A 142,966-nucleotide genomic window follows, 5' to 3' on the forward strand; every position below is an offset into this window, starting at 1 on the left:
AGACAAAATAATGCCCCCCAGGGCTTCCCTGGTGGTGCAGTGGTTGAGAGTCCTCCTGCCGATGCAGGGGACACGGGTTCGTGCCCCAGTCCGGGAGGATCCCACATGCCGCGGAGCAGCTGGGCCCGTGAGCCATGTCCGCTGAGTCTGGGCGTCCGCAGCCTATGCTCCGCAACGGGAAAGGCTGCGGCAGTGAGAGGCCCGCGAACCGCAAAAAAAAAATAATAATAATAATGCCCCCCGAAGACGTTCACATCCTAATCCTGGAATTTATGATCATTTTACCATACTCAGCAAAACGGACTTTGCAGATGTGATTAAGTTAAGATTTTGAGATGGAAAGATTATCCTGGATTATCTGGATGGGCCCAATATAATCACAAAGGTCCTCATACGGATAAAAGGGAGGCAAGAGAGCCAGAGAAGATGTGATGACACAAGCAGAGGTCAGAGTGGTGTGATTGCTGGCTGGGGACCACAAGTCAAGGAATGATGGCAGCCTCTGAAGCTGGAAAGGCAGGAAACAGTCTCCCCTAGAGCCTCCAGAAGGAGCACAGTTTCCGCCGACACCTTGATTTTAGCCCCATAAGACCCATTTTGGACTTCTGACCTCCATAATTGGAAGATAATACATTTGTGTCGTTCTAAGCCACTAAATTTGTTAACAGCAGCAATAGGAATGAATGCATGTTCTTGGGGTGCAAGCAACAGAAACAGACTCTGGCTACATTAAGCAAGAAAGAAGTTAATTGGGAGGATACAGCTGTACAACTCCCAGCCCCAGGAATGAGAGGAGCCGGAGCTGCTTTGGGTAATCTACAATAGATTTCAGGAACAAGGGCACAATACTGAGGGGAATGTTTATTTCTTCCGCCAGCTTTTTTCCATGTGGAGGGACCCCTTTTAGAGTAATACTCTTGCTTCCTGCTGCACCCCTTCATCCATCTATCCTCCCCAGAGGAGGAGGAGGAAGAGTGACTTACCTGATTGGTAAGTTTAGGGAGAAGGAATGGAGCTCAACTCAGCTCTTCCTCCTTCTTTCTCTTTCAGATCCACCTCCCACAAGAACCATGTTTTTTGCTCTCTTCCTCAATGTTCTAAACTTCCCAGGGTCTGGCCTTCACAGGAAAGACTACAATTTTCCAGCACTGCCTAAGACTAGGTGGAGAAGATTAATTTGGGGGTTCAGTATTAGTAAACCCGCTTGTCAATCGGACTGAAAGGGACATCCCCAACAACTTTGTCAGTAATAAAGCTGCTATTCTGATCTCCCTCTGCCCTACTTCTGTAGCTATCTCTCTTTTGGTTCTAAACTGGGTGAGGCTACCCCCAAACAAACAATTTCTCATGGATGCTATGATTGGAATGACTCAGCTCAACTGTTTTCTGTATCTGTGCCATTCCATTCAATAGTGAAAGTCCTAGCTTGGCTTGGATCTCATGTTCGCCCCTTGGCAAAGGTGGAGAGTACCTTGACTGACAGTCCCCTCAAGACTTCAAGAAGGGAGAAGTAATTCCCCCGAAGCAAATGATGACAGTTTCCAAAATAAAGAAGGAAGAACTGTTGGACATGACAGCTGTCAAGTCACAGGTAGCTACTGCAAAGGTCCAGGAGAGAGGTAATGAGGAACTGGACTATTCTATGGGGGTAGAATTAATGCGACTCGACACCAGACCAGATGGGGATGAGAATGTCCCAGTCTTGGGCCAGGTGAATAGGGGGATGCTGGTGCCATTAATATTCATCTCATTCATTCTTCAGTTGGTTGATTCAATATACACTTAGTGAGCATATATTATGTGCCCAGTATTGTGCTTCGTGCTAGGGATCCAGTGGTGGGCGAGAAGGGTAGGGTATCTACCCTCATAGAACTTGCAGTCAAGTGGGGAAAAAAGACAAGATGGTGAATTTCAGTACAGTGACGGAGGCTATGCTGGGGAAAGAACGGGCTGCAGCAGGAGCACAATGGAGTGGCACCTAGCCCGGATTTGACGGGACGTGACATCTAAGAGAGATGAAATCTCAAGAACGAGGAGGATCTGCCTAGGGAGGAGGGAGGAGACAAAGAGAACAGTGTGTGCAAAAGTCTGGAGGCAAGAGAGACTATGGCAATTTGAGGGAACCGTGGTACTCAGCAGAAGAACGCCTCTCTTACGCCATGGAAATTCTATGCCGCAAAGGGCTTGGGGAGAAAAGAGCCACGGCTCACCTACAGAAACTGAAAGCGTGGAACCTTGCTTGCCTCCCTGGCAACTGGGGAATGAGCACATGACCAGGCCTAAGCAGTGGGATGTTCCTGCCCAGGACTTTGGCCTCTGAGAGAGAGAGGTGAAGTGGCGGAGCCTGTTCTTGGTGGGAGGGGAGAGTCCCACAGCAGCTGGTGGTCAATGGCCAGTAGTGGCCGTCCAACCAGGCTTTTCCTGTGCCATGTCTTTGCCTGTGTTCTTAGCCTAACTGCTTTTGGTTCCTATCCATGTTTAGAATTCATAAACACCCCATGTTATTCAATCAATTCCTTCACTGTTTAGGTTAGGCACCAAAACCCTGATTGGTACAGAGCTGAGAGAGGGTCAGCCTGACTGAAGCTACAGCTTGAGAGGGTAAGAGAAGAAAGAAGAGGATGGGGAGGAAGGGACTCACAGGAATTTTCCTAGGGGCTTCTATGGAAGGCTTTCTTCTCCAGTAAAAAGAGAGATGTCCAGGAGGAACATATCCCTTCCTGCTTGCTTTTGGGTGTGGAGGGAGGATGCCATGCTTAGTTTAACAGCCATCCTGGGACCATGAGGGAGGAACCAAGAGACTCAGAGAAGCTGACCCAGAGTCTGACATTACTAGCTGCTCAATTAAACAATCTAGTAGCACCACCTTCCTCTAAGTTTCTTGTGATGGGAGATAAATCCCTCATGTTCAAACCACACTCATTTGGGTACTCTGGTACCTGCTGCTGAAGGCACCATATGGGACTTGGGCAAGCTACCTAACCTCTCTGGGCCTCAGTTTCTCTTTGCAGAGTGAGGATGATCATACCTGCCGCATAGGATCGTGGTGAGTATTGAATTAGCTGATGGATATAAAGTATTTAGCGCAGTGCCTTAACTATTACTACCTGCATCAAAACCATGGAGCAGATGCATTTGTCTCGGGAGAGGGTAGAGAGAGAACGGGAATGAAGACTAAATCAGGGGACCCAGAACTTAAGGGGAAAGAGGCAGCCAGCAAAAGAATTGGGGAATGATTAGAGAGTTAAGAGGAAAACTTGAAATTTCATTCTACCCACCGTAAGTTTTTTCACCTGGAAAACTCCTACTTTTCCTTTAAAGCCCAGTTTACTTATCCCCTTCTCTGTGAAGTCTTCCTGGGCACCTGACCCACAGCCTCACACTCTGAGTTAGTTGTCCTGATGCTCTGGCTCCCAGAGCACACCCTCCTTTTATTGCACTTGTCATGATTTATTGTAATTTTCTGCTTTTATTGTGATTCCTGCCTCAGACTGCAAATAAACTCCCTGAGAGCAGGGGTGCCCTGACTGGAAATTTTGCTCCTAGTGTGGGGCCTCGTGGCCAGGGGTAATAATACAAGCTAACATTTAATGATTGATTACCCTGTGCCCTGCACTGTGCTAAGTGATTTGCACATATTTAATAATTTAATCCTCGTGACAACTTTATAAGGTAGGTGCTAATATTAGTCCCATTCTTCAGATGAAGAAATGGAAGGACTAAGAGGTTAAGTAATTTACCCAAGGTCATGGCTAGTCTATGGCAGAGCTGAGCTGGACGACAAACTCAGGTGGCCTGGCTCCCTAGCCTGTACTGTTAACCGTATGCCACATTGTCTCTCATATGCCATGGGCACTGATAAATGTTTGTTGATTGAAATGATAAGAAGGAGTGTTACCAAAGCCAAAGAGAGAGTTTCAGGGAGTGCATTAGTCAGCTTCAGCTCAGTCATGCTGCAGTGACAAGTAACCCCAAAATAGTAACTTACAGAAAAGGGTACATGTCAGCTGCAGGTCAGCTGTGGTTTTGTTATACATCGGGGATGGTGGCTGAGCAGTCCCTATCGAGAACAATGCTGTTCTCAGGGGAGGGACAAAAGGTACACAGCTGTGTTAGAGATGGCTTGTACTAGTGACAGCTGATAGTGTGAATATCTTCCCAAGTCCATGCTCAGTGATGTCACATCGGTAGCTTGAAATCAGTCATAGTGGGAGTATTTATACTATAGAAATTGGCAAATATTTTTTCCCCTTAGAGAGCCTGTTGTTAAACATTTACCAGCCCAGCACTAAAAAAGGACAACGATGTTGGGTCTTAAAGCTTCTGCCCAGAAATGGCACAGGTCACATGCACTCACATTCTACTTGCCAAAGCAAGTCTCATGGCCATACTGCAGGCAATGAGGACAGGAATATACTTCTCCCACTGGGAGGACCCCAGTAGAAGGAGCAGTGACTATTCATGAACAATAATATAATCTGCCTTCGTGAAGGAGTCAAAATGAGGACTGAGAAAAGCTCCTTGGAACTGGCCTCAGACAGTTTGTCCATGGCCTTTAACAAGGGAGCAGTTTCAGTTAGAGTTTGGGGTGGAGGGTAGATTGAGGTGGGGGAGGTGTGAGTCGAGATTCCACATCCTTGAGGCTGGGCAGGGAAAGGACAGAGGCAGTGGGGAGCTGATAACCTGAGGAGTAGCCAAGTGGAAGGCAAGGTGTCTTCTAGAAAGAGGCAGGCTCTTTATCAGCCTGTCATTTTTAGTATCAACCAATCTCTTTCTGCAACTATGGTTTTTCTACCTTTATGCTTCATGCCGGGGATGACACTACGTAAGGCAAAGAATGAAAGAAAGAGTCTCATTTGAAGATGCTAAAAGTTGAGGTCCTGGCCTAAGGAAAAAGAAAAACAGAAGAAACAGAATCCGTTCCCCACTGCCAGAACCAAGCATTTTCATAAATATGGGGGACCCTGGGGATAGGTGGTGTGGGGAGTGGCAATGATAGGATTCCCAGACAGGTATGGGAAATCCTAGAGCAGATGAGGATCTATCACTTTTCTGGGGGCAGGATTGTGGGGTGAGAGGGGGGCAAAGAAAGCATAGGATCTCAGAGTCCCACCCCCGCCCCCAATTCAGGGCAAGACCAGGGACCTGAGACACCCTCATGGGCTCCCTCCTGACCCAGTGTGCTGCAGGGCATCAGAATGTGTAGTTGCCCATTGTGGGTTGGGGAGTGGTGGGCATGGGTGACCAGTGGACTAGAAGAGGCCTTGAGGGGGTTACAAGTAGCTCGCAGTAGGGACCTCTGTGGACTGATGACTGGAAAGCAAATGGGGACAAGGACAGCCCTGCATGCCCTCTTAGGAGGAGCCTAGTGTGGTGGTGAGCTGCCGCCACTGCTATTTTAACAGGCTCACAGTCCCTTATCTAAAACCAGATGTGATTCAGAACTTGGAGTTCTTTGGGACTTTAGACAAAGGTGACACGGGGCACAGCAGTGCGTGATGTAACACTGTTAGCGTGGTCCGGGGCAGCCCCATGTAATGAAATACATTAATATTTCTTCAGTAAAATGTATGGGATGCCTAAAGCTTACAGAGTCTCATATCCTTCAAACCAGACTGTCTTTCAGGTCAGATTTTGCTGTCAAGTTACTTTTGGTGCCAAATTTTCAAAGTCTTTCCTAGAGCAGTCCTGGAAGTTGGCCTGACTCCTTCCTTTCCCTCCTTCCCCTCCCCCAGATCCAAGTGGTCGGCAAGTTGCATCTGTCCTATCTCCTTAACACCTCTCGTGTCTGTCTCCTTCCTTTCATCTCTCCTTCTACCTCCTGGCTCAGGCCACCTTCCCCTCTCAGCAGGATTATTGCAGCTACCCCCCTGGCTGACCTCCTACAACCTCCAGTTTCTCTCCCATATTGCCCTCAGAGGAGCTGCTCTGGAATGCAAACTTTTGGCCTGGCTGGGGTGTTCCATCAGGAGAGTGAAATGATTAATGAAAAATACCAGCAGAACTAAAGAATGTCAACTTCTCTTTAATGGCCCTGGGAATGGAAACATCTGTTTTTTTTTTAAGTCTTTACTGTATTTGTTACAATATTGCCTCTGTTTTTTGTTTTTGGTTTTTTTGGCGGAGAGGCATGTGGGATTCCAGCTCCCCGACCAGGGATTGAACCCGAACCCCCTGCATTGGAAGGTGAAGTCTTAACCACTGGACTGCCAGGGAAGTCCTTGGAAATATCTGTTTGGAGTCCACTAAGCAGGAGACGACGTGCATGTTCCCAGATAGAGGTACGGGTAGCTCAGGATTCCCAAAGTTCCACATTAAGATGTAAGCTGCTGTTGCTGCACAGAAAGAGGGTTCTTCTAGGTGTGAGAAGCTCCCATCTCCCGTTCTCAGGAGTCTGGTTCCCTCCCGGCTCCTCCTGACTGCCCAGGCAGGAGCTGGTTTTGTGCCTACCTGGTGTAAGCAACCGGTACAAAACACACATCTCCCACCTGCCAGAGTGCACCCCTTCTTCTGTGCCCTTCTGGGGCTCCATAACCTCTCCTGACCTGGCACCACTTCCCAATCTCTGCAGCATGCTTGCTGTCCCTTTGCCACCCAAACCACAATGCTGAGATGTGATTGTCTAAAGAACTGGCTAAGCCCAAGAGACCTAAACAAGCAAACCCTTTCAGCTCACAGTGTTTTGAGGTCACTGTGGCCAAATGCTAATTTCCATAAATGCTGCAAGCCTCCCAAGAAAAGGCTTATGTTGTTAACAGCAACAAATACATGCTTTGAGGGGAACGCTGCACATTGGACACTGCCTGTGAGGAAACCCTTGTGGAATGAGCCAGAAGTTCTATTGGAAAATGATGACACAGAGCAGAGGGCACTGGGTTAGAAGTGCTCCTAGAACAGCAATTATTGAGCACCTATTATTTCTGGCGGTCAGAACTCTGCGGTCCCTGTGTCAGGGACCTCAGGTGATGGTGGGCACAGACAAGAGAGTGAGCACAGGATGGTAGTACAGTGTGATAAATGAGGTGGGTTGGCTAATTTACTCATTCATTCATCTGATGCGTATTTATTGCGCTCTCCTGATATGCTAAGGACTGAGCATTTAGTGTAAACTAGACAGGGATTCTCACTGCCCTGCTGAAGTTTATAGTCTACCAGAGATGAGAGATATACACAATGTACTAAGGAAGCATTTAGTAGAGGTGAATAAACTAATCTGGGATGGGGATGGGGGTTCTGGGATAACTTTACAAAGGACATGACTCCAGAACTGAGTCCTGAAGGATGAGCAGGAAGGAGGCAGCAAAGAAGAAGCAGGAAGGGTGTTCCAGGCAGAGGGAACTGTTTAAGCAAAGGCCTCGAAGCATGAATCAGCTTAGTGCATTTGGTAAGTGCAAGTAGTTTGGTATGACTAAAACACAGAGTTTAAACTAAAGAGAGGCAAGAGATAAGGTGAGAAGCTAGTCTGACAAGCACTATTTAATCTCAAAGCGTCCTGAGTTCTGGGTTCACTTGCTTGGACTTAGCCTGAAGATAGTAGGAGACACTGGAAGAGTTTTGAGTTGGAGTGTTTATTAGTTAGGAAACAGGCTCAGCTACTATAACAAAGACTCCAAAATAACAGTGGCTTAAACAAGATAGAAGTTTGCTTGTCACTTATGTAAAAACCCGGGTAGGTAAGCCAGAGTGGGCATGGTGGCTCCACAATCCTCAGGGACCCTGGCTCCTTCCCACCCATTGCCCGGACATCCTTTAATATACAGCTTGCTTCTAGTGGTCCAAGAGGGCGGCTCCAGCTCCTACCATCACATCTGCATTTCAGCCAGCAGGGAAGAGTAAAGGGGCTGTGGAAGACACACCCCTTCCCTTGAAAGGCATAACCTAGAACTTTCACACATCACTGTCATTCACATTGCTCCATCCAGAATGTAGTCACGTGGCCACCACTGGCAGCCAGGGTGCTGGGAAACATGGTTTTCATTCTAGACAGACATGTGCTTATCTAAAATGTAGAGGCTCTGTTACTAAAGGAAGGATGGATGCTGGGGAACAACTAGCTGTCTTCAACAGGGAGTGTTAATCCTATTTGCCATTTGGAAAGGTGTCTCATGGGTGGAGAATGGACTAGATGGTAAGAGGTCAGAGCCAAGTGTATAATCCAAATGGTAGCTACTGAGGCTTGAACCAAGGCAGACATCTGGGGTGTGGGAGGTGGACAAAAAAGGCCTAGGAGATATTTGGAAGTTGAATGGACAGGATCTGGTGACCAGTTGACTATACTTTTAATTTACTGTACTTAAGATAGTACTGTGCCTGGCACAGTGCCTGGCACACAGTAAGTGCTTATGAGTGAATGAATATATGAGGTGAAAGGGGAGTGAATGAATGAGGTGAAATAGGAGGAGTCAAGAACAACAGTAATAATAATGGCTTCAGGAACTAGTTTGAGGAATATCAATACTTAAAGGTAAATATCAAACAGTTTAAAAAATAACATACCAGTTGGAATCTGTCACTGCCCTTTCCTGATGGGCACTCCGCCCCCCCACCGTGATGTCTCCAGCTGGTTCCAAAACTTTCAGTCATTTTTAGTTTTTAGTGCAGTTTTTCTCTCTCTCTTTTTTTCCCCTCTTTTTTTTGGGATCCTCACGGCATGCGGGATCCCAGTCCTCCAACCTGGGATCGAACCCGCGCCCCCTGCGAGTCCTAACCACTGGAGCGCCAGGGAATTTCCTAGTTTTTAGTGCAGTCTCTTGTTTGGGGGCATTAACTTGGTTTTTCCTTTTTCAAAGGTCAATCTCTGTTGGATTCAAAGTCGCAGCAGGCAGGACTGGTGGCGAGAGAGGAGATGGGCGTGCTGTGTTCTCTTCCTCCCTGCCCTCCGGTGGAGGAACAAGAAGGAAGAAAAGACTTGTTTCCTTTGGTGCCCCCAGCTGGCCCTGGCTGACCCCTCTGTGGCTGCTTAAGGCCAAGCCATGCTGCTAAAGGGCTCTGTGTCAAACAGCTTTCTCTGCCGGCAGCCTCGGGCTCCCGCCTCACGGCTCACCTCGTAGCCCCCGCCGGCCTGCTGCCCGCGGAGCTTCTACCCTCTGCAGCCCCAATCCCGGGGCCCGTGGACATGCGCAGAATCAGTCTTCCTCTTCTTGCCCAGTTGCCACCCGGTCACCTCCTTGGCCTTGTCTCTCCAGTGCCCTTTCCCCTATCTCGGTAGCACCAGGGCGGGTCGGCAGGTGCGGGGCTGAGCTGACAACCACGGGGAATGAGCGGTGAGGCGCCCTCTGGTGGCACTCCGAAACGGATGAATAATTCCCTTGGCTCTGTTCTCATTATCTACCACTGTGTAATAAAGCACCCCAAACTTCACGGCATAAGCAATCAGCACTTGATCATGCTCACGGATACTGTGGGTCAGGAATTTAACAGGGCACCTGGGGTGCGGGGGGAAATGCTTGGGCTCTGCTTGCTATAGGCAGCCTCCAAGATGATTCCCAATGACCCCTGCCTCTGGGTCTGCAAACCGTTGTGCAGTCCCCTCCCACTTTGCATCAGGTTGGTCTGTGTGCCCAATAGCATATGGCAGAAGTGATAGTATGTCACTTTGGAATCTAGGTTATAAAAGATAATGTGGTTTCTGCCTCTCTCTCTCTCTTTTAAATTAATTAATTAAATTTATTTTTTATCTTTAGCCGCGTTGGGTCTTCGTTGCTGTGCGCCGATTTTCTCTAGTTGCGTCGAGCGGGGGCTACTCTTCGTTGCGGTGCGCGGGCTTCTCATTGCGGTGGCTTCTCTTGTTGCGGAGCACAGGCTCCAGGTGCACAGGCTTCAGTAGCTGTGGCTTGCCGGCTCTAGAGCTCAGGCTCAATGGTTGTGCCACATGGGCTTAGTTGCTCCGCGGCATGTGGGATCTTCCCGGACCAGGGCTTGAACCCGTGTCCCCCGCATCTCTCTCTCTCTCTCTCTCTCTCTCTCTCCCTCTCTCCCCCTCTCTCCCTCTCTCTCTCTCCCTCTCTCTCCCTCTCCCTCCCTCTCCCTCCCTCTCCCTCTCTCCCTCTCTCTCCCTCTCTCTCCCTCTCTCTCCCTCTCTGCCCCTCTCTCCCTCTCTCTCCCTCTCTGCCCCTCTCTCCCTCTCTCTCCCTCCCTCCTCCACTCCCTCCCTCCCTCTCTCTCTCTCTCTTTTTAAAAAATTTTGATTGACCTTTTCCCAGATTTAAAAATCTCAAGTAAAAATCATACTATTTCCCCCAATGAATTATAATACAGAGCATTTCCCAGCACATCCCAATAAGGCCAACAGAAATTACTTTGAACTTGGCACACTTTTCTCCCTGGGGAAACCTGGTAATAGTGTTGAAAACACGCTGAGGCTCGGCCTCTCTTTTGGATCACTCACTCTGGGGGAAGCCAGCTGCCACGTTGTGACGACACTCATATATGGAGAGGCCCATCTGGAGAGGAACTGAGGCCTCCGGCTAGCCCCAGAGGAAGACTTAGATGACTGCAGTCCTAGGCAGACCGCTGGACTGCAACTTCATGAGAGACCCTGAGTCAGAGCCGCCCAGAGGGGCTGCTCTCGGATTCCTAACTGTCAGAAACTGTGTGAGATGATAAATGTTTGTTGTTTTAAGCTGTTACACTCTGGGGGTAATTTGTTATACAGTGATAGATAACTAATACATTGCTCCATGATGTCTGGGCCCTTAGCTGGGAAGACTCAAATAGCTGTGGGCTGGAATCACGTGAAGGCTGCTTCATTCACGGGCTGGTGCCTGAGCTGGGATGACTTGAAGGCTCAGCTGGCACTGTCACCTGGAGGGCCGACATGTGGTCTGTCCACATGGCTTGGCTTCTCACAGCAAAGTAGCTGGGCTCCGAGAGGGAATGTCTCAAGAGGCAGAGTCTACAGAGTGAGCTTTCTAAGAGACTATGGAAGAAGTTGCAAGATTCTTTTTGGCCTTGTCTCAGAAGTCACATGGGTCACCTTCTGCTGCATTCTGTTGTTACAAGTGAGTCACCAAGACCAGCCCACATTCAAGGGGAGGCGATGTGACTGGTCCTCCTGATGGAGGAGTGATCAGATTACACTGCAGAAGACCAAGTGGGACAACGGATACTATGGTGGCCATAGCTGGACATAGCAGCCCGAGACGAAACAATCCATCGATCCCTGCTCTGACCCTCAGGGAGAGAGAGACACAGCCTGTGTCCTGTGAGTAGTGCTGGCTCTGCTTAAAAGGCGCTTCCTACCGAGCCCTGAAGGGAGCCAGCAATCCTCTGAGCTTGGAAGGTGGAGTACTTCCAGCCTTTTGTTCTCATCTCTGGATTCTGGTGTTAATTCTATCTTTCTGGATAAACAGAGAAGGTCCCACCTGGCACCTTGTCCCACCAAGTTGCACTACCCTTTCTTTGCCAGCCACTGTAATTAGCATTTTTTTAAAAAAATATTCATTTATTTGTTTATTTGGCTGCACAGGGTCTTAGTTGCGGCATGCAGGATCTTTTTTTTTTTTACTTGAGTCATGTGGGATCTAGTTCCTTGACCGGGGATCGAACCCCGGCACGCTGCATTGGGAGCATGGAGTCTTAGCCACTGGACCACCAGGGAAGTCCCTGCACTTAGCATTTTGCCTCAGTCTACCCCACACTCATCCTACTAGCTATGACCGCATTTTACAGAGGAGGGATTCATCTGGCCAAGGTCATGTAGCCGGAGGGTGGTAGAGCAGGGACTCAGCACCCTGATCCCTAAGTCCCTGCTCTAGGGACCCTGGGATTCCAAAAAGCTTACTGGGTGTTGGGGCCTTAGCCCTGGGCTCCTCAGGGCCCTGCCAAGGATGAGGCAGGTGTGCGCGGTGTGAGACGGAAGGGTTGCCGGGAGGTGTTCAGAGAGACTTGGCTTCAAACCCCTGCCTGAGCGTGGGGGCTAGTTGTCAGGTGCACTGTTTGGATGAAAAGGGAGGAAAAGAGAGAAGGAGAATCGGCTTTTACTTTCTTCTTGGGCCTGTCCTCAGCCAGTGAGCTTTTTAGTGGCCAGAGGTGACAGCCCTGGCCTAAGACCCCTCTGTGTTTGTTGGACAAGAAGCCCCTCTCTGTCCTGGAACCTCTGGGTGGAGATCCTTCTGAGCTCATGGGGCCTGTGGATTCTGGATCTTGGAGTGATTTCTGGCCTCGGTGAACAGGTCTCCCGCCAGTGTCCGACCTGCCCTACCCCGCCACTTTGCTCCCTGCCGACCCCTACTTCCCATTATGCCCCACTTCCAAGTCCCCGGATGTGACAGTTCCCCGCACTTACTGCCTGCCAGGCACTGAGCTCACGTTGGGGACCCAAAGATAAATGAGATACAGCTTCTGTCCTTGGACAGGTCAGAGTCCAGTAGAAGGAGAAACATGCAGAGTTAACTGGCAGATGTCAGGTGTCAGCTGAAAAACAAAGCACAACCTAAAAATTGAGAACTATGTTTTATTCAGTGGACATAATGAGGACTAAAGCCCAGGAGACAGCCTCTCAGACAGCCCTGAGGGACTGTTTTGAAGAAGTAAGGGAGGAGACAAGATATATAGGAGTTTTGAAAAAAAAAAAAAAACCCAGGTAGTCAGAACGTCAAAAGATTACTGTTCTTTTTTTTTTTTTTTTTTTAATATTTATTTATTTATTTGGCTGTGCCGGGTCTTAGTTGCAGCATGTGGGATCTAGTTACCTGACCGGGGATCGAACCCTGGCACGCTGCATTGGGAGCATGGAGTCTTAGCCCCTGGACCACCAGGGAAGTCCCAAGATTACTGTTAATTGAAGAAAAACCAGACATCTCGAGTTAATGAATTTAATACTTTTCTCTGCATGGGAAGAGGCAAGAGTCTGGGCTTATTGGCATCATTCTCTGGATATGTATCTTAGCTATCCAGGGCCAGGATCCTGTTTTTCTCCATCCTGAATCCCCTCAGGGTACGTGGTTGGGGCAGTTGTAGTGGCCGATGGCTTGATGGCCACAACATCCTTTGTTTATTGAAATGGCAGGTGACATTCTTTGTCCACACAGTTTACAGGGCACGCTGAAGAAGGGTAAGACTCATACCGAGGTGAGAGTGCTTCACTCAGCAATAAAAAGGAACGAAATATTGATACACACAACGGGGATGCATCGCACAGTCATCACGTGGAACACAAGAAGCCAGACACAGAGTACAGACTGTCCGATTCCATGTCAGGAAGTTCTAGACCAGACACAACTGTGGGTTATGTGTCGATAGAAATAAGATCAGCAGTTGCTTGCGTGCAGGGGGGATCGACTGGGACGAGGTATGGGGTGATGGCTGTTCTGAGGAATGTTCTGAGGACGAGGAATGAGGATGAGGGGCAATGTGCGGTGATGGAAATGTTTTATACCTTGATAGGAGTGTGAGTTTCATGAGAATATTCGATTATTAAAACGGATCAAACCGAAGGCCTGTGAGTTTCATTATATGGAAATTGTACCTGTGATGAGCAGCCTTCAAAATAGCTCCCAGTGACCCCCACCTTGGGTATGCACACAACCTGCCACATTGTAGCAGGTTGGTCTGTGTGGCGAATAGAATATGGCAGAAATGATGGCGTGCCACTTTTGAGATTACATTACAAAAGATGCTAAGATTCTGTTTGGGGCTCTGTCCCTCAAATCACTTAATCTGCCAAGTGTTGAGCATCCCTGTGGAGAAATGCACAAGGCAAGGAACCAAAGCTTCCTGGCTCTGTGAGTGGATCTTTCAGCCTTGGTTAAAGCCTTCAGATATCTGCAGCCTTGGCTGACCACAAACTCATGAAAGACCCTGAGCCAGGCCACCTAGTTAGTCTGCCTCCTGATTCCTGACCCTCAGAAACTGTGTGAAATAATAAATGCTTATTGTTTGAAACCATTTTGTTTTGGGAGTTTTTTGTTTTGCAGCTGTAAATGACAAATACAATATTTTGATAAACTAAGCGTGGGGAAAACATCTTCTAAGGGCGCCTGACCCAGATTGCTTTCCCAGAGACCTTCAAGTGTTTCTGTGACTCAGACTTCTGGGCTCCATCTCCACGATGGGGAAATGAGAGGGCTGAGCTCTGTCTAGACGTCAGGAACTGGTGTCTCTGAAATAGCCACAGCCTCCACCCTTGCCCACAGCAGGAGCCAGCTGCACACAGCGCCCAGGCCCACACATGCAGAGCAGAGAGGACTCCAGAAATGCTCCCCGCACCGTGCCGATGTGCACCTACCTGCAGGAATCCACTCGGGGCTCAGAAGCTAATAACAGATGCAATTTTTAGAACACTTCCTATGTGTCAGGTGATACGCAAAGCATTTTGTGTGCATCTTTTAACTTACTCTTCCCAACAACCATCTGAAGAAGATATTACTAAACCTATTTTACAGTGGAGAAAACGGAGGTTCAGAACACTCAAGCAAATTACCAGGGTCATAGAGCTACTAGGGTGTGGCAGCTCTAGATTTAAGTCCAGATTTGTCTAGTTCCCAAACTGGGAGGCGGGAAAGCAGCAGCCCCCACCTGAAAATACTTTTCTCATCTATTGCCTGTAAGAACAAGCCACACATTCTTCCATCAGACAAAAGGGCACAATCTCAACCCAGATTCCCCAGGGCAATGATGTCAAGAGACTGCGAGGATATCTGAGTCACCAAGAGTCTCAGAGGTCGTGGGAGTCACAGAGGAGGGAATGGAGACCCAGAGAGGAAAGTGACTTTTCCAAGGGCTCCTGCCCAGTGCTCTTTTTTTTAAAAAAATAAATTTATTTTATTTATTTATTTTGCCTGCGATGGGTCTTTGTTGCTGCCCTCAGGCTTTCTCTAGTTGTGGCGAGCGGGAGCTAGTCTTCGTTGCGGTGCCCGGGCTTCTCACTGAGGAGGCTTCTCTTGTTGTGGAGCACGGGCTCTAGGCGCGTGGGCTTCAGTAGTTGTGGCACGTGGGCTCAGTAGTTGTGGCACACAGGCCCTAGAGCACAGGCTCAGTGGTTGTGGTGCACAGGCTTAGTCACTCTGCGGCATGTGGGATCTTCCCGGACCAGGGCTTGAACCTGTGTCCCCTGCATTGGCAGGCAGATTCTTAACCACTGCACCACCAGGGAAACCCGCTGCCCAGTGCTCTTTGCACCAAACTGCCCTGTCCCTGCCACACAGGAGGGGAATGGTTGCCACATGGGGGAAGCACATTGAGGTAAAGGGTAGCTTTGGGGTGGGGGAAGGAGAGAAAAAGGGAAGCCAAGGTAACAACAACAAAATGGAGATGTCATAATTTTGTCTTGGGTCATCCCCACCGTGGCTAGGGTCTACATTAACCAGTATCACAGATGGACTCATTGAAAGCCTAGGCAGCCCGTGAGGACATCACAGAAAATCTCCAAGAACAGGGCCTGGCCCGTGGCAGCACCTGATGAAAAGCACTGCACCATCATTTGCTGTGACCCTGAGTCGCCTCATTCATCCATTCAATAAATATTTATCGACTATCTGCTTTGGGCTAAGTTCTGTTTTAGGAGCTTGGGATATTTCAGTGAACACAAGATCCTTGCCCTTATGAAGCTTAAAGTACACAGATTTAATATATAAATTCTAAAGTATATTCTAGAAAGTGAAAGGTGTGTAAAAGAAGAAAAAGTAAGGAGGGGTAAGAGGACCAAGAGTGACAACAGTGTGTGTGGAGGGGGTGGGGTGAAATCTTTAAAAGGGTGATCAGGGAGGCCTCCTTGAGAAGGCTTCATCTGAACTTTCAAAAACTTGAAGGGGGTGAGGGTGTGCCATACCCAGAGTGAACCATCTGGATATCGGGAGGAAACACATTCCAGGCGAAATACACCCTGATGTATTTGGGGTGAAGGGGAATCATGTCTGCAACTTAAGACAGTTCCAAGAAAATAAATTATATGGATAGATAGAAATAGATATATAATATGTATGTGTGTATTTACATATGTAAATATAGTTGTATTTAGAGAAAAAGAATGATAAAGCAGTGTTAAAATGTTAACATTTGGGGAATCTGGGTGAAGAGGATATACACTTTTTAGAAATTTTCTGTATGAAATTCCACAATAAAATATTTTTTAAAAAGATTTATATTATTTAAAGAGGGAAAAAAAGCATTCCAGGCAGAGGGAGCAGCTTGTGCAAAGATCCTTAGACGAGGGCTTCCCTGGTGGCGCAGTGGTTGAGAGTCCACCTGCCAATGTAGGGGACACAGGTTCGTGTCCCGGTCTGGGAAGATCCCACATGCCACGGAGCGGCTGGGTCCGTGAGCCATGGCCGCTGAGCCTGTGTGTCCGGAGCCTGTGCTCCGCAACGGGAGAGGCCACAACAGTGAGAGGCCCGCGTACAGCAAAAAAAACACACACAAACAAACAAACAAAAAAGACCCTTAGATGAGAGGGTGCCTGGTTTGTGAAGGAGACACTCAGGGCACTGGCAAAGGAAATACAGATGGAACCCAACTTATGACGGTTCGACTTACAATTTTTCAACTTTATGGTGGTGTGAAAGCAATATGCATTCAGTAGCAACGGTACTTTGAATTTTGATCTTTTCCCAGGCTATCAATATGCGGTACAATACTCTCTTGTGATGCTGGGCAGTGGCAGCTGCAGCTCCAGGTCAGCCACGCGGTCCCAAGGGTAAACCATACATACACTTACAGCCATTCTGTACCCACACAATCATTCTGTTTTTCACTTTCAGTACAGTGTTCAATAAATTACATGAGGTGTTCAACACTTGTGTTAGATGGTTTTGCCCAACTGTAGGCTAATGTCAGTGTTCTGAGCATGTTTAAGGTAGGCTGGGCTAAACTATGATGTTTGGTGGGTTGGGTGTATTAAATGCATTTTCAACTTATGATGGGTTTATTGGAATGTAACCGATCCTAAGTTGAGGAAGAGCTGTAAAGGGAATGCATCGGTGTTTATTACCTGCCTAGAATGCATCCTCGTTCTTCAGGTAACAACACCCACTTTTCCTTTGAGGAACTTCCCCTTCCCCACTCTCCTTCCGTACTCATCCCATCTCCCAGCTTGGCTGGAGGTGCAGGTCTGGCCAATCAGAGATGTGCACATCAAGCAACAGGGCCAAGGAGACAGAGTCCCGGGATCCAGGGCTGGCGGATGTGGTGAGAGCCTGCCTGAGGAGGAAGCCAACTCCATGGAAGGCCCAGCTGAGACTTGAAGCAAAGTCAGTGTCTGAACTTTTATCCTTTGGTGGCTTAGTTACACGAGGCAACAAATTCCCTTTTTGCTTGAGCCAGTTTGAGTTGGATTTTCTCTAGCAACAAAAAACGTGTTGACTGATCCCAAGTGTTAGGGTCAGCCTCTCTGAGGAATGGACATTTAGGCAGAGACCTGAAGGATGAGCAGCAGTTGGTCAGATGAAGAGGCAGGGAAAGCATTCCAGGAAGAGGGACCGGTAAATGCAAAGGCCCCAGGAAAGGAAAGGGCGGTGAAGGTTTGAGGAGCTGCAGAAAGGTCCAGATGGTGGTGGCAGGTAGAGTTAGGAACCTGGAACTTGGTCCCTGATGGAGGGTCTCACAGGTTTTATTAAGGATCTGGGACGTTCTCCCAAGAGCCATGGGAAGCTATTGCAGAGTTTAAAATGGGGATTGACTTAAGTTGCATTTGGCATTGTTTGTATTTTAATAAGAACACTGGTGGCAGTGCGGGACTAGATTGGCAGGAGGTAAAAGTAACGCAGGGGGATCCCTTAGCAAATTACTGCAGACCTCCAGGCTAGAGATGATGACGATTTAGAGTGGGGCTATGGCTATACAGAGATTGGTTGGATTTTGTGGTGCTAGGCCCCAAAGATGCCCCCAATGAACCGTGCCTCCCAATAGTCATGCCTTGTGTAGTCTCATCCCACATTGAATCTGGGACAGCTCTGTGACCCACTTTGACCAGTAGAATGCAGAGGAAGTGACACTGTGCCTTTCAAAGGCAGGAGGTCTGGTGTCCATGCTATAGAGGACTCTGCTATGTGGTCTCTGTGAAGGGGTTTAGCCAAAGGACACAGGGCCTCTCACGGACACCAGGCAGGGCAGGAACCCTCAGAGACAGAGGCAAACACTCTCTGGCTCCCTCTGGAGAAGATTCCACTGACCCTGGCTCTGACCTGTCACCTGACCACAGTCTCTGTGTCTCTGACTGGTCAGTTAACTGGAGGCATATGGATGCTGTGTGGTTCTGTTGGCAGTGGGGCAGGGGAGCAGGATCCCTGAGGTACAGACATGGCTGCCTGTCTCCACTCCACCCTGGGGTGAGTGAGCAGTTTTCAAAGGGAGAACATGACCCTACAGCAGTTTAGAAAGAGGCCCAGCTTGAGGCAGGCTTCCACGACTCAGTACTCAGCACACTGGCTCTGCCCCCGTGACATCCCATGGGGTTGGAATGGAATTCCACCACCCATCCCCTCACACTGCACGGACTCTCTTCCTGAGCCTCTGCCTCCTGCTGGGTGTTCCTCACCTCAGGTCCCAAAACCTCCCTGTGGGGCTGCTTCTCCCATCCTGTCCCAGCAGTATCACTCTGACACATTTCTGAATTTTCTCCTCTGGGCCCCTGCACCCCCAGCTCAGGGTCATAATACTAGCAGCTACTACTTAGAATGCATTTACTAATGTTATGTGCCAGGCACTAGGCAAGAGCTTTTACATGCTCATGAATTCCTTACGCCAATTCTAGAAAGTAGGTACTCTTATTATGTCCATTTTACAGATGAATAAAGTGAGGCTCACACAAGATAAGTAACTTTGCCAAGGTCACACAGCCAGTGAGTGTGGCCCCAGAAGATGGAGTAAAGCTTATATACCCATGAAATTTGTTCTCTTGTTATCTAGAAACTGTACAGCCATTCGGCTAGCCCAGGTTGGTTTTTGCCCCACCCTACTTCCCTGCCAGAGAGGGGATGGGGGTAAGAGCCTGATGCCCTTTTTCAAGGGTACACAGCTTTGACCTCTTTACCTGCTGTGCTTCAAGTTCGTTTAGGGCAAGGGTTCTCAAAGTGGGGTTCCTGGGCCAGAGCATCAGCATCACCTGGGAACTTGTCAGAATGCATATTCTCAGGCCCACCCAGACTTACTGAATCAGAAACTCTAGGGTGGGGTCCAGAAATCTGTCATTTAGCAAGCCTTCCAGGTGCTTCTGATACACACTTATCTGAGAATCATTGGAGAATGCAGAAGATCAACATGCTTTTCCATTCTACTCCCAGGTGGCTCTGGCGACAGCAGCTGGCCAAAGTGAGAATTTTTATTCGAGTATTTTTTATTTTTTTATTCGGTGGTTGTTGTTGTTGTTTTCTCAACACATTTGTCAGAGATGACTCAGGGTTGGCGAGAGATAGTGTGTGAATTCCTTAATTGTCACACCTTATTATTATTTTTTCACACATGTGTTCAGCCTAAAAGAGAGTGAAAATAAACATAAAGACATCCAAAGTACCAAATTCAGTATCTTAGCATCCTGTCTGTCTAGGGTTGCAACTATAATTCCACACTCAGTCGACACACTCAAGCTTTGCCTCCTTGGTGCCCGGTCCCGGGCTGGGCTCTGAGGCACAGACTGGGCCTCTGTCCTGCCTGCTTTTGTGTCAGGGGACACAGACACCTCACTAATAACTAGAATTGGGGGGTTCCAAGGGCTGTGGTTCAGGGTCTGCTCCAACACGACTCTGGACTGCAGCATTTCAAGTTCCTCACCCGCGCACAGCCCTGAGTTTGGGTCTAGGCTCTACCACCTACCAGCTGTGTGACCTTGGGCAAATCACTCAGCCTCCCTGGGCCTCAGGTTCTTCCACTGTGAGACGAGAATAATAATTCCCACCTTGCAGGCTTGCTGTGAGGATGGAGGAAATGTATGTAGCGTAATGGTGCCACTCACTAGCTGTGTAACCTTGAGCAGGTTTGTTAATCTCTCTACCTTGCTTCCTGCTCTGTAACACCAATAGCATGAACCTCATAGGGTTGTTGTGAGGTTAAAGGTTATATAAATCAAGGCTGCAGAATAGTAAATACTCTGGCAATGTTAGCTGCTATTGTTATTATTAAGCACACAATACAGTGCCTGGAGCACAGTAGATGCTCAGTAAATGGTGGCTGCTGTTAGTGCTTAGTTTCCATCTTAATGTGAAGACAGGTCTGACCTAACAGTGCCTAATGCTGCTTTCAGCTTCCTGTTTCTGGTTACTTCAGGGTCTCCATCTCACTGAGGCCTTCAGGGAGTTTGCAGTGCTGACTTGGGGTTGGTGCCTTTTCTGCCAATCCATCTTGTGTCTGACTCTGAATTCCAGCCTCTCTCAGGTCTTCCTGCTGTTTGCACTTGGCTTGATCTTGAGGAAGGAGGTAGATGGGCTCCAGGCTAGATATTTACAACTGGCCTCCTGTTCACACTACCTGGGATGAGAAGAAGATGGGCTCCAGGCTAGACATTCATTACCAGCCCCCTGTTTACGTTTCCTGAAGCAAGAGACAAACGGGCTCCAGGACTACATATTTATGACCGGACTCGTATCTATATTTCAAGATCTGCACCTCGATATAAAAACTAGCCACAGAAATAGGGTAAATAACCAGACGTTGGACATTTTTATGGCAGGGACAGAGTGGGACTAAACCCTGTTAAAAGATCAACAGGTCATACATTTCCCACCCTTGGGCCAAGGGAAACATTGCACATACGCAGAAAGGCTCCTTGGGGGTCAAAAAGGAGGGGGCACCACCTCATAACATGTGACGCTAAGGCCATCCCATAGGCCTCTGGGCTGTAATCCATCTTGGAAAAAAGCTGCGCACACATGTTGGAGAGGGTCCTAAGGCAGGTCAGGTGTGGAAAACGAAACCAGATAATTGGCCAAAGGTAAACAAAGACCCGGAAGATCTGCCCTATATAAAAGACTTCACCGCCTCTTTACCGCACTCCTCCTCATTAGGGAGAACGCCCACACCCTTGCTCTCTGGGTGTGCATCTCTGCCTTGCTTCTGTCCTAACTAAACTGTGCTCTCCCACTTGTTGTTGCGCTATGTGTCTAATGATAAACTTTGTACCTGTTTTTACAGTTTTTGCCTCCGTGAGAATTGCATTTTTCACTGGGTGCAAGAGCCATGAGGTGTGGTGGCTAGGATTCCTGGTTTTCATCCAGGCTACCCAGGTTCCATTCCTGGGCAGGGAATTAAGATCTTACTTCATGCCACCACTCACTGCTGCCTCTCTGAGATCAATCTCAGCATTCTTTGTTCTGGAGTCATGCCCTCTTCCTGGGACCCATCTCACAAGCATAATGTCAGTCAGACGTTAGTTAAGTCCCAGCTCTGTTACTCACCAGACAAAGGATTTAATCACAATTTTCTCATCTGTAGAATGGGACTAATAATGCCTATCTTGCAGGGTTGTCTAAAGATTAATTGCAATCATGCATTCAGCATGATGCCTGTCATACAGTGGGTGGTCAAAAAATGTTTGTTTACTTCTCTGTCACCTCTCCCTATGGAGTAAATCCCATAATCCTTCTGAACTGGTTTCTTTACTTTCTTCTTTACCATTTTGACTTTATTGGGGGTGGGAGGAAGCAACAATGTACCAGACTAAAGACATCTTCCTGTCTCCTTTGCAGCTAGGTGGCGCCATGTATCTATGTTTTGGCCAATGATATGAAAGGAAGTATCGGGTGCTGGTATGGTGTGACTTGTGTCCCCCCAAAATATGAGTTGAAGTTCTAACCCCCAGTATCACAGAATATGACTCTATTTGGAAATAAGGTCTTTATGCAAGTAATCTAGTTAAAATGAGGTCATTCGGGTGGGCCCTAATCCAATACGACTGAAGTCCTTCTTAAAAGGGGTAATTTGGTCACAGAGACCGACATGTATACATAGAAGATGATGTGAAGACACAGGGAGAAGAAGATGGCCACGTGACCGGAATGATACATCTACAAGCCAAGGAATGTCAAGGATTGCCAGTGGACACCAGAAGCTAGAAGGGGCAAGGAAGGATTCTCCCCTAGAATTATCAGAGAGAGCATGGCACTGCCAACACCTTGATTTTGGAATTCTAGCCTCCAGCACTGTGAGACAATATATTATTTTAAGCCACCCAGTGTTTGGTACTTTGTTATGGCAGCCCTGGGAAATTAGCACGTGTGGAATTTGGGGGTGGCTGCTTTCTCTTCCCTGGAATGTGCAGGGTTGGTGTTTAAAATATTTAGCAATCAGTATGAAGATGGGCACTGATCAATCAGAAAGGACACTGGCCGTGAACAATTTTTCTGGTCACACTTGTGTGTACTGGTTAAATATTAGCCCTAGGAATGTGGCTGGAGCTCTTGCAGCCATTTTGGACTATGAGGCTAGAAACCAGTCAGTGAGGATGGCAGAGTTGAAAGAGAGGAGGCACCCTGGTTCCTGATGACCTTGTGGAGCTGCCATACCAGATTTGGAAAGCCTCCCTCCAGTGTTATACTACATACATAGCAGAGTAAACCTGTTTGTTTATGGCTCTATTACTTTTGACTTTTCTGTTTTCCTCAGCCAAACCTAAATTTAACAGATATCCAATCTTACAAAGTACTGTGAAGCCCAAATAAATGATGAACAGGAAAGTATTTTACAAACTCTCCAGTTCTATGCACACGTAAGGCATTTTTGTTATTGCAGTGTTTGTGACTACACTTATGATTAATTTAAGAATAGGTTGGGGCTTCCCTGGTGGCACAGTGGTTGAGAGTCTGCCTGCCCATGCAGGGGACACGGTTTGTGCCCTGGTCCGGGAAGATCCCACATGCCGTGGAGCGGCTGGGCCCATGAGCCATGGCCACTGAGTCTGTGTGTCCGGAGCCTGTGCTCCGCAACGGGAGAGGCCACAACAGTGAGAGGCCCGCATAACGCAAAAAAAAAAAAAAAAAAAAAAAAAGAATAGGTTGAAATTGATGGATATGATCCTGGTCAAAGAACAAAGGCTCTTTGTCCTGCTTCAGCAACATGTTTTTGAGGGCTCTGCATGGCATCCATCGATAACAGTGGCATGAGAGACCAGCAGGAGAGGGGCCACCAGACTTTGGGCTGGATGCCAACAGGATGACTTTTTTTGAGCTGGGGCCTGAATGCTCAGCTACTGGTTGGCAGTTAAGCATGAAGGTTAAGGGTCAGGCCAGATGGGTTTAAATCTGAGCTCCACCCTTACTTGCTGTGTGACCCTGGGTAAGGTACTGAACTTCTCTGAATCTCAGATTCCTTATCTGTAAAATGGGGATAATTATAGCCCTATGACATAGGGTTGTAATGGAGTTTCAGTGACATCACATACCCAGTAGGGAAAAAGATAAATCCACAGCTTATTTGTATCCAGTCCAGGAGACAGGTTTTTCTGCTCTGACTACCAACCCTTGACAATTACAAATGGACAGATTGGATTATGGTTTGTTTCTTTTTACCTTTATCGATTCATTCAGTTAGCATACTGAATGTGCCTATTATGTGCCTACTATGTACCAGGTAATGAAAAGAGCTAGTGAGGCAGACTTAGACCATGGCATCCAAATAAAGGCAGCTCAAAGAATGACTTAAAGAAAAGTATAGCCAGTTTGTTTGGGTGCCTCTCCCATCCTCTTACTGTCATCTTTTCTTGAGGGCTCCCTTTGAGGTTTCTGCCATGGCCATCCTTATCTACCCCCTCCCATTCAGTAGATGCTTATTCTTAGGAGGACTTCAGTCATTAATTCACACTATGGTGCAAATGACTACAGATCTCTCAAAGAATGGATCTCAAATGACCCCTCCTGTGAAGGCGACTGCCTACTGAAAGTCTGTTCCTAGCATAGAAAGCAAGAGTGTTCAAGGCAGAAGAGCCCAGAGAAATCATTCAGTCTGAGCCCTCTCAGTTCACAGGTGGAGATCAGGCCAGGCCGATGTGACCCTGGTCTCAGCAGGAGGATCCAACCAAGGACTTCCAGCAGTTATGTGGCCAGGCTGGGTGGGGAGCAGAAAATGGCTCTTGCAGACTCCATGGTCACTGCTCTATACCATCTGTGTGCCGAAGATGCTTTGATTAGGTTGTGCAGGGTGCCCTAGGGAGATACTGATGCAGAACAAGAAGTGCCTCTGGCTTTCAAGAAGCCTAAAACCTGACAGGGGACATGAGCACATATGTAAGGCCAAAAGCTCTTTGGCCCCACTGATTTGAAATGCTGCCTTCATTGTGACCAAATTCTCCAATATGCACAAGACTGTTCTAAACTCTGTTCTGTCCTAGCACTGTCTTTTCCTGCACCAGCACCATGATGTTTTAAAGACCATAGCTTTATAAAATATCTTGATGAACTGTAGAAGACGCCCTCTTCTTTTTCAAGAATGTCTTGGCTGTCCTTGCACAATTACTGTTTCAGATGAACTTTTGTATTACCTTTTGAGTAGCATAGATATTGAATCTTCCTCAGCACTCTTTTTTAAAAAAAAAAAATATATTTATTTATTTTTGGCTGCGTTGGGTCTTCGTTGCTGCGTGAGGTCTTTCTCTAGTTGTGGCGAGCAGGGGCTACTCTTCGTTGTGGTGCACGGGCTTCTCATTGGGTGGCTTCTCTTGTTGCAGAGCATGGGCTCTAGGCACATGGCCTTCAGTAGTTGTGGCATGCAGACTGAGTAGTTGTGGCATGCGGGCTTAGTTGCTCAGCGGTATGGGATCTTCTGGGACCAGGGCTCAAACCCGTGTCCCCTGCATTCGCAGGCGGATTCTTAACCACTGCGCCACCAGAGAAGTCCCAGCACTCTTGTTTTTGCCAGGCCCTGGGTGTTCTGAGGAGCCAGGCACTCAGTTGCTGCCCTTGGGAGCTCACAGACTAGCTGGGAAGTGTAACCAAACAAGAAGTGTAAAGCAACAACAGGAATCTCACGCTACGGGTAACAAAAGCCAAAAGAGTGAGGAGTCCACACAGATGTAAGTGCTGTGAGTTCCATTGTTCCTCTGGCTAGGGAAGTCATGGGAAGCTCAACAGGGGAGATGACATACTGGACTTTGATGAATGTGCAGGAGCAGGAGTTCAATAGGTATAAAAGAGAAGAAACGCTTTGAGTTGAGGAAGTCAGAGAACGCTTCTTGGAGAGGGAGACATTTTATTTGAGAGGTAAGAGTTTGCCTGATCCAGAAGATGGGATGAAGGGAGGGATTGCCCTGAGCTGGGAAAGTCACAAGAAGGATCTTTGAAGACATTTCATCTGGGTTTTGAGTTGGAGGATGCTGGAAGAGGCAATTAAATAAAAATGATTTTATTAGAAAAGTAAAACAAGGAGATGACATTTGACCTGGGCTTCCCGGGATGAGTGGGCAATTCACCAGATCAGAGAGGAGAGGCACCGTCGAGCTGACGTAGTCACAGAAAAGCCTTCCCAGAGCAAATAAAAAACCTCCTGGCTTCCTGCCCACTCTCCAAGATCTAATAGCCAGGAGCTAAGCGTCCCACCGCGTAGACGCTCGGGGTTCTGAGCTAGCAGGCCTGCAGTTGAGATTTCCCAGCGTAGGGTAGCGGCGGAGGGGTCTCGGTAGGACTGAGGATCACGTTTGCGGAGCCGGCTAGCAGGGTTGAATGCTTTATGTCGGAATCGACCAATGGGATGGTGGCACCCAGTTGCCAGGGCTACGGAGGTGGGGCCGAGCGGAGGAGGGGCCTGAGCGCCAGGGGCGGGGTCTGGACGGGCTTATATAAGTGAGCGCCGGGCAGAAGGCGTGGCGTGGCGTCGGTGGCTGCCGGGCCCTAGGCGGGGGAAGCTAGCGAGCGGAGGCGCGGAGGTGCCGTTTCACTCGCTGGGGGGACCTATGGGTCGAAGCCGTGTAAATGCGTTTTAAGGCGAGTGCGGGGGAGAGGCTTGGGGAGCCTCGGGAGCGGGCGTTCTTGGCTCCAGTGCTGACCTGCTCCCTGGCCCCTCTTGTCTCCTCTCAGCAGGGGCCTCGGCTCCGCACCTGCCACTCCTCCTCGGGGTGCTGCACAAGTTTCGAGGTCACCGGCGACCCCCCCTAGCAGCGTGCCTGACTCTGGCCCCGCGAAGGAGCACGGGGCTTGGTAAGGGGGTTTGGGGGTGGGCGGGACCTCGGCCCTGCACTCAGGAGGGCTCACCGGGACAGAACCTCAGCCTTCAGTTCTTGCCCGGGAGCCCTTGGCCATCACCCACCACGTGGAGCCCCCACGCACGCTTACCGTCCTAGCACGTCAGGACCATCCCGGCCCCTCTTTACAAACGGTTAAACTGAGGCTCCGAGAGGGGACGGGGCCTACCCAGGGTCACGCAGCAGAGAGCGGACTCGAACCTCAGCTCTCAGGCTGAGACTCTTTGGTGGGACCACCTGCAGCCACTTTAGGTGGGCGTGGTCAGGATGGGGGGGTCACCTGGAAACTTCCCCACTCGACTTTCCTGCTCTTTCTCTCTCATTCTTTCTCTTTAAACCCAAACCCTAATTTCAGAACTGGAAAGGATCTCCAAAACAATGCATCCATTTTACAGATGGGGAAACTGAGACTCGGAGAGGCAGTGACATCTAGGCAGATAATGCCTTGTCCCAGTCCAGGATTCCTGATCGTCCTCCTCCTTCACTCCTCCCAGTGAACCTAAGCTCCCCAGGCTTGTGCTGGGGGCAGGGTGTGACAGGAGTGGGTGCCCTGGCTTGGGGAGGTGAGGGGTGCGGCTGACGCCAGCCCCTCAGCGGGCCCCTCACTCTCCTCCAGAAGTGTGTTGCATACTTTCTAAGGCACCGGAGGCAGCGGCAGCTCCATCCAGCCCATCGGCTCCTCCGCGGCATGGCTGGCTGCCTGAGTGAAGCGGACTTCGTGATGGTGGAGGAGGGCTTCAGCACCCGAGACCTGCTGGAGCAGCTCACTCTGGAGGCCTCACAGGCCACCACGGTGAGGGCCTGGGAGTGGGGATGGGTCTTCTGTTCTCCCAGCAGGCTCAGCTGCCTCCTAGGGCCCACATCTGATTCTTTCACTTATTTGGTATTCATTCCTTTCTGTTTGTGAGAGACGTCTCATTTTTTCTCCAAATTCCTGGTCCTTGCCCCCAAACCTGCCCCTCTTGTGTTCCCTGCCTTCATGAACAACACTACCATCATCTACGCAGGCCTCTAGGTCAGAAACTTGGGAGTCCTCACTGCCCCTCCCACACCTGGGCACCCCCAAACTCTGTGAATGCAGCCTCCCGGAATTACCCTTCAGTACGTTCTTCTGGGACCTCACTGTGTAGTTTAGGCCTCATCTCTCTAAAACTCGCCTAACCTTTTCCCTGCCTCATCCCACCCCTTCCAACTCTATCACAGCCCTGCTCAAAATCAGAATTCTTTGGCAGTTTCCCACTCCCTACAGGATCCAGGTCAGATCCCCTCTGCCTTCATAGCCCCATTCCTGGCTTTTCCCACGGTATGTATTATGCTCCATCAGAGCTGAAGTACCCTGCTCATATATCCCGAGGATTCCATGTGCTCCATTATCACTCCTTTGCCCATGCTGTTCCCTCTTCCCTTCTCCCAGCCTCTCTTGCCTCTTACCTATTTCTACTCATTACTTATTACTCATCCGTGTCACCTTTTCCTGATTGCCCCAGGCAGATTTTGTACTTTCCTTCTCCATGGCCCCCTCTGCATTTTGTAGAAACTCCTGCTTAGCATTGATTGAATGGGCTTGTAATTGCTTAAGGGGTTCTTTTGCAGGCCCAAGCATACTTAGCATACTTGCATAGGTATGCTTGGTCAGACACCAGGTGGGCATCAGTAAAAAAGTGTTGCATAAAAGGGAAACTGAGTCCCAGAAAAGGTTTAATTAATGTGGTCTCACCAATGGCCTCATATGTGTTCAACCCTCAGTAAACAGCTGTCCTCAGGCATGGGTTGCAGTAGCAGTGGGACTACTTCAAGTCTTCATTGAACACCTAAATGTGAAAGGCAGTGGCTGTAGGCTGTGGGTCTTCAAGGAATTTATCTTTTTTTCTGGAGAAAACAGTTGTCTATATACACAGAGTTCTGATACTTTGGAAGCATGTGCAAAATGCAGTGGGAGCATTAAAGGCGGAGTTGCCTTATTGGTTTGGGGGAAGGTGGCATTTCAGCTGGAACTTGAAGGTGGATTAGGAACTTGCCAGATACATGTGGGGGAAGGATATTTTGTATGGAGGACATGGTGGGAATAAAGGCTGGGAGGTGGAAAATGATCTAGGATAGAGCTGGAGTTTGAGCTGAAGTGAGGGAAGGGACTGGAGCTGGATCACAGAGCCTCGAATGTCCTGTAGGCTTGGGGATCCCCAGAGAATTTTAGAGCAGGGTACTTGGGAGGACTGTGGATGGCACGCACTAGGAGGAAGCTGGGTGTGATCTCATATTCACCCTTCTTGTTGTGCAGGAAGAGGTCGCTGCCTTCTTTGTGGCCGACCTGGGTGCTGTAGTGCGAAAGCACTTCTGCTTTCTGAAGTGCCTGCCGCGAGTCCGACCCTTTTACGCTGTCAAGTGCAACAACAGCCCGGGTGTGCTGAAGGTCCTGGCTGAGCTAGGACTGGGCTTCAGCTGTGCCAACAAGGTGAGCCCCTGCCCCCCACCTGCACACTGACCCTCACTGCCTACTGAACACCCACATGGCCCAGCTGCAGCTGCTGTGGGTGGACCTGGGGAAGCAGGAGTGACCTGTAATTGGCCCCTGCCCTCTGGGAAGGGCCACCACATGCAAGGGGTGTAAGGGATGAGGGTGGAATTTGCCAGCCTTGAAGTTCCACACTGGAACCACGTGTGACCCTGGGTAGGTGAGTCACCTTTTTAATGGAGATTTTCAAACTTCTTGGCATAGAGCTATATGTGATATTCTTCTAATTAAAACAAAACAAAAACACCGTTTTATCATTGGTTTTATTTTTTTCTTTTATAATTTTAATAACATGTGACTGTACATTTTCTTAACTAATCCTTATAGAATTTTGTTGTTGCCAGTTCTGCTGCCTTTCCGATTTGATTAATGCTGTTGTCTTAATTCCCTCCTGCTCTCTTTAGATTTGTTTATTACTGTCATTCTCTATTCATTGAACTCTTGCAGTGTGCTAGACACTGTTCTAGGTAGGGCTGGCAATACGGTGTTGAGTAAAACAGACTCTGTTGTCCTTGAGTTGAATGCACGGCTTAGGCTTATCTATTTCCATTCTGTTCTTACTTGATAAGTCTTTTTTTTTTTTTTTTTTTTTTTTGCGGTACGTGGGCCTCTCACTGTTGTGGCCTCTCCCGCCGCGGAGCACAGGCTCCGGACGCACAGGCTCAGCGGCCATGGCTCACGGGCCCAGCCGCTCCGCGGCATGTGGGATCCTCCCGGACCAGGGCACGAACCCGTGTCCCCTGCATCGGCAGGCGGACTCTCAACCACTGCGCCACCAGGAAAGCCCACTTGATAAGTCTTTTAGCTATAAAGTTTCCTCAGAGTACAGCTTTGGACATCGTTATTCATTCAGCAACCTTTATTGAGCACCTACTGGGGGGTCAAGTACTTTTCTAGGTGGGGATTTAGCAAGTGAACAAAACAAAAAAAGTCCCTTCGTGGAGCTTGCTTTCTAAAGAACAAACAAGTGAAACAATGAAAGTCTATGGTATTTTAGATGGTAAATGCTGTGGAGAAAATTAAAGAGGGAAAGGGAAGTAGGGAAGAGACATGGATGTCGAGAAAGAGGATTGTACTTTTAGATGGTTTGGCCAGGGAAAGCGTCACTGAAATTTGAACACAGATCTGAAGGAAGCAAAGGATCCAAGCCAGGTGGATAACCAGGGGAAGAGCATTCCAGGCAGAGGGACCAGCAAGTGCAAAGGTCCTGAGGTGGGAGCAAGCCTGTGGGCATTGGTTTGTGATACTGTTATTACAGTTATTTAAAAATGTTTAGTAATGATTGTTTTGAGGGGGAATCCCTTTTAAACCCTGGTCAGCAATATAGCTGGGTGTTGTGCGGAGGATTCTAGAAAGGGATCTGGAGGAGACAGGAGGAGAGCTCATCTGGGTAGGAGGCTGGAGGGATTCCAGGTGGGAGAGAGGTGCACACCATGGTGGATGGTTGGAACGAGCAGGTTCACCTTTATCAGAGATGCATGTTAGTGTCCTTATTGGTAGGTGAGTCTCCCTCATGTCACCCGTGAAGCCCCTTTGCATCAGCTCTTGTTTTGCACGCCTGGTTTCACGCATGCCCCACATAAAGCCCCATGGAGTGCCTAGGAGAAGAGATTGCCATTTTGCAGTTGAGGAACTGGGGGTCAGCTTCACACAGCTTGCTGGTAGCAGAGCCAAGACTTGCCCCCTGCAGCATGCCGGGTCTCTGCTCTGACCGAGGAGGAAGGGGACCCTTTTCCATAACTCTTGGTCTAGGGGTGAAGAATAGGACCCAACCTCACTGACTAGAGTCCTCTGCTTCCGGAAACCCAGAGGTGGGGACCTGTGCTGGCCCTCAAGCCTCAGGACTGGCCTCCAAAGGGCAGAGTTGTGGGGTGTAGGGCTTGAAGTTGGGGGGGGCGGACGTTTGCTGAGGGCTCCTGTTGTGTCATGTGCTTTGCCAAGCGTTTTCTGTACATGAACTCATTTGACTCTTGAAACAACCCTGTGAGGTAATTATTATCACTGTGATTTTGACAACAGCCCCATGAGGAAGCAGTTCGTGTATAAGGAAAGGAGGCACAGAGGTTTGAGGGATGCCCTGGGAAGGGGCCGCTTGAGTATGGCAAGGGGTCTCTGACTTTATCACTTCTGTCTTTGCCAAGATCCCTGGGGAGGGGATGGCAGAGCTGAGACCCGACCCGGTAGGTGGGATCACGTGGCCCTTGGGTGCATTTCCTGAGGGCTGGCACAGCTTTTCTTGCAAGGCCAAGGCTGCCCTCTTCTGGTTGGTTGGAGCTGGTGGCCACGCTGTACAGCACCATGCTTTGGCGGCCACTGACCTAGGGTCAGGCATGAGCTGCGGCTCGGTGTACAGATATGCATCAGACAGGCTCCAGGGTCAAGAGCACCAGCCACGCCTTACACGGGGCTCTGGTCCACCCACCCACCTTCCCAACGACCTTATGTCATCTCTCCTACCCCATCCCTTGCCCTCTCTGTCTCCCTCAGCATCCTCCCATCTTAAAATGCCTTCTCTGGACACCACATCGTCCCCCAGCCCAATCCCTCGCTCCCTCTTCGTGGCCAAACTGAGTTGTTTACACTTGCCTGTCTGCAGTCACTTGTCTCTTTCCCTTAGCACCCAGTCCTTAAGCCACTGCTTCCCGACCTCCACTCATCATTCCGAGGAATCTCCTCTTGCCAATGTCCCCAGCAATCTCCAGGATCCAGTGAGCACTTTATTCTAAACATTCATTTTGAATTATTCAAATAATACGTTGACTCATCTGCAAAAAAAAAGTAGAACGTCAGCTTTATGTCTCCAGAGATAATCAACATTCTGAGTTTGAGTTGGGTGGCTACATGGTATTTGAAAAATACTAACAAATATGATCCATAGGAAACATGCAACATTTCTTGTGATTTTGTAACAAAATATAAGATGTTCATGTGGTAGGTATTGTGCCACATACTTTATTTTTATTTTTTTAAATAAATTTATTTATTTATTTATTGGCTGCGTTTGGTATTCATTGCTGCGCGTGGGCTTTCTCTAGTTGTGGCGAGTGGGGCTACTCTTCGTTGCAGTGCGCAGGCTTCTCCTTGGGGTGGCTTCTCTTGTTGCGGAGCACGAGCTCTAGGAGCACAGGCTTCTGTAGTTGTGGCGCGTGGGCTTTAGAGCGCACGCTCAGTAGTTGTGGTGCACTGCATGGGCTTAGTTGCTCCACGGCCTGTGGGATCTTCCCAGACCAGGGCTCGAACCCGTGTCCCTTGTATTGGCAGGTGGATTCTTAACCACTGCGCCACCAGGGAAGTCCCTTACAGTAGCTTTAAGCTCAGCAGATTTTGGAGATCTGTCCATGTTGATGCTTTTAGACCTTGTAGGGGACACTCCTTGGTCCTCCTAGCTTTTGATCTCACCATGAAAAAGTGTGTGTGTGTGTGTGTGTGTGTGTGTGTGTGTGTGTGTGATGGGAACACTTAAAGTGAGATCTACCCTCACAAATTTTTAAGTGTTTAATAAGGAATTATTAAGTATAGGCAACATGTTGTACAGCAGATCTCTAGAACTGATTCCTCTTGCAGAACTGACACTTTATACCCATTGAGTAGCGACTCCCCATTTGAAACATTCTTTATTTTTTAGTATTTAAAAAATTTTTTTTTTCTTAATTTTTCTTTATTTTATTTTTGGCTGCATTGGATCTTTGTTGCTGTGTACGGGCTTTCTCCAGTTGTGGAGAGCGGGGGCTACTCTTCGTTGCGGTGTGCGGGCTTCTCATTGCGGTGGCTTCCCTTGTTGTGGAGCACGGGCTCTAGGCACTCAGGCTCAGTAGTTGTGGCGCACAGGCTTAGTTGCTCAGCAGCATGTGGGATCTTCCCAGACCAGGGATTGAACCCGTGTCCCCTGCATTGGCAGGCGGATTCTTAACCACTGCGCCACCAGGGAAGCCCTAAATTTATGTTTTATTGAAGTAGAGTTGAATTACAATTTTGTGTTAATTACTGTTGAACAGCAAAGTGGCTCAGTTATACATATATATATTCTTTCTCATAGTCTTTTCCATTATGGTTTATCACAGGATACTGAATAGAGCTCCTGTGCTATACAGCAGGACCTTGTTTATCCATTCTATATATACCAGTTTCCATCTGCTAATCCCAAACTCCCAATCCATCCCTCTCCCACCCCCCTCCCCCTTGGCAACCACCAGTCTATTCTCTATGTCCCTGATTCTATTTCTGTTTCATAGATAGGTTCATTTGTGTCATATTTTAGCTTCCACATGTAAGTGATTATCATATGGCATTTGTCTTTCTCTTTCTGACTTACTTCACTTGGTATGATAATCTCTAGTTGCATCCATTGAAACACATTCTTTTTTTATTTTTTCCGGTACGCGGGCCTCTCACTGTTGTGGCCTCTCCCGTGGTGGAGCACAGGCTCTGGACGTGCAGGCTCAGTGGCCATGGCTCACGGGCCCAGCCGCTCCGTGGCATGTGGGATCTTCCCGGACCGGGGCACGAACCCATGTCCCGTGCATCGGCAGGCGGACTCTCAACCATTGCACCACCAGGAAAGCCCTGAAACACATTCTTTTTAAAAACACAGGCCTAGCCTAGGATATTGTGGGTTGGGTTCCAGACCACTGCAGTAAAGTGAAGATCACAATAAAGTGAGTCACACAATTTTTTTGGTTTCCCGGCGCATATAAAAGTTATGCTTACGCTATACTGTAGTCTATTAAGTGTGCAATCGCATTATGTCTAAAAAAATACTTGAAGTAAAATGTACATACCTTAAGTAAAAACTATTTTCTTGCTAAAAAATGCTGACCATCATCTGAGCCATCAGCGAGTCGTAATCCTTTTGCTGGTGGAGGGTCTTGCCTCCATGTTGATGGCTGCCGACTGCTCAGGGCGGTGGTTGCTGAAGTGTGGGGTGGCAGTTTCTTAGGAGAAGACTCTTCCTTTCACTTGAATACCTAGAGGTCATTGTAGGGTTATTAACTGGCCTAATTTCGATATGGTTGGGTTGTTGTATGTCAGGGAATAGGGAGGCCCAAAGAGCGGGAGGGAGATGGGGAATGGCTGAGGGGTGGAGCAGTCAGAACACACATTTATCCATTAAGTTCACGGTATGGGCATATGGGCGTGGTTCGTGGCACCCCAAAACAATGACAATAGTAACATCAAAGATCACTGACCACAGATCACCAAAACAAATACAGTAACACTGAAAACATCTGAAATATCACGAGAATTACCAAAATGTGACACAGAGACATGAAGTGAGCAAACACTGCTGGAAAAATGGTGCCGATAGACTTGTTTGATGCAGGGTTGCCACAAACCTTCAATTTGTAAACATCGCAATATCTGCAAAGCACGAGAGAGTGAGGCGAAATGAAATGAGCTACGCTTGTACTCAGCAACACGTGCTCTTGGTTTTAAAGACTTTAGAAACATATCCAGTGAAAGTGGACGCTGCTGGGAGCCTGCTCCACCCTCCTGGGGTGCCTCTGACAGTGGAGAGGTCTCCTTCTGCACAGATGTGAATTGCAAGACGGGGTTTGCTTTGACAGGAATGGCATAAGAACCTCTGCGTTGTTCTGCCTCTTCTGGGGATGCTCTCTCCTCCCCTCGGTCCTGTACCGGCTCTTCCTGCTCTCTAGCTGGGAGAGTTCCTCTGGATTCTGGCTCAGGCTCCCTTCTCTTATAAACTCTCTGTCTTCGTAGGGGATTTCATCTCCTCCCATGGCTTCAAATACCCCTGATATGCCACCACCTCCCCTGTTTTGATCTCCAGCCCAGACCCTATGTATCCAGGTGCTGACTTGTTCACAGGATGCCTGGAACCCAGTGTGTTCAAATGCACTCATGATCTTCCCCTCGAGAGGGGCCCCGGGTCTGCTGGGCGAGGAGTCCCCCCCAGACATCTAACCCCACATCCCCACGTGCAGTCCCTCACCAAGCTTGCCAGCCATGCCTACAGATGTCACCACCCCACTTTCTCTGCAGCCTGTCCTGTTTCCCAGGGAGGTTGTGACTGTCTCCCAGAATTCTCCTAGGCCCTTCCTTGGTCCATTTTCACACGGTAGCCAGAGTGACATGCATTTAGACCTTGCGTTCAAAATGCCCATCTAATCATGTCCTTTTCCCTCTTGAGACCCCTCAAACTGTTTCCCACCACTGGCAGGGTCAGATATAAATCACATCGGCCTTCTTGGTCTCCCTGTTGGCTCTGCCTGCATCCCTGCAAGCTCATCGTCCCCCACCGTGGTCACCCTGCCCAGGCCACCCCAGCGTTCTCTGTTCCTCCCTCAGGCTGAGTACATTCCTGCCTCAGAACCTCTGCACAGGCCACTTCTCCTACCAGAAACATTCTTTCCTTCCCTTTCAGCCTGGCCCAGGCCTCCTATGGGGCTCAGCTTAAATTTCTTTTTTTTTTTTAAATTGAAGTATAGTTGATTTACAGTACTGTGTTAGTTTCAGGTGTACAGCAAAGTGGTTCAGTTATACATATATATGTATATATTATATTCTTTTTTCAATTCTTTTCTAGTATAGTTTATTATAAGATACTGAATATAGTTCCCTGTGCTATACAGTAAATCCTTGTTGTTTACCTGTTTTATATGCAGAAGTATGCATCTGTCAATCCCATACTCCCAGTTTATTCCTCCCTCCCTTCCTTCCCCTTTGGAAGCCATAAGTTTGTTTGCTATTTCTGTGAGTCTGTTTCTGTTTTGTAAATAAACTCATTTGTATCATATTTTAGATTCTACATATAAGTGATATCATATGGTATTTGTCTTTCTCTGACTTATTTCACTTAGTATGATAATCTCTAGGTCCATCCATATTGCTGCAAATGAAAGAATTTCATTTTTTATGGCTGAGTAATATTCCATTGTGTGTGTGTATGTGTGTTTGTGTGTGTGTGTATATATATATATATATATATATATATATATATATATATATATACACACCACATCTTTATCCATTCATCTGTTGATAGACACTTAGGTTGCTTCCATGTCTTGGCTATTGTAATGGTGCTGCTATGAACATTGGGGTACATGTATCTTTTCAAATTAGAGCTTTTGTCCTTTCCAGATATATGCCCAGGAGTGAGATTGCTAGATCATATGGTGACTCTATTTCCAGTTTGTTAAGGAACCTCCATACTGTTTTCTGTAGTGGCTGCACCAATTTACATTCCCACCAACAGTGTAGGAGGGTTCCGTTTTCTCCACACCTCCTCCTCAGCTTAAATTTCTGACCTTCAGAAAACTGTCCGTCACCCCCTCACATCCAGGTTTCCCCATCCCACATTCTCTAGTATCCGGTACTTTTTCTCCATGGCTCTTATCCATCTGTAATCCTATTATTATTCAGTGTTCATTCATTCCTCCCCTTCTTTCCCATCTGCCTGAAACCTCCACAGGGTCAGAGACCCTGTCTGCTTTACTCACCACTTGTTTTCATTAGCACCTGTCTCAAAGCCTGGCAACTCAGTAGATGCTCGAGATACACTTGCCAATTCAACATCAAGGTGTCTTCTCCACTGAAGTGCTGTGGTTAAGAGCTGGTGTGCTAAAGTCGGACGGTCCTGGGTTAGAATTATAGCAGTGCCACTTGTAAGCCGTGTGACTTTGGACAAGTCACTTAAGGCCTCTCTGAGCCTCTGTTTCCTGCCTCATAAGATTAATATGGCGATGAAATGAGAATGTCTATAAAATATTTAATGCAATGGCTGGCATACAGTAATCCTTTAATGAATGACAATGGTTATTATTTAAATAATTTTAATCAAAGCTAAACCACAGGTCCCCAAAGTGTTACCATTGCTGCTTCCTCTCACCTCTTGGGTGAAGCAGGGAGCGAAACCACATTTTCATAACTGCTCAGACGTGGGGTCTTTGGAAGCAAGCTGTGATGACAGCAGTTCCAGCTCTGGAGGTGGACCTTTGTGTCTCCCTCTGCTACTCACTGGCTGTGTCACCAAGGCAAGTGGGTTTCTTTGAACTCAATTTGTCCTCTGTAAAATGTGGCCGATAAATATTTCATAGGATAGTTATAGGCATTGCATGAGGTAATGCACATAAATACCTTGTGCTGAAAAGTTGCTACATTAAAATCACAGTCTTATTACAAACTTGGGATGGCTGAAGATGGCCCTGTGTCTCCTACCGTGCTTCCAAACTGCCACCTTCTTAATCATGGAGGGTCAGGCTTGAATTTGAAAGTTGGTTCTGCCTCCTACTTGCTCCATAGCCTCTCTGAGCATGTTTCCTTCTCTATAGAATGGAGCTAATACCATCTGGTGGCATATTATAAGGAGTAAATAAAAGAGTGAGTCTAAAGCAAGGGTTGGAGACTTCCCTGGCGGTCCAGTGGCTAGGACCCTGTGCTTCCACTGCAGGGGGTACAGGTTTGATCCCTGGTCGGGGAGCTAAGATCCCGCAAGGTGCGCGGCGAGGCCAAATAAATAAAAATACATACATACATACATAAATAAGTAAAGCAAGGGTTGGCAAACAATGGATGATGGGACTTGTAGAGTTTTATTGGACCACAGCCATGCTCATTCACTTATGCATTACCTGTGGCTGTTTTGGTGCTACAAAGACATTTGAGTAGTTGTACAGAAACTATACGGCCCACAAAGCCTAAAATATTTACTCTCTGGCCCTTCATGGAAAAAGTTTGCCAACACCTGATGTAAAGCCTCTCGTTCAGTGCCTGCTTGTGGTAGGTGCTCTGTGAGCACGGGTGCTTTCACCATCATCATGATCAGTGTCTGGGTCATTAATGCAGCAATCAGGTGGAGCACTGTTCTGAAAAGGTGAGGAAGAGGAGACCCTGTGGGGAGAGGGCCTTGCCGGAGCCGCCCAGCACCACGCCATGCACAGAGCAGGTGTCTGGATGTTGGGTGTCCTGTGTCAAAAAGATTATTGGTCTAGTGAACTTTCTAATACACCAAGTGATAGTCTCTAAACATTTAAATCTGCCAGGAAAATGTGTCAGAAACCTGTCTTCAGGGCTACCATGAATCTGTAGAGTGCCTTTGTGTGAATTAGAAAATGTATCCCTTCCTTAAGACACTTAATTGTTGTAAATAAATATACTGATTTTGTTAGAGCAAGATGCTTCACTGTTAGGAATTCATAATAAACATACAAATCTACCATGTATTCTCTGAACGGGACCCCTCCCTCCCTAGGATTGTGCAGTAAACCACCCACACACCTGTACACGGCAGCCCTGCCTGTCAGTGGTGAACCAGCGTGCGTACTGATTTTTGTATACCTGTTGTCTAAAAGTGAGGCCCACTTTTTATGGACCTCCCCAGGCACAGCTATGACTTTGCCCCTCATCTGTGCTTCCTTGGCCTCCGTGGGCCCAGCAGGCTCTGGTGCTTCCTCACCACCACCTTTGGGATCCCACAGGCAGAGATGGAGTTGGTCCAGCATATTGGTGTCCCTGCCAGTAAGATCATCTACGGCAACCCCTGTAAGCAAATTGCACACATCAAGTATGCTGCCAAGCATGGGGTCCGGCTGCTGAGCTTTGACAACGAGATGGAGCTGGCAAAGGTGGTAAAAAGCCACCCCAGTGCCAAGTAAGCTGAGAAGCACTCATGCGGGAGGCTGGGCTGCGTGTGAGGGCAGAGGGAGTGGGAGGAATGGGGCCGGGGCTGAGGACCCTGCCTTGGACCTGGCCAGAGTCACAGGAGGTTGGGGCAGGTACTCCTGGACTGGACCCAGGATGCAGAGCCTGAGTAGGACAGAGGTAGAAATGATGGCTTACAGGCCAGGCAGAGCAAAGCCCACGGTACTACGGAGGTCAAAGTCACGGCAGAGGAAGCAAGAGGGGGTGGTGGTTTCACAGAGGAGATGGCATTTAAAGTTTCACAGAGGAGGTGGCATTTAAGGAGGGCCTTGAGGGGTGACCAGCATCTGGGGAGGGCATAAACAGTGTGTCAGAGTGAACTGCGTGAGCAAACGCATGGAGGCCAGAAGCAGCATGGGGCATTTGAGGGATAAGCAGAGATTTGGTGTGGCTGGAACATACCATGTGAAGGGGGGAAGGAGAAGTGAATGATGCTTGTCACAGGGCAGGGACCCCAATGCACGTGGGCTTTGGGAGGGGTCAGGGCTGGACATCTTGCTCAGGCTGTGCCTCTCACCTGGTCACTGGACACCCTGGGGAGCCAGGTGGCGGGCCACTCTAGTTCACCCAAAGCAGCTTCCATTTTGTCTGTTTTACATATTGGGGATATCGGGGTTCTCAATAAGACTGTTTAAAAAATGGTCCCCCCGATACAAGAGAAGTTGGAAAAGCCTGGCTGGTGTTAAGGCTGATTCGGAGAAGTGGGGCTGCCCAGAGGAGAACTGGTGAGGTTGGGACCAGGGCAGGGGCCCCAGGGAAGGGCCCAGGGACATTTAGGGAATGGATTGGACAAGACTCAGAGGCTGACTGGCTGTGCAGGGAGAGGAAGGGGTCCAGGGGCTTGTGGGGTTGGGTAGCTCTGAGCCATGAGGGTTCATGCCTCTTGACTTAGAGAAGGCTTGGTCGGGGGCGGGGTGGGGGGTGAGGCATGGCGCCCCCTGCAGAGGTGCTGCGTGTCTCCTCAGGATGGTTCTGTGCATTGCCACCAATGACTCCCACTCCCGGAGCCGCCTGAGCCTCAAGTTCGGAGTGTCGCTGAAATCCTGCAGACAACTGTTTGAAGATGCCAAGAGGAACCACGTAGAGGTGGTGGGTGTGAGGTGAGTGCCCAGAAGCCCCGCCATCACCACCCACGCCCACTGCCCACTGCCTCTTTTCCCAGGACTTAATCAACTCTGTGTGAGACCTCCCTCAGGGTCTCCAAGGAAGGCCTGTCCCTGGGCCTAGAATTCTGCCATTTGAGAGCTTCCTCCCTTTGGAAAGAAGTTTTGGAGTGTCCCACTGCCCCAACCCCACAGTCTGCAGAAGGTCCTGTCCCAGGAGGTTCCAGGAGGGACCTGGCTTTGCAGGAGTTTTCCCAGCCTGAGGCCAAAGGTCATCCTGGCACACCTTGGCTGTGCCTCTTTTCTGGTAGGGGATATGGAAGAAGCAAGAACTATGACCTAACAATATAGCTTTCCTTTTTTTTGGACTTAGGATGGCCAGGCACTCTGCTAAATGCTTCATGGACACTATCCCATAACTGTGGGATCTTATCCCCTCTTTATAGGTGGGGAAACTGAAGCACGGCATGTCAGACTGCTGAGTGAGATGTACATCAGATCTGGCTGAATCTGGGGCCCTAGCCCTCACCCCAGAAGGCTCAGCCCCAGGGGCAGCATGGAGGGATGGGGGGGGCGCCAAGTGCCAAGGGACCTTGGATCTAGTCTCCTGTCCACTCCTCACTTGCCACCTGGCCCTTGGTAGCCCATTTAACCTTTTATGCCCACAGTCACTACATCTGGAAAATGGGCACAGCATCCAGTGTGCTCGGCCAAGGTTGCTCCTGGCTGGGACTGAGGTGGTGGTACTTGGGCCCCTGTATGTAAGCCGAGGCTCTTCCTCCCTTCCCAGTTTTCACATTGGCAGTGGCTGTCCTGACCCTCAGGCCTACGCTCAGTCCATCGCAGACGCCCGGCTTGTGTTTGAAATGGGTGCTGAGCTGGGCCACAGGATGCACATCCTGGACCTTGGCGGCGGCTTCCCTGGAGTGGAGGGGGCCAAAGTGAGATTCGAAGAGGTAACCCTGGGATTGCAGGTGTCACACTGGGCTTGGTGGGGGTGGGGATGGGGGCAGGGAGGGTTATAATGATCCCAGGAAGCTCACTGTGAGTGGGTCCCATGTGCTACGTGCTGTGCTTAGTGCTTTACCTGGATTATTTTATTATTAACCCTGTGTTACAGCTGAGCAAACTGAGGCTCGCAGACGTTAACTTCACTTCCTGAGTCCATGGAAGAGCTGGCTGTGCACCCAGCTCTTCCTGACTCCGTCCATGCACCTATTTGAGGCTTAACCAGGCCATATTTGCATAAGTCATAAGGCTTTCTGAGGGTCTGGGTGTGCCCTATTCACCTTCCGGCGGACTGATGAGAAGTCAAGTGGGCAGGGGAAGGAAAAGCCAACCTTCTGTCCACTCCTAGTCCCGTCTGTCTCCTTCCCATCTGGAAGGTGAAATCAGGAAAAAGTGTCATTGCAATCCCAACTTGAACCACTAGGGGTCGCTTTTTCTTAGTAAGTGCCTGGTCCTGGAATATTCACATCTTGGAACTGAATTTAAGAAAATAATACGTGATGGACACTAAGAATTAGCTTCAAAGATGAGCATTGCAGCATTCTTCATAACAGAAGTCCAGTGGATTTCCTTGGTGCCTATAGCACTCAGGGATTGGTTAAATTATGGTATATTCTTATGGTGAAAACATTTACACACATGGGGAGGTCATTCAGTTTATTGAGTGAAACAGTTTATAAAAACATATATACTTATAGCCCTATCATGTTTATAATAAAAAAATCGGGTTTTTAGGTTTGTATAAAAAGGAATTAAAGGAGCTACTCCAAAAAGTTAACACTGGTTAGGTTAATCTGGGTAATAGAATTAGGGGTGACTTTGACCTTCTTTTTCCTTCTCTGTAGTTTCTATTAAAAAAATGTGTTATTTAGCATATTGGTTATTTAGGAAAGAAAAATCCACGTCAGGGCTTCTGGAATCTGAGTACCAAGTCTTAGATTAAGAGTGTCTTTTCCCATTGTAGGGTCATTGAAGGGTGATTTACACAAGTGTGAGGGTCTTGGCCCAGCTCTGTCTCTGCCTACCTTCTTGTCCAGCTGTCCGTGGTTACCAGCTGGGGTAACCTGAAATCAAAGAAGCTTTCAAGAAATAGACTTGGAGCTGCAGCAAGTCTTCAGCATAAACCCCACATTTCAAACATGTAATTGTCCTCCATCCTCTCAGATTTCTTCTGTGATCAACTCAGCCTTGGACCTGTACTTCCCGGAGGGCTGTGGTGTGGACATCCTTGCCAAGCTGGGGCGCTACTATGTGACCTCGGCCTTCACCTTGGCAGTCAGCATCATCGCCAAGAAGGAGGTTCTTCTGGAACAGCCTGGCAGGGAGGGTAGGTGCCAGGTGGGCAGCGGAGCCCCATTCTTCCCTAAAGCCAGGGACAGTGGCTGGCTGAGCTGGGTCTGATTTTAAGGGGTGGGGGAATCTGGAAAATGGGTCCTTGCTTTAGGGACGTTTACAATCAAGTATTCTCACCCCAAGACACTCTTTAGCATCTTTTTTTTTCCTATGCATGTTTATATTTTATGAAGATTGAGATCAAAGCAACCTTAGGGAGAATAGATGCTTTATTAACGCTATCGTACAAATGAAGAAATTGAGAGCCAGAGAGAATACAAGTGAATTGCTTAATTGCTACTAAGTGATACAGCCTGCATTTCACCCCTTGTTTGTCTTCCCTCCAAAGTACAGGCTCTTACTCACCCTACTGCTTCTCACAACATATTGAAAGTAATTAATGACAACTTATATTTGTCTAAGCCCACTTTATAGACGACAGAACGTAGGCATGGAGAGGTTGAGTCACTAACCCAAGGTCACACAGCTCATAAGGGGCAGTGCCAGGATTCAAGTCCAGGCTGGGCTGACTCAAGGCTCCTCTGTCCACACTGCCAACATCAGCGCTCTTCCCTGACCTTCCAGATAGATCAGTCGTCCCAGCAGCCTCTTGAGTGAGAGGTCTGACTCTGATCTTGGGGCTTTTTTCTCTGCTCTGGGACCCCCAGGCACGAGAGCCTGAGGTCAGTGTGCTCTTCCTAGGAGAGGGGTGGTGGGCTCCAGGTGGAAGGTCTTCTGTGTGTGTGTGTGTGTGTGTGTAGGGATGGAATTCTGGCCTCCTTTACACATCTGGGGGATTATACTTTCTAGTCCAGCCGGGAGACCTGGCTTCTCATTCCAGCTCATGCGCTGCCCCATCGTGTGCCTCTGAGCAGGTGGCTTAACCTCTTGGGGTCTTGAGTGTGGGTGGGCTGCTCTCCTGCCTTTGCTGGGGCATTGAGGGGCTCAGATGCAGTCAGGGAGTGTGTCCTGGGCAGGGCTGCTCAGCTGCAAGGTGTTTCCAACACAGTAGTGAACCTCCTCTCACAGGAGGAGGCTGGCCACCTCATAGCTGAGGAAGGGGCAGCCCTCTTGCTTCAGTAGCTTGTCCCCTTGCTGAGCCCGCCACAGTTCCAACCCCTCATGTGCTGCTTGTGCTGCCCCGCCCCCTCCCCTCCCTGCAGAGGAAAACGGTTCCGCCCCCAAGACCATCCTGTACCGACTCGGTGAGGGCGAGTATGGAATCTTCAACTCAGTCCTGTTTGACAACACCTGCCCTACCCCCATCCTGCAGAAGGTGAGCCTACCCCACTGGGCCTGTTTTCAATTGGGTGGGTGCATTTAAATAACATTTGTGTGTGTGTATTGTTATCTAATTTAAAAAAACTAAAACATTCATTGTGGAAAACAGACAATAAGAATAAAGAACGTTATCACCCATAATTCCACCACAGAGACTCTCTGAACATTAGATTTCTTTTCAATCTTTTAAAAAATGTATTATACTTTTTTCCCATAACGTTGGGATCATATCAATTTGTAACCTGATTTTTTTCCCACTTAATATGGGGTGTAACTCTTTGCATGCCATTAACCAGTCTTTGACAACACGCCTCTTGACGACTACATAATAGTTTAGCCAATCTAACTCTAGTGATTGTCCATTTGGTTTCCTGATTTTGAGCTTTGTGGGTCTATCTTGACATCCATCTCTGATCACTGCTCTGGGATAAATTCCTAGAAGTAAAAATTCATCTTTAATGAGTTTTCCATGTTAACAAGGGAATAGGAATAGACAGAACATTCCTTCTAGCCTCTGCAGAATCCAGCCCAGGGCTTCTGGCAGCTTTAGCGGGCGTTGTTAAGAGGGGAAAGGAAATCAGACACACTTGTAAGATTTTCATATCTCCAGGCCTTTGTGTGGTCTTGCTTTGGGAAGGAAACTTAAGTGCCTAACTAGTACCTAGACCATCGTGAGCTTTCAATGTGTGTTTTTGTTTTTCTTTCCGTTTCCATGCTGACTAGTTTTTCCAGAGGCAATCAGATGTTAGCTCCTCTTTGTAGCTCTTCCTGCCCCTCCTCTACTGCTGGCAGAGGGAGCCCCTCTCTCCTCCAGGCGCCCCTACCCCACCCGAGACTTGATGGATATTCATTCCATAGCTGCCTTGTCTGAGTAAGCCTTCCCAACGACGTGCTCAGGAATTCAGTTTTCTACGGTGATGCACTAGCATTCCCTGCATTCCTGTGGTCTCCCACATCCTACCACACAGAGGAAGCACCAGGCCTAGGCCAGCCAAGCCCCAGGCTACACAGCAGGCAGCAGCTGCTTCCCAGTTACTCTCCCTTCCAGTCGCCCTCCCAGTCCCGGTTCCGCTCCCTTCTTTCTGTTGCAGGCGGTCCCTGGCCCACTCCCCATTCCCTTCATCAGCTCCTCAGAGGAGCGAGCAGGGCTGTAGTCCCAGCCCAGCCCCATACCTGCTCCAGGAGCTCTGGCTGACCAGTCTCTAGTTGGTGTTCTTGACTTGGGCACCAGGATGGTACTGACCCTCTCGGTGGTCTGTGCTGCTCCTCCTCTGGTGGGTGCTGAGGTTTCTTCTTCAGGCTGTCAACCGCTTAGGAGTCCTGCCACGTGACCATACCCAGGGTGGGGCCCGCGGTGTGGCCGTGGAGACAGACACCGTGTAGGTGACAGCACACACAGTCAGTTAGCTACAGTTGTGCTGGGAGTGTGTCAGAGGGACCCAGCCTGGCCAGGCGTATCTGCACTTCTTCCCCAAGGAAGGTGCCCCTCACTAGCCAGGATGGCAGCTTTGTACCCTGCTCTTCATGCCCAGGCACTTTGTTTTTGGACCTCAGGGAGAAAAACTCATATTAAACATAATCCTTGGTTCAGGGTTTTCTTCTCATCATTGGAATATGCATGGCTCCTTTTTGTTTCTTTTCTTTTCTTTTTTAAAAATTCAACAAATATTTGAGTACCCTCCAAATGCAAGGCATTGTGCCGAGGTCTGCAGAAGACAGTAGGTGAGGAACAATTGCCTGTGTCTTTGAAATACAATCCTGCTGGGTAGAAACATGTGTGTGTGTGTGTGTGTGTGTGTGTGTGAGAGAGAGAGAGAGAGAGAGAGAGAGAGAGAAAGTAGTACGCAAACTACAACAGTGTCATGAGAAAAGTACAAAAACTACAGAACAAATGTTATTGAACTTTTTTCAAAAATATTTTAGTCATTGTCACTAAAAGATAAGGACTTAAAAAAAGAACACAGTAACATCACCAAACTAAAAAATGAGCAGTTCCATAGTGTCCCCTGTCATCTAGTTAGTGTTCAGATCTCCTCTCATAAATGGTTTATATAGTTGATTTTACAGGTGAGAAAACTGAGGCATAGGGTGGTGAAGCAACTGACTCAAAACTCACACAGTTGATAAAGGAATAAACTGTAGACCCTTGGGGGCAGAGTTCATGTCTTATTCATCTTTGATTACCTGTGTGCTGCCAAAGAACAAGCTCTTGACTGTTGATACTTTACTATAAAATGATGGCCTCTCTATAAAATCACCGCCTCCTTGTAAAATCTCGCCATTGTTGGGCATTTGGGCATTGCTAATTTTTGTTTATTCTTATTCATGTTTCTATGAGTACTCCCTCTGCCTAGAATGCTCTTTGTTAGTCTCTTTGTATGCTGGCTCAATGCACATGCTTAAAGTATATTCCCTTTTAAAAACTCTTTTCTTTTCTTTTTTTATACATCTTTATTGGAGTATAATTGCTTCACAATGCTGTGTTAGTTTCTGTTGTACAATAAAGTGAATCAGCCATATGCATACATACATCCCCCATATCCCCTCCCCCTTGAGCTTCCCTCCCACCCTCCCTATCCCACCCCTCTAGATCGTTGCAAAGCACTGAGCTGATCTTCCTGTGCTATGTGGCTGCTTCCCCCTAGCCATCCATTTAACATTTGGTAGTGTATATATGTCCATGCTTCTCTCACTTTGCCCCAGCTTCCCCCTCCCCCACCCCCATCTCTGGAATAGGACTACCGGGTAAAATGATTTGAGCATTTTTATGCCTCTTGATACATATTGTCAGATTGTTTTCCTCAAAGCTTGGACCAATATTTACCATTTGTACCATTTCACAATAAGCTCACCAGCATTATGTGCTGTGACCATTTTCTTTTTTCTATTTTTTCTTTTTATTTAAAAAATTAAAAAATTTTTTGGCTGTGTTGGGTCTTTGTTGCTGTGCGGGCTTTCTCTAGTTGCGGCGAGCGGAGGCTGCTCTTCGTTGCGGTGCCCGGGCTTCTCATTGCAGCGGCTTCGTGCGGAGCACGGGCTCTAGGCGCGCAGGCTTCAGTAGTTGCAGCACTTGGGCTCAGTAGTTGCAGCGCGTGGGCTCTAGGGCACGCGGGCTTCAGTAGTTGTGGCGCGTGGGCTCGGTAGCTGTGGCTTGCGGGCTCTAGAGCGCAGGCTCAGTAGTTGTTGTGCACGGACTTGGTTGCTTCATGGCATGTGAGATCTTCCCGGACCAGGGATTGAACCTGAGTCCCCTGCACTGGCAGGCGGATTCTTAAGCACTGTGCCACCAGGGAAGTCCATGACCTTTTTCTTGTTGGCTAATTTATCTGAACTGGTATACCTCAATACTTCTTTTATTCTTGTTTCTTTGACAAGGATAAAGCTTTTTTTTTTTTTTGGTTTATTTTATTTCCTTTGATGTCAATGTCTTTTTTTTTTTAAGTGATCCTTTTTTTAAAAAATAAATAAGTTTATTTATCTATTTACTTTTGGCCGTGTTGGGTCTTCCTTGCTGCGTGGGCTTTCTCTAGTCGCGGCGAGCGGGGAGTACTCTTGGTTGCAGCGTGTGAGCTTCTCATTGTGTTGGCTTCTCTTGTTGCAGAGCGTGGGCTCTAGGCGCACAGGCTTCAGTAGTTGTGGCACACGGGCTCAGTAGTTGTGGCTTGCAGGCTCTAGAGCGCAGGCTCACTAGTAGTGGCACACGGACTTAGTTGCTCCACGGCATGTGGGAGCTTCCCAGACCAGGGATTGAACCTGTGTCCCCTGCACTGGCAGGCGGATTCTTAGCCACTGCACCACCAGGGAAGTCCTGTCAATATATTTTATATCCTCTGTTCGCCTAATTTGGGAGGTCTTAAAGTTTTTTTTTTCTTGCAAATGAAGATGAGCCTGCATATGCATGTGTGTATGTATTTAATATAATATTTGATACATATATTTTTTCTTAATCTGATGGTTTATTATTTTAGTCTTGTGATTCTTTGTTATTCTTTCATAGAAGTTTCAACACACTATCATATATCTTAACTAAGTGTGCTGCAATTAATAGTAAGGAAATTTGTCTCTAACTGCTCTGCAGTTTATAGATTACCATATATATGGTGTATATATATAACAAATAGAACATTTATTGGAGAAAAATTTAGCACAAACAGTAAAATAAAATAACCCACTAATCCCACCATTCAGAGACAACTATTGTTAAAATTTACTTTCATTCCTGTTTTTTTTTAAAGTGTCATAGTGCACATTGTTTTTTTTTTTTTTTTTGCACATTGTTTTTAACTTAAAAAAAAATTATATACTATGAGACATGGTTTTCTTTACTGATACGTTAGGTGGACTCTTTATTTATAAACATTTTAAATGTTCACTGAGTGGTCTAAAGTGACATATATTTAGGGTATAAAGATGCAATTCAATAAATGGGTATTAGCACTTCATAAATGCAAGGTATAGTTAGGTGTAGGGAGGTACCCAGAGGGGGCAAGTACCGTGGGAGTTTTACGAGAATCTTGGGAAGCAAAATTCAGGGTACAAGCTCTAGTTGCCCCACTCTGTACAGAGACACCCCCCCTTGAAAAGATTGGGCTTTCTTACTTGTCATTGTATTTTATTCTAATTATTTATGGTTTAAAAAGTGTGAATCCGTATGGAATATATTGCAGTAGTACTTGTCAGGTCTGGATCTGGTTAGTTCTTGCCTTAACAATTCTTAAGTAATGATTTCTAACCCTTTTTTTATTTCTGCTTTGCCATACTGTACATTAATTTCATATTTTTTCAATGATCTCTAGTTTTTATCCCATTCTTTTGACAACAGCTTTGTGCTATGTTTAGAAAACTGGTAGGGTGCCTTCTATTTCCTGCAATGTGGTAGACTAGATACCCCAAACAGCCTCCCCACTGACAACAAAGAAAACTGTGTCCTGACTTAAGAGATAGCAGGGAATCTTCAGAGGTCAAAAAATAAGTGAAAGTAGGAATCTCCATTTCACTTAGAGTAAATGCCAGTCAACTCACCAGCCTGAGGGATCCTTTTTAAATGTAAGTCAAATCATGTCTCTTTTCTACCTAAAACCCTTCTGTGGCTCCTGTCTCACTCCATATTAAAGCCAGAGCCCTTACAGTAGCTCCCGCAGCCCTTTGTGATCTGACCCTGTTTCCTCTCTGACCACCTCCCCCACCCTCTTCACCTTGCTCACCCCACTCTAATCATATCAGCCTCCTTGCAGTTCCTTGAATTCACCCAGCATGTTCCTGCCTCAGCATCTTTGCACCAGCTTTCCCCTCTGCCTGGATCACTTTTCTAGGTACCACACTGGTTCACTCCTCACCTCCTTTAGGTCCTTGCCCTAAAGGAGGCCTACCCTGACACCTTACACCTTATTTAATATTACACCTGTACCCCCGACCTGGTCTGTTGTTTTTTAATTACTTTGTAACACAGTATATAACTTCTTTATTTTGTTTTCCTCCCTCCTGCTAGACTATAAACTCCATGAGGACAAGGATCTTTGTCTATTTTATTCACTAGTGTGTCCCAAGCACATACAACAGTGACTATTCAAATATGTGTTAAGTGAATTAATTAATCCAGAGAAAAAACCTAACTCTGAAACTGGCTTTCTCTCTGGGAGGTGTATACCACATACTTTTAGCACTGATCTTCAGTTTTCATAGTTGTGTGTGTTCCTAGGGACTAGTCAAGATAGAGAATATGATAGGATCCCTCACATAAAGCTGGGAACCCTGAAAAAGTACATAATCATTAGTGTAAGAGAATATTAGGAAAAACTCCCACAGAGGAGGACAGCAAGAAAACTTGTCTGTTTTGATCTTATTAGTAGTTGGAAGAGAGCAAAAAAATGAGAATTTGAAACCACAAGCCAGCCTTTTCTTGGGTTTGTTGCCCAAATTCATATTAACTGTGTGGTCTGAAAAACCTCAAGCCTAGAATTCATTTTATCTTGCAGAAGCAAACACAAATTCTCTCTGGAGGAGGACTTCTCAACCTAGGCTTTAAAAAATTCTCACAGAGGGCTTCCCTGGTGGCGCAGTGGTTGAGAGTCCGCCTGCCGATGCAGGGGATATGGGATCGTGCCCCGGTACGGGTGGATCCCACATGCCGCAGAGCGGCTGGGCCCGTGAGCCATGGCCACTGAGCTTGCGCGTGTGGAGCCTGCGCTCCGCAGCGGGAGAGGGCGCAACGGTGAGAGGCCCGCGTACCAGAAAAAAAAAAAAAAAAATTCTCACAGATAAAGTTCCAAGGTACATGAGATCACAATATAAAATCACAAAACACAAAAGAAACAAGTCACCATGAGGGGGAACCAGCAGAAGCAATAGACAGCAGATTCAAACCTGCAATTACTACACGTACTGGAATTATCAGATGCTAGAAATAAAAATATTTACAATGTTTAAAGAAAAATTGAAAATATGACCCAAAAGCAAGCAAATATAAAAACATGAACTAGCAGATTTTTAAAAGGACTAAATAGAACTTCTAGAAATGAAATATATGAAAATTGAACTTATGCACAGGGTAAGAAAGATATTAGAGACAGTTGAAGAGAGAATTAGGGAATGGGAAGATAGAGCTGAAGAAACTATGCAAATGTAGCACAAAGAGACAGAGATAGGAAAGAAAATAAGAAAGGCAAAGGAAGTGGTAGATAGAATGAGAAGGCGTAATGTCTAAGCATAGTTTCAGGAAGAGGTGTATCAGGATACAGAAACGAGACAAGTAATTTGAACAGGGGAATTTTAATATAAAGAATTGCTAACTTTAAAGATGGTTAATTACTAAAAAGGATAAAAGCAGTTACTACCCCTGGTAAGGTAGAGGGAAAAAGGAAGAAACTTAGAGGAGGGCTTCTCCCTCCAAGGCTGAGATTGAAACCTTTAAAGAGAGACTGTGGCTATTACAAGGATGTGCAGCCTACCAGTGGCAAAGAAATTTTCAGAGGGTTCCCAACACAACTGCATCACAGAAGCAGCCTGCTGCGGAGTGGAGGGAAGCTTGTTGGACTGTGCAGGCCAAAGTTGAACTGTGGAGGCCACTGAAGTGAATGCAACCAGACCCTCATACCCTGAAGCAGAGGTGGCCACACAGAAAACATCAGGCTAAAAGGAGGAAAGTCCCTTCTTCCTGATCTGTTCTTGCAGTGTCTTTCCAGCAACTTCTATTGACAAAGCCTAACATAGAGATGGATAGTAAAGAAGAAATGTCTTACTCCAGCATCACAAACCAGGGCAAAGAACGGTGGATTTGGAGCTGAGAGGCAAAATAAATAAATTAAAATTAAAAAAATTAATAGCTGGCAGAGAGTTAATAAAATGTAAGAGAGGAACACTTATTCTTAGATTTGGGAAATCCAACAAATTCCAAGTATGTTACCTAAAAATAAATCCATACTTAGACAACATATTAGTGAAACTGAATACCAAAGACAAGGAGAAGATCATAAAACTAGTGAGAGGAATGAGACAGATAGAAGAATACCTGTAGAAGAATGTTAATTAGACTTAACAGCTTATTTTTCTCCTGTGACAATGGAAGGCAGAAGATAGTGGAATAGCAGCTTCAATCTATCAACCTAGAATTTTATATCCAGCAAAATTGTTTTTCAAGAATGCGTATGAAACAAAGGCATTTTCCGACAAGCAAATACTGAGAGATAGATCTTCACTAAAGGAAATTCTAAAGGATATATTTCAGACATAAGGAAAATTATCCAGATGGATGGTCTGAGTTGCAAGAAGGAATGATGAGCAAAGGTAGGTAAATATGCGGGTATATTTAAAGGATCACTGACTGGCACCAGCATCACCACCAACAAAAATTATGTGACTAGAACAAGACACTGAAGTTTATTTTACTCTTATGCAACTGTCTGGATGCAGGCAATTCAGAGCTGGTATAGTGGTTTCATATTCACATGGAACCATATGGCTTTCAGTTGTACCTGTTTCTAGGTGTTGCCCCCATCTTGGTAGGTACAATTTGAAGCTCCAGCCATTATAGGAAATAAGAGAAGTCCCTCTGCCAGTTGTCTTTCAAGGAAATTTCCTGAAAGTACTTATGCTTTTATCTTATGGCCATAACTACCTGCAAGGGAAGTTGAGAAATATAGTCTTTATTCTAGGTGGACATGTGCCCAGCAAACATTGAAGATTGGAATTGCTGGGGTTAGGCAACTAGCAGTCTCTGTCACAAACAAGATAGACTAAAACACTGGATAGCAATAGAATGTAAGTTGGGAGGTAGAGTGACCAAGCTGGTCTTCTAAGATTTTGAATTGTTTGAGCAGAAGGTAAAGATATCGATTAATTTTAGACTTTATGTTAGGTATGCATGTTAAAATGTAAATGTCTAGAGTAACCACTAAAATAATAGAAGTTTATTAAAATAGTTTGGTTTGGAGAGTGGCATAAAAACATAGACCAGCAAAACATAGTTGAGAGCACAAAAAATATCCACATATATCTGGAAACTTGATTTGACAGCACTTGCAAAGCATATCGTTGGGAATTGTTTAACATATGATGCTAGACCACCTGATTGTCCATATGCAAAAAATGAAACTGGATCCCTATCTTACACCACACATATATATAAATTCCAGAGACCAATATAGGAGAGTGTCTGTTTGGCCTTGAAATAGGAAAAAACAGTGAAGAGTATCTTTAAAACCAAAAAGGAAGACTGATGTTTGTCTACATTAAAATGAAGAGCTTCTGCTCATCTGTTCGTGAAAGGAAGGAGGCAATCATAAAGTGGGAGAAAAATACTGAAGCACATATATAATTGATAAGGGATTAGTAGAGAGAATATATGAAGGATTCTTAAAAAGGAAACAGAGACAAGTAAGAATCTTACGAAAATAAGGGGGAAAAAGTGAAGCAGAAAGCAATAGAAATAGGGGCAAAAGACTTTAACAGGCAGTTCACAGAAGAGGAAAGCCAAATAGAAAATGCAAAGGTGCTCAACCTCATTGGTAATCAAGAAAATGCAAAGTAAAAGGAAAACAAGATACATCTTCTACCAGCTAGATTAGAAAAAAATTTAAAGCATGACAATATCAAGTGTTGGTGGCATATAGAGAGTTGGATCTCTTAGATACTGCTAGGTGGAGTTGGTATTTCTACTTTGGGAAACAAGTTGGCATTATTTTGGTAAAGTTAGACATGTGTACACTCTCCCAGCAAGTTCCTAGGTATATATTGCATAGAAACTCTGGGCATGTGTATTTGAAGAGATTTCAGAATGTTCACAGGAGCAATTTCTATAATACAAAACATTGGAAACAACCTTAATGTTGTCTTGATGCTGGGTAGTAATCAAATAAATTACAGTGTATTCCATACAATGAATTCTATGCAGCTTGTTGTGAATTATATCTACATGCATCAGTTGGATGAATCTTGGGAATGTAAGTTTCAAATAAACAAAAAAGCAAGTTGCAGAGATTACATACCCTATATTTCCAATCATATACATTTTAAAAAGTGCAAAATCAAATTCTAAATTGTTTAGGGTTAGGTATACTCATGGAAAAAAGTAAAGCAAAAAAATAATGAAAACAAAATTCTGGATAATGGTTACCTCTGGAGGAGTTTGGGAAGGGACATGTCATTGGGATGGGGATTTCAAAGATAGAGGAAATGTTCTATTTCTTTAGCTGGGCAGTGGGTACACAGATATTCATTTTATCATTATTCTTTTTATTTTACACATGATACAAATATCCTTTTGTATGAATTAAACATTTAACAAAAAATTGAGTCTGTCACTGCTACTTATTAATATTCTGTGATAGGCTCATGTTTATTTTTTGTCATATTGTTTCTAATGTTTAGAAAGATATCCTGGGAGTTTTAATTAGTCGTAGCATATTTAATCTATTAAACTGGAGAGAATTCGTTTTTGCTTTACTCAGCTTTTCTAGCTAGGAGAGGGTAGAGCTCTTGTATTTTATCTCTCCTTTTAAGGTTTTATTATTTTCTTTGAATAAGTATTATTGTGGCCCAAGTACATCCCTGAATTTAGTAATGCTTTCATTACTGTCGTGAGTGAAGACGGTCCCCTGTGTGTTTGAGCTGAGACACTGGCTTGCATGCTGAAACTCACTGAGCTCTTCTAGTAACTACCTCTCTCCCCTTTGTTTGCCAGGTGGGCAAGTGTTATCTGCAATGTGATATTTTATTTCTTCACTTTCTCTATATTGTTTATTTTTTCCCTGCTAGCTATTGCCAGCATTTCTCATGACAGAAAGCTTCAGACTTGGAGTCAGAAGATGTGGGTCTGAGTCCTGGCTCTGCCATATAGTAGCTGAGTAACCTTAGGCAAATTACTTAACCTCTTTGGGCCCTGTTTCTCTCATTTCTTCATCTGGAAAATGAGGGGGCTTAACTTTAATTACTAAGGTTGCTTCTAGTTCTGAAATGAAGCCATTCTAGTGTATCTCCATTAAGTTAGAGTTGGCTCCTTATTTTAAATAGTTTCTCTTCGTTGTGGGGTTTCGTTTTGTCTGTAGTTTTAATCAAGAAGAGATGCTATAGGCTATTGAATGCCATGTTGACATGTATTGGGAAAATTTAATTTGAATTGTAGGTCTATATTTTCCATATTATGATGAAGCCAGTGATTGCCTTGCTCATATCATCCTTGCCTTCCATTTAGAGACAAATTATCTGATCATTGAAAGTGATTCTTTGAATATGAGTGTGGATTTGATTAGCTAGGGATTCATTTTGGATTTTTGCCTATATGTTCACGAGTGAGATTTTGATCATAGGCTTTTATTCTGTTTCCTCTTTTTCCTTTTTGTGTGCAGCCCTTGCTCATGCCATTTTTTTCCCTTTGAAAATATTTCTGTATACTTTATGCAGTATAGGAGTTAATTGATTTATTGTTTAAAAGTTGGGGAACTATTTAGGGATTCCATCAAAGCCATGTGCCATTCTAAATGTTTCACCTTGTTTCATCTGTGGATCTGCTCACCTACTGGGTGTCTTTGAGGAAAGCAGCCATTCAGGTGCAGCTAGGAGGCACCTTGTCGGGGACCACCTGAAGTTCTGCTGCTAACCCCCTCCAGAACCTGAAGCAGGTCATTTCTTCTGAGTTTTCTCATCTGTAACATGGGAATTGCAACTGCCTCCCAGATGAGGTGTGAAGTAGTGGTGGGCATGCTTTGTAAAGTAGGAACCCCCTGCCCTCTCTCTCAGAGGGGGCCCTAGTAGCAGACTGGGCATCTTATATTTTTACAGGTGCCTGTCCATTTCCATTCAGTTTTCCGACTCATAAACAGAGCTGAGACTTACAAGCCTGTCCCCACATGCTTTTGGAACATTTATCTTGCATATTCCTTTTTTGTTTCCTTTTTTTTTTTAAAGGTTTTAAATGATAATTGCATTATTTCCTGTGAAGTTTTAAAATCTTTCTTTTCCACCCATTTTTAATTTATACCACTACTAAGAAGTGAGAGAACTCTGATTATAACTCAAGGGTTCCTTTTTATCTTATTGTGGAAGAATCTTTGGAACCTATTTTCTTAAGGATCCTCATGGATACAATTATATAGCATTTCCTCTCACAATTCTTTAAAGGTTAGCTTATTTTTTTTTTGTTTTTTTGTTTTAAGTTTTTTAAAAATTATTTATTTATTTGGCTGCGTTTGGTCTTCGTTGCTGTGCGTGGGCGAGCAGGGGCTACTCTTTGTTGTGGTGCGTGGGCTTCTCATTGCGGTGGCTTCTCGTTGCGGAGCACAGGCTCTAGGCGCGCGGGCTTCAGTAGTTGTGGCATGCGGGCTCAGTAGTTGTGGCTCGCGGGCTTAGTTGCTCTGCGGCATGTGGGATCTTCCCGGACCAGGGCTCGAACCCGTGTCCCCTGCATTGGCAGGTGGATTCTTAACCACTGCGCCACCAGGGAAGTCCCTAGCTTATTATTTTTTAAGAACTGGAGCTAAGGGAAATAATTCAGAGCAACTAAGATGAATTTTACTCATTAACAAGAAGCTTGTGAACAAGCTTGTTAAGTTATATGAACAAGGATGTATTGGTTTATCTCGCTTTCCTAGAATGTGAGTTTCATGAGCACAGGAACTTTTGTTTTTTTGTGTGTGTGTTCACTGATGCGTCTGCAGCTCCTAGATCAGAGCCTGGCATATAGTAGGTGCTTAATAAGTACCTATTGAATGAATTAATGAGTATAGGATAGTTCTCATGTTTGATTTTAATAACGTGCGTGTTTTCTTTATTAATGAGACAGTGGCTTATGCATTACCCTTTTGTCAACTCTGAGTATTATTTCTGCTTATGGCACCCATGACTCTTCTCAGTCTGACTCATTCCTGCTCCTGGCTGAGGTACTGAAACACCTTTCCGTCATCCTGCATTGGTTTCCTCCGCTGCCTCCTTCTAGGCTCTTTGATGGCTTCCATTCGTACCTTCTTTTTCTTTCTTTTTGGCTCTTCCTCTTTCTCATCACTCATGTATTCCCTATTCATTTATTCATTCATTCACTTAAGAAATATTATTGACAAAAGCACCTACTGTATACCAGACTGCTAGGCTTGGAGGAGATGGGGGTAAACAAGACTGTCGTGATCTCTGGACTCATGGAATTTATAGTCTGACAGGGAAGACAGGCCTGGGTGATACATTTCATAAATATCTAATCATAAATCATAGTACGTGCTATGATGACAAAGCTTGGGGAGCCTTAGGAAAGCTTCCATGAGGAAGCTGAGATCTAAAGGAAAATTAGGAATTGGTAGGTTTGGAGCCTCAGGGAATAGCATGGGGATGGCTGGGGCTGGGGGAAGGGAAGCAGGGTTTACCTGGGGAGCCCAGAGCAGCTGGACTAACTGGAACGAGGGGCTTTCAAGGGCACGATTCAGCCAGGATTCACTCCTGTCCCTCTTTCAGTCATGACTCCTCCTCTAGGACCTGCCTGGCAGGATCCCTACACTGTGACAAACTGCAATGATATCTTGGTTGTCCGCAAATGGCCTATGTTAGATTTCTTTCCTGGATTTGGAAGTCACTTAAAAAAAATTAAAAATTTTATGTCATTGTTAGCTGTGTCTTTGGGTAAGTCACTTAACCTCTCAGAACCTTAGTTTCCCTGAAATGGGAGTAATTCTATCTACCCTGTGAGGTCCTCTGTGACCTCTGGCAGGTCACCCTGTGACTGTCTGTGGGAGGCCCGTCTTCCTCACCAGACTGAGAGCCCGAGGGAGGGAGGGAGGGAGGGTCTAACTCACTGGTGTGCTTCTAGCTCCTGTTACCAGGCCTAGCATGGAAGGAGGGGATCGTGGAGGCCTGCATAGAAGAAGGAGCCCCAGGGCTGGGTCCAGAGGACAATCTCTGATTTGAGGGAGGGGGTAGGGCTGCAGAGGGGGTGACCCACCCAGGGTCTGGAAAGTGGCAGACACACCAGTGAAGGCCCAAGCCGGGAGCTGACAGCAACACCAACAATAATAAAGATAGTGCTAACTTACTGGGCCCTTGCCATGTGCCAGACACTGTTCTACATGCTCTACCTATACTCATTTATCCTTTCAGTAGCCCTGTGAGGTAGGTACTGTTATTATTCCCATTTTACAAATGAGCAAACTGAGGCACAGAGGGATAAAGTATCTTGCCCAAGGTCACACAACTAGCAAGTATTGGAGTCTGGATATAAGACCAGGCACTATGGCTTCAGAGTGTAGGAAGCAATGAATGCAGAGAAGTGGGAGGGCCTTAACTGCAGGCTTAGAGGCCCATCAAGTCTTTATTCTATTGGCTCTGGGAGCCATGCAGGCTTCGGAGGGAGGGGGTGCTCAGGCTGTGCATGTATGCCCAGGAAAGCTGACTGTTGTCATCCTTCTCTCCTGCAGAAACCATCCACGGAGCAGCCCCTGTACAGCAGCAGCCTATGGGGCCCAGTGATCGATGGCTGTGACTGCATAGCTGAGGGCCTGTGGCTGCCGCAACTACATGTAGGGGACTGGCTGGTCTTTGAGAACATGGGCGCCTACACCATGGGCATGGGTTCCCTCCTCGGGGGTGCCCAGACCTGCCGCATCACCTATGCCATGTCCCGGGTGGCCTGGTAAGGGGGCCCTGCTGGGAAATGGAGTGGGGGGAGAAGGGAGCAGCCTGGGCAGAAGCAATAAGGGGAACCCCGGGTCTGGGTCCCTGCTCCTGTGTAACCCAATGTGACAAGTAGCTCTAGGATGCTGATTCCAAGTGAGGCCTGTGCTTGGCTGTGGCCATGAGAGAGACTGAGCTTCCCTTGAGGAGCTCAGAGTCCCGTGAGAGACACAGAAGCAGACAGACACTCCTGATAATGCAGTGCTGGAGGGAGGCGGGCAGGCTCTGGAGGCTTAGAGCCCAGTCCCCAACCCAAGGCCCAGATCTCCCTCCCTGAGGAAGGAAGGATGAAGCCAAAGCCTGGTGGACGAGTGGGAGTTAGGTGGCAGGAGGGGTGGGAAGCAGGTTCCAGGCAGAAGGAACAGGGAGCGAGCATAACTTCAGGAAACTACACGAGGTTGGTCGGGGCTGGAGAAGGAGCAGGGTTGGATCTGGGAAGGGACTTGAAGGAAGTTGAGAGCTTTGAGCAGCTGCAAGCAGGGACTGGTTCGAAGCCTGAGAGACCGCTCTAACTACTGGGTGGATTAAGAGAAGACAAGGCAGATGTAGATAGAGCTGATCACTTGGGTGGCTGCTTTGTGACCTGGGAAAGACAAAGACTCGCCTGCTCACTGAGCTCGCCCACGGCAGGCCAGCAGTGGGATCCAGTGAGGCCAGATGGAAAGAAAACTAACTCTAACCCTAACCCTAACCCGTTGAAACTTTCTGTCAGGTCCTACCTTAGGCACCTTTTGACGATTTCCTTTTACCCACACAAACAGAAGTCACTTGCTTGAGGTCACACAGCTGGTCAGTGATGAAGAGGCCCCCTCTTTGGGGGCTGGGGCAGTTGGGAGGGGCTTTTATAATGGGGCCTCAGGAATGAGTGCATCCTGCGTCCCCAGGGACATGCTGGGTTGTTGAGCCTCTTCCCTGCACCCCCCACCCCCGCCCACCCCCGCCGGAACAGTGCTACCAAATGCCAGGCCTGACGGGGCTCAGTATCAAAGTTGCATGTCATTTATCCAGTCAACAAACCTGTTGTTTCTACTCCCTGCAGGGCCACAGGATAGGCTGATGCCACCATTTTGACATCAGGGGTCTGTTTTGACAAGGCCTAAAAAACAAAAGTAAAAAAAACAATAATCACACAGACTTCCTTATCCCATCCTGGCACCGTCACCAGCAAACACAGTTGGATGAGGCTGCAGGGAGTCAGATGCACTCATTACTTAGGAACACAAAATTCTGATGTATTGAAATGGCCATGTCAAAAAATTCCCCGTATTAAAGGGGCCTCATCAAAATGTCCTACTTTAGAGTCTGGCTCTGTGCTGGGTCCTGGTGGGTAAAAGAGCATCTGAGAACGTGGTGAGCCAAGTCGCGGACCTGCACACACAGACCCTGGCATAGAGAGTGCCAAGGTCACTAGGGAGGGAGGGCCAGCGGGCTGGGGAGGGTGGTCAGGGCTGCTTCTCAGGAGGACTGATGGGAAAGGAGGGCCAGGCAAGCTGACAGGAGGGTGGTCTGGGCCAGGAAGGGTAGGGGCTTCAGAGTCTAGTCCATCCAAAGAATTTTTAGTAGCTCTGGCTGGCTGGAGTGGACTGTGGGGAAGAATAGATCAAGAAGGACCTTGGAGGCCCAGGTTGGACTTGATCTTGAAGGCAGGAGGGAGCCAGTGAGGGGTTCTAAGAAACTTATCTTTCAAAACCCATTTTGAAAGATAAGGAGACAGAGGCTCAGACAGAGGGTGCTTGGCCCAGAGGACCTCCCACCTGAAAGGGAACGGCCTGACTGGACTCTGCAAAGATACTGACTACTGATTTGCACATATCGCCAAAGAGGGAGGCCTTCCTGCAGGTGGGGGACCAGAATAGGCTGGAAGTATGCAGGGAGGGAAGGGAAGATGTAGGTGGAAGAGGAAGGATTTTGTGGGGAAGCAGAACTTGGCAGAAGTAAAGGACAGGCTGTCCTGCTGCCCCTACCCCCAGGCCTCTTGACACTGAACCCAGTGCTCTTTCCCTGTCCTCCTACCCAGCGTCCACCCCTCCTCACCAAGTGTTTACCATGTTACCAGCCTGCTGTTGGGGCCACTAGGCAGTGAGTAACTCAGACATATCCCCTGCCCTGCTATAGGTGGAGGAATATCAGGGAAGCAGGCATTGAACGCTTGTTGCTATGAAGGAGTACACTGGGCTGTGGGACTCAGCGAACGGTTGATGATGCAGGCAGAGGCCGGATGTGCACAGGCCTAGGATGAGACGTGAGCCCAAAAGATGGCTGCTGTGGCTGGCAACCAGGCAGCACTGTTGTGTGTGATGGGAGAGGCTGGCAGGGGCCGGATCCTGTGGGGCCTGAGAGTGGAAGGAAACTGCTGGCGACTCAAGAGAAGGGGTTTGCGTTTTGGGAAGATGAACGTGGGTCAGAATTGTCCGGAGGGGGCAAGACAGATCAGGGAGACTGCACTTTCCCAGCTAGAGATGGTGGTCTCAGCGGGAATGGAGAGAAGCAGGTACCTTTGAGGATGCTCAGGAACTAGGCTCAGCAGGGATCTACTGGGTGTGGGAAGAAGACAATGTGTGGCAAGAGCACGAGCCGTTCATTAACGTGGGGATGTAGGAGAAAGAGCTTGTAGAGTTTTTGAGGGGAGGCAGATGATTCTTTTAAAGTACTAAGCTTGGGATATGAAGAATGTGGGCACTGAAGTGAGCATTGGGTTGAGTCCTAGTTCTGCCACCTTCTAGGGTAGAAGATGTGACCTTGGGGCAGGTAACTTCTGAGTCTCAATTTCCTCAGAGTAAAATGGGGTCGATAATGTCACCCTTACAGGGTTTTGGGAGGATACTAGATACTGTAAGCAAAGTGCCTGGCCCAACAGTGGGCATATCAGTGAACGTGGGTTCCTCTCCCTTGTGGGGGTAGACTATGGGGGAGAAGGGAGCAGCAGAGGAAGAAGGGGCAGCAGGCCTTCCCCTGCCCCTGGGTTCTGCGGCCCCAGTGGCGCCAGGTCTTCCAGTGCAGTGGTCAGCAGTGCCTGGCCTGCAGGCCCCGTGCTGGCTGCCTCCAGGGACCCCCTCTCACTTGCAGGGAAGCCCTGCGAGGGCAGCTGCTGCCTGCAGAACAGGACGAGGACGCCGAGGGCACGTGCAGGCCTCTGTCCTGTGGCTGGGAGATCACAGACACCTTGTGCATGCGCCCTGTCTTCACCCCGGCGAGCATCATGTGAGCAGGGCCCGTGCCCCCGCCCCCGGAGAACCCCAGCGGGGCCGCAGAGACGCCTCTGGGAGCAGAGGGGAAGGTGGCGATCAGGAGTACCCTCTGGCCAGGACTCCGGCGCTCGCTCTGCTGGCCCCACGCTCCCCCTGCAGTGTTTCTGTCCTGTAAATAGGACCAGTCTTACGCTCCCTGTAGTTCAAGTATGCAACATAAATCCTGTCCCTCCTAGTTGTGTCTGCCTCCTCTGCAGCGCCAGGGGCCTGGTCAGCCAGGTATGGGGGTGTTCTTGGGGGTCTCCCTTGGTCTGCTTCCCACCTTTGTAAATATGAAGCGAATAAATATTTAGGTTGTTTAATACGCCAGTGGAACCCGGCGGTTCAGTCCACGAAGCAGCCTGGGTGAGGCCAGGGCCGAGACTTCCCCACCCTACTATGATAACCCCATGCCCTCTGCTTCGGTCCTGACCCGCTGCAGTGTGGGCACCTCCCACTGGCACCCAGCTTCTCTAACTCATCTCTCTCGTCTTCACAAGCTTCCATGCCTGGCTTCGTGAGGAAAGGGGAGCTGTCAGGGTCTGGGGTCGGGGTCACGGTTGTCTCTGTGCGGCACCGGGGCTGCAGCTCATGGCTGGTGAGGGGCTTCTGTGTGAACCCAACAGCCAGCTTAAGTCCCGGCCCAAAGTGGGGAAAACTGAATATTTGACACCGCTTTTGGAAATTCATACCAAAGATAAAGAGCAAAGAGGTGGGTCCCTGGGAGGTTCTGAGGAGACCCCATACCCTTCCTCTCCTTGCAGGTCAGCAAGGCAATCAGAGTAATGCAAATATGTGCTGGTTGGTTTTGCTTATTCAGGCAGTAATTGTTAGAACATGGTTGGCCACAGACTACTGCCACATCCAGTGCCAACGGCTCTGATGCTCATGTCTCCTCAGACACTGGCAGTTCTCTTAAGGACTTCACATTGCTAGGGTCTCAAGCTATGCAACTGGGGTGTGTGAGCCACTTAGCAAAGGAGTTCAGATTTTAGAGTTCCCCCAGCTGCTACTGGTGACCCTAAAGATTTTTCTTCTGCAATTAAAAAAAAATTGAGATATAATTCACATGCCTTAAAATTCACCCTTTCAAAGTGTAGAATTCGGTGGTTTTTAGTATATTCACAGAGTTTGTGCAACCATCACCACTACCTAATTCTAGAACATGTTAATTACCTCAGTAAGAAACCCCATATCCACTAGCAGTCACTCCCCATTCTCCCCTCCCCCAGCCCTGGCACCCACGAATCTATTTTCCATCTCTGTGGACTTGCCTGGTCTAGACATTTCATTGCGATTGTTTTTATATCTTCACTTGAGCTTCTCACTGGGTAAGCCTAGTACAATGTTTTTATTTTCCCACACCACCAAGCAATTCTCAGACACCAGCCGGGCGTCCTACAACTCCACTCAATTCTGACACTACCTACCTAAGAGATAGAATAAGATCCCACAGGTTAAGGGCTCAGTCCTACAAATCGAACAACAGAGCAAGGAGTCTGAACTTAATTCTGCAGGCAGCAGGCAGCCCTATATGCTTCTGGAACAGAAGCATGACAGGGCCTTTGAGAGGATAATTGAAAGCGTATTCAAAAGGGGCCGAGGAAGACCTAGTGGGCTGGTGGTAGCATGCACTTCACCCTCCTTCATCCCCCATCCTGTTTAAGGCAGGCAGCAAGGGAGCCTGATGGGGGTCCAAGTTGTCATCTCTGTCCACCCCTGCTCAGGAGGGGGATTGTGGCTCTCTGGGTGTCCCCGGGTGTCCCCCGCCCCCACCCCCGGCCACTCATTCCAGCTGTAAAGGGACCATACGGAAGGCAACAGGATGTGAGTTCCCAGTCAACCCTCTGCTCCATTTTAAACCCTCTTCCTGGCACCTAGGGGATGAGTAGCTAAGCCCGTGTAAACTTAACCTACAAAATTATCTGATATAGGCTCCTAACAGCCAGAGGGATCTTTTTGAAACACGAATCCGATCTTGTCAATCCTCTGCTGAAAATCCTCCAGTGGATTCCCACTGTGATGCCAATGAAAGTTAAATTGCCTGAGATCTCCGCCCACTTTCCAACCTCATCTCCTGCCACTCTTCTCACCATGCACCGGCCTACTGGCCTCTTTTCAGTTCCTCACGTCTACTGAGTTCTTTCCTGCTTCCAGACCTTTGCCCTTGCTGTTCCCTCTGCCTAAATAGTTCTTCTTCCAGCTTCTCCAGGGCTGACTCATCCCTATCTTAAAGGGCTCACGTTAAATGTCACCTTCTCAGAAAGGCCTTTTCTGTACACCCTATTTAAAGTGGCCCCCCAGCTAATTATGTGGAGTCACATTTTACAGAAATTAGATTCTAAAGGCAGTATTTAAGGCAAGAAACACACAGTCAAAGTTGTCACTGAAAATCCCTGAGAAAGCTATCATATTGGAGGCAGTACATCATTCCTCTCTGTGTTCCTCTAACATACCAGGCGCATTTCCTTATGACCCCAAATAGCTCCATGATCTTTCTCCCTCACACCTTCAGATCTTTGCTCACGTTACCTTCTCAGTGAGGCCCTCCTGACCACGCTCTTTACAACTGTGATACTCCCAACCCAGTATCCCATGATCCGCTCCGTAGCCTCACCTTTTACTCCTGCACCCCACAGCTCATCATCTGACATGCATTTTACTTAGACTTAGGCTCTTAAGGGCAGAGATATGTTTGTTTACTGCCGTGTTCCTAGTGCCTAAAGCACTGCCCACAAACAAATATTCAACAAATAAGTTGAATGAACCTTTCAAGTCTCAGCTTGCGTATCTCCCTTTTCTCTTACTCTCTGCCTGGATATTGCACCTCTGTGCTTTCACAGCGTGCTGCATTTACCCATATTAAAGAACTGTTGATTGCAATGTATTGTAATCTTTCTACACGTCTCCCCGCAAATCTGTTAATTCCACAAAGAGAGGGAATACTTCTCCTACTTGCCAGTGTCATCTGGAGCCTGGGTTTGTGTTTAGCACAGAGTAGGTGCTTAGTGTCTTCGAATAAACTAGTCTTGAGGATGGTGGCGGGGGGGGGGTTACCCCTGAACCTCAAGGCAGGGGTATCTGATCCCTACTCCTCAGCTCCTGAACAGCAGCCTAGATCCTGCGAAGGGCAGGCCACTAACTGGAACGAGCTGGGGTCGCTGCAGGCTTCCAGGGTTGCACCCAGGAGGGGCGCGGGTCCACACACTAGTGAGCCTTAAGTGGGGAGGCATACAGGATGTCTCAAAAGCTCTTTCTGCTCTTCCACTCAGCTGGGTGACCGTGAGGTAGGATTGCCATACAAAATATGGGACGCCCAGTTAAATCTGAATTCAGAAAACGACGGCTACTTTTTCAGTAAACGTATGACCCATGACTATTAGGCGTATCCTTATACTAAAACACTGTTGTTCCCCTGAACTTCAACTTTAACTGGGCGTCCTGAATTTTAGCTGCTAAATCCGGCAACCCTACCCTGTAAGTCCCTGTCTCTCTCTGGGTTCGTTTACCCCATCTGTGCAATGCGGGTATTCCTGTGACACTTGCCTCAGGGACTCCTCAGGCGGAGCAAACCACCCCAAGGCCGTTCCTCCGCTAAAAGGAGTCGTGTGCGAAGCGCGCTGGTCTCGGGAGAGGTTCTCGCTGGGTGAATATGAACAGGCCTCTGTCTCCAGGGGCTCACTTTTCTCATCTGAGCCTCCGAGCCTAACCAGCGTGGAAACGATGCCCTCAAACACCTCCTAATGTAACCTTACACGCTCAGCTTTCAGCCGCTTCAACTACCCGTCACACCCCGGAGTCCCGGCGGACGCGGATTTCCGGCGGCGTGACGTCACTTCCGTGTCAGAGAGCCTCCCAGGCTTCGAGGCCCGTCTTCTGGCGCCCTCTGCTTGAGCGGAGGAGGACTTTACCAAACAGCGAGAAGAGACAGCCGAGTCCGTTGGCTGAAGGACGGACAGACGCCCTCCGCGGCCTCCACCAGTGGAAAATCAAACCTTCGCCGAGGGCGGGCCCCCACGAGCAAGGGGTCCTATTGGCACGCAGGAGGCAGGCAAGGGGGCTACCGGGCCCCTGCCCGGCTACAAAGGCCCACAGTAACACCGGAACTGGGCTTTTGCCCACCAGCTACTTCCGCTTCCCCTTACAAAGTAGGAGCATCCCTGAGTAACGGGGCCAGGGAGCTGTATCGATCTTGGGAGGCTCGTCCCTGGTGTCCTCCCCACTCATCCATTTCATTCCCTACAGGAGACACCCGATGAATTCACGCAGAAAATCATGGGCTTTGAAAGAATTCTTGCAGGCCAAGGTGTTTCACGTTTTAAAATAATAAAGAGTACTCACTGTGTGCCATGCCCTGCCCTCGACCTTGATTCGCACTTTTTCGTTTAATCCGCACTAACCTGTGAAGTGGATATTATGACACAGACTCCGACTCCTCAGTGCCTGTGTTGGAATCCTGGCTCTGCCAGTTATTACCTGTGTTTTCTGTGCCACAGTTTCTGCCAGCTGTAAAATGGAGTAATACACCTACCGCATATCCTAATTCTAAGGATTAAATAAATTAACATATTTAAAGTGCTCAGAATAGCAGCTGATCTGTGGTCACCATAGGAACCACTTAGGTCATTTCCATTTATAAATTAGGAAACTGAGGCTTAGATATGATGTAACTTGTCTAGAATAGATAGTAACTAGTGGAGGCAGGTTGGGAAGCATCTCTGCCTACTCTGGAAGAACCTCTCAGTCATACTCACCCAGCCCTCTTCCTATGGAAGCCTGTGTGGACCAGAATTGCCTTTAGAGCAGCACATGTGTTTATTTAGTAGGACACTATTACAAAATGACTGCTCTCTGGGCATTTAATAATGCCAGTTAAGATGGTGAGATTCTATAACTAGTTCTATACATCTCCATTGAAGATGGTGAGGCTGCAAGATCCATCTCCTGCTAAATTACATTGATATAAAAATCAGCAGAAACGAACTTCTGAACATGTCGACTTTGAGATCCAAGTGGAGATAATTATAATTTGGTGTGCTAAGTGGTGTGTTAGTGGAAAGCACAGGGTGCCAAGGGAAGTCTGATTAGGGATAGACGTAACTGCCTGCTCGAAGTTAGGATGGACTTGGCAGAAGCAATGGATGGAAGCAGAAACCTTGATGGGTGAGTAGGAGTTGGCCAGGTAGAAAAGTCTGGGGAGGTGGAGGGAAGCATTCCAAACCAGGGAAGTGGCGTGTAAAGGGATAGAAGTGCGATAATTCAGAGCTCTTTCTTAGGAACTGGAGTACAGGATGGAAGATGAGAATGAAATAGTGATTGAGGAATATTATGAAGGGTTATGTCCTAGTATCAGCAAGTTAACAGAAGTTTCTGAGAGAGGGAGAGAAGAGATCAGCTTTGCACTTTAGGTGGCTCACTAGGAGGCAGTGATGAGGTTGTGGTAGGCAGGCTCTAAGATGTCCCCAGTGATCCCAAACCATAGCGTTCACATACTGATATGATTCTCTCTCCTTGAGTATGGACTGGGCTTATTGATTCCATTCTAATGAATAGAATATGTTAGAAGTGATGGGTTACCGTTTCTGAGATTAGATTACAAAAGGACTGTAACTTCTGTCTTTGGCACCTTCTCTTTCTTGCTCACGTGCTCTTCGGGAAGACATCTGCCATGTTGCAAGCTTCCCTATGGAGAGGTTTAGGTGTCCAGGAACTGATGTTTCTGTCCACTAGCAAGGACTTGAGGACTTCTAATAGCCACATAAGTGAGCTTGGAGGTAGATCCTCCTCCAGGTGAGCGTTGGCATGACTGTAGCCCTGGCCAGCACTTGGTGGCAGCCACGTGAGAGACCCTGAGCCAGAGGCACCCCTAAGCCATGCCCAGATTCCTGACCCACAGAAACTTTGAGGTAATAAATATTTGTGGTTTTAATTTTTAACAAAAATTTAAGGTAATTTTAATGCAGCAATAGTTAACTAGCTAATAGAGAGGGATTAGAAGCAAAGAGAAATCGGGGGGGGATTAGGAGGGGACACTTGTTCTAGGTCAGGGAAGAGATGATGAGAATCTGGATTGGGGCAGCAGCTGTGGGGGTAAAGAGCAGGGAACGGATTTGAGATAGGTCTGGAAACAAAGGAAAGACATTTGGCAATGGAGCTGGATGTGGGAATGATGGAGGAGGTGCAGGAGAGAGCAACACCAGTGTTTGGTAACACAGGGGGTGGTGTTAGCTAGAGTTGCCAGCATGCAGGCCACTGGGGATGAGTTTAAAAAGTAGCTCCTTGAGATTTCTGGCAACAACAAGATAGATCAACAAGCAGACTCTAGGTTGGACAAAGAGAACAGTCACTGCGGTCTGGGGAAAAAGTACTGCAGAAAAATAGAATCAAGGGAGTAAGAACTGGAAGGAACTCTCTTCCCTGAATTAGGTTTTCTTGTCAAAGCGTATGGTATACTACTCTCCCCTTCATCTGGTCATTCATTCAGCAAATATGTATTAAGTGCCTTCTCTGTACCAGGCACTATCCCAGGCACTGGGGATGTAAAAGTGAGCACAAAAGTCTCTGCCTTCATGGCATTCCTATCTTCATTGCAGGAAGAGAAACAAGATTTTTGGCTTCTGGTTCTTGCTCTCTCCAACATTGCTTCTGTCTTAATCTTTGACGATTTCAATATACACAGAGATGATCCTTCCAACATTGTTCTCTCAGTTTCTTGCTTCAGAGATCTTGTCCTCTCTGTACCTCAGGCACTCACTCCATGGTCATACCCTAGACCTTATCATGAATCTAATGCTCTAAACAATACCCCATGTCTTTCCAATTATTCTCCCTCCTGTTCTGACCCCATCAATCCTTCCATGCCAGGAAGTGAAATCTATTAATCCTACATTTTGCATTATCTCTCTCCCTGTTAATGTCCTCTCCTCCAGTTATATCAGTCAGGATAGGCTAGGTACTGCTGCAGTAACAAATACTCCCAATATTTCAGGCTTATATTTAAGGCTTACATTTTAAGCTTTAATACAACGAAGAAAGATTTATTTCTTTCTCGCACAACTTGAACATCGTGGGTCAACAGAAGGCTCTGCTTTTCATAGTCAGAAACCCAGGGTGATGGAAAAGCCACCATCTCAAATAATGTTGGTCACTATGGGAGAAGGAAAAGCCACCATCTCAAATAATGTTGGTCACTATGGGAGAAGGAAAAGAGAACTCTGGAGGGTCATGTTGGCAATTAACTGCTCCATCTAGAATCTGTAATCTGATTGGCCAGAACCAGTCACATGGCCATACCTAGCCTCAAGTGGACCGGAAAGTGCATTTCTACCCAAAGTCCAGAAGCAAGCGGTGGGGTTGGAGAACTGGAATATTTGTGAATAGCACTTAGAGTTTCCCATGCCAGCTGAAATTCCATGGTTAATCTTTATCATCACTTCCTTGCATTCACCCTCTACTTCCTTGCCTCTTTTTCATTTGTTGTATGTGTACTCTCTTAGGAAAACCACAACTCTGGTTAAATATAACTTTCCACCTTCACCCATGAAGCTGAAAACTCCTCTTAGAGTTGCCAGAAACTTCTCAGGACAGGACCTCCAGCTTACCCTAGATTGGGCCAATATTCCTGCCTTTCATACTTCAGGATTGGAGGTGAGGTGTGGGCAGGAGCATTCAGAGAAGACTTCATTGAGGGAGGAAAGAAACATTTGTGAATTGATCTCCTACCGTGGACCACTGTGTATGCATAACTACCCTGGACTATGCCTTAAAGATTGGGGAGGATTTGCCTCTTTGGTCACCAGAGAGGAAAGGAGGAAGATATGTCGGATGGAGTGATGGGGAGGAGATACCCAAAGATGTGCAGGTGGGAAGTAGATTTAGTGTGTAGGGGCAGCAATGATGATGAGACATGTTGCTCCTGCCTCCTAAGCCTCTCTTGAGTTCCACTGTATCTTAATATTCCTGCTGCTGCTGCCAAAGTCTACCATCATAATCTTTACCTCTCCTCTCTCTTCAACTCCTCCTAGCCGATCTCCCTAACTCTAGCCTCAATTCCTGTCCAGTCCATTCTTTAAGTGGAAGTTAGAGTGATCTTCCTAAAATTATCTATCTATATCTATCTATCTATATCTATCTATCTATCTATCTATATCTTATCATGTTACTTCCTGGCTTGAATCTCTTCAGGGGATGCCCACTGCTTTCAGAATGAAGCCAGGACTTCTTAGCAGGTCCTTTGCTGCCTTGAAGGTTCTAATCTGTGCTGTCCATTATGTTAGCCACCAGCCTCATGTGGCTATGGAGTACTCAGAATGTGGCTAGTCTGATTTGAGATGTGCCATAAATGTAAAATACACCCCAGATTTCAAAGACATAGTTCAAAGAGAAGAAGGTAAAACATCTCATTAGCAATTTTAAAATATTGACTATATACTGAAATGATAACATTTGCCTATATTGGGTGAAATAAAATATTATTAAAATTAATTTCACTAATTTCTTTTTACTTTTCAAAATGTAGCTACTAGAGAATGTAAAAGTACATATGTGGCTCACATTATACATATAGTGGACCATGCTGACTGTATACCCCACCAGTTTCATCTCTCTGCACTAGGTTAATTTTAGTTAAAGTTTTTTCATTAAACTGAACAGAAACTGACTTTGAAAGGAATGAAAATTAAAAGTTTGGGGGAATTGATTGCAAGGGGCTTCAGAATCAAAGGGATTATTGATGAATGGGTCTGGAAAGGAGCAGGGCAGCTCTAAGGGCCTCAGAAGCAGAGGTTCACAGACATTGATGTAATTCAGCTCCATTTCTGGGTCTCACATTCCACATTTCAAGTTCCTAGGAAGAGAGAATCTGATTAGATCAGTTTAAATCGGTGTGTCTACTCCTGGATCACTCCACTGTGGCTGAGGAAAGAAGGACTCATTGTGAGCTGACTACTGCACAGTTCCCACCCTCAACCCTCCAGCTACTATGTTCCTAAAAGGCGGTATAAGCACTCTGGCCTCTAGGAGTCAGTAAGCTTTTTCTGTCAAGGGCCAGATAGTAAATGCTTTATGCTTTGTGAGCCACAGCGTCTCTTTGACAACTATTCCACTCTGCTGTGTAGAGCGAAAGCAGTCAGAGACAATACGTAAGTGAATAGACATGACTATATCTCAATAAAACTTTACTTATAAAGCTAGAAAGTGGTCCATAGTTTGCCAGCACCTTACCTTGTACTTCCTGTTCCCTCTGCCGGTACTGTCCTTTCCCACCTTCCTTCCAGCAAGCACCTAGTCATCCTTCAGTTGTCAGTTTAGATGCCACTTCTTGGAAACTTTCCTTAACCCTCCTCCCCTGGCTAGTTAGTGGTCTCTTCTTTATGCTCCCCCAGACTCCTGTACCCCATCCAAGCGCTTCTCATACTCTGTTGTCATTGTTCTGTTACGGCCACTAGATTATTAGCCTGGGTCTCATTTGTTGTTATAAACCCAGCACCTGGCATGCCCGGCACATGGTACACACCTGAGTGTCACTGGATGAATGGAAGAAGCCGTGAACCTGCGGCTGGCAGACAGAGCAGATATCCTGAGATCTTAGGGCAGTGGTGAGAATTCTGGGCTTTTGTATTAGCTGCATGAAACCCATTTCCTCACTTTGTTGCTCCTCTGAATCCCAGGGCTCAGGCGGTAGACAGGGAGAGAGGAGGCTCCAGGCCGGGCAGGGGTCCAGGGATCAGGCAATTTCCATGCCATCCAAGCCTTGCCTGTCAGGGGCCTTAGGGCTGTGTTCCCCCTAAGAACCATGTAATAAGCTGAAACACCATGACCTCAGGAAAGCACTGGTGATGGGAGTGTTTAAAAATATGAGAAGTGGAAAGTTCTAAGGACTGCAAGCCTCGGATGATATGATAAGCCACACCCCAACTGGGTGAAACTGGGAGTGCTCTCATCCAGTCCCTGGAGGAGGACTTCCTGCTCCTTGGTCAGGTTCCCTGTGGAGGCCCCACGAGGCAGGGGGCATCACAGGGAACTAGGGGGGCAGTGTGTGGCCAAGGGTAGCCTTGGTCTCATAGTTAATGAAGGCCACAGTTCCTTGACCTGAGAGGTTGATGAGTAATTTCCAGCAGAACCTGGACAAGGGTACAGGAGACTATGAGGCCCCACACGTGGTTGTGGCCTCTGTGAGGCTTCATCAAGCTCAGCACATCATCCCTTGTTGCCTCAAGAGAGTAAGGAGAGTTTCTCCTCTTAAGGAAGACAAAGAATAAAGCTGAAATAGAACCTCTCTGTCCTTATGGTCCTTGAGTGACTTACCTGGGCCCCTCATGTGGATGGCAGGCTGGGGTGGGTGACCCGAGACCACCGACGGCAGGTCTTCCATAAGATGCAGCTTATGACCAGCAGAGTGGACGAGGAGAGCAGGGTTGGGATGATAATCACTGCAGCCTGCAAGCCACCCACGTCTGGCCGAAGGGATGGAGGCATCAGGGCAGCGGTAGTAGACTGCTCCCCAGGGGCAGGCTGTGCCCCTGCCCTCAGTAGCTGTGACCCACACAATACTGGGCTCCCAGGTCTGGAGGAGGCATGGTACAGAGCAAGAACAGGCTTGGAGGCAAAGATTGAGTGACCTCAGACAAGTAGCCAAAAGTACTTTTCCCCAGTGTTTGGCACTTGTTGCTTGGTACGTGTTTGTGGACTAAAAGGGAGAGAAGTGATGCTAATAACACCAGGTGCTTCATATACCTTGACTTATACAGGTTGGCAAGATGCTATTCCCATTTACCAGATGGAGAAGGTGAGATGCAGGGGCTGCCCCTTTGCCTCATATTCAACCCTTAACCACATGACCTCATTTCCGGACTCCTATCCCTAGCACATGCTGTTCCCTCTTCCTGGAACACTTTCCCCAGCTGTTACTCATGCTGCAGGTTTCAGCTTCTGTGGTACCTCCTGCAGCAGGCCCCTCTTCTCTGAGTTCCTGCACCTCCCCTATTGTTCTAGCCCAGCCCTCCGCACGTGTGCTGTGACTGTCTGGTCACTGTTGGCTCTTTGCTGGAGACCTGAGATGCACCTGTCCTTGCTCATCTCAGTGCTAGCACATCGTAGGCACTCAGTAGGGATTTGTTAGGTAAGTAATTGAATGGGAGAGTGAGGGAGTGGAGAGGACAGTGGGACTCTCTAGGAGGAAAGCGGGGATGGGGCTCCTCTGGCCCAGCCCTCCCCCACCCACAGGTAATGCTACCTTTTCTCCTTGGGGACATGCCCAAAGTCAACACTTCCCTGGAAGGAGCTGGGGGAGGGAGGACCCAGGCTGGGCTGAACAAACACGGCCTTCCCCACCTGACTGCCCCACCCCCAATCAGTTCTGGGCATTTGACTCCAGTCCAAGGACTGTTTCTGGTTCACCAGCTTCCCTCTGTGAAAACTGGTCAGTGCTATGTAGGAGGTGAGGGTGGGCTGGGAGGCACAAAGCCTGGATTCACCTAGCTCTGCCATGAACATGCTGTGTGACCTTGAGGAACTCACCTCCCCTCTCTGGCCTCAGTTTCCTCAACTGTAGCTGGGGAAGAATGATCCCTGCACACATCACAGTGGTATGGGTATGGGAGGATAATAACGAGTATGGGTTTGGGAGTCACACAGCCCTGGGTTCGAATCTGAGCTTTACCACTTAATTGGAAAATCATCTTAACTCTCTGGACTTAGTGTTCTCATCTGTAAAATGGGAATAAAATGGTACCTCCTCTCAGGCTTGTTGTAAGGATTAAACGAGATGACAGCTAATAATATGCATTCTGTTAATGATCCTTCAAGGCCTGGCGTACAATTAGGTTTAACAAATCATAAGGGTGTTCGGGGGCTTGGAGACAAAAGAGAGCATTAGGAAACGTGGGCTTGAATTGGGTTACAGAATTTTAGAGCTGGGAATGTGCCTTAGGAACCTTGTGGTATGTCGGTGAGGAGACTGAGACCCACCCCTAAACTTGCCCCAGAGTGGAGGAGTCTTGTCCAAGATCACACTTAATTCCACACTATTTGGCTGGTAAATTCCTGGGGAAGAGCATGGGCTTGGGTTGGGAAATTGGGTATTTGCTTTGGAAAACTTTCAAGTGGCTCAGCTCCTTCCCCCACCCTCCCCCCACCTCCATCTGCCCCCGTTCCTCCCCCAATCTGGTCAGTATGCGGGAAAGCTGGCTGAAGAGCTGGCTGAAGTGCAACGGCAAGTGGCACTCCTCCCCTCACCCCCCACTTGATTCCAGAGGCCCTTCTCCACCTCAAGGTCAGGATCACCCAAGTCCCCTACCCCCCAGGATTGGAGGATCCAAGGGTCCAGGAAAGCAGCCGAGGAAAGGGCAAGGCAGGTATCTACTTACTGCACCGGTGGGCAGCAGTGGAGAAGTTACAGGGGGGCTCTGAGCCCATCATTGAGGTGTTGGGGGCTTCGCTCAGGAGGGGTGGAGGCAGCAGGTGCTCAAGGCCTTCCTGGGCCTTCCCTTCCTGAAAGTAGGGGCAGGCCAAGGTTACACCCTGGAGCAACAGGTTCTGGCCCACTGTTGTAGCAGGCTCCCTACTCAGAATGGGGCTTAGAAAGAGCAAGCTTCTAGGCGGGCCCTCAAGGTCAAACAACCTGACTGTATTAAACTGATGCTGTAGAAGACTATTTAACAGCATGGAAAAAAAATAAGTGGAGAAAAAAATAGGCTATGGAACAATAGGAGAGTGTGCTCGATTTTGGTAAATAATACTCACATGGAAAATAAAAACTGCAGACCTTATCACCCAAACGCTAGCTGTTCAGAGTGGTTATCTCTGAACAGTGGTTGATGGGTAATATTTACTCTGTGTGTCTTGACTGTATTTTCCAAATTTTCTACGATGAACATGTTATAAGAAAAGAATTTACTTAGGAAAGCAACACGTTTCAAATGAGCAAGCCTTTTGACCAACAAATTCTATTTGTAGGAATTTACAGAACTCATAGGAAATAAAGGGTGAACATATTTTTGTAAAAGAAAATTCTATTTTTGTTTATGCATGAGGAAGAATGTCTGGAAGGACCTGCACCAAACTGTAAACAGCTGTTGACTCCTGGGAGTGGGATGGGGGGATTTTCTGTTTTATGGTCTTACATCTATTTGAATTTTTTGCAATAAGCAGAAGTTATTTTATAATTGAAAAAAGAAAAAGACAAACAATCAAACAATGTCCCTGGTCTTTGCCGGCTCTTCCTGGTTCTTTCTGTTCACAATCTGGCTGGGGGTGGTCAGTGTGCTCACCCTGGGCATCTTTAGGGAGGAGCCATCCCGAGTCTCTAAGCTCTCTCCCAACTTGGAGATGGAGTGATGATTCCAGCTTGGGCCCTAACAAGTTCCAGCCAGCAAATATTTTCTGAGACACTCTCTGCACCCATGTCCCCGGGGAACAGGATCCCTGCTTTGGGATGCTCATGGTCTAGTGGTCGTGGAAGACCCTAAGTGCTACAAGGGTCCAGAGCATTAGTTCTGCCGGATCTGAACGACCAGGGCAGCGTCACCTTGAATGGGACGTGAAGGATGAGTAAGATTTCAACAGGAAGGGAAAGGAGGGCAAGGGCATTCTAGGAGGCGGATGGGTATTACAGAAGCGCAGGTGTTAAGGACCAGAACCTGCTTAACATTTTCCATCTGGGATCCTAACATTCTGAGTGCTCTGATTCTAACATTATACGCACCATGTTTTTCTCCTCCACCGTGAGACCCCCAAAACAGAAAGGCAGTTGTTGTGTCACCATTAGCCTGCCGGGTATTGGTGAGGGGGAATGAGGGCTGAAAGCTTGGCCAAGAGTAGGACTTGGATCGGTTCGGTGCATGGGAGCCACGGTCATTTCTTGCTGGGTCTGTGCCCACACAGTAACAGCTGCTGTGGTGCTGCCCATGTGGAGTCGTAAGAGTTCTCCTCTGCCTTCCTATCCCTATTATTATCTTTCTCCCACCTGCTTGGTGTGGTGCCTGGAATCCCACCACTAGCAACTCTTTAAGAGAGGTTTCTGGGACTTCCCTGGAGGCGCAGTGGTTAAGAATCCACCTGCCAATGCAGGGGACACGGGTTGGAGCCCTGGTCCAGGAAGATCCCACATGCAGCGGAGCAAATAAGCCCGTGAGCCACAACTACTGAGCCTGTGTGTCACAACTACTGAAGCCCGCGCCTACAGCCCATGCTCCACAACAAGAGAAGACCACAATGGAAAGCCCGTGTGCCGCAACGAAGAGCAGCCCCCACTCACTGCAACTAGAGAAAGCCCGCACACAGCAACAGACCCAATGCAGCCATAAATAAATAAATAAATAAATTTATTTATTTATATTTAAAAAAGAGGTTTCTCTTATAAATGTGCATGGGTCAGGGAGGGAGGCATTGCAAACCATAAGTCAGTTACCCCGAGGAACACAGGAGGGTAAGTTTTGTTGGAGGAACGAAAGGGATGGAGGAATGCATTCCAGAAGTGTGACAGAGGGAGGCCCTTAAAGAAGAAGGGGTGGTGGTGAAGGGGGTGGGCACTGCTGGACAAACTCCATGAGGCTGCCTCGAGTTAGAACCTTAGAACCGGGGGCTGCCCCGTAGCCCAGGGCCACCCATCTCTCTTGTTGAACCAACGAGGAGTGGGCACCCATAAGGTGGTGGTGCCAGGAGCTGTCCAGGGTCACTGGTGAGTCAGGCACCAAGTCAGGGCCCCCTCCCAATTTAGCAGTTTTGCCCAGATCTCAACCCTCAGTCTGCATCTGTGGGATGCACACACCTCCAGCTGGTCTCGCTTTTTCTGGGACCTCCTGGGGCCCTTATCTGCTTTTCCCAGTGGCAGAGGAGAGCTTCTGGGCCCCAGGGCCCCACTCCTTGCTTGTAGATCTGGTAGCTTAGTCATGGAGGGGCTTTGCCTGGGGTGTGCAGTGGGCAGAGGAAGCAGGCCCAGGGGCTCAGCCTACAGGGAGTGAGGGAAAGCCCCTTCTCCGGGGAAAAAAAATTCCAAATCCCCGACCACCTGGGGTAGCAGGGCTGACAGTAGTGCCATGGAATCAGGGGATGCCCTCAGGTCAGTGTCCTCACTTACCTGCGACTCCCCGTGGCTCCAGTAGCTGCCCAGGTGGCTTTGTCCCTGCTGTGGCTAGTTCTGGCTCTGGCTCTGCTGCCAGAAAGGGAGGTACCAGGTGTGGGTAGGCACCGACTGACTCTGCCCTGGAGGAGGGGCTATGGAGGCCCAGGCCAATTCTCCATTCTCTTCGGGGAGGAAGATGGAGAAAGGTACCCACTGTTGGTGCCTGGAGCTGCAGGGACACAAGCCACTCCCCTTCTCCTTCTGCTCTGATGCCAGGTTCCCAGGGGGTGGGAGGAGGCATCAGCGTCCACAGTGGGGAGATGAAAGGTTGTGTGGAAGGAGCCGATGGCTGTGAGTCTGCAGACCTGGGTCTGGGCCTGGCTCTGCCTCACGGGCTGGTGACTTTCCTTTTGGGCCTCAGTTTTCTTACCTGTGAAATGACGGCTATCGTGGAATCTGTGATGCTGGCTAGCATGCTCAGCTGGGCTAACTCCACCCCAGAGAGAGCTTCCTGACTCTGCTTTGCTCCTCTTCCTCACCGAGGAGCTAGAGCCACCACTCTGAGGGCACCCGTACACCCCGCTGACCTTTTAGTTATGGGGACCCTTCTCCTCTGAGCACCACCCACCTCAGCCCCGCCCCTGCCCCCTCCCACCTGGCCCTCTGTGCTCCTTTCTCTTTCCTGAGTGGGAGGCCCTCTCAGCTGGCCATTCTCCCTCCTCAGTGACTGGGAGCCAGGACACCTGGCTTCTGGCCTTGGCTCTGCCATGTGCTATATGACCTTGAGCTAGAAACCAACTCTCTCTGCGCCTCTGGATTGGGCTGGAGGAGCCCCAAATCCTCCAGCATTCAGACTTGATCACATCATGACCCACAGTTTTGGGGAGCTCACCAGGGCCTGGGTTTTGTTCCGCTGGCTCCAGCCTCTTGAAAGGCCCTCCCTTGTCATGACACCAGAGTAGGAAGCCCCTGGTTCTCTGGTCCAAAGTGTCCACTCTTCCCCTAGTTCACTGAATTCCTAGGGAGAATGGGGGGCATTTTGTAATAGAAATATGATAGAACTGTCAAAATTTTGAAAGAAGATGGAAGACTGTTCTTTTCTCTATCTAGGGTAAACAAAAATCCACATAATTTAATCCAGACAGAAAAGAAAAACAAAGGAAACTGAGCATATTTCAGAATAAAAGTATCCCCCCCCCTGCTATTTTTTGGAGGCTGTGCTTCCTGAATGCATCTCTAGTTCTCTCTCCTTCCCTCTCCCTCCCCCCTCCCTCTCCCTCCCCCTCCCCTCCCCCTCCCCCCTCTCACTCCCTCTACTTCTGATTTCTGCTCTGCTTCCCATCACCCCTTGTTCCCCAGAGACACTGGCTAGAATTGTAGGTGTCCCAGAGTAAGGAGAACTCATCATGCCCTGGTGGCCAACGACAATTCAGCACCTTGGCCAGCACACCACCCCTCCCCCGACCTCACCACTCCTGGCTACCTGCATTTAAGCCTGTGACATGGTCCTTTGCGATGGACATTCTGGTGGAACATTTGAGGATAGCGAACAGGGCAAGAGTCAGGCAGGAGGGGAAGAAGCCAGGAATTCTGCCCAGGTGTGAGCAGTCAGCCTCCCAGGATGTCCTCTCTGGCAGGAGGGAAGGCCCATCCCTAGAGCCCCTGAGCTGAGACTGTGCTGTCAAGAGACCTTATTTCCTCTCTCCATCTTCTTCTCCTTCTCCCTCTCTTTTCCCCCACCCCACGTTGGGCCCTCTCCCCCTCCCTTTCAAAGCTGAGCTAACGGGAGACTGTTTAACTTCACTGTTTCTATAGGAGCCTGTTGTAGTTTAACTCCTGCACACCAGTAGCTGAGACGAACAAAGGAGAGACTCCAGGTCCAACTATTCATCCTTTCTTTGCACTTTAAAAAAAAAGAAAAACACACACAAAAAAGAGACCTTATCTCTGTTTCTTGTTCCTGCTGCCTGCTGCCACCCCAGAGAGAAAGACCCAGAGCTAATGGCCTTGTTAGGTGCTGAGCAGGCCAAGCCCTGGGGCCAACATTAGACTTAGAGAATCCTGGATCATTAGAGCTAGTACCTTGGCAATCAGTTAACTAGATCCCTAGCCCCTCTCTAATAGAGATGGAGAAACAGAGGTCGAGGAAGGGAGAGGGACCCGCTCAGGGTCACATAGTGCCTTCATGAGTTCACCTCTGACCTGGGAAGTACATGAGGCGGAGCCTGCAGACGAGACTTGACTCACAATTGTGTAATTCTTTTTTTTTTTTTTATGGCAACGAATGTTAACTACATTTATTATGGTGATCATTTTGCAATATATACAAACTTTGAACCATTATGTTGTACACCTGAAAGTAATATAATGTCTTATGTCAATTATACATCAATGAAAAAATAGTTGGTTTCTCAACCTCATGACAACTAGGTTTAATAATCTTAACTATTGGCATGAATCGACTATACCTAACAGTTTTAAATGTCTGTACATAAGCAATCTTTTGTTTTTTTTGTGGCACGCGGGTCTCTCACTGTTGTGGCCTCTCCCGTTGCGGAGCACAGGCTCCGGACGCGCAGGCTTAGCGGCCATGGCTCACGGGCCCAGCCGCTCCGCGGCATGTGGGATCTTCCCGGACTGGGGCACGAACCCACGTCCCCCGCATCGGCAGGCGGACTCTCAACCACTGTGCCACCAGGGAAGCCCCCATGAGCAATCTTTAAAGCTATATTAGTCTTAGGCTCTGCCTCCATTATTCATAATTAAAATGGTGAGCAAGATCTTCAAAAAATAGGAGGCCCATTTAAAGCTCTGCCTTTTACTAAATCTTTGCTGAATATTGGAAGTCTAGCACCAACAGGCATACCATTCTTGACAGGCTTCTATTATGAAAAAAGGACAACGGAAGTAAGGCCAATCTTTCAAAAGTTCTTTACATTAAATAGTTGAAGTAATCTTAATCGAAATAATAAACACTAGCTCTGCTCCCATATGGGCTTGTTAAGGTAGCAGAGCCTGGTACAATTGCACAATTCAATGGTGTGCAGCCTGGGTTAAGCTCCCATCTTGAATCCCACGGGGTTCACAGTTCTGGTGGCTGCTGCCTGTCACTGAAGCGGTCCTCGAAGTTGAAAGGCATTTCCAGGGAGGTGAGTGAAGAACTGGGCTTCAGCTTTGGACAGGCCTGGGTCTGATTTCCAGCTCTGCTGAGTACTGGCTGAGGGTTCCCCAGCAAGTAGTGTTTCCCAGCTCAAACACTGAGATAATGATACCAACCTCATGGGCTTGTCTTGACGTTAGAGAAGGTGCAAAAAGTACCAGCGCTTTGCTTGCTGACCATAAACAGGGATGCAAATGGGGGTTTCTGTCATTCTATCAATTCTTTCCTGCCCTGGGGAAGATCTTTCCTGATCCCTCCTTCCTCTCCAAGGCTGTGCTGCTTTTACCTCCCCTCTTTGCTTACCTGTTCAATGTGGGGTTCCTGGTATTAGCCTGATAATCCCAGATTCTTTCATCCAGGATTTCTCTGGACACTTGAAGATACCTCTTAGAGGTACCCTGATTTCCCAGAGTTCCCAGTTGTGTGTTCAGATTAGGTCCCTACAGTTACTCCCAGACACTTGGAAACTGGGAGTGAAGACTGGGCAGCGACCAGCCTTTCTTGGACCTGGTGCTGAGACTGAGTGGGGGAAGGCGAAGGAAGGAGCATGGATGGGGTGCTTCTCCTCCAGAGGACAGATCCACTGAGCAGAAACAGAGGGGTGTGGCTTTGGGGGAGTCACAGGGATCTGAGAGCATGGAGCTGGGGGGTGGAGATACTCTAGTTCCAGTATCAACTCCTACAACTTCTCTGTAAACTGGGGTGTTCTCCATCAGCCAGTCAGAGACCTCTCCCTCTGCCCTTGCCAATGGCCCCTCCTCCTCCTTGTTCATGTCCCTCTTCTTAGAACTGCAAAAATATCATGACTGGGGTTGTTCCCTCTCTTCCCTTCCCCGCCTCCTTGTATAGGTGAAGGTCCACCTCAGAGAGCATCCAGTATAACCTCCCTCATTCTGTAGGTGAGGAGACTGTGGAAAGGACCCTCACGGTACAAAATGAGTCAGCACAGAACAAAGACTAGGCCCGGGAGTCCTGTTTCCAAGGCTGCTGCAGTGCACAACTGCAGGGGGTCCCAGTGGCCTTTCTACTTACAGTGTGAACAGCCTTTGTGTCCACATGCAGGGCCCTGTCTCCTGGCCAGGCTGCTTCCCCATGAGTCAGAGGTGGGATGGACCTCCTTCAACCCAGCAGACCTGGGGACCTTCCTGGCCTAGGTGGTCCCATACCCCTCACAAGGCACAAGGAAGAAGATAGACTGCTTAGGGGCAGAACCAGCCCAGAGGTTCAGAAAACCTACACAGTTCCAGGCACTGATTCTGGGTGGCAGCTGGTGTGAGAGGCAGGTCCTCCCTAAATGCACTGCACTTTGCAGCTTCTCCTCCAGAGGACAGAGCCGCTGAGCAAAAATTATGTGAGATTGGTGTGATTATCCCCATTTTCCATGTGAGAAAACTGAGGTCCAGAGAGGTTAAGTCATTTCTCTAAAGGCATCCAGTGACGGAGCCTGGATTTAAGCCTAGGTCTGTGGCGTTCCAGTGACTAGGCTCTTGCCACTGTCTCATAATCTCCCCTCTGTCTGCTCCCAAGGCTACCACCATGCCCTCCTCCAGGCAAAGACTGACAGTCTTCCCCGGCTGGTAAGTTCTGACGTGAGTGCCTTGGGCTCACTCAGTTCTAAGCTCACTTACCAGGTGTGGGACATGGGACTGTAGGCAAGTCATGTCCTCTCTATGAACCTCATTTTTCCCCCTCTGTAAAATGGGCATAATACTATCTACCTGGTAGGGTTGCTTTGTGGTTTAGCCATGCTGATGTATGTATGCTGCCTGGGCCAGGATAGATGGGCCTCTGTGTGTGTCAAAATGAATGGAACTGACAGCTCACAGCCTGTAACTTTAATTTAATATAAATTCATCATAACTCACAAAATGGGCAACATTTAAAATAAAAATACTGCTGGGGGTGGCCCAGATTCTGGTAGCTGAATGGTTGGGGTGAGACTGAGGATTCCTCCCACCCAAGGGAGGCCCCAGTGGGCAGCAGTTGTGAGGTGGGAGCCCCCCCAAGTTCAGCTAGTCTGGCTCCTTTGAGATGGCGGTGGTCAGAGACGCCAAGTTCAGAATCTAGGCCCCAGGACTAGAAAGAAAAGCTAAGGCCTGGGAGACATTTCAGCTTGGTCCTGCAGGCCCGCTCCTGGGGCTCCTGTCCTGGACAAGGACAAAGCCACGGAGAAGGACAACTAGAGGCTCTGCTGCTTCAAAGCCAAGGCCTAGAGGTGGATTCCAATGGCAAAAACTGAAGGTGGGCTTGTTCAACATCCATTCTAACTTTCTTCTATTGTGCCTTTTTGTACGGATGAGGCTGGAAAGAAGAAAAGTACATTTCCCAGACTCCCTTGCAGCCCAGGTTCTGGATCTGACTTAAGTTTCCCCACACAGAATCCCTCGTAGACATTTGTTTTTTGTTTTTTTGCAGTACGCGGGCCTCTCACTGTTGTGGCCTCTCCCGTTGCGGAGCACAGGCTCCAGACGCGCAGGCTCAGCGGCCATGGCTCACAGGCCCAGCCGCTCTGCGGCATGTGGGGATCTTCCCGGACCGGGGCACGAACCCGCATCCCCTGCATCGGCAGGTGGACTCCCAACCACTGCACCACCAGGGAAGCCCCCCCTCGTAGACATTTGGATCTGGAAATTGAATTGAACTGGGGGAGGCAGCCCTCAGGACATCCACTGACTGGCACGGACAGTAGCAGAGTCAGCACAGTTCTGCAGCCAGCGGCTTCTTGATGCAGGGGCTTCCTGCAGATGGGAGCAGTGTTCCTGGTCTCAACAGACATGATGAATTTGGCGGCTGGGAGCTGTTCCTGGAAATTCAGCAGAGTCTGCTCCTCCAGCCCTTCCAATGATTTTACAAAGCCACTAGGGACCTGGTAATAAATCCTTGTCTAAAGCTAAAACAGCTCTTGTTTTCTGCAACAGGATCCCAACTGAGACAGATGCCAAGATTGATGAGGGGGGCCCAGCTGACACCCACCCCAGTGCTCAGGGCCTGACTAAAATACTGCTCCCCACAGCCTCGCTACACCCTAGCCTGGTCACAGAGGCCTGGCTGGACCCTTGTTTGGAGCTGCTGGGGACCTCCACCATCCAGTGGTGATTGTCCTACGTCCGGGTGTGACATAATCTGGCCTTAAGACCTGTGGGCAGGAAGGTGGTGGCACAGTGACTGTAACATGTGGGCTTAACTACTGACAGTCTTCCCTGGCTGGTAAGTTCTGACGTGAGTGCCTTGGGCTCACACGGCCTGTGCCTGTGGCTTCCACAGGCCACAGCATCATTTCTACCTGCAGATAAGTGGGAAAATCGTGAAGCTCTTGGTACAGGGATGGAAGGAGAAGGTGGTTCTCAGGCAACCCCGGGACTAGCTACCGCCTGTGTCCACTGTGGGCTGGGATTGAGGATAAAACGGCCCTTCACTAGCTTGATCAGGGGCAAGTCTTAGGCCTGGAAGCATAAGAGGGTTCTGTGTCTCTTTCAGGCAGCCAAGTGCTGGCAACCACTGACACATCCTGAGCTTAGGGCATGTGGGCAGGAGGGAGACATAGGGACGCAGTCCTCTGCCTCTGAGAGGTGGGGCATGAGGGCAGGAGGGAGACATAGGGACGCAGTCCTCTGCCTCTGAGAGGAGGGGCATGAGGGTTGGGCAGGGGCTGCCCTGAGGAGAAGCCGTGTCACACGGCTTGGACCAAAGCTGCATCCCCAGTAAGGTCAGAGCTACAGAACATCAATGCTGGAAGAGCTTCGGAATCGTGGAGCACAACCTCCATTTTACAGGGAAATGAGGGTAAACAACAGGCCTGAGATATCAGGTTGGCCCTGCTGGGCTGGAGTCCCGGCCTCCGCTCTCCGGGGCAGGGCTCTCGCTGGCGGCCATGCTCAGGTCTGCGGTCTCCCTCCGCAGCACTAGATGCGGACCGTGTTGATCCGCAGCGGCTGCACGTTCTTGCCATTGGCGTGGCTCTGTCCGGGGCTGAAGTAGGAGCAGAGCTTGCCGGGGAACTTCTCGCGGAAGGTGTACAGCCAGGACATGTCATCGGCGTTATAGAAGATGAGCAGGCCTTGGTCGTAGTCCAGGAAGACTCCCACCTTGTCGAGCTTGTCGCGGACATTGAGCCGCGTCCAGGGCTCGGTGCAGGCGCTGTACTGGTTGCCGTCGTGCATGACGATGCAGTAGAAGCCGCGGCTAGGCTGGATCTGGATGCTGCCCTTACGGCTCGCGGCTTCGTGCGCCAGCCCGATCACCCACTGGGTCTTCTCCGCCACCACCACCTCCCAGTAGTGGACGCCGCCACTGAAGGCCTCAGAGCCCAGCACCGACACCTCCACGTCGAAGCGCTTCGGTGAGTCCTGCAGCGGCTGTGGGTGCAGGTTGCCGTAGGCCACGATGGTGCAGTCGTCGGACAGGATGAGGCGCTGGTGGGCGGTGCCCGGGTCCAGGGTCAGGGCGGCTGGCACTGCCGGGGATGGAGGAGGAAGAGAAGATGAGTGGAGAGAAGGCGGTGGACCCACTCTATGGTTCCTCCCTGAGGACAGGTTCTGGTTGGCCCCCAGGAGGCTGTGTGATGCTGAATACAAGCCTGCCCTCCCTGGGCCTCAGCTTCCTCCTCTGTAAAACGGAAGGGTGACAGCTAAGGTCCTTTCAGATTTTAACCTGGCTGCAGGGGACAGGAGCTATGGCTGCTTGTTCACTGATGGTGTCCTGGGGCAAGGCACACAGTGGGCACTCCACAAAATTTGTTGAATAAATCTGAATGCGGTCCAGAATTGGGTCATTTCAGAGCTGGGAGGGAGCTTAAAGATTATTCGGGGGTTGGATAATCACCCTAAGGGGTGCTTTGGAAATTTGTTGGGGTGTTTGGGTTGTCTCAGTAGGTGGGATCCAGGGATGCTAAATGCCCTGTATGAAATGCACAGGGCGGTCCCATGCCCCCACCGATGAGGTTCAGACGCTCCACCAGATATTCACGTGGATGAAAAATCTTCACAATGACCTGAAGCTACAGCTTAACTCCATTTTACATATAAACATGAAATAATTTTTGTACAGTTTTAATATATACTTAATGTTTCGCAATGCAATTACCATATAAACTGGGGGAAGACGGAATTTGTTTTGTCTGGAATGTCACTGAGAATTGTTCACTTTTTTGGAAAATACTTCTCGAAGAAGAACACCGTTGACCAATAAAACCTACCTATTTAAGACTGCATTTGAGGCAGAATGATATTTTAGCTATGGTGTGAGCACCTGACTCGTTCATTATGTTTTCTAGGGTGGTTGTGTGTGAGCATCTACATATTGACATATGCAATATTTTATTATAAATAATTTCCTTCTATTTTTCCTTTATATCATAGAGTATATATACACATATACATATATATGTATATGTGTATATATACTTGAAATTGTGAAAAGGTCATACTATCTTTGAGACATTACAAATTATTTGTTATGAAAAGTAGATGATGAGTCTGAAAAAGTTGAAAACCACTGATTCTAGGCCAGCTCTCCCATTTGACAGATGGGGAAACTGAGACCCAGAGAGGAGATGTGACTAGTCTCAGGTCACCAGGCAAACACTGGCAGAGCCAGGTCTAATCAAGACCATGCGTAATCCAGCCCCAGCCCTCTCTTCCTGCCTACCTCTCACTCAAAACCCGCCACCCCACTCAGGCCCAAAGCCTTCGCCCAGACTGTTCCCTCCACCGCCTCATCTCTGCTTGTTGTAATCACACCCCATGAGGCTCAGTTCCAGGGCCCATCCTCAGGGAAGCCTTCCTGGTTGCCCAGCAGGTATGCTCACTCCTTACTCTGAAATTCCTTAACTTTGTTTGTGCCCCTCTCCTGATACGTGGGGTAGACTTCTGTGCCCATATCTTACCCCCATGTACACCAGGAGGGCAAGGACTGTGTGCTCTCCTACCAGGCCCTCCCTGGTGGGCCCGGTGCCCAGCACACAGCCTGGCACGCGGAATGTTTCCAGAAAGGCTCACCGAATTAAACTGACCCCGCTTGTGTTGGTCTCTGGGCAGGCAGCACAGGCTGGGGCACCCGGTTCTGGGCCGGCCACACTGGCTTAGCAGGTCTGGCTCTCAAAGTCTCATGAACTCTTGTCAAGGACTCTGTTTACTCTTGCCTCCCTGAGGGAGCTGATGCTCAGCCAGAAGGAGGAACCTAGAATTGGCTCTCATTAGCCTGGATGAGCATTTCCAGGGCAGAGTAAGGCAGAGGGGAGAAAAGGAGAAGGAATCCTGTCACTGGTTCCTTGGAGCAAAGAAAGGACTCCTCCAGCTGGCTCTCTGGTGCTTTCCTTATCTGGCGGAGCGGAGGCATGACTGTACGTGGCAGGGGCATCATCACCTCCTGCTGGAGCCACCTCTGCTGGCTGCATATACACAGGGAAGTAAAATGCCTCAGTGATGGCAATCATCTCCACAGGGGGTGACAGCCCGTCCCTGAACTGTGCTCCTGTTCACAGTCCACTGACAAAACTGGCCATTGACTTGCAGCAAGCTCCTTCCATGAGCTCTGTCAGGAATAAATTTAGTCTTGAGTTCTACACTCTTCTTTCCTGTTCTTAGAAGTCAGAGGGCTGTATGGAAACAATTAGCCCTGTGACTAGAGGGGTCAATGGAAACACAATTTTCTATCCAGGGACATAGAAGAGGGGAGCCGTGAGAAGCAGTTCATACACTGAGTCAGCGTATGAACGTTTCGCCCTGTCATCTGGTCACAGCGCAGCCTGTCGGGCCAGAAGGCTCCTGCCTGTGGAATGTGGGTGTTCCCACAGTGGGATCCAGAGGTAGGAGGTGGAAGGGATGTAGGAAGTATGTGTGAGGGGGAGCTCGGGAGAGAAGAATCATCTAATCAGACACACATGGGGCCACTCCTACTGGCTGTGGAATGTGGGTCATACTCAGGTGTCTATGGCAGAGGGGCAAGAGGGACAGAGCGGGCACATTGCCAAGGTGTGGGCAGCTGTGGTTGAGTGCCTCACGGGAAACTGGGCCTTATGTCTCAGGTGCCCAGGATGATTGGAGGAGACCAGCGACAGGCAGAAACCGAGGTTAGAAGGACCAGTGGGGAGACTAGCACGCAGGCAGGGGGGCTCAGCCCCATACTCTTAAGCCTAACTAGGGCAACGTGGGCCCTTCCAGTGCCACTGATGAGTGGGGAGGACACCCTAGGAGGCAGGCAAGTGGGCTTTCAGTGGTTCTGAGTTTGGGCCTGTAGGACGGAGGAAATCCTCACTGCACTGAAGGCTAACTCCTTGGCGTGGACCCACAGGCTTGAAGCCCAAAGGACTTACCGGAAATAGGACCTGCCACTCATTGGGTGTGCTTAGGGGCGGCGTCTGCCGTTCATTGGTCAGTTCTGGCAATAGAGGCAGGGCTGGAGGGGCGGGACCTGATCCACAGGGGGCAGGGCCCAACAGCCCATAGCGTGAGGCTAGGGGCAGGGCCTGGCATTCTTCTGAGGCAAAGGGGTGTGGCTTGATGCTTAGGAGGCTTTTACACCCCAAAGGGTGGGCTGAGGTCCCCCTCCTCATAAACAGAGTTCCTGTCTTCGGGCCTCTCTCAAGTCCTCCCAGGGGCTAGGGCTGACAGGAGTAACAGCCTTTAGGCCAGAGAGGTACCCAGCTGGGGACATGGCAATACCTTTTCCCCCTCTGAGAAGTCAGTCCCTGTGCGGGGACTGGCAATCCCTCCACCCATCCTTTATTCTCAGGAGAGGTGACAGACTCGTCAGGCAGACGCAAAACAAATCCCGTCCCCTGGGGTTCACAATTTTACAGGTCAGAGCTTTTTTCTAGGTCCTGGGACACTTTTATAAAAACAGAAAGCAGGCACTGAGGCAGTCCATCTGGTCTCCAGGTGTGTTCTCCATCCATTTAAGCCTCTCTGAGACCTCCAGGTCAAAAGGCAAGGAGCGTGGACTGCGGGGGGGCCCAGGAACTGTCTCCTGGCCACCATCAGCCACATACCGCGGTGGCCCAAGCGGCAGAGAAACCCCAAAGTCCAGCACCATCACTTGGCAGCGAGTGGCTTGTGCCTCTTTGTTCTCAAGGACAATCAGCTCTTTCCTCTGGCCAGGCCTTTAAGAAGTCTGGCCCCTCAGTCCTCCTGCCTTCTCAGGCCCTCATGGGACCAGTACAGCAGCTCCAGGAGCACAAATTACTATACCCATTTTCCAGAAGAGGAAACTGAGGCTCCAGGGAGACTTCTCTGAGTTAAGTGGCTTGCTCAAGTTGCCACTTTGGGTGGAAGCAGAGCTGGAACTTGAGCTAATATCTTTCACACCATGTCCTTTCCTTTATGTGGCCCTAGAAAGCCTGTTCAGCAAGACTGAGGAACCATCTGACGATTCACGATAATCATAAGAAACGGGTCTCAAGCATTTACTAAGTTCCAGGATTATTATCACAAATAAATCATCTTATTTAATTCTCCTACCTACCCTGGGAGACAAATCACACCTTCCGCATCCCTGTTTTACAGGTGAGGAAACAGGCTCAGAGAAGGCAGACGTCTGCCCTGCGTCGCACAGCTAGGCAGTGAACATGCTGGAACCCAAAATGATTGGATTCAGATAAGCAGGAGGAGGAGAGAGCAGCCCAGGAGAGGGAGGTGGCCGAAGCAAAGGAAGTAGTGTCTGGTGTCCTCTGGACAATGGCCACCTGGCCTGGGTGGGGAGGAAGTTTGTGCCTGGGAGCTGGGACAATCAGGCCAGGCAGTTGGAGGAGAGTTTCCAATGTCAGCTGAGAGGTGGGGCAGGGGTGTGGGTGGTGGTGGAGAGTGGAGGTTCCAGATCACGGGAGTGACAGGTGTTCTATGGAGTTCTCAGGTGACCCAATAGGAAGGCTGAACTGGAAGAGGGGCAGGCAGGAAGCTGCTAGAATCCAGGGCTAGGTCCCTGGGGGCACCTGCCCCTCCCAACTGGACAAAAAGAACCTTGGTTTTGGTAGAGGAACCAGAGTGACTTCACAGGTCCTACAGACAAAGGAAGGGGCCCAGCTAACCAGGTCACTGTTCTCCGAACCCCCAGGGGCCGCTGTCCTTGGCAGGATGTTCAGGGCACACCCTACTGCTCCCTCAGCCCCTCTCCTACAGGCAGCTTTCCCTGGGGCAGCGGTTCTTAACTGGGGCTGATTTGCCCCATAGGGGACATTGGGCAATGTCTGGAGACGAATTTGGTTGTCACAGCTGGAGGGGGTGTGTGCGGCATCTAGTTGGGTAGAGACCAGGGATGCTGTTAAACGTCCTACCATGCACGGGACAGCCCCCAAGACAAGGAATTATCCAGCCCCAAATGTCAATAGCGCTGAGGCTGAGAAACCCTGCCCTGGGGCAATCAGCAAATTCCCACATCCACTTGTTCACTTGTGAGGGAGTCAAGGAGGGAACACTAGCACCCTTATAATACAGAGGAGGAAACTGAGGTTCAGAGGGAGGAAGTGACTTGTCCGAGGATGTGCAGCAAGTTCCTTCATTCAACAAATAATTATTGAGCACATACTTAATGCCAGGCCCTATTCTATTGGGTTGGCCAAAAAGTTCATTCGGAGTTTTCCATATGTAAAGGACAAACCTGAACGAACTTTTTGGCCAACCCAATAGTAACAGAACTGAGAGCAGGACTCGTTCATTTCTTTATTCATTCATCCACAAACATTTACTGTGCTGGCTGCTGGGGATGCATAGTGATGAATCAGACTCAGCCCCTGACCCCTCAGAGCTCACGGTCTAGTAAGAGAGACAGTCATGCAGACATTAACAAAACAGTGAGACCAGGAGAGCCCAGGGCTACCTGGAGAAATCCAGGAAGGCTTCCCAGAGGAGGTGTTTATAAACTAAGATGTGAAGGAGAGTAGCAGTTAGTCATCAAAGATTAAGGTTTGTGTCGAGTGTTCTTGGCAAAGGGAATAGCATGTGCAAAAGTGTGGAGGAGAGGGAATATGGCTCATGTAAAACCTGAAGATGGTTCAGTGTGGCTGACTGTGATACAGAGGGGAGAATGAGAGAATGGCTGGGCCCAGATCTCATAGGGCCTTGACTGTCAGGCTGAGGTGCCTGGGTTGCCTCTCTGAGCTGTGGCAGCTGTGATAAATAGAGCTCCTGAGACCATCTGCCTGAGGGGCTTCCCTGGGTCAGGGGAGGGGACAGGACCCTTGGAGGGGCTTCTTGCCTCCTTCAGTTATGCTGCTTCACCCATGTGTGGCCCTCACCCTGCTGGGTCCCAGTGTGCAGGTCTCTCCAAGGCTGGGAGCACACAGAGACCCACAACCCCAGGAGGAGAGCCAAGAGCCCCACCCAGTCGGCTGGAAAGTGGGCCCTTCGCCCAACTACTGCCCCCTTTGTCAATGAGGGCACAGAGCCAGATTTAAGGGTTCTAGGAGATGTCCCTTCACTTTTGTGCAATTGGTCATGATGCATCCATCCAATGAGGTCTTCAGTCACCGGGAGGGGAGCCCCATCCCTGTTCAGCATTCACACCCTCAGTGATTGTCCTCAGTCCTTCTCCATCTGTACCTGAAGGCCAATCGTGAACATCCTGGGATCATTCACGCCCCTGCCCTCCCCACCGCCTTTGCCTACACAGTTCCCAATGCCGGGGATTGTCCTAGGCACCTCCAGGCCCCACCCTTTCCTGAGTGGGAAAGCCCTCAGTTTTCAGTGCTCAGTTCAAACATCATCTACTCAGTGTTCCCCTGGCTCCTCCCTCGCCCCATCCAGAGCCTCCTGTTGTCCCTCTGGGCTCCCATGACCCCATGTAAGTCCCTCATCATGGTCCTGGTCCCACCGGACTATCAGGGTCTGTTGTCCCATCTGTCTCCCCTGATTCTGAAAGTGCCTCGAAGGACTTTCAGTGTTTGTAGATCAAAAGAATGAATCCAGATAGGTGGAAAGAGCACTGATTGCTGTGCGACCTTGGGAAATCAGTGAGACTCTCTGAGCCTCAGTCTCCCCAACAGTCTTCCTGGGTTGGTAGTATGAGGCCAGAGAATGCCTGGTTAGTTTAGTAGGTAAGGGCACAGGCTCTGGCATCTGACGTGTCTGGGTTTAAATCCTGGCTATACCATTTACAGGTTGTGACCACGACAAGTTCCTAACAGCCCTGTGCCTCAGTTTCCTCATCGAAAAAATGATAATAACAGTGTCTACCTCTTAGGGAGAAGTCTCCTCTATATCCTTGTCTCACCTCTAAGGGACATTGCGCCTGACTCAGGAACACAGAAGGTTCCCTGCTGCCAATAGGTTCCACTCTGATGCCCTTGCGGGTTGTGTGATTTCGGGAAGGTGTTGACCTCCCAGTCCCAGGGTCTACTAACTCTACTAGAAACCCATTTCAGACTTTCTCCTCTCGGCAGATTTCCCATGACCTCCTCTAGCCCATCCTCATCTCAGCGGATGACCTTGCTTCCTGCCTTACTGGGAGAGGTGAAGAGAATTCCCGGGAGCCCCCACCACTGCCCGCTCTGCTTCGGGGCCCATTCATTCTACCTTTTCCTGGCTCCTAGCAAAGGCAGAGGCAGGTCCCACTCGTGGCGGTCACCCCGGCACCTCTCCCTCCTTCACCCTCAATTCTGCCTTCTGCTACTGGATCTTTTCCATGCCCCCCACCCCTCCCATATATGCTGCCATTTCTTCTACCTTAAACAAATAGCCACGGCCATATTCTCTCTCCTTCCCTTAAATAAAACTCATTGAAAGCACTGTCTCCACTTCCTCTCTCATTTTCTCTTGGACGGTCTCCAGTCAGGCTTTTGCCTCTATTGCTCCACCAAAGCAGCTCTTGTCAAGGTCACCAAGACCCGGAGAACAGTCAGTTCTGATCCTCCCACACTTGGGGTCACAGCTTTGCCACCACTATCCACTCTCTCCTCCTCGAAACACTTTCTCCACTTGGCTTCCAGGACAGACGCAGGTCTTCCTCCTATTCTCTGGGTCCCCCTCCTGTCCTTGACTTCTAGGAGCGGCCTAGGGCTCCATGTGTTAGAGTGGCCCTCTCTCTTTTCTCTCTACCCCCACTTCCCAGGTGACCTCATCCTGGCTCATTCAATACGGTCCACATGTAGACAACGCCAGCCCTGACCCTCCTCCCGTACTGCAGACGCGTCATTCCCACTACCTTCTCATTCCCACTACGCGTCATACCCACTTCCCAGGTGACCTCATCCTGGCTCATTCAATACGGTCCACATGTAGACAACGCCAGCCCTGACCCTCCTCCCGTACTGCAGACGCGTCATTCCCACTACCTTCTCCATGTCTGCACTGAGACTTCTAACTGGCATCGCGAACCTCACATGATTACAACTTCATCTTCCCAGTCACCTCAGCCAAAATCGTTGTAGTCTTCCTTGTCATTTTTTTTCTCACACCCGAGATCCAATCCATTAGCAAATCCTGTCGGCTTTCTGTTCAAAATAGATCCTAAATCCAATCACTTCTCACCACCTCCACTGCCACCGCCCTGCTCCAGGCCACCATCATCTCTCACTTGCATTGTTGCAGTGGTCTCCTAACCTCTACCCTTTACCCCCTGCAGTCTATTCTCAACCCAGCACCCAGAGGGATACTTTAAAAATTTAAGCCGGCTTATGTCGCTTCACTGCCCCAAACCTTCCAATGGCTCGCATCTCACTCAGCATAAAATTTAAAGTTTTCATATGGGCCTCCAGGCTCTCATGGTCTGGCTACTGCTACTGACCTGACCTCCTCACCTCCACCCTCTCTCTCACTCATTCCACTCCAGCCACGCGAGTCTCCTTACTGTCCCTTGAACATGCCAGGCTTGCTCCTGCCTCAGGGCCTTTGCACTTCCTATTCCCACTGCCAGGAACACTCTTTCCTCAGATACCTACATGGCTCATTCTTCTCTTTCCTCCCTCAGGTCTTTACTCTACTGCTTCCTTCTCAGGGAGGTCTTCTAACTGGATCCCCTACTAAACGTTCAATCCTACCTCAACATCCCTTAGCCCCTTTCCTTATCTTTTATCATTATCTAAAAAACTGTGTATTTTACTTATTTAATTTTGTTTTCTTTCTCCCTCACACCCTAGGATGTAAGTAAGATGTACGAGGGTAGGGATTGTTGCCTGTTTTGCTCACTGCTATATCTCTAGTTCCTAGAATAGTGCCTGGTGTGAGGTAGGTGCTTGATATATCCTGTACTCATAGAGTGAATGAGTGAACCACCCAGGGCCTCAGTCTCTTCATCTAGAGAATGGGTACACTAGTAGAACCTACCTACTCTTGTGCTGGTGCCCAGCACAGGCCCTGGAACATAGTAGGTGCTCAGCAAGGCACTCTTCTCATCCCTCTGCCCTGCCCCCATGGCATGTGTAGAGCAAGGGGTGGGCTGGGCCGGGCCCCATCTAGCTCCAACCCATGATAATCCTTGCCTCTTCCTGAGCCCTACAGGAGAGTGGCAGGAAGGGCCTTACCTGGGTGGATGTCCTGGAACAGGGACTTCCAGATGGTGTACTGCAGGGGACCTGTGTACTTGGAGGTTGGGAAGTCTTCGTAGGTCAGATTGGTCTCATGGATTTTCCCTTTGAGCCTGGAAGGAGAGCAAGAGAGCAGGCCACATTGGGGGCTGGATTCCTGTCCCAGCACCTCAGGGAAGCTGGCATAGGGCGAGGTCATGTGTGGGAAGTCTGCTGGACCCAAGCACCGACTCAAGTGCCTGCTTGTGCCACTTCCTAATTCTCTATCTGTTGCCCTCAGTTTCCTCATCTTTAAAATGGGTACTATGATAACACCTGCCTCCTAGGCTTGTGAGGATTACATGGCATAATGTATGCAAAATGCTTAGCACGGTACTTGGCTCAGGGTCAACACTGAATACATGATGTTAGCTATCAGTATTGGTCACTAATGAACCAATAATTAAGTGTTATTATTATTAAAGGCAGCTATGGAACTAGAGAGACCTGGGCTTGAATCCTGGCTCCCCCACATACTAGACGAAGGGTCTTGGCCAGTTGCTGTAGCTTCTTTGTGTCTCAGTTTCTACATGTGTGAAATGGGGATGGCAGTGGTAACTACCTCCAAGGGGCTATTAGGATTATAATAATTTACATATTATTATTTATTATATATAGTATTAATGTTATTATAAATAATAGATAATGTAAAACACATATTTGTACTATAATATAAAGCACAAAAAACAAGTAATATCTTATATGATTATAAGTATTATATATAAAATAATACGAATACATAAAGCTTTTACCCTAGGCTCTGGCACATAGCAGATGTCCTGTGTATTTGATGGAGATTTGAATGAATGAATTCTCTGCTAACCACGCCATCTGCCTCCAATCCCAGCATCCCACAAGGGCCAGGGAGGGGATACCCCCTGGAGAAGACCCACAGCAGGTGGGCACTTACCGCTCAGACAGCGAGGCCACCCCGGCCAGGAAGGTGTGCCGGTCAGTTTCAGCCAGCCGCTCCTGCAGGATCTGGGCCCCCTCCTGCACCTTGCGCAGCTGCTGGCTGTAGCGCTGGACTTTCTGCTCAATGTCAGTCAGCGTGCGGGCCGTGTCTGCCTCTAGCTCCTCCAGCATGGCCTTCTGCCGTTCCCGCAGCAGCCGGTGCAGCCGCTCAAAGACCTCCCCAATGGTGGTCCGCAGGCTTTTGGTGGAAGACTGTGGAGACAGTCATCCGGGGTCAGTCAGGGAGAGTGGATGGGGTGATCCCTGGGTGAGAGGAGGAAACCGAGCGTCTTGGCACGCACAGAGGAAAGGTGGGAAAGGCATGTCGGTGAGGGGATGGCACATGCAAAAGCATGGTGGCAGGAGAGAACTGGCATAGCAGGGACAGCAGATAATTGTTCTCCGTTAGGAAACTAATGAAATGGTCCAGGTGAGACAATGAGGCTTGAACTAGGGGAGCAGCAGATGGACACGGCTTGAAAGATATTTGTAGGAGAGCCTCTTTGACCCTGGTGACCAACTGGCTGGCTGTAGGGGTACAGGAGAGACAGGTGTAAGGATGATGTCCGGATTTCTGGCTTGGGGTCGGAGGGATGGGGAAGCTGGCAGGAGACGTGGGGGGCAGGGAGAGGATGCTGAGTTCAGTCTGGAAGACGGTGAAAATTTTATTTATTTATTTATTTGGCTGCACCACATGGCTTGTGGGATCTTAGTTCCCCAACCAGGGATCGAACTTGGGCCCACGGCAGTGAAAGCACAGAGTCCTAACCACTGGACTGCCAGGCAATTCCCTTAAATTTTTATTTTTAAAAAAACCACTCATGGGGCCCAAGCAAAGACGACAAGATCACAGATGTTAAAGAGCTTTATAAATGGCAACGTGCTGGGCAAAGCTTGGTGGTCACTCGCCCTGTCCCGCCACCCCGAGACCCTCTGGGAACAAGAGCTGGGGGGTCAAAGCCATCGTCACAGGAGACAAGCATGGACTTTCGTGTTTCTCTCTGCCCCCAAGGGCACTGCCAGGCCCAGGAGGGGTTGAGTGGTAAAGGGCACAGCTTTGGTGCCCAATGGCTCTGGGTCTCCAGCTGTGGCAACCTTAGTTGCCTGATATCTCTGAACCTTAGTTTTCTTATCTGGGAAAAGGGTATATACAGCGACATTGCAGGGCTATGGTAAGTGAGGGAACATTCACAAAGTGCATGGTATTGTTTGAGGTGCAGACCCAGAGGCTGGTTATTAAAACACTGGAACAGGACATCCTAGAAGTCTTCGTGGAGAGATGACTTCTGAGCTGGGGCCTGAACGACGGGCAGGATGTCAGCTGGGCGGTGCGGGCAGCGGGCCGAGGGAACAGCACGAGGCAGGGTGACACTGGGCACACAAGTGCAGCTGGGCCGCAGCAGCAGCGTGTGGGGCCTGCCTCTGCAATTTGACTTTGTGGGATCCTGGCTGGGAGTTCACGGAGTCAGAGACCCTGCTGTGTTCAGTGCCCAGGGCTCTGTGGGAGGCTCCACAAAGGCTCAATTAGGGCCTGTTCCCTCCCAGTCGTCGCGGCTGCGGGCTGCCTGTGGCAGGAAGAGCTGCTGGCAGTGGGCCAGCCTCCCTGCGCATGCCCACCCAGTATGCAGGGCAGACAAAGGGGGTGGCGGAGAGGCTGGGGATAAAGGGCCAGGCTGCCTGTGGCCTCCCGGAGCCCCCTCACCCAGGGAGGGCCAAGGCTCCGGCAGCGGCAGGTCACGGTGGGGAAGCTGGGGCCTGCCCTCCCTGCACCGTCCACCACTGCCCTCCAAAGAGCCCCAGATCTCATGGCCACCCCTTCCGGCTGCTCTTCGGCCAATCTGCAGCAGCGTTTGGCCCAAGGGCCACCCTCTACTAATAGAGACTTCTGGTTTGCCTCCCACCTCTGTGGCTGCTCCCTCCCTGCCACCCCTGTTCCTGAGGACTCGTCCAGGCTGGCTCCTTTTTTCACACCCCACAACTCACACTGCTTCGAGGATGGCTTCCAAGTCCATTTCGAAGGTCTTACATGTCTCCTGAGCGCCACAGTCATCTCTCCACCTGCCTCCTCCACGCATGCCCCTGGGTCCCACCAACTCACTGATTCCAAGTGTCAACTCCACATCTTTGCCAACAAACTTGCTGCCAGAGTGATCCTTCTAACGTGCAAACTGGGTCACAGCCGACCTCGTCTTTAGGAACCCTTCTTGGCTCCTTGATGACTAGTATAGTGCTAAATTTCTCAGCCTGGAATTCAAAGTCCTTAATCTGATCCCTGCTAACCTCTCTAGTGCTGCTGCATCATAATTCCACCTGCCGAGAGTGGACCCCTCCGCCAGCAAATGCTTTATTCAACTGACAAACTCCTACTCAGCCTGCAAGACTCAGATCAAAAGCCACCTTCTCTGTGATACCTTCCTTAACTTTTCCAGGCAGTTAAATAGCTAAATGTTCCCAGAGCATTTTGTAAATATTCTGAATATACTGCCCCACATTTTATGTGGCTTCCCAGTTAGTGGATGAACCCCTCCCGGTAGGAATGACATCTTCCTTAGCCCTGCATCCCAGAGCCTGGCACAAGGCTGATGGTCAGGACCTGCTTGAGAGGTAAAGGAGGGAGGGGTCTTGCCCAAGATTGCTCCGTAGAGGTGGGTGCAGACTCCATCTTCTCTCTCAGGTAGGGGTCCAGTGTCCCCAGGACAAGAGGAGAGAAAGAGGCTGGGAGAGGGCAGCTCAGAAGTGGAACATCAGCCACCCCAGGAGTCCGAAATATGTCCGTGATGGGTTCTCCAGGCCTACCCGGCTTGCAGCCCACAAAGCCAGAGATCTCGCTGAGGACATTCCAGCATGAGGCTGGAATATGCACTAGGCTCAGACAGAACTGGACAGTAAGGTCTCAATTAGCTACTTATTAGCTGTGGGGCCTTAGGCCTGTCCCTCAACCTCTCTGGCCCTCAGTTTCCTTGGCAATAAAATGGAGACAACAACTATTCCTACCTCAAAAGGTATATCTTTTCCCCCCACTCATTTGTTCCACAACTATTTACTGTGTGCTAGACACTGTGTAGGTTCTGGAGAATCCTGCAGTCATGGAGGGGACATTCTGTGTGGTTCGGCGAGACAATGAATGGGGAACACAGTTCCCAGCACAGAGAAAGGTTCAGCTAAACCGGTGCGTCCCATTTACTCTAGTTTTTTCTAGGGCAGAGCCAGCCCCGCCCCACTCCCAATCCCTTCAGTCACAACTGGGAGAGCAGCTCCCACCCTGACCCACCACATCCCTGGGAACACACTGGTGCCTGGAAGAGCTGGGGCCATTTCAGAACAACACCCTGCCAAGAATGCGTCACTCGGTCAGGGCCGACCAAGGAAAACATTGGGCTGGGGGAGGGAGATCAGACGGGCCCTCAGGCCGGGCCATTGGAGGGGCAGGCGCCACAGGAAAGCCGAGTCAGGCACCAGGTGAAATATGACCTCCAAAGCATCCATAGGCATTTCTTGTATAAACATCCCAGTCCAGACAGGAAGCAGGGCTGGGGGAACTGGAGGGGAAGGTGGCCCCAGAGGACACCCCAGAGGTAGACAGATGGACAGGAAGGCAGGGGAGGAAAAGGTCAGTGGAGAAAAACAATGCGGGTGGGGAGTGGAGAGAAGAACAGAATGCTGGGGAGAAGAAACAGACCATAATATTCCCCTCTCATCCAGACAGAGGCTTCCATTTGCTTCTCTTCACCTGAGAGGTGTGGGATCACCAGGCAGGTGGGGAAAATGAGGCTGTGAGAAGCAGAGAGGCCAGAGTCCTGTGACTGCTTCCCATCTGATGCCCACTGAGGGTCCTGCCTGGAGGCACTCCAGAGTGTTCTCTGAAGAAATGTTCGTCATGACCTCCCTAAGACCCCACAGTGGGTTGGTGGCCAAGGTGGGGCACAGGTCTGGATCTCCAATGGCCTCTCCAGGCCTCAGGGGGACCTCTGGAGGCCCAGAGCATTCCAAAGGCTCTGCTTCAGCTGCTCCTGGCAGTGGCACCCCTGCAAATGGAGTGGAGCCACACTGAAATCACCCAAGAGCTTAGCAGTCAGGCCTGGGTCCCCAGTGCTTGGTTCCAGAAGGACAGCAGAAATCAGAGCAAACCTTGCCCAGTTAGGGGTATCTGTGGGGGACTTGGAGGGAGCCCCTTGGAAGTGTGCTAGAATCCAGAACATCACAGCTGGAAGGAGCCTGGCAGAGTCCCTACAGCACGGATGGGAAGACTAGGGGCCCAGGTAAGTATGCAGTTTACCCAAAGTCACACAGCACGGTAGTGGCTGGATCAGAACCCAGGGCCTTCCTCTCAGGTCAAGAAAAATGGCTTTTCTTTTCAAACCACTGTGGCCAGAGCCTGCAGGGTTTGACGCTACTTTTCAGAGTCTATATCTCCAGTCGGAGTTGAAGAGAGGAGCTGATACCAGGGCTGAGCCACAAATCATCAGGAGGGCTTCGAAGGAACATTCTCAGGATTGGTTCCTTGGGCAATGGGTGTGTTTAGCAACGGGAGGAAAAAAAAAAAAAAGAGACTAGGTACATTCTTCCAGCCCCGCAGGACGCCAGGGTTTTCCAAAGAGTCCCTGGTCCCACCTCAACTTTCACCCAAAGCAGGAAGGGAGAAAGGATCCCACTTGCCCTCAGTCATCTTGGAGTGGGTCCCCGCCCCATTTACCTTCAGGGAAGCCCCAGCCTCCGCCCCACCCCCATGCCCCGGCCTAACACCTGGAGTTTGGACCCTCGAAGCCCCGCCCCCACAGCAGGCCCAAAGCCACGCCCCTCAACTTCCCAACTGGCCCTGCCCCCACGAAGCCCCGCCCCCACGTCCCGGCCGGGCTTACCTTGGTCTCCGCCAGCTGTCTCTTGAGCAGCTGCAGCGCCTCCGTGTGCTCCCGCTCACTGTCCTGAAGGGCCTGAAGCTGCTCCTTCAGCTCCCTCTGGAACACAGACAAGATCGGGATTGGGGCGCGGGTCAGATCCGGCCCGGGTTTTCCGTGGTGATGCAGGGCCCAGGCCTGTCCACTGCGGGCACTGGAAGCTATCCTGGCCCCGTCCGTCTCCTGCCCCAGCACCCGCCTCCCTTCACAGTTTAACAACCACCACGTTCCGCAGAGTCTGTCTAACTATCTCCAGAGTCTGTTCCCATCTTCCATCTGGAGTTTTGCAACAGCCTCCTCTCCGGCCATCCTAGGGGCTCTGGTCTCCCTGTTTCCAATCTACCTCCACATACTTTCTGACCCACCCTGATTTGCTGGCCAAGACTCCTTGCTTAGAATCCTCTGGCAGGAACCAAGGCTGTACTGCTGTCCAGGGCTATGACTGACTGCCAACATCCCCTGAGTGCTTCCGGTGGGCTAGGCACTGTTCTTAGACCTTGGCTTGTCATTTAATCCTCTCAATAACCCTGAGGTAGGCACTATTATCAGCCCCCTTTTCCGATGGAGACACTGGTACAGAGAGGTCGAGAAACTGGCCCCGAGGCATACAGCTAAGCATGCAGGGGTAGTGCCAGAAATGGAACTCAGGAAGTCTGGTTCTGGAAACCATGATCGTGACACCAGGTGACATGTTTTCTATAGTGATGACACCCATGACAAACAACAAAAATCCATGACAGACAACAGGTCAAATTTTTAAATAAGGACAGGATCGGTATTACTCATTTTTCCTTTGCATCTGGTTCCTATATGGCTCAGCATGACACTGCTAGTCGTCTTTATTTAAAAATTTGATATTTTGTTCATCATGGGGGTTTTGGCATTAATTTTGATTTTTAAAAATTGCATTAGATATTATCTTGATTACTGAGCTTTGGGGCGCCTGCTTCAACCTTGCACCTGAAGCAAGAGCCTCAGTCCCCTGTCCCTAGTCCCACCTCTGTCTTCACCATCCTTCCGCCATCACTCCCAACCAGCCAAAGCCGTCTTCTTCCTGTGCCTCATGCTGGGCTTGTTTCAGCCTTATGACTTTGCACTTGCTGCTTCCTCTGCCTGGTGCACTTCACTCTCAGATTTTCTCCCTGTGATTCCTTTGTATCATTAACGTATCAACTCAGATGCTGCCTCCTCGGAGAGGTCTTGCCTGACCAGCCCATGCACAGCAGCATCCCTTCCACCCTCTTGTTTAGTGGTCTCCATAGCACCTCCTGCTGTCCATGATCTTGCATATTTATTTGACATTGTGTTGACTGTTCATCTCCTCCATTGGCATGTGAGTTTTATGAGGGCAAGAATCTTGTCTGGCTTGTCCACTGTTCCATTCCCAATGCTTAGAATAGTGTCCAGCACACAGTAGGGTCTCAATAAGTATTTGCCAAATGAATGAATGGGGTATGGAGGCTGGTGGCCCCCAGTACTTCTGGACTTTCAGCCTATTGTATCACAGCTCGTTGTTCTTCTGGCTGTCCATTATCCATCCCCATGAAGGGCAGGTCCTCCCTACCGTTTTCTCTCTATATCCCCCGTACCCATCAATGGCCTGGCACTGAGATGGGGCTCAAGGAAGTTTGCTTTGGGAGTGAATTTCCAAGGAAAGAGCCTCTGAGCAGGGCCCGGGCTCCCTAGTCAGCCTGGGCTGTGAGTGATGCCAGGGAGTTGACTTCCCTGTTCACACTCACCTCCTGCCCACTCATCCCGTCAGAGCAGGGAGGGCCCTCAGAAAACATCTAGTCCAACTAATTCTACAGACTAAATAGCAACATGAGAAAATGGTCGTGATGACACACTAAGGGAAGCATGTAGAAAACAAAATGATCTGTGCTTACTATCCCTTATTCACTCAACAAGTATTTACTGAGCAATTATGATGCACCAGGCACTGTTGAGGCACTCGGGACACAGCAGAGAACCAGACAGATGCAGTCCCTACTAATAGGGATCTTCCAGTCTAGTGGGGAAGACAGATAATAACAAGGAAAATAATAAAAGAATCAGAGAGCTACCCATTATGGTCTATGCTCTAGAGAAAATAAAGCCGAATGGGATGGGTGGTGAATTTAGGTAGTGTGTCAGGGAAGGCTTCTCTGTGGAGGTCACACCTGAGATGACAGCTGAAGGATGAAGAGGAGGCAGCCTTGAAAATACGAGTTAGATAGAAAAATTGGAATAGCTGGTTTTGTGGGAGTAGAGAGCTTACACAGACATAATGACTGGAACTCTGGTAGCCATCTCAGGCTGTAAGGCAGCCAGAAAGATGGATGTGACAGGCTGAAACCAGAGAAACAGAAGGAAGATGCAGCCTGGGTCCCTGATGGGGTAGCCACACCATCACTGCACTCAGTGATATGCTAGGAAGCTTGCCCTCTGGAAAAAAGAAAAACAGCCCCAATTTATAGTGTTGGCCAATTTCCTTGGTGTAAAGGCTCCCTCCCAAAGCCAATTTGAAGCTCTCCACGTGAGGTCACCGGATGCAGAGCTGGGAAGAGATTTGCACAACTAGTTCTCAGGAACTGGGACAAGCTGGCTCTGGCACACCACGGCCTGGGGTCCTGTCCTATAGACCTGTTTTACGTGGGAGAGAAATACACCCCTATCTAATTTCAGCTACTCTGGGCAGCTCTCTATTACTAACAGCTGGAAGTCATTCCTAATAGATTCATGTGCATCAGAGCCACTGGAACAGACGGATCGTGTTCACCTAAGACTACTCCTCTCTGACTGCCTGGGGTCTGTCCAGCTTGGGACATAGTCTGCTAGAGGCACAGATTTTGAGGAGATGAACCAAATGCTACAACCCTTCCCCTTGGTGGTCCTTACAGACCCAGCCACCCAGGCAGCTCTTCAGAGTCTCTGAGAAAACTGCCCTGGAGGCCACGTTCCTCATATCACTCAGGGCACCCCAGGGACACGGTCAAATTCCTCCCTGCTTTCAAGGCCAGGGAACAACGGGATCCCGGGAGTAATGGAACACTCATTCGTCCATTCCGCAAACATGTGCTGAATGAGGCCTCCTTGGGCCCCACATGCATGCTGTGTCTATGTCCCTGTCTCCCCGCTAGCGACAGGGAGAGGGATGGGGTATGAGTCTCAACCCATGATGCCTCAGGAGGTGTGCGGATGGGCTGGGGGGAGACAGGGACATAGACACTCAATCACAGTTGATGCTGGAACAGTGGTACAGGACCCCAAAACTGCCCCTCCTCCACGTTCCCCATCACAGTGAAGGGCACCCCCCACCCCCGCTGCCATCCAAGCCAGAAATCTGGGGGTCACCCTTGACATGGCCCACGCCCCCAATCTAATCAGTCATCAAGCTTGCCCTGGAATTTGTTCTCTCCTCTCTATACCCACCACCCTGGTTCAGTTTTCATCACTTCTTTTCTGGACTGTGGCCCCAGGCTCCTCCCTGCCCCACAGAGCAGCTGGGGTAATCGTTTGACAGGACAGATGTGTCCCTGCCTCTCCTCCCTGGGCCACTGCAGGATTTCTACATTGTCTGGGAAGAAGGGCACGAAGCCTGAGTGTGGCATTCAAGGCCCTTCACTACTGGCCCCAAATTTCTTCTCCAGCCTTTTCTTTTCATCCAGACCTGTACTATTCAATACAGTAGCCACTAGCCACACGCGGCTATTGAAATTCAAATGAATTAAAATGAAATACAATTGAAATTCAGTTCCTCGGTTATACCAGTTGCACCAGGTTGCACATTTCAAGTGCTCAATAGCTCCAGGTGACCAGTGGCTACGGTATCAGCACAGATGCAGAACACTTCCATTATGCCAGAAAGTTCTACCGGACAGCGCAGCTCTAGACGCACTAAACAACTTGCAGTGCTCTCCGCCAGGCCTTTGCACATGCTGTTCCTTGTCTGGAATGCTCACCCACATGGTTTTCTCACTTGTCAGGCTCATGCTCATCTCGTAAGATCTAGATCAGACATCACCTCCACTGAGAAGCCATACCCCAAACTCCATTCTGTCCCCAGACAATCCTCTGTGTACAGAGCCTTCCTTCATACTATCTGGCGCACACTGTATTTTAACAGCAAGGTGACCTGTCAGTTTTCTCCATGAGATATGGGCTCTTAGGCCAGGGACTGTGTCAGATAGATTTTCACACTATCAGTACCTAGGACAGGGCCAGGCACAGAGTTTACGGAATGAATCTGCCCACGGAAGAGTCTGGGCTGGGTCAGAGCTCACTTCCAAAAGGGTAGGAGGAGATCCCAGGGAGGCAGCTCTCCTCAGGTGGGCTACTGAGCCTGAGGGAACAGCTAACTTAGGAAAAACAAAACCTAGAACCCACAGAGCAACACTAGGAGGCAGCCTGCACTTTGTCACCCCCTCTGTCTTCCCTCCTTCCAGGCCTGGGACCAGACCTGATTCCCTGGGTTAGGAGACTGGCTTTGCCACCCACTAGCTGTGTGACGTTGGGCAGGTACCCTAACCTCTCTGTGCCCCAGTCCCTCGTCTGTGAAATGGGGATAACAATACCTCCTAGGGTTGGGAGGGTGAAATGAGATAACAGTAAGAAGTGTTTAACCACAGTGGAGAGCCTGGCCACACTGGCTGCTCGGGAGACAGAGAGGTCACCATGTCCCACATGAGGTTCCCGGGTCACTTCTCCACGTCCCCACCGTTCACTATGTCCTGGCCCCTTCTTTCCTCCTCAGATGGCCAGAGCAGGAAGGAGCCCCAGGGACCATCTGGTCCAACAATCTGGATTTCTAGAACAAGAAACTGAGGTCCAAGAAAAGTGACTGAGTGGCCCATGGCCACACAGCTTTACAGAGAACCGACTGGAAAATTTCCTCCCAGCAAAGATCAGACAGGAAACAGGAAGCTGTTGATAAACTCCTAAGCAATAGAGCTAACTGTGAGGAAGGACACTGGCCATGCCGGAGGCTCAGAACCATGTCTGGAGGTGGTATGGTTTGGGTTTGAACTTCACAGGCATCACGTCACTTAATTCTCACAACAGCCTCACAACAACAATAATCACCTCAGTCTCACAGAGAGGGAAATGGAGGCTCAGAGAGGTCACGCAGGTTGCCTAAGGTCACACAGCTCATAAGAGTCAGAAGTGGGGATTTGAGTGACTCCAAAATCCATGCTGGAAACCGCTCGGCCTCTCTGCCTCCTGCTCAGTTCAATACAGCCATCACGTCCGGGCACCCACGGTCAGGCGGAGTGCCAGCCGCTCCGAGTCTGCAGGTTCTAGGGGAGGCAGAAATGCGGATAGGTATACTGTAAGGGAGAGCAGGACAACGCAGAGGGAACGCCAGGAAGCCGGCTGTGTGTGTGACGCCCTCCCTCCCACCTCAGCTTCCAAACCTATGAAGTGCAGCTAATGACAGTGCCAGCTCTGTGGTTGCTGTGAGGATTAGGTGACTTAAAACCTGACCTGAAGTGAGGCACAGGAAATGCTCGGTCATTCGTAGTTATTGTCATTACCATCACGCTAATTATAATTGTATGTGAGGGCTTCCCTGGTGGCACAGTGGTTAAGGATCCGCCTGCCAATGCAGGGCACGCGGGTTCGAGCCCTGGTCCGGGAAGATCCCACATGCCGCAGAGCCACTAAGCCCGTGTGCCACAACTGCTGAGCCTGAGCTCTACAGCCTGCGAGCCACAACTACTGAGGCCCGCGCGCCACAACTACTGAAGCCCGCGCGCCTAGAGTCTTAGGCGCGCAACAAGCTCCGCAACAAGGGAAGCCACTGCAGTGAGAAGCCCCTGCACCTCAACGAAGAGTAGCCCCTGCTCGCCACAACTAGAGAAACCCCGCGGGCAGCAACGAAGACACAACGCAGACAAAAACAAAAAATTAAAAAAAAAATTGTATGTGCAATAGGGACTCAGAACTGTGGGAGCTTCTTGGTGAGAGTTTATTTCTGATGGGAGGATCAGGGAAGATGGATGGATGGATGGATGGATGGATGGATGGGCAGGGTCACTTCAAGTCTCCAGGGCAGGGCCAGAGCATTCCAGGTGGAGAGAACAGGAAGGGGGGGGCAGTTGGGGATGGCGGGAGCCAGGTATGTGGGTGGAGTCACAAGCTGGAAAGGCCAGTGGGGCTAGCAGGGGTGAGGGCAGTGTGGGTGGGGTGGAGGATGCCTCGGAAGTCAGCCTGGGGAAGCTGGACGCAGCAGGCCCCATCAACTCTGGGGCAGGGCAGGAATCAGGGATGGGAGGAGGGCCCTTCTGAGGGCAGAACCATAGCTCTGTACCCCTCCCTCTGGAGAGAGGTCAGAGTCAGGGCTGGTGCAGACCTAAGCACACAATTATGCAAATATGTCAGCTGAGAGGCTCTGGGGCTTGGGCAGCCACTGAGGGGGAGAACAGAGAGCCAGGGCACATGCCCCAAAGGCCAGACCTCCCCTCTTACAAGGCCATCCCTCTCCCGGCCCAGTGGAAAAAGCTGTTGCCGGAAGCCATCTCCCCTGGCTTCAGGGACCGACACCCTCTCCCCAACGACCCCCGGTCACTAAGCAGTGCTGCCCAGTGGAAATAGCATAAACTTGGGTGTCAGAAAAACCTGGGTTTGAATCCTGCCTGTGTGCCCTTGGGTAGATCATTTCCTCCCCTCTCAGTGTCCACCTCTCAGAGCCTTATCTATAAAATGAGGACCGGAGTCACTCGCAGGGGTGCGATGAGGATTAAATGAGATGACACCCTTGAAGGGCCCAGCACGACGTGGCACACAGTAGGTGCTCAAGGCCCCCTCCCCTTCTCCGTGCCCAGTTACTGCCTTCTCTTCCCCTCTCTGCCCCAAGGGGACGCCAAATCTTCACATGGCAAACTGAACTTGCCCCTTTTCTCCTTTCCCACAATCTCTCTTCTACTCGCAGCCCTCTGATGTCCTGGTCCTCCCGACAGACCTGAACTCTCATACATCTTCTCTGCCTCTGAGCGCCAACCCTGTCCACTCTGAGCCTCGCGGTCTCTGGCAGGCAGCACCTCATGGCTGCTCCCCTTCCTCCAGGCTGTCCCCCACCTGTCCCACCTGCACGCTGCCCCTCAGTGCACACCGACCAGGCCAGCCTCACCTGCTCCAACATGTTCCTGGCTTCCCCGAATCTCCAGGGTCAAGTCCAAGCTCCTTGGGTAGGGGTGGCACCTTCGAGGCCCTTTATGAGCTGGTCAAGCCTCACTTTCCCAACCCTTCCCCTGCAGCTACAACGAATCGCTGGCTCCCCTCCACGCCTGCCCCTGGCTGACTCAGATCATCTGAGTCTGAGTTCTAGCTTCAGCGACACTTATTGGGTATGTGGTCTTAGGCACAGTGTCTGAGCCTCAGTTTCCTTATGTATAAAAAAGGGCAATGAGGGGCTTCCCTGGTGGCGCAGTGGTTGAGAGTTCGCCTGCCGATGCAGGGGACGCGGGATCGTGCCCCGTTCTGGGAAGATCCCACATGCCGCGGAGCGGCTGGGCCCCTGAGCCATGGCCGCTGAGCCTGCGCGTCCGGAGCCTGTGCTCTGCAACGCGAGGGGCCACAACAGTGAGAGGCCCGCGTACTGTAAAAAAAAAAAAAAAAAAAAAAAAGGGGGCAATGAGACCCACCTCCTAGGGCTGCTGTGAGGATTAAACGAGAAAGGGTGCCTGCCCCCGGCACTCCCTGCACCCAGGCAGTGGGGCTGTGGATGTTGTTACTCCCTCTGTCTGTAACGTCTCCTTTCTCTGCTCTCAGGATTCAGCTCTGTTGTCAGCTCCAGGGGGACCTGGGCAACCCTGACGTATGGCCAGAGGAGCCTAGGACATGACCTTGCGGCTTCTGGGCCTATCCCCCAAGAACCACTGCAGGGTCAAGCTTGTTCTGCTCTCTTCTGGGCCCAGGACCTGGCCCTCAGTTAGCTACAGCAGGAGTGTCGACTGAAGAAATTATTGAATGAATCCCTGAATCCAAGATAGAACCATCTCCAAATCCTCCACACCTGCCCCAGTGTTCAAGCAGAATTCAAGGTCTGCAAGGTAAATGATGCTGTGAAAATAGCACTGGACTGAGATTTCAGGGAGCTGGACTCTGGACCAACCTCGGGCAAGTCAGTTTCCCCATCTGTAAAGTGGGGAGAGGATGGAAGTGGATGGTTTCTGAGGTCCCTCCCCATTTGGATGCTCCCTGAGGCAGTTAGGGTTTTGGTGAGGAGGTTGAGTTCTGAGCCAGACAGACCTGAGTCTGAATCCCAGCTCTGCCTCCTGCTCGTGGTGTGGCCTTCGGCAAGTTACTGAGCCTCTGAGCCTCATCGTTTTCTTCTGTGAAATGGGGCTGATCCTAGCCCCACTGGGGGAGTAGGGAAAGGGAAAACGGCTGCTGTGAGGATTCAATGCCCGTAACAGCACCTGGCACATAACAAGGGTCCAATACCCTCTGACTAGAGTTTTTTTTAGGGTTGTTACTGTTTCTGTTGTCACTTCCTACCAGATCCTTTTCTCTCTAGAAAATAAACATCCTGCGGCCCCAACTTCAATTCTGAGTTTTGACACCGTGGCCTGTGCTTAGCCAAGGTGTCCTGGATGAACAGGCTTTCCTGGCTGCTGACTGACAGACACCTGTGAAGAGGGAAGTAGAGATGCTAACAGCAGCCCAGGGTCTGACTCATCGCCAGCCTCGCCCCCACGGAAGCTGCTCTTTGCACACAAATCCTGCCCTCTCTTGGGAAAAGTAACATCAGAGGCCACTTCCCCAGGACACAGACAACCTGGCTGCCTCCCTGTCCACAGTACAAAATAAAGCGCCTTCACATCAGTTGTCTCTGGATAGGCAGCAACTCTCTCTCCCTCTTTATACATTAAGTGGACAGTTTTGTTCTTATTTCCACTTCCCAAGTTGGGAAAGGGTGCAGAGAAGGCAGCACCTTCCACTCAGCTGGAAGAAGCCAGCACCAGGATTTGAATCCAGTCCCCCAGCTCTGTTCTTTCCCCGTGTGGCTGCCTCAGTGTCTCTGAATCCCTATGCCCAACTCCTCAGGGCTCCCATCCAAGGCTGATCCACTGCTGTCTCCCTTGGCACGAAGGAGGCCTTGGGAAGGGCTCCAGTGGTCACATGAGACCTGGAGCGGGTGGCTGGGACTGCATCCAATCCCTCCCCTGGAGGTTAGGAAGCTGAGAAGGCCAGAGAGCCGGATGCCATGCCTGAGCAAGATGACAGCCAGCACCTGCCCTCGGTGCATCAGCTGGCACGGGCAGACTGTGTCCTTAGCCTGACCCTGTGCTGAGTACACTTAAAATACAAAGACAGACAGGGTGCGGGGGAGACAACTACCCAGCCCTCAGAGGCAGCTCCGAGGCCATGTGTGGCCAGTTAGCTAAGCTTCAAATCCTGTCCCTGCCATTTACCATCTGGGTGACCAAACAAGTCACTGAATTCCTCTGAGCCTCTGTTTTCTTATCTGTAAAAAGAATAAATTATAGTACCCACTCGACAGGGTGTTATGAAGATTAAATGAGGCAATATCAGAAACGCGCTTAGTATAGTCCCAGGCAGTGGGCTAGGGCTCAGTAAGTATTGGCCGAGAAGCCCCCAAACCCTTCTGAGACGGGGCTCCTTCCATCCTCTTTGCTCTATGGTCCAGTGCTCAGCAGTGAAAAAAAAAGGGAAGGTACATACACATGCGCACACACACACACACACACACACACAAAACATGCTCACGTGCCATTTACACAACAAAAATTCTGTAGAACTATAAAGCAAATCTTTAAGAAAAAGACCATGTTTTTCCAAGCGGTAGAATTATGGGGGATTTTAACTTCTACATTATATAGCTCTGTTTATTATGTTAATTTTATAATCAGAAAAAATAAAGATATTTAAAAATTGTCGTGTGCTACTGTGTGCCAGGCACAGCATCAGGCACTTTTGATACAGCCTCCCTAACCCCTACAGCATCCTTCCCAGGAAGGTCATGTTATCCCCACGTTCTAGATGAGCCGGTGGAGGCTTAGAGAAGTGAAGTGATCTGACCAAGGACACACAGATTACCAGTGACGATGCCAGGATCTGACCCCAGTATTGGAATCAGGGGTACAAAGCGATTCTGCCTGGCAGGTCAGGGGAAGCCTCATGAAGGAGGTGATATCTGCGTTGAGCCTGGAAAGCTGAGTAGGACTTCTGTAAGCCTGGGTTCTCAGCCAGGGGTGATTTTGACCCTGGAGGACATTTGATGAAGCCTGGAGACATTCTCGGTTGCCAGAGCTTGGGGTGGGTGGTGCTACTGGCATCCAGTGGGTGGAGGCGAGGGATGCTGCTAAACATCCCACGGTGCATAGGATTGCCTTGCATAACAGAGACTTATCTGGCCCCAAATGTCAATAGTGCCAAATATGATGTAACATACTAGAGCTGTCATTTATCGAGTGCTTACTATGTGTCAAGTTCTGTACCAGGTTCTTGCAAATGTCGTCTTATTTAATTCAACCCCATTATTCCCATGCTGTGAAAGAGGGACCTGAGGCTCAGAGATGATAAGGAACTTCCCAAAGGTCACACAGCCAGAAAATAGGAGTGCAAGATTCGAGTTGCCTGAATACAAAGCCAGAGCCTTTAACCTTTCCGCTCTGCTGCCTCCAGGATTTATAATAAATGAAAAAAGCTCCAGGCCAACTGCTAAGCGGCCGGGTGTGAGGAGGAGTAGCCTCCTCTGGCCTCAAGGCCTTGGGAAAGGTCCCCCCCTGCCCCGGGGCATTTCCCCATCTGTCAAATGAAGTTTGCATCAGGCGATCTCCAAGGCCCTGCCAGCTCTGAGTCTGTTATTCTCCAGGAGAGGGGTCCAAGGCTCCAGGAGCCCTGGGGACAAACCACCAGCTGCTGGGAGAGGAAGGGGTGTGATGGGCAGGCTCAGCCTCATTTCCAGTGCATAACTGCTAATGAGCCTCACTTCCCCATGAAGAGAGAGGTTGGGGTGGGGAGGGTGGGGAGTGGCTTGAACCTCACCCAGGAGCTTAATTCTCCAGGGGGAGGCATGTTTCTCTGCTACTTTCTTGCCAAGCCCAAAGGAGGCACCAAAGCAAGTCCTCCTGCTCAAGTGAGAGGCAGCTCTGGGCATTTGCCCAGCTGGGCACATGAGTTCTCAGAGGTAGAAGGAGAAAGAATGGGAGCACTTGCCGATCCAGCCCCTACCAAGTGCCAGGCATCTCAACACAGGTTCATCTCAGGTCAGCCTCATGAAAATCCTGGTAGGAAAGAATCACCCTGACCCCAGTTTATAGGCGAGAGAATCAAGGCTTCCATGTGCTGATTACACAGACAGTGCTAAAGGAAGGTTTGGAACCCAAGTGTGACTGACCCCAGGACAGTACACTAGAGGGTAAGTGAGTGGCAGTCCTTTTTTTCTTTTCACCCAAGAATGACAGTGTTTCAATAACATTTGGGGAAAATATATGTTCATTTTCTCCTGCCTGCCCCAGGTCATGGAATGGACTGAAAAAAACCACAACACAATAATTTGGATTTCCTGGTTTGAGGACAGGGGAACCAAGCCTTGGAACACAGAGTCCTCTCCAGCTAGCAAGTCAGACAGGGAGAGGAGGGGGTGAGCAGGAGTGGCGAGATCCAGCCGGGGTCAGACTGAGCTTTCCTGGCCGGTGCTCTCACTGTCTGGCAGTGTGGCTTTGGGTAAGTCACATCACCTCTCTGGACCTCAGTCTGCACATCTACATAATGAAGAGGCTGGGCAGATGGTTTCAGACAGAGTCCCTTCAAACTCACGACCTGCACCTAGTCCTGTCCAAGCTTCTCTCCTCTTCCCTGTTTATGTGATTTCATAGATGGGGAGATGGGGATACCAGTGCCTGACCTTGGTTTACAAGGGGCTCTGGGGGTGGACGGTCAATGCCAATCTTGTGCAAGCTCCCAGAGCCCCCAAATCTTGCTCTCCATCCTCAAACAGCCAAAATGGAAGGGAGTCAGTGGTGGTTGGGGATTAAAGGGACAAGAAGCGGGTAAGGTGAACATGGAGTCATTTCTCCTAATAGGGCCAGGGCATCTGCTGGTGCAGGCTGGCTCACAGAGACTCATGTATAAGGGTGGGGGGGGGGGTGACCCCCTACAACAGGGAAAATAGTTATTTCGCTCCTGCTTAGGGAGTCAAAAACCTTCTTCTTCCGAAGGCTCCACAGCCTGGGCCAGCTCAGGTCAGGACTAGTCATTCATTCAGCCTTTACTGATGTTCACTGTGGGCCAGGCCTTGTGGCAGGCTTTGGGGCCATAGATATGATGACTAAGAGACTTTTCTTGGGGACTGTGTGCTAGCCTGGTATCCCAAGGCCAAACACACGGGGCTACTAGATTTAAATGGTTTAGCTTGAGAAAAAGATTCCAGGCTCAAATAACCTTGGGAATCATTTTATTAAACACAGCAAAATGTGTTTCTTTGCTACAAGATTTCTCCAAGCCTTTAATATGCAAATGTACACTGAGAATCCTCCAAGGAGGGTATAGAGAATATACTATATATCCCAAATGTAGCTAATCTTGGAACACTGTTTTTTTTAAAAAACATTATACTTATTAACAAAGATTGGGAAGATGCAGCTCTAATGTTATTGCTTTGGCCAGTGGAGCTTAGAGAAGGCTTACATAGAGAGGGCTTTGAGAGTTGAGTAGGAGTTAGTCTGTGAGGACAGGAAGGCTTAAGGGAGACCAATTACAGTACTAGGCTGACTATGTTCAGGTTACCCTGCATGTACTGTTTCATTTAGTCCTCAAGGTCCTGATGCTGGTGACAGAGCTAAGGAGGTCACCAAAAGTCCCTGGAGACTTCTAGAGGTCCACCTCCCTCGCTTTTCTTGAATCACCTCACCTTGGGGCCTTATTCTCCAAATCTTGAGTCTTTAAGTCCTGTCCTCACTCTCAACTTGGCCTCTACTGTGATTTAAACCTAGAATGGTCTTTACAGCATCTGAACTTGATCCCAGCCTTAGCCCCTCATACACCTTGGCCTAGCCCCTGGCACCAAAACCTGCTCTCTCAGCAGTTTGCTGACACTCATTTAGACCCTCTCTTAGATTTAACCCTGACCTGCCCAGAGCGATCTAGCCCACGTACTGCTCCCCAGGCCCTGATGCATACCTGATTGAACCCCGGGTCATCATGCCCCAAAGCCTGCAGCTCAGCTACTCCGTATAGTCCAGACTCATCCTCGGATGGCGGCCCCACCTCCTGTCTAGCCCCGACTTTGTCCCATTCCCCATCTGTGTCTTTGTCTCCAACTCAGTCCTGAACCCTTCTTACGTGGGTCCTGTCTCCAGGTCCAGCCCCATGACCCCTTACAGTGGCCCTGCCCTTGCCCAGCTCTGATTCGGCTCCGTCCCTAACCTTGTCCAGGCGGTACCTGGTTCAGCTGATTTCATCTGTCCCTGCCGTTCTACTCCATTGGTGATCTCTCCCCAACTATGGACCCACCCACCCCCCACTTCAGGTCTCTCTGAGACCCCGCCTGGTGAGCACTGCCCAAGGCCCCACCCTCAACACCGCCTCCTCGCCTCGGCCCCGCCCCGTCCTAATTCTGATAGGGCCCTGACCCTGCCGGCGGCCCCGCCCCATGGCAATTCTGACTGGGCCCTGCCTGCGGTCCAACCCTGACCCCGCCCCCGGACCGGCCCCGCCCCCGCCCCAGGCCCGCCAAGCGGCTCACCTGCAACTCCTCGAAGGCGTCATCGATGCCCGTGACTTGGTGCTGCTCATGCAGCGCGGGTTCATCGCAGAAAAAGCAGAGCAGCGCGCGGTCCGTGAGGCAGAAGAGCTTGACCTTGTCGTGTGCCTGGCAGGGTCGCGCGGCACGGCGTGCACTGAGGATGGCGTCCAGCGGGAAGGCGCTGTAGCGCTCCACGATGTTGGCCAGCTTCAGGCTGGGCGCGAGCGCGGGCTCGGCAAACGTGCGCCGGCACTCGGGGCAGTCGCGGGCGCCCTGAGCCTCCTGCCTCACCCAGTGCTCGGTGATGCAGCGGCGGCAGAAGTAGTGCTCGCAGCCCAGGCTCACCGGGTCCTGGTAGATGCTCAGACAGATAGAGCAGAGCAGCTCGTCCTTGAGGCTGCACGCCATGGCGCCGGGGACGGCGGAGAGGGTCCCCCGAGATGCAGGGGGCCGGCTGGAGAGCGCGACGCTGTCGGGGACAGCACCTAGGGATGGGTGCGGGGAGCAGGCCCGTTGAAGCAGGAGCTACAGGAGAAGGAATGGGTGCTGTCTGGGAGTGGGGTAACGCGAGTAAGAGGTGTGGGTTAGAGACTACCCGGGAAGCGAGCCCAGGAAGGTGGTCTCGAGGCAGAGGGTGACCTGGAGCGATGGGTGCTGGAGGGAGGGAGCCGTAGGTGTCTGAGGGAAGGTGCACCTAGCAAGAAGCTTCTAGGGAAAGGGGCAGTCAGAAGGGATGTGTGCTGGGATAAGGGGCTCTAGGAGGGGGGCGGAGGCCTTGGGGGTCTGTAATACCGGTATGGGTGCGGTGGGGGGAGGGGGAGAAGCTGGGGATGGGGAATTCAGGGGGAGGGGAAGCCCGGCAGAGCCTCACCTCGGCTGTGCCTGGCAGAGGAGAGGAGGGCTGTGAGCACGCTCAGCTGCCCGATCCCGGCCCCAAGACCCGGCCCCGCGCGGCCCCTTACCCCCGCCGGCTCAGCGGCCACTGCTCCGGTCCGAGTGCAGCCTCCCAACCCGGAACCAGCCGAGCTTGAGTAGCCGGCGGAGGCGGCTCCCTCCCCGCCCCCGAGGGCGGGGCCTCAGCGACTCCACCCCCGCAGCGGGCGGGGGAGAGGAGGGGCGTGGCCCGGCCTGCAGCCAGCTGACCCCCTCCCCGCCCCCACCATTCTCCAACTCCCGGGGGTGCGAAACCCAGCTGTTCCTTCAAGGTGTGCACTTGGAACAACATCCAGGTCTCGCTTGGGGTCCCTGCGGCGGATGGGGGCTGGGGAACAGCTAATTTGAGAGGATAACGAATAAAGGAGGCATATCTTGTTGGATCATCAATGTGAAGATTTGGGAAAAATATTTTGTATTAAAACAAACACGGATATGTTGTTTAATCTGCATAGAATACAACTTTTGCATAAGATATAAAGATAAAACTCGAGAAATACCCTGCTTGCTTAGAGCAGTTTCAAGTCCCTCACACTCCGAAGCCCTGGGGTCCCATTTCCTCTTCACTTTCTTAAGGAGTGCTAGCTGGAGAAGTTGGAGAGCCCTGGCCCTGACTAATGTCTGACCCAAGGAGTTGTCTCCACTCAGCAGACATTTCTGGAGTGCTATATTGTGTGCGTGAGGGTGGAGGTGGAAGGGGGAGGAGGGAGAAGGAGAGAGGGAGGAAGAGTAATAGGAGACCTTGACTTGTATGCCAGATGGAGAGGGGATAAGGGATTTCTAGGCAGAGGGGGCAGCATGTGCAAGAGCATGGAGGCGTGAAAGGGGAAGGCACATTTGGGGAAGTGCAAGTGGTTCTCTACTGTTGGGGGTGGGGTGGGAAAGGGGCTAGGGTGAGGCGGAGGACATTGAGGGTTATGGTGATGGATTTCCTGAAAGCATTGGGCTTTCAAGCAGGGGAATGAACTGGTCTGATGTGGGTTTCAGGAAGCAAGGAGATGCTCATTATCCCACCAGCAAGATGAAGGCGGGGACGCTTTCTGATGTGTCTGTATATGTGCAGCGCTCTTTGAACAGTGAAGGTATGTCACTGAATAACAGTAGCAAAGATGTGGATTTCAGGAAGAGAGACTGGGCACCAGTAGATTACCATTGTCATAGTGCCTGCGGGAGATGAGACCTGAACTGGGGCCATGAGAGTGCATAAGGAGAGAAAACCAGGGCACTGAAAATATAGACACTACGAAATTTTGTAATGGATTGAATACGGGGTGAGAAGGAAGGAGGCATGAGGGTGGCTCCTCCAAGTTTCTGGCTCCTCCAGCAATATCTTCACTGGAGTTAAACTTTATCAAGGCACAATTTAAGAAAAAGCTTGAGGTTTATGCCTCTGCTGTTTATGTGTCCTCCATCACATCATTGTCTGGTTCCATGTCTCCATCATTGCCAGAAACAAGTTGGTAGCTCATGCAGCAACCATTCATTGACTTTTCCTTGCAGTCAGAGCCTTGATTTTGTTCAGGTGGCCCCCTTCCCCACGTGACGAAGGAATGGCTGACCTCAGCCCAGCCCTAGCGGTAAATCCCGTTTGGTCCAAGTCTGTCATGGTGGTTGCATTCCTCTTACCAGTGATGATTTCTTTTTTTGAAATTGGGTAAATTGTAATAGATTTGTATCCTAAGAGACCATTAATTAGCATGAGTTAATCATTTTTCTTTAAATCTTTTTTTTTAACATCTTTATTGGGGTATAATTGCTTTACAATGGTGTGTTAGTTTCTGCTTTATAACAAAGTGAATCAGTTATACATATACATATGTTCCCATATCTCTTCCCTCTTGCGTCTCCCTCCCTCCCACCCTCCCTATCCTACCCCTCCAGGCTGTCACAAAGCACCCAGCTGATCTCCGTGTGCTATGCAGCTGCTTCCCACTAGCTATCTACCTTACGTTTGGTAGTGTATATATGTCCATGCCTCTCTCTCGCTTTGTCACAGCTCACCCTTCCCCCTCCCCATATCCTCAAGTCCGTTATCCAGTAGGTCTGTGTCTTTATTCCTGTCTTACCCGTAGGATCTTCATAACATTTTTTTCCTTAAATTCCATATATATGTGTTAGCATACGGTATTTGTCTTTCTCTTTCTGACTTACTTCACTCTGTATGACAGACTCTAGGTCTATCCACCTCATTACAAATAGCTCAATTTCGTTTCTTTTTATGGCTGAGTAATATTCCATTGTATATATGTGCCACATCTTCTTTATCCATTCGTCCGATGATGGGCACTTAGGTTGTTTCCATCTCCGGGCTATTGTAAATAGAGCTGCAATGAACATTTTGGTACATGACTCTTTTAGAATTACGGTTTTCTCAGGGTATATGCCCAGTAGTGGGATTGCTGGGTCATATGGTAGTAAATTTACAAGCAGCTCATGCAGCTCAATAACAAAAAAACAAACAACCCAATCCAAAAATGGGCAGAAGACCTAAATAGACATTTCTCCAAAGAAGATATACAGACTGCCAACAAACACATGAAAGAATGCTCAACATCATCAATCATTAGAGAAATGCAAATCAAAACTACAATGAGATATCATCTCATACCAGTCAGAATGGCCATCATCAAAAAATCTAGAAACAATAAATGCTGGAGAGGGTGTGGAGAAAAGGGAACTCTCCTGCACTGTTGGTGGGAATGTAAATTGATATAGCCACTATGGAGAACAGTATGGAGTTTCCTCAAAAAACTACAAATAGAACCAGTGATGATTTGCGTTTAGACCTGTGATGCAAGTCTGGCCTGAAAAACCAGAGGGGAAGCCTGTGGCAGGGAGGTGGCTTTTGCAAAGGGTCTCTTCCCTTTCAAAAACAGTCTGCCCCCTTGGCTGGATGTGGATGTGTTTGGTGGTGATACTTGGAATTGCTCCCAGTCTGAGGATGCAGCCAACACGTGACAGAGGTGGGGAGAATCCTGGGAAAGATGAGCTAGTGCACTGATGCAGAGCCTAGACTTTTGGATATATGAGATGGTCCATCTTATTGCTTAAGCAGGTTTAATAGCAGTGTGCTGTCTCTTGGCAAACATAAGAATCCCAAATGATGCACTGATATGCACGTCCAATTTTTTTTTTGTAAAGAAGGCAGGGTCTAAATTATTGAAGCTTTTGAAATGACATGAAAAAAGGCTTGATGATGGATGAAACAGTGGGTTTCATTTAATTCAACACGTAATCGACCCTCCTCTTCTATAGCAATATAGTACCTGGAGAACTGGCTAGTCTACGAGACACTGCATTTTCCAGCTGCTCTTGCAGTTCAGTGTGGCTTTGTGACTAAATCCTTTCCAGTAAAAAGTAAATAGAAATAGTCCTTAAGGCTTTTGCTCTTCCGTGCTCCATTTCCTTTTGCCTCGAGTTGAAACACAGATGTGTAAGGAACCCAGCTTCAGTAATGCTTCAAAGAGGCTGACAGAGCAAAGGAACCTGGGTTCCTGAATGACTGCATGGAGTGGAGCCACCCACCAACGTGGACTAGAGAATGAGAAATAAACTTCCATTTTCTAGAAGCCATTGTATTTTCGGGCTCTGTTGCAGCAGCTTAGTCTACCCCATGCTACTCTACAGCTGTTTTTAGAAGAGACTTTGGTACCATTTTATGCTATTGTCTAAATCCTTTCAGTAGCTAAGTTCCTCTTAATATCCAGCACCAATATCTTCTGAAGTGTAAAGAGCATGGGTTTTTTTTTTGTTTGTTTTTTTTGTTTTTGCAGTACGCGGGCCTCTCACGGCTGTGGCCTCTCTCGTTGCGGAGCACAGGCTCCGGACGCGCAGGCTCAGTGGCCATGGCTCACGGGCCCAGCCGCTCCGCGGCATGTGGGATCTTCCCGGGCCGGGGCACAAACCCATGTCCCCTGCATCGGCAGGCGGACTCTCAACCACTGCGCCACCAGGGAAGCCCAACAGCACGGTTTTCTCTGGCTGAAAGTCACAGTCTCTTGGGCCCTTCACAATACTTTCCAGCCTTTAGTCTTTTCACCCTTCTAGCTGTTCTTCTAAACTTACCCCATCTCCATTAAGATGCTGCATACTACACTCCCGCAGACTACTGGTTATACTTAAGTTTGGCAAGTCGTTGCCCTTTCTGGATCTGTTTTCCCAACCTGATGTGGTTGAGGGGTCTGAACCAAGACTTCCTGATCCTGACTGCAGTGTATGTCACCCACTTCTATTCATCTCTAAAAAAAACCTCAGGAGTTTAAAAAAAGTTTTTTTCACAGCTATCCAAGAGATGTTGTTGAGTGAAAAGAAAAAGGGAGACCCAAATACACCCAGAAACACAGACATGGACACATGCAGTCCTACCCATGCTCACAGGCATTATTGTGTATAGCAAAAATCTGTAGAACACTACAGCAATCCTAACCGTGTTTACCTGTGGGCTAGGGTAGGGGAGGACTTTAATTATGACACTGTCGAGCTCTGTTTGTTCATTATTTAATTTTATAATCAGAAAAAATACTTGCTGCACAGCAGAGACTGGTACAACACCGTAAATCAACTACACTTCGATTAAAAAAAAAGAAAAAACAAAGACACACTTGACTCACTATTCATGGACTCTGTATTTGCAAGTTTGCCTACCCCTCAAATTTACTTGGAACCCCCAATCAATACTTGAGGTGTTTTCACTGTCATCTGTGGACATACACAGGCCCAGGGTGGCAAAAATTTAGATTGCCCAACACGCATGTTCCCAGGAGAGGTGGAACCAGGGGACGTTCTGCCTTCTTCTTTCAGCTCTCATTGTCAACTTTTTGTGGTCTATTCCACGTCACGTTTTTCTCACCTTGGGGCTTTTTGTTAGTGATTTTGCTGTCTTAAAATAAGTCCCAAGGGCTTCCCTGGTGGCACAGTGGTTGAGAGTCCGCCTGCCGATGCAGGGGACACGGGTTCGTGCCCCGGTCTGGGAGGATCCCACATGCCGTGGAGCGGCTGGGCCTGGGGGCCATGGCCACTGAGCCTGCGCGTCCGGAGCCTGTGCTCTGCAACGGGAGAGGCCACAACAGTGAGAGGCCCGCGTACCGCAAAAAAAAAAAAAAAAAAAAAAGTCCCAAGCATGGCACTGAAGGGCTGTCTAGTGTTCCCAAGTGCACGAAGGCTGTGATGGGCATTGGGGAGAAAATACGTGTGTTTGATAAGCTTCATTCAGGCGTGAGTTATAGTGCTGTTGGCCATGAGTTCAACGTTAATGAATCAACAACATATATTAAATAAGGCGTCTTTAAACAGAAACACACATAAAACAAGGTTATGTATTGATCGGTTGACGAAAATGTGGCCAGAGGCTCGCAGGAACCTAACGCTGTATTTCCTCAAGGGGCAACGATTCAGTATTCCCTATTTCAGTCTCTGCAGCAACTTAGTAAAACATAACTACATGAATGTCGAGAGTCACCTGTATTTAAAGTTGTGTCTAACAGCAGCCATCAATATGAGGTACCAACCCCCATGCCTCCTTCTGTCCAGGTAACATTGATTCAGTCCCATCCGTCCCATCCGAGGGGGAAGGGCAAGAGAACGAACACGGATTGAGCCACTCCTGTGCGCCAGATACTGCCCTAGGTGCTTGGTGTCCGTGGCTTTATTTAATCCTCACACCAGCCCTCCAGACTTGTCATTTTTCTCCCCCTTTGCAGATGAGGAAACCGCAGCTCAGAGGAGTGACGTGACTTGCCTAAAGCCAAAGCAAGTAAGAGGCACGGGCTTCTCCACCCCCAGCTGCTGGAGAAGATTCCACAGTTGTGGACCTTGGAGCTGGGCCAAATCTGGGCCCTGGGCTCCATCCAATGGTCTTTATAAACCATCCATAGCCCCCCTTCCTCTGTCCCTTCCCCATCATGCCAAACCTTTGCCTGTCTCCTCAAGCCCCACAGACACACCCCTGCTTCTTTCTCAGTGGGGGACCTTGTGTCCCACACCAGGAAGAAAGTCCCTCCAAGGGGACTTCTCAATGGCCACTCCCCTCCAACCTGTCAATCCTTTGTGAAATGACGCTGAGTGTAAAATAAACAAACGGATGAAGTCAGTGCATTTATAACTTTATTCCTCCTCACCTCCCTTCCTCTGGTTTGACTTCTGTTCAAAATGAATTCCTCCACCTGGGTCTGGGTCTAATCCTCTCAGGCCTCCTCTGGGACCTGACTTCTCGAGTTCTCCCCCTCTCCATCTGTATTTTTGTTTCCTTCCTTGGCATTGGCTACTTGCCCTCAGCCTATAAACAGGCTCGAGTTTCTCCTAAAACAGCCCTCCCTCCACCTCCCCCCACTTCAGCGGCCACCTCATTGCCTTTCTCTAGCCCAGCCTCTTGAAAGAATCGTCTACACACCCTCCCCTGCCATTCATCAGCCACAGCAGCCTGGCCCTGCTCCCCACCACTCCACTGAACTCATTAGTAATCTCCTAATTGCCAATTAAATATAGCGGCTAATACATAGTGGTCGCTGCAGAAAAACGAAACACAGAGACGAATTAAAAGGAACTTTGAAATATTCATGATTGCACCACCCAGAAAGAACTAGTGTTAATACTTGGTTTATTTATATCCTTATAGGCCCTTTTCACGCATTATCCATGCTTGTGCGCGCGTGTCACACACGCAGGGGAGGAGGGGAGAAGGGAGGGGGAGGAGGGAAGGGGAGGGGGGGAGAAGGGAGGGGGAGGAGGGAGGGGGAGGAGGGGGAGAAGGAGAGGAACACGCAGAGGGAGAGGGAGAGAGATTTTTTAAAAATAGAAATGAGGGCTTCCCTGGTGGCACAGTGGTTGAGAGTCTGCCTGCCGAAGCAGGGGATACGGGTTCGTGCCCCGGTCCGGGAAGATCCCACATGCCGCGGAGCGGCTGGGCCCGTGAGCCATGGCCGCTGAGCCTGTGCGCCCAGAGCCTGTGCTCCGCAACGGGAGAGGCCACAACAGTGAGAGGCCCGCGTACCACACACACAAAAAAAGAAAATAGAAATGAGTTCACTCTCTAAATCATTGCTCCTTTTGAACCACATGTGTCTTTAGCATAGGTCCTTCCAGGAGATGACCTGGAGAAAATAGCGTATTTGGGAGGTATAAGCAACACTGCAGAGAAGTGGGAAAGTGATACAGGGAAGGGGGAGGCAGCCCCCTAAGGCTGCACTATTAAGCCAGCTAGCACAGAGGGCAAGTGAAGATTTCTCCCATAGGGAAGCCCTAGGAAGTGGGATAAAACACATGCCTCAGAAGGATCCCAGCCAAAGGACAAAGGAACTGGGCATTTATACATCACCTCTGAGTGTTGAGGCTGCTCCCCGGCACTTGTGACCTGTGATGTATGCAGTCAGCTTCCTGCAGTCCTGGGGAAAAGATCCCTCAGCCATGATGCAGATGCTGGCAGCTGAAAGTCTTGGGGGCACACTGATGGGTTTGAAGGACAAGGGCAGGGCAATGACAGTATCTGTTTCAGTCCTCCCTTGTACCTGCTCTGATCAACTTGCACCCCACATTGAGTTTCATGTCCTTCCACTGCTTCTTCAAGGTGGTGGCCTGTCACTATATTTTAAAAAGGAAGACAATAGGGTTAGTGGAACAAGCCAAAATGCCACTGCTGTAGTTGGTCCTGAGACTAAGTGATGTGCACCATCTTCCTTCTCTACCACCCATTCTAGATGACCCTCACCTGGGCCACCCGGGATCACTTACCCTTGCCAGTTCTGTAACCCCTTTTTATGCCTGCTGGTCTCCTGGCATGAGAAGCTCAAAGTTGCCAGGAGGCACATATAATTTTAGATTTAGTAAAACCATTACTGTGTCCTCTGGTAGCAGTGTTCTCCCCTTACCCTCTGGGAACTAGTATCTCTAGTCTAACAGAGCCTAAGCATTTGGGGAGAGGAAGCATAAATTTACCAAGTGGGACACTGGGATTAATGGTGAGAAGGGCCACTTCCATGGTTCCCAGAGCTGTATAGTCTACTGATCAGGAATACAGCCTGTATATATATAACGGCTATTGGCTGAAGGTATATAAATATATCTTAAGGACAGCACCTCGACCTTACCTTCTAGCTGATGCCTTAGTTATACCTTCAAGTGATTATTCCAAGATTTCCTCAGGATGGCAGCTTCTGGTTGCTATGGCATATAGGAGGACCGGGGGATAATATGGTCATGCCCACTTCCTCCATGGTCGTATTATTGGGGGAATCCCATGATGAGAAATTAGACACTCTGAAAGCCTTCAGATAGCAGTGCTAGCCAAGACATTATGAATTGACAAGACAAACCTGTATCAATCCCATGAAGTCACAGAAGAATCATGGCCCCTCTGGAATGGTTGGGTTCTTTGTAATCAACCTGTCACCCTGTGGTTGGGCGCTCTCCTTCAGGGGTGGTACCGTACCAAGAGCTTGGCATCATTCTTTGCTCTTACAGACTGGACTCTGAGTAGCAGTAATACCTAGATCACCTTTAGTGAGGGGAGCCTATGCAGTTGGGCCATGCATGGCTTCCATCCCTGCCGCCATGGCTGCTTGGTTCACTGGCCCATTGCGCATGCTCTGAGATGAGAGGATGGCTCATTTCCACGGGATGAATCATGCTATCTAACTGGCTGTTCGGTGCCTCCTCTGCAGTGAGCACTGTCTGGTAGACATTGAAATGCAACCGAGATCCACACACTTTGTACCTACCCTCAGAGGTCAATCCACAAGCTTCTTCTCCAGATTTCCTTAACTCCAAGTTCTCAGTCTTGCCTTTTGCAGGTTCCTGATTAATCAACCAACCCACCACAACTGCCCAGAAGTGTCCTTTACTCGGGCCACTTCTCATTTTGAACCAAGATCAGAACTCCAAGGTTTATTAGCGAAGATTTGGATCTGTGGGTAAATGTCCTTTGGTAGACTTTCCATCCACCTTGCCTCTGATGGTTAAGTGCTGCCGCCTGGCCTGTGCAGTTCTGGAATCCCACTGTCACACCATTAACAGACACGAGGGGGTCCATGCGCATAGCAGCCTCCCCTACTATCCTCTTAGCTTAGAAAGGACAGCCACCACCGGGCTGGTCCATGATGCCTTCACACACTCATTTCTTATTGCTCCAGTGAAAGGAGCTTGCTGAGAAGTTCTCAGCTGGAGGGTCCTCTGGTTTTAGGTAATACTTTTCTTCTAGAGAGTTGACTTCTCTGAACCTTTTGAGTGCTTCCTCCAGTCTTGGCAGTTCATGTGTTGCTACATCATTGTTTGCAGCTATTCTTTCTGTCAGTTTTTAAGCTATTGCCTAAGCGCTATACCCTGTTGTTTAGTGCTGGAGCCAGGACTCAGAAAATCATATTTCAGCATCTCCAGTTGCTCCCCGTTATGTCCTGCCAATAAGGAGTGCAGAAGGGAGTTGATAAGGCTAAAGCACGAAGGAGGGACTTGCTTCTTCCTATTGGCTTCCTGTCGGCTTCCTGTTCCCATGAGCATCACCCTAGTGAAGCTTCTTCACCCTGGCGCAGCAGTGACTTCCCTTCACGGCAGCTGAATCCGTTTTGCAGTTTTCCCAGTACTCTGCAGCACCAGTTTCCAACACTTTGGTGCCCCTCCTCAGAGATCGGAGTTTTAGTTTCTTGGAATCCCTCCTCTAAGCTTTTCAATTTTGGTAAGTCCACCCTCTTACCTTATTTCACCAGCCCTGGGTATGGCATCTGCTCCTCTAGTTGCTGCCTTTGTGACAACTTAGCGATCACTCTTTTTACCTTTTCAGTTACCTAGTTAATATCGTTATACCTACTTAATACTTTACATTAGATTCTATTTAAGTTAGTATTGTGGATTCTGTCTCCTGACTGAACCCTGACCTTGCTTTTTGTTCCTCCAAGTTTCAAGGAGTCATCCCAGCTCCAGGTGCCCTTGCCGGGATGATAAATCGAGAGACCCAGGAAAGTACCTCCATCTCAACAAACTTCTCTAGTCCAGCCCCGTGTTCCATCCCTCTCCTCACCCAACACCCTCAATATCCCTTCCCAGGTATGTTCTCTAAATTTCTCTTGCTACTTATTAGTCAGATCCTGAGGTTCTTTTTGTAAAAATCCAATTTCTCTAAGCAGAGATAGTACCTCCTCAGGGGTGCCATGCTGGGACTTGACCTTAGGGATTAGTCTAGAAGTCACAAGAGAACGTAGTAGCAGGCCTTGAAGAGAGCAAGTGTCCTCTCACAAGGTATCTGCCTTAGGTGAGGCCTCTGCCTGTTCTCCAGGCAAGGAGGGGGAGCCTCTTCCCCTCCAACAAAGGTGAGTGGGACACTTCTGCCACTCTAATCGTTGGGTCCTGGACCTGGTTGTCAGCCCTTTCTTCCCTCCAGCTGCAGGAGATCAGGAGATTTTAAATGCTGTCATAGAAGTCGTTTGCTTTTCATGCCATGACCTAGGTTGGTAGTTGGCTAGTTAGTTACAGTGTATCATTTTCTTCATTTACCACATTAATGGTACTTAACAACAACAAATAAACTCCACAAGTTCTTTTAAGTACCATTGCCTCCGTATCTCTCAGATGTTAGAGAGGCTATATAAACCATCACATCCCCTTACACTTGTATCCTAACCCCCATTCACCACAAGTGTCCTTATAACAGAGCTTCTACGACATGTCAAGGACTGTCAACAACGGGGTCTTTCTGCCATTGACTGGCAAGTGACCCAACTCTAGAATTCCATCGTAAGGACCTGCTTCCTAACACCACTTCTGGTACAAGCTGTCCAGATTTGACAAGGATTTGAGTTCACTTCGTTTATTTGAGAAGTGTCAGTTACTTTGGGAGAGAAGTGGGAGGTGATGAAGGAAAGGAAGACAACCAAGGAGAGTGTACTATTAAGCCAGCTACCGGGACTTCCCTGGTGGCGCAGTGGTTAAGAATCAGCCTGCCAATGCAGGGGACATGTGTTCGAGCCCTGGTCTGGGAAGATCCACGTGCCGCGGAGCAACTGAGCCCGTGCGCCACAACTACTGAGCCCACGCGCTGCAACTACTGAAGCTCACGCACCTAGAGCCTGTGTTCCGCAAGAAGAGAAGCAACTGCAATGAGAAGCCCGCCCGCTGGAACAAAGAGTAGCCCCTGCTAGCCGCAACTAGAGAAAGTCCACGCGCAGCAACAAAGACCCAATGCAGCCAAAAAACAAACAAAAAACAAACAAACAAACAAAAAAAACACCCAGCTACCACAGTTGGTTATCAAAGCTTCATCCATCAGGGAATCTCTAGGAAATGGTACCAAACGCATGCTTCAGAAATAACCCATGCGAGGGGTGAGGGAGCTGGGGTGTTTATATACCAACTCTGAGCATCATTGGTTAGGTGTGGAACTGACAGCATCTACATCTGAGCCATCTGATTACTTGTTTAAAATGCAGATTCCTGATTGGGGGAAACTATGAAGAGCATACGTGACTTCTCTGCAACTTCCTGAGAATCTATAATTATTTCAAAATTAAAAGTTAAAAAGATAGATAGGATGACCAGAGAAACCAGTTATATGGAAAACCAGTTATATGCAATTAACAGACTACATCATATACTTAATGTGTGTTTTGGGGTTTCCTTTCTGTAAGTGTGGGATACTACGGTGAAGAAGAAGCCCCTTTCGTATCCCACTGTAAATAAATAGATATGGTGGCTAAAATATAACAAATGTCTTTTTAAATATATAGCTGAGATCAAAAGCTGTAGGTAGAAAAGAGTCACCTGAGCATAATCGTAATCACAGTTTGTAACAGTGTGGGTATGAGGGCTAGGTTTGTAATAAAAATGCAATGGTGGTGGTGGTGGTGTTTGGGGGAAACCTTAGCCAAAAAGTTGAAAGAAAGTTTGTCATGGAACAGGTTAAGCGAATGGAGCTTCTTGTGAAACTACCCGTGGCACTCCTCTGCTACTTAGGGCCTGTGGGGCTCCTTTAGAAACAACACTCACTAGTAAAATATTACAAAGAATGAGAAGAGAAAGACTTCTAGGAGATAAAGTCAGAGGATGAAACAACTTGGATAATTCACATGTTGTGCTAGTTGGGTCCTCCAGAAAATAAATGCAGGGATGGAGTTAGGAGTGCAAGGGGTTTACTGAGGGGTAATGCTTGTGAAGGATAAGAGAGGAGGAAGCAAGATTGGGCAGTGAGAGCCTTGGATGTGATGCAGATCTGACAGAGTCTTAGCTAACCCAAAGGGGAATTACAGAGCAAATATTGCCCATTAGAGAAGTCCCATGTTGGGCGAAAATGGCGAGACTCTAGTACCCCGTTCGTAACCAGTCATTGCTTGGAGACTGTCAAGGAAGAGCATGGCCTCAACTCAAAAGCCAAGGCAGATCCTGAAGGTACTAACATCCCTAGGTTGTCAGCGAACTGCACCCCTTGTGGCTGAATGGCAAGTTTTTTAATGAAGGGAGATCTGAATGGTGCACAAGCCAAAAATTAGGGTAACAGAATAATCTTAAAGACTTTAATAGAAGTATGTTTAAAGAGATAGAATTAGGAATAGAAGGCATATGGCTCACGAAGAAAAGAACCAAATAGACATAGTAGAAATAAACTATCAGAAACTCATTTGATGTTTTGAGAAGTAGACTAGATAGTAGAAATAAACCATCAAAATCTCATTTGATGTTTTGAAAAGTAGACTAGACATAGGCTGGAGTGAGAATTAATAAACTCAAATTGGTCTGAAGACATCACCCAGATTGCAGCACATAAAGCAACACAAAAAGATGAAATTATGACAGCTAGTATAGAATATTAGCGGAGTGCATGGGCTCTGAAGCCACACACCTAGGATTAAACTTCAACTCTATTACTTACTAGTTATAAGGCCTTAGGTGTGTGTGTGTTGTTTTTTTTTTTTGCGGTACGCAGGCCTCTCACTGCTGTGGCCTCTCCCATTGCGGAGCACAGGCTCCGGACGCGCAGGCTCAGCGGCCATGGCTCACGGGCCCAGCCGCTCCGCGGCATGTGGGATCCTCCCGGACTGGGGCACGAACCCGTGTCCCCTGCATCGGCAGGCAGACTCTCAACCTCTGCACCACCAGGGAAGCCCGTTAGGTGTGTTTTTAAACCTCTTTGGGTCTCAGTTTTTCCAAAGGTAAAATGAAGATATACTAGTACCTACCTCATGGTATTGCCATGGAAAATATGAAAGATAAATTAAAAGTCATGGTGGAGAAAACGAGAAGTTCCAACACTTATCTAATCAGTCCCAGAAGGAGACAGTAGGGAAGAAGCAGCATTTGAACAAATGATGGTGGAGAATTTTCTATACATGAAGAAAAATGAGCCCCTAAAATGAAAAACACTAAGTTCTGAGTAGGTTTTTAAAATGTCATCCCTAGAGATGTTTTAGGGAAATTAAAAAATCATAAAGATAAAGAAATAAATCTGAAAAGCTGCTATAGAGGAAACAGATTATCCACAAATGAATGACATTTGCCTGAAGCCAATTTCTCGTCAGCAACAATAGATGCCAACGGAATAATAGCCTCAGAGCGATCAGAAAAACAATTCGAATCCTACATCCAGCTAACCAGCATGTAGGCATGAGTGTAAAATAAAGAAACATTCAGATATACACAGACTGAGAGATAAGGGAATCTTATCTCAGACTTTTGCTCCAAAAATGTATGAAGGATGAACTTCAGCAAGAAGAAAATTAAACTCAGAGGAAAAGACTCCTCTACCAATCAAGATGGAATAACAAGAACCAGACTTACGTTCCTACCTGGAACAACTTGAAAAGAAAAGAAAAGAAAAAGGACGAAATATATGAAACAGTGGTTCTCAAGGCATTGGACATCAGACAACAAAGGGCAGTGATCTCTGAGAGATGGGAAACAAACAAAGTGAGCCTTACAATTGCTCTAGCTTACTGCCTAGAGAAAGTTTCCAGGTCACAGTGCAGGGAGAGGGAACTCAGACAGACCCTGGAGGTCTTCCTGAGATAAGGAGACAGAGCTGGGAGTCCAAGGAGGCCAAAGAAGTTAGAGTTCGCAGGACAAATTACCAGGTGGGGAAGAGATGCACAGTACCGCATATGAGGAAATGACCCAAGGCTGGGGAAAGAACCTCCCAGAGGGATTAGAGGAAAAAATTCTCAGAGTTCACATATAGCCAGGAATTGTGCCATTCCCACCAGCTAGAGTGGAAAATATCACTGAGTAGTCAAAAGGGTTTTGCCTCAGTAGTGGGGAAAATTATCTCTAGACTAAATGCTACTCTGGTCCTGCCAAAAGGGTTTAAAAACAAGACTTTTGAAAGAGTCAAATTAGTCCCAAGTAACTTAACCATATCCAGAAAAAAGCTAAAGAATATTTATAGGAATACAAAAATTATTCAGCATCCAACAAGGTAAAATTCACAATGTCTGACATCCAATAAGAAAGTACCAGGCGTGTAAATAAACAGGGAAATACTACTTATAAGGAAGAGAAAAATCAATCAAAACCACCCAGAAGGACTTCCCTGGTGGTCCAGTGGTTAAGACTCCACACTTTCAGTGCAGGGGTTGCAGGTTTGATCTCTGGTTGGGGAGCTAAGATCCCACAAGCCATGCGGTGAGGCCAACAAAAACAAAAACAAAACCACCCAGAAATGACACATGATAGAAATAAGAGACAAAGACATTAAAACACCTACTATAACTGAATCCCCTATGTTCAAGAAGCTAGGAGAAAGATTAAGCATGTTAAGTAGAGTCATGGAAGTTATAAAAAAGACCCAAATCGAATTTCAGGAGATGAGAACTATGTGTCAATTATATCTCGATAAAACTGGAAGAAAAAAACGTTTCTAGAGATGAAAATTACTATGTTTGGGTTGAAAAATACACTGAACGGGATTAATGACAGTTTTGATGTTGCAGAAGAAAAGATTTGTGAACTTAAAGACATAGCTATAGAAACTAACCAAAATAAAACATAGAAAGAAAAAAAAAGGACTGTAACAAATGAAATGAGCGTAAATAAGCTGTGGGATAACTTTAAAGCAGCCTAAGATATGTACATTAGGAGGGAAAAGAGAGGAGGAGGGACAGAAAACAATCTGAAGAAATGTCTGAAAATTTTCCAAATCTGATGAACACTATAAACTCACAGATCCAAGAAACTCAATAAAACACAAACATAAGAACCGTAAAGAAAAATACACCAAGACACATCGTATCAAACTGCTTAAGACAAGCGATAAAGAGAAAATCTTAATAGCCGCCAGAGTAAGGAGACGCACTGCATGCCGAGGAAGAAGAATAATGACAGCCAGTTTTGTATTTGGAAACAATGCAAGCTAAAAGGCAACGGATCTTCAAAGACACGTAAGGTACTGAAAGAAAACTCTGCCAGTCTAAGTTTGACAACTTAGATAAAATGGACAAATTCTTTGAAAGATATAAACTACCAAAGTCCACTCAAGAAGTAATAGATAACCTGAACAACTCTACAAGTTTTAAATAAATGGAATTTATAGTTAAAAACCTCTCCACAAAGAAAACTCCAGATCCAAATGGCTTCACTGAGGGATTCTTCCAAACACATAAAGAAGAAATAATACAAATTCTACACAAAATCTTCCGTAATATTGAAGAGGAGGGAATACTTCCCGATGCATTTTATGAGGCCAGCAAATTGAATTCAACAATATATAAACAGGATACTACATGACGGTCAAAAGAATAATACATCCCAGCAGTGTAATCAACATAATTCATCATATTAACAGACTGAGAAAGAAAAGCCGTGTGACCGTCTTAATATGGAGGAAAAAAAAACATTTTACAAAAGCCAACATCCGTTCTTTTTTTTTTTTGAAGAAAAATTAAGTCTTACGTATTTTTAAAACCAAACCACTAGGACAATATATCACAGTCTTGAAACAGCAAACAGACAGGCTATATTATCATTTCAAGTAATAAGTTGGTAAAAACACAAGGTCCTTAATAAAACGATAAGGTGCCAGAACTGGGGCAGAACAACGCATGTCGCAAAAGTGGTATTTGGTAACGGAGGGCTGTCCCGTTTTTTGCTCTAAAGGAGGCACAGCTTGCCCCTGAGTTGCCGACTTTTTCTCCTTTGACCTTCGTGCTGCCAAGGGATTGTTTCAACAGAGCTCTGTTATCACAGGGGGCAAAGTAAGCGATACTGGGTTTAGGCTTTCATTCTATTTTGTTTTATGAAAACCAGATTTTTCCAAAGCCAGTACTTCATAACTCTCTTAATTAAGCAGCTAACAATTCCTCTTTCACTGTTCATTCTTGAATACTGGCATATAGCACAATCAAAATCCCCTTTCCCTTCAAGGGTGAGTGTCACTGCAAGATTGTCTTGTCACTCGCTGACTCTGCTGCTGACAGCCTCAGGGCTCATCATGGCTGCCAGTCAGAGGGAAGGTTTGCTTTCCCTACCAGTGTGATAGCGCTTCTTATATTTTTGCAGGGTCTCCAGGCTGAAAGATGTCATGTGTGAGAATTTTAAGAAATGCTCATCCACATCCTGATGGCCAGAAATGGATATCCGCAAGGACCCTTTCAAAGTTTTTATCCAAACTACCTCTCCCAACTCTACATCTTAAAGTGACTTCATGTCCTTGTATATAAAACAAAACCACGCAAAACAAATCCCCAGAGGCCCCCTTTCCCCTTCTAAATTAGTGACCTCATGGATTTTGTTTTATTTCCAGTTTGTGGGAAACGTTGTAGTGATCCTTCTGGTAAACAGGAGGTTGGCAACAAACAGAAACACCTCTCCTCACACTCCACCAGCTCATAAGCAGGTCAGATGAACCTGCCAGCCTGTTGGTATCTGTGTACTAAGAGAATCTGGTACCTTGGAGGGCTCTGGTTTGGTACAAGGGAGGCTCCCTGTTGCCAGGAAAAGCACTTGCCACGTGAAGTTCAGGCTCATAAAAACTCTCCTGTGCTATCTCTGACCCAAAGTTTAGCACCAGTTTTTTTCACTTTCTAGGATTCAAACACAAAGGAACCAGTGTCCAGAGGCAAGTGATATAGACCTTAAACTTGCTGCCATCCTTAATTTCCTCATTCATAACTTTCCTTAGAAAACCCAAATCCCCATTTCTCTTTTTAAATAGACTCCTGCCTTCAGCCCCGATGGCCAATAGCAGACATCTATTTCCCAATGGATGAAAGAGACTCCTTCATCTTCTTGGTCATGGTTGGGATGAGGTTCATGTGGTCATCTACACACGTGGTCACGCAACTCTCCAGCTGCCGCTTCACCTGAAGCTCTTTACTCCCCGCATCTATTGAATCTTTGGCTTTGTCGCTGCAATGCATAGTGCACCGGGCCAAGCGGTCCTGGAACTTCTCCAACTCGCTGGTCACCAGGGCCTGGGCTTGAGCCAGAGATGCATGGCAATACTCAATGCACTGGTGCACTTGCTGCATGGACGCCTGGCTGTCCTCACAACAGCCGGCGCTGCACCGGAACATGAGACCCTGCATCTTCCGGATATTCTCTCTCTCCAGACTCTTCACCATAGAGTCCACCGCCTCCCGCACCCGGAGCTGCTGCAGCTCCGCCTTGGCGACACGGCGCTGCTCCGAGCTGCGCCGGCGCCCACATGGACTCCCGGGCACGAGCCCGCCCCCTCGCCGCCTCTTCCCCCAACATCCATTCTTGATTAAAACTCTCAGTGCTCTAGAAATAGTAGTTCCTCAACTTGATAAAGGGCATTTATGAAAAACCTACAATTTCTATCATACTTCATGGTAAAAGACTGAATGCTTTCCCTTAAGATCAGAATCAAAGCAGAGATGTTAGCACGCATCACTTTTATTGAACATTATACTAGAGATTCTTGCCAGTGCTACTGGAAAGAACAACTGAGTTTAGTAAGGTTTGACACAAGGTTAATATGAAAGAATCCATTTTATTTCTGTTTATTAGCAACAAATAATCAGAAATTAAAACATTATTTACAATATAATAAAATATATGAAATACTTGGAGATGAATCTGACAAAAGATGCGTAAGACCTATACACTGAATGCTGCAATGCATTGCTAAGAGGAATTAAAGAAGACCTAAATAAATGGGAAGCTATGTCATGGTCTTAGATTACAGGACTCAATATTGTTAAATGTCAATTCACCCAAAATTCATCTATAGACTCAACACAATCTTAATGAAAACCCTAGCAGGTTGTGTGTGTGTGTGTGTGTGTGTGTGTGTAGAAATTGACAAGCTAATTCTGAAGTTTATATAAAAATACAGAGGACATAAAATAGCAAAAACAACTTTGAAAAAGAAGAGGAATGTTGGAGGATTTACTATAAAGCTACAGTAAACTAGACAGTGTGGTATTGGTTTCAAGAGAGACAAACAGATCAGTGGGACAGAATAGAGATTCCAGAAATAGAGCCACACTTAGACAATTTGTTTTTGAAAAGATATGAAGGCAATTCAGTTGAGAAAGGATTATCTTTTCAAGAAATAGTACTAGAACAACTGGATGTCCATAGGCAAAAAACAAGAACAAAAATAAGACTCAAAATGAATCACAGACTTAAATGTAAGACATAAAACTATAAAACTTCTAGAAGAAAACATAGAAGAAATATTTTGTGTGTCTTGGATTAGGCAATGATTTCCTGTATACAATACTGAAATTTTTAAAGATTGGATATAACACACAAGAAAAAATTGATAAATTGGATTTCATCAAAATTAAGAAAAATCTATTCTTTGAAAGACACTGTTACAATAATGAAAAGACAAGCCACAGACTGGGAGAAAGTTTCTGCAAATCACATCTCTAATAAAGGACTTTTCCCGTTGTGGAGCACAGGCTACGGACGCGCAGGCTCAGCGGCCACGGCTCATGCACCCAGCCGCTCTGCGACATGTGGGATCTTCCCGGACCGGGGCACGAACCCGCGTTCCCTGCATTGGCAGGCAGACTCTCAACCACTGTGCCACCAGGGAAGCCCCTAATAAAAGACTTTTATCCAGAATATAAAGAACTCTGAAAACTCAATAATAATAATAAAAAAACATAGCTCCCCACCAAATGGGTAAAAGATTTGCACAGACTCTTCACCAAAGGATACATGTGGATGGCCAACAAGCATGTAAGAAGATATTCGACATCGTTAGTCGTCATTAAAATGCAAATTAAAACCACAGTAAGATACTATAGTGCACCTATTGTAACATCTAAGGCCATTCAGAGTGCTGGTGAGGATGTGGAGCAGGTAAACCTTTCTTATGCTGCTGGGGAAATTGTCAAATGTACAACTATTCTGGAAAACAGTTTAGCAGTTTCTTAAAAAGTTAAACATACACCTGCGACATAACTCAGCCATTCCACTCCAAGGTACTTAAGAGAAATAAAACCATCGTTGCATAAAGATTTGTACACACATGTTCATTGCTGCTTTATTTATAATATCCCAAATTGGAAATAACTCAAAGGTCCCAAATCAACAGGTAAATGGATAAACGAAATGTAGTAGATCTCTACAATGGGATACTACTCAGCAAGAAAAAGAAGAAGCTATTTATATATGCGGCAACACAGCTGAATCTCAGAATAATTATGCTGAGTGAAAGAAGATAGACAAAGAGCACTTACTGTTATGATTCCACTCAAATAAAATTCTAGAAAATGAAACTAATCTATAGTGACAGAAAGCAGGTCAGTGCTTTCCTGAGGATGGGGTGGGGCAGGGAGTGGAGGGAAGGAGGGAGAAATTACAAAGAGGCACAGGGAAACTTTTGGGGTGATGTTCATTATCTGGACAGTGGTGATGATTTCACAGGTGTATATATATGTCAAAACTTATCAAAGTTGCTCACTTTAATTTTTTTTGTATAAATTTATTTATTTTTGGCTGTATTGGGTCTTCGTTGCTGTGTGCGGGCTTTCTCTAGTTGCGACGAGCGGGAGCTACTCTTCGTTGTGGTGCGTGGGCTTCTCATTGTGGTGGCTTCTCTTGTTGCGGAGCTCGGGCTCTAGGCGCGCGGGCTTCAGTAGTTGTGGCACGTGGGATCTAGAGCACAGGCTCAGAAGTTGTGGCGCACGGGCTTAGTTGCTCTGCAGCACGTAGGATCTTCCGGGACCAGGGCTCGAACCCATGTCCCCTGCATCAGCAGGCGGATTCTTAACCACTGTGTCACCAGGGAAGCCCAAAATTGCTCACTTTAAATATGAGCGTTTATTACATGCCACTTATACTTCGATAAAGCTGTTAAAAAGAATCCCAGAAGAAAAGTGTGGGAAGCAAGAGGTGAGGATGAACAAAGAAATTGGCAAACGTGTTAGTGAATCTAAATGAGCAATAATGATAATAATTATAAAATGGATTGAAAACATCTGATTTTGTATTGGTTGGTAGAAGTAAGGCAAGGGATTTTTACTCAACTCTCAATTTTAAGTGTGCATTATGTATGCTTCACTTCCATGCTAGCTGAGAGAACAAAGAAAGGGGATTTTTGAAAAATCAATTCAAAAGAAGATGTGAAATAAGAAAAATGAAGTAAAGAAAAAGCAGGAAGTGACTGAAGTCACAGGAAAAGAGGTAGGAATAGTTTAATGCACTTCCTTAAAAATTCTTGTGGGAGTCCAGGAAGGCTTCCTGGAAAGGGAGACATTTATTTAAGATGGTGTTTTAAAGAATGAGCAGAAATATTATAATACATAGAGGGGGTTGCATAGCAAATGCACAGGGAGGTAAAAAGACATGCTAGAGGGACTAAAAAAAAAAAAAATTCTAGAGTCAGCACATAGGCTGTGACCCCGGGGGAGGGCTGGAGGGGATGGGCAGGAGGCTGCAAACATGGTTTGGGGCCACTCACTGAGGGCCTTGAATAAGGGTAGTGAGGGACCACAGAAAGATTTTCCAATCAGAGGTGACTCTGGTTGGAGGGGTGTTTTTGACGCATCCCTTGAGGGTGGTATAGAAAATGAACTATCGCGGCAGTACTGGAGACAGGGAGGGTGGTGAGGACGGTTGAGGGGAGGCCATGAGGACAGAGGGAAGAGGTCATTTCTCATTCCCCTACAACTCAGCTTCCTGGTCACCATCAGTGACAGGCCTTTCGGTACAAAGATGTTTCCAGGGAGCTGTGAGTTCCAGGCTCACAGATGAGACTAAGGTGAAGAAGATTGTTCTCCCAGCAAATCAGTGGCAGCACCATATCTGTGGAAACATGCTGTTTAAAAGTGACCTAACTTCTGGGAATTCCGTGGCGGTCCAGTGGTTAGGACTCAGCGCTTTCACTGCTGTGGCCTGGGTTCAATCCCTTGTCAGGGAACTAAGATCTCACAAGCCATGCGGTGCGGCCAGAAAAAAAGTGACCTAACTTCTGACCTCCAGATCTGCCTTATGAAGTGAGCACAGCCAGCAAAGAGTCCTGGCCTTGAGTCTGAAGGCCTGCATTCTGGTGTCTGAGTCAGCACTGGCTCACTGTCTAACCTTGGCCAAGTCCCTTGCCCTCTCTGAACACCACCTAATCGATCAACTCCTGCCTCAAAGTGAGGGTGTTAGACCAGCAGGCCATCCTTTGACCTTCACAATGGGCCAGCAGATCTGGCCCCGGTTCTGTCTCTCCTTAATGTCCCAACCCAGTAGCATGCCCTCCTAGTAGGGTCATACCCAATCCCACCACTGGGCTCTACCTCTTGGAGAAGGAAGATCCTCTGATTTCTTCCTTTCCTAAAATGAAAATAACATTACTCTTTTTTTTTTTTTAGCATTACTCTTTTCATTATAACAATGACATGGGTTCATTGTTAAAAATTTAAGCCATAAGAGAAGTATAAAGGAGAAAGTAAAATTCAAGTGCAATTCTATTACACAAAGGTAGTCACCATTAAGATTTTGACAGCAATCTTCCAGACAATTCCCTCTGTTCACACACACACACACACACACACACACACACACACTTTAAATACCCACACACATAACTATGTGTAAATGAGATCATAGTATTGATATTTTAACTATGCTGCAATCTAATCTAAAAAATCTAATTTTTTTCATTTAATAATATGTCTTGGAATCTATGTAAAAATATTGTTATTAAAGTTTTTAAAAATGTTGATTACATACTCACATACAAATATACCATTATATTCATGCAAATGCATAAATGTGATCAGCCCGAACATGGGCAAACCCTAGTCACCTCTTTAGTTTTTGTGGCTCCCTATTTTTCTCTGTCAACGAATGGACCATGAACGCTACTACAATGAACATCTTTAAACACATGTCCTTTTGCATTTTTAGGAGAAATATTCAGATGTGGAATTGTTGGGTCCAAAATGTGAACATTAACGTTTTTTACGTATATTGCTCATCTATCCTCCAAAAATTAGTACCAGTTCTCTCTTCTCCCAACAATACGAGTGCCCATTTCTCAACACCCATCTTTTTTTGGTAGGTGGCAGTTTTCGTAAGCAATGGAACTTACACACGAGGCTTGCCTTGGTCAGAAACCTTTTTTAACAGAAGGCATTATCCATTTCTAATCTAATAGGTGAACATGTCACTTCATTGTTTTTATTTTCATGCCTTGGGTTATTAGTGAAGTTGATCATCTGCTTATTAACTAGTTGGATGGTTTCTTTTGTGAAATGGCCTGTTTATGTCCTTTATCCATTTTTCTGTTGGGTTTGTCTCTTATCGTTTTTTAAGAGCTCTTTATATATTAGGGATTTAACCTCAGACCACCTGGTTTTTCAGGGTCCCTAGAGTTGGGCAACATGGTCTCCTGCAGTCAGATTCCCAAGAGACTGGAGCAATTCTGCCTCTGGTCAGCGGAGGGCAGCAGTGGGCAAGATTCACTTCCAGTCTGGACACACACACACACACACACACACACACACACACACACACACACACACGCTCTCACACACCACGAAGTCCCTTCCCGAGAGCTTCTTGGTCCACTGACTCTTAAGGGCCCCCCAACACAGATTATTTCCCCTCAGTCTCTGGAGACAGCTGTGAACACTGAAGAGAATCAGGCTGTAAAGACTGGAGTTCCAAACCCATCTCTGTCACCTCCCAGCTGTAGGTTGGGTGCAGACGTTGCGACCTCCCTACCTCAGTTTCCTCATCTGTAAAATGGGTCCAGTGATACCCACCTTCCCAGGGTGTGGTGAAGGAACAGTGAGCAGAGGAATGTTGTAGTCTGGCACGCATAGGTGCTGGGAGATTACAGCCCAGCCCACCCAGCCCACTCCCCCCACTCCCCCCACCCCCACGCCGGGCCCATTCACTCTCTGGCTGAACAAAGGGAATCACTGCCTCCTGCTGTCACGGCTGTGTTTGCTTCTTCCCAAGCCTGCCCCATGTTTGATCAGTTCTGTGTCTAAGGAAGATGCCCCGTGGGCTGGCTGTGTGGAGACAGACTGCAGGAGAGGAGACCAGTGAGGAGGGGGAGAGCTAATGAGGACCCACCCCAGGGCAGTGGGGAAAGACTTGTAGGCACGAGGGACCAGTGAGAGAGAGGCAGAAAAGGTCAGCGCCTGGCAACCTGTGAGATGGGCTGGCCAGAGGAGGGGTGGGGTGGCGGCTCCCAGGTGTTCTACCTGAGGGACTGCAGCGACGACTGGGGGAGGTGCGGTTTGGTCATAGAGAAGAGTTCAGCGTGCGTTGTGCTGAGTTTGAGGTGCTAGAGAGACTTCCAGGACCACCCCCTCAAGCAGTGGGAAATCATGGCTCTAGCCTCTCCCCTCCTCCCTGCCTTACCTCCTGACCCCTCAGGCCTGCAAAATCTGGGTTCATCCCTGTTCTAGATCTAATTCAGGCCAAGGGGAGGGAATCATCTCCTTCCTTGCTTCCTTTCCCGTCTTTCCCCTCCCCTTGCTCTCCCAGCTCCCTCTAGGTCCCAGGTCTGGGGAGAGGGACAAGAGGGAGACCTTTATTTGACCCAGGGTCCCGTACCACTCCCTTATGCTAGGAACAAGGCAGGGCCCAAGGGGCCCCCGACTCAGGAGGGGAAACCGGAAAAATGGGTTTCTGATGGGAACAACTGTGGCCTGGAGCTGGGATGAATCATCAGAGTCATTAGACAGAGAAGGCAGTGAGCTGGAGAGGGCTGGACCCAGGCCCCTAAGCGGCAGGCTTCTGGGGGAGGAGAGGTGGGCAGGTAAGAGGCAATGAGGTCCTGGGACTCTACAACGGTGGCAGGGTTAGAGGGGGTCTCTTCAATCTCCAGCCTGGTCCCACGGCTGAGACAGGAATTATAGACTCTTATTCCTTTGTTTCTATTAATCATGATGGCAATAACATCATTTATAGATTGCTTACTATGTGCCCAGCCTCCTTAAACTCTTTACAAACGTTATTTTATTTAATCCTTGCTTACCTTATTGTCAATCTCCATTTTACAGATGAGGTCACCGGGGCTGAGAGAGGTTAAACCATTTGCCCCAGGTCACAAGTGCAGAGTCAGGGAGAGTTAGGGCACAGCCCTCTGTTTGACCCCAGAGGCAAAGAACTCCTCTCCTCTTTCTCCACCACCCTCGGTTGGACTGTGTCCCGCACCCATCAAGATCATTGGGTTCCCACCTGGGCCCCGGGCACGCAGAGTCCTCGGAGCTATCATCAAGGTGAAGATGCCTCGAGGGTGATGGGTACATTTGTCCACCATTAGGTCACACTAGGCACGGTTTCCCTAAAGCCAAAGGATTTTGAGCATGTTTTTAAAATATGTGGACTTGGCGTGGAGGAAAGGATGAAGCTGGTTGGTGCTACCTGGGGAATGTGGTGAGGCCCCCCACAAGATTGGCAGGGCCAGGGTCATCTGAAGAAGGGTGCTGGGGGCTCTTTGGGGCTCCTTAAAGCTGCACTGTCTGTGGTTCTGGGAGGAAGGGGCAGGGGCGTGTGCATGTGGAGGGGGGTCCTGGCCGGCAGCCCCTGCTATGTGGAAGGGGAAGGCCTGTGCTCCTCTCCTCTCCAGCCTGAGGTAGGCAGTGGGTGGTGGGCGTGGCTTCCAGAATCCTATCAATGCCTCAGGAATGCATGTGGCTTTAGCAAACCCCAGCCGCAGGCAGAGGAGTGGGGTACAAGCCAGGGCTTGTCCTGGCTTAGGGTGGGGACCATGGAGAGTGTCCCCACCAGGCAAGCTTGGCCTGAGGCCAGGTTTGGGCTGGGGCTGACCAAGGAAGCTGCGCAGTGAGCATCAAGCATCCCTGCCTGCTGCCCCTAGCTGGCTTCCCTCCCCTGCTGCCAGGCTCCACTCCAGCTTCACATCTCCCCACCCATTTCTCTAAAATCAAACCCAGGGTGGGTGCTACAGCCTTTGTTATGTCCTCATTGATCAAACCACAGAGTACCTGAACTGTACCAGCATTTCTCTTCAAGATCTTATTTAATCCTCATAACCTATCCAATTATACGTTTTTAATCATTAGATGAGGAAAAATAAGCCTCAGAGAGGTTAAGTGACTTGTCCAAGTCCATACAGCTACTAAATGTCAGAGCCTTGTGGCGTCCAGGTGTCTGACTCCAAAGCCGATTCACTTTTCATTTTACTAACCTAGAGGTTCAGAGGGAATAAAAGGTGGTCCTTACCCTTGAGGGGTGTCTAGTTTGTTCCTAGAGGGATAAACAGATAGGTAAGTAATCTCACACAGTGTGAGTGATCGGGCAGTAGAATACAGTGATAGGAGCACAGGTGGTGTGATGGCTGCATTGTCTCCTGCTGTAGACAGTTTCCTCAGTGAGAGGGGCATGGCTGCAGTCACTCAAAGCTTAAATCATCCCTCAAAAGGAGGGGGAGGAAGAGGGAGAGAAGGAGGAGGAGGAGGAGGAGGGAATAGAAAGATAGAAAGTGCGTGTGTGTGATGATGACAGAGCGTCTGGATCCAGCTGTTCGTGAGGGTATATTTCCCAAGAGGGTCAGCCAACTATCTCCTACTTTTACTTAAGCCAGTTTGATACTTGCAACCAAAAGACATCAACTTAATGCCACTTGTATAGCATGTAAATGGCTTCAAAATGGAACTCTTGACTTTTATCCCCCAAACTTATACCTTTCCTGTACTTCCCCATCTCGGTATATGGCACCACCATCCACCCTAGCCCTTGTCCTCCCACCCTGTACCTAAGCCAGCAACAAGCCCTGTCAATCCTACCTCCAACATATATCTCAAGTCCATCTATTTCTCTTTATTTGCACTGCCACCCTAGTCCAGGCCACCATCATCTGTCACTTGGATCACTGCAAATAGTCTTATCAATGGTCTCTCTGCTTCAGTTCTTGTTCCCTCATAAATAGCAGCCAGGGTAATCTTTCAAAAACATGAATGATCATGTCACTCCCTTGTGTAAAACTCTTCAATAATTTCCCACTGCACTTGGAATGAAATCCACGCTCTTTGCCAGGGCTGCTAATATCTGACACTTATCTACCTTGTAATGTCATCCTGTCTTCTTTCTATTTCACAAAGCTGCCAAATTCATTTCTATCTCAGGGAACTTGCATTTGCTTCTCACTCCGTCTGGAAGGACCTACGTCTTCACATGGCTATTTCCTTCTCATCATTCAGGTTGGGCCTCATTATCACCTCTCACAGAAGCCTTCCTTGAGCACCCTAGCTAAGGAAACATCTACCTCTCACTCCAATCCCAAATTGCTCTCTATCATTCAGTTTACCTCCTTCATGGCATTTTTCATGTAATTTTGAGTGAATCAGAAATAGACTAGCCATCATAAGCACTGTAGACCAGCTTTGGGTAAGCTCAATCCCTGATTGCATTAAGGTGATCTGCCTCTACTACTTGTCAAAATTGAAAGCATATTCTTTCTTGAGAAAGGCAACATGAGCCAGAGCTTCAAATTATCTCTACATTTTTCATACATGATGCCAATTTTAATAAAAAGTTTCCAAACATACAAAGAGATATGAATTGACCAACAAAATCAAGAGGAAAAAAATGTATATTAGAAAGAGACCCACAGGAGACCCAGTTATTAGCATTATCAGACTTTTCAATAACAGTGATTAATATGATCAATAAATTAAATGAAAAGATATATTCAGCAGAGAAATGGAAAATTATTAAACATAAATTCTATAACTTAAAAATATAAAAATTGAAATTGAGAACTCAACAGATGGGTTTGACAGCAGATTAGATGCAACTGAAGTGAGAATTAGTGGGTTAGAAATAGGCAAAAAGAAAACATCCAGACTAAAGTAAGGAGAGGCTAAAGGATGAAAAAATACAGAAAAGAATGTAAGAGACATATGAAACACAGTGAAAATGTCTAAGTTATGTGTAATTAAAATCTCATGAAAGGAAAGAGAAAATAGGTCAGATGCAATATTCAAAGAAATGATGGTTGAGAATTTCCAAAACCAAAGAAAGACATCAAGTCATAGGATGCATGAAGCACTATGAACTCTAGACAGAATTAATACAAAGAAAACTGAATTCACACACATAATAGCAAAACTTCCAAAAACTAAAGACAAAGAGAGAATGTTAAAAACAGCCAGAGGAAAAAATATTTTATCTTCAAATAATATGCAATAAGAATTATAGCAGACTTCTACACAGAAACTATGGAAGCTGGAAGACAGTGAAATGAATGAGAATCTCAAATTGCTGAAGGAAAAAACTGCCAATCTAGAATTCTATATCCATTACTACTATGACCTCATCTTCTACTCTCCCCTTTACTTATTTAGTTCCAGTCATACTGGCTTCTTTGTTATTCCTTGTATATTCCAGACATGTTCACACCATAGGTTCTTTGCATTGGCTGTTTCCTCTACTTGAGTCATTCTTCCATGAGATATTCATATGGCTATTGCCCTTATCACTTTCAAGTCTTTTCCTAAATATCACCATTTCAATGAGGCCTACCTTGAACACCTTATTTAAAACTGTAATCCACTTATTCCTGATCTTTCTTCCCTGAACTATTTTCTCTATATATTATTACCTTCTGATAGATTATATACTTTATTTATGATTTTTTGTCTCCCTTGACTTAAATATAAGCTGACAAATGTAATTGATTGGTTTAAAAATATATTTAAAATAGCTCCAGTTTTTTTAAAATCAGGAGGGTCATTAAGGATATTTAGTATGCCACGATGTCAGAAACAGAAGTCTCCCTTCATTGCTTGTTTACCCTTGTTCTGATTTTTCCATGTGTCTTTTATTATAAGATAAGACTAATCCTCTCTGGAAGTAGATGGGAGAGATAGATAGATAGATGGATTGAAACTGATAGGTGTTTAAGTACAGACTTTTTCAGTTGCATGTTACAGGAAACCTAGCTAAAGTGACCTTAAAGAAAAAGGGTATTTATTATCTTACACAAGAAGTCATCCAGAGGCCAGCCTTCTCCTGTGTCAGTTCAAAACTGACATCAATTTGCTTTCCATTTTCACATTTGATCACACTCAGCAGGCTGGTTGCTACAGTTTCACAAGAAGACATGAAAATATCTTGCTAAAGACGGATAATTTCTTCTTCTCCATCTCTTTTTAAGGGCTAAGAAACTCATCTTCTGCAGGACTCCCAGCAGGGCTCTTTCCTGTTTCATTGACCAGGACTGCATCACTAGGCCATTCCAAAACCATTTGCAGGGAAGGACAATGAATTATTGTGATTGGCTTAGACTGATCATGATTTGTCTGCTATGGTAGGAGGGGCCCAGACACATGAGGCCCCATGCTTTGATACCTGACGAAAATCAAGGTTCTGTCACCAAGGAAGGGAGTGCAGTTGGATGGGCAACCCATAGGATTCCTTACATAGCATCCCTCAGATTGTCATTTTAATAGTCACTTTACATCCTTGTGCTCACTCATCCTCACCGGTCCAGGGGTATTTTATCGTTGTATTTTTCAGATGAAGGTCACAGATGTTGGGTGACTTGCTGAAGGTCATAAAGCTAAGACATGTTAAGATCCTGTTTGGGGTCCACCCATGGATGTCCTGTCTGTGGGTCTGTGATGGTTTAAAAAATTGGCCACAAAACTCATAAGTGAATGTTCATGGCAGTATTATGCATAAGAGTCAAAGGTAGAAACGAACTAAATGTCCATCAGCTGATAAATGGATAAACAAAATATGGTATATACATATAATGAAATATCATTTGGTCATAAAAAGAAGTGAAGTTCTGATACATACTGCAATACAGATGAACCTTGAAAACATTATGCTAAGTAAAAGATGTAAGTCACAAAACAAAACATATGTGATTCCACTTATGTGAAATGTCCAGAAAAAGCAAATCCACTGAGACAGGAAGTAGATTAGTGGTTGCCAGGGGCTGGGTAGAGGGGTGGGAATATTGGGAAAAGTGAAAACTGAAGGATATAGGGTTTATTTTTGCAATGATGAAAATGTTCTAAAATTGGTTGTGGTGATGGGTTGAACATATACTCAAGGCCAATGAATTTTATACTTTAAATGAGTGAATCGTATGACATGTGAATTTTATCTCAAACTATTACTAAAGAAATTGGCTGCAAATTGTTTGAAAAATCTTCCTATGGAAAGGTGGGGTCTATGTCACCTACCTTGTGACTGCTTTGACCGATAGAGTACGAGGGAAATGACAACACGTGACTTCTGAGGCTCCACCTTGTAGCAGTTTCCACCTGGCTCTCTCTAGACACTGGTTCTTGAGATGTTCCCTCTCAGAACCCAGCTGTTATGCTGTGAGAAGCCCAAGTCACATTGAGAGGCCACATATAAGCCCTCCAGGTGGCATTCCCAGTTAAGCCCAGCCTTCAGCCATCCAAGGCCAGGAGCCAGACGTGTGAGTGGAGGAACCTCCAAATGATTCCAGGCCCCAGCCACTGAGTCTCCCCAATTGAGGCCTCAGACATCCTGGAGCAGGGACAAACCCTTCCCACTTGCTCTGTCCAAATTCCTGCCCCCGGAATCCATTAGTGTAACAAACATGTGGTTTTATCCTACAAAGTTGGGGTGGTTTATTATGCAGCAATAGAAAACCAGAGAGACACCTTCCTCCTCCCAATTCTACAAGCCCCATCTCTGTCCCATCTGATTCCTTCTAGGTCCCTCAAGAGTCCCTCATTCAGGTGTCCCGGAGAAGCAGATGGTGCTCAGAACTGGGGAGGGTCCTTCTCTTCCCCGCACCCAGTTCTTTCCTGAGAGCGTTTCCCTCACATTATGTATGGTTGACGGCTTCACCTGTGGGTTCCAATTCCTGTTTTGATCCCCAGAACACCTGCATTGACACCTGTTTGCCCTGGCTCTGGGAATTGGGGAAAGGGCTCAGGTTTGTATAGATTTGCATTATATTAATGTAAATTTGCTGGGCTTCGGTTCCGCTCTGTCTCTGTTTCCGGCCCAGACCTCTCTCCTGAGCTCATGATCTCAAGACCCGACTGCCCGCCAGGCCACTCCCCGTTCCTCG

The 142,966-nt window shown here is 48.4% G+C and overlaps 2 protein-coding genes and 1 pseudogene across 6 annotated transcripts; 1 reads left to right on the forward strand and 2 right to left on the reverse strand.

Moving 5' to 3' along the window:
• The first annotated feature begins 20,094 nt into the window (after positions 1–20,094).
• On the forward strand, positions 20,095–63,961 carry AZIN2 (antizyme inhibitor 2). 5 transcript variants are annotated; one of them, XM_065898198.1, is made up of 13 exons: positions 20,095–20,105; positions 25,671–25,677; positions 25,713–25,838; positions 25,932–26,051; positions 26,712–26,888; positions 28,374–28,547; positions 38,045–38,217; positions 39,233–39,367; positions 40,161–40,326; positions 41,543–41,705; positions 42,874–42,986; positions 56,881–57,095; positions 60,203–60,689. In XM_065898198.1, exons 5-13 carry the CDS (start codon positions 26,784–26,786, stop codon positions 60,339–60,341), a joined length of 1,383 nt encoding a protein of 460 aa, XP_065754270.1. In that variant the 5' UTR covers positions 20,095–20,105; positions 25,671–25,677; positions 25,713–25,838; positions 25,932–26,051; positions 26,712–26,783; the 3' UTR covers positions 60,342–60,689. The 5 variants fall into 5 exon arrangements, with proteins under 5 accessions (XP_065754270.1, XP_065754269.1, XP_065754268.1 ...); XM_065898197.1 differs by lacking the exons at positions 20,095–20,105; positions 25,671–25,677 and having other exon boundaries at positions 25,716–25,838; positions 26,715–26,888; XM_065898196.1 differs by lacking the exons at positions 20,095–20,105; positions 25,671–25,677; positions 25,713–25,838; positions 25,932–26,051 and adding an exon at positions 63,891–63,961 and having other exon boundaries at positions 26,784–26,888; positions 60,203–60,339.
• Positions 63,962–82,486: 18,525 nt separating this feature from the next.
• On the reverse strand, positions 82,487–112,026 carry TRIM62 (tripartite motif containing 62). Its single transcript, XM_065891249.1, has 5 exons — positions 111,619–112,026; positions 97,890–97,985; positions 92,987–93,243; positions 92,035–92,150; positions 82,487–83,037 (listed from the first exon to the last, which is right to left on the reverse strand). The coding sequence occupies exons 1-5, from the start codon at positions 112,024–112,026 to the stop codon at positions 82,487–82,489; spliced, it is 1,428 nt and encodes a 475-aa protein (XP_065747321.1).
• Positions 112,027–129,704: 17,678 nt separating this feature from the next.
• Positions 129,705–130,028, reverse strand: LOC136138093 (protein FAM136A pseudogene; annotated as a pseudogene).
• Positions 130,029–142,966: the final 12,938 nt, after the last annotated feature.

This window comes from Phocoena phocoena, chromosome 1 (assembly GCF_963924675.1).
Source record: "Phocoena phocoena chromosome 1, mPhoPho1.1, whole genome shotgun sequence".
In the NCBI taxonomy this organism is placed as follows: Eukaryota; Metazoa; Chordata; class Mammalia; order Artiodactyla; family Phocoenidae; genus Phocoena; species Phocoena phocoena.

Bases quoted from the DNA above. Each gene is read 5' to 3' on its own strand.
- TRIM62 (XM_065891249.1), bottom strand. From the start codon at position 112,026: ATGGCGTGCAGCCTCAAGGACGAGCTGCTCTGCTCTATCTGTCTGAGC. The intron at 97,986-111,618 runs GTGAGCCGCTTG...TCTGTGTTCCAG, and splicing joins ACGCCTTCGAGGAGTTGCAG to AGGGAGCTGAAGGAGCAGCT. The intron at 92,151-92,986 runs GTAAGTGCCCAC...CTCTCCTTCCAG, and splicing joins GTGGCCTCGCTGTCTGAGCG to GCTCAAAGGGAAAATCCATG.
- AZIN2 (XM_065898196.1), top strand. From the start codon at position 26,784: ATGGCTGGCTGCCTGAGTGAAGCGGACTTCGTGATGGTGGAGGAGGGC. The intron at 40,327-41,542 runs GTAACCCTGGGA...CCATCCTCTCAG, and splicing joins CCAAAGTGAGATTCGAAGAG to ATTTCTTCTGTGATCAACTC. The intron at 57,096-60,202 runs GTAAGGGGGCCC...TCTCACTTGCAG, and splicing joins GCCATGTCCCGGGTGGCCTG to GGAAGCCCTGCGAGGGCAGC.